This window comes from Castanea sativa, chromosome 4 (assembly GCF_040712315.1).
Source record: "Castanea sativa cultivar Marrone di Chiusa Pesio chromosome 4, ASM4071231v1".
NCBI lineage: Eukaryota > Viridiplantae > Streptophyta > Magnoliopsida > Fagales > Fagaceae > Castanea > Castanea sativa.
Genome location: NC_134016.1, coordinates 41,608,169 through 41,752,347, shown reverse-complemented (window position 1 = coordinate 41,752,347; position 144,179 = coordinate 41,608,169). Strand labels below are relative to the sequence as shown.

The 144,179-nt window shown below is 35.9% G+C and overlaps 8 protein-coding genes and 2 long non-coding RNA genes across 12 annotated transcripts; 5 read left to right on the top strand and 5 right to left on the bottom strand.

Moving 5' to 3' along the window:
• Positions 1-6,176: 6,176 nt before the first annotated feature.
• LOC142632925 (uncharacterized) lies at positions 6,177-7,924 on the bottom strand. The gene is made up of 3 exons (XM_075807236.1): positions 7,704-7,924; positions 7,134-7,241; positions 6,177-6,996 (listed from the first exon to the last, which is right to left on the bottom strand). Exons 1-3 carry the CDS (start codon positions 7,922-7,924, stop codon positions 6,177-6,179), a joined length of 1,149 nt encoding a protein of 382 aa, XP_075663351.1.
• A 489-nt stretch (positions 7,925-8,413) lies between these two features.
• On the top strand, positions 8,414-10,729 carry LOC142631796 (uncharacterized). The gene is made up of 3 exons (XR_012843662.1): positions 8,414-8,542; positions 9,468-9,535; positions 10,388-10,729. It is a non-coding gene; the product is annotated as an uncharacterized LOC142631796 (long non-coding RNA).
• A 17,948-nt stretch (positions 10,730-28,677) lies between these two features.
• On the bottom strand, positions 28,678-32,455 carry LOC142631795 (protein DSS1 HOMOLOG ON CHROMOSOME V-like). Of its 2 annotated transcripts, none has more exons than XM_075806116.1 (3): positions 32,386-32,455; positions 32,173-32,289; positions 28,678-28,975 (listed from the first exon to the last, which is right to left on the bottom strand). In XM_075806116.1, exons 2-3 carry the CDS (start codon positions 32,261-32,263, stop codon positions 28,845-28,847), a joined length of 222 nt encoding a protein of 73 aa, XP_075662231.1. In that variant the 5' UTR covers positions 32,264-32,289; positions 32,386-32,455; the 3' UTR covers positions 28,678-28,844. The 2 variants fall into 2 exon arrangements, with proteins under 2 accessions (XP_075662231.1, XP_075662232.1); XM_075806117.1 differs by having other exon boundaries at positions 32,412-32,430.
• Positions 32,456-33,913: 1,458 nt separating this feature from the next.
• On the bottom strand, positions 33,914-36,279 carry LOC142630752 (U-box domain-containing protein 19-like). The gene has a single exon (XM_075804793.1). It carries the CDS (start codon positions 36,194-36,196, stop codon positions 34,154-34,156), a length of 2,043 nt encoding a protein of 680 aa, XP_075660908.1. The 5' UTR covers positions 36,197-36,279; the 3' UTR covers positions 33,914-34,153.
• An 8,022-nt stretch (positions 36,280-44,301) lies between these two features.
• On the bottom strand, positions 44,302-48,623 carry LOC142631794 (aldehyde dehydrogenase family 2 member B4, mitochondrial-like). Its single transcript, XM_075806115.1, has 11 exons — positions 48,300-48,623; positions 47,493-47,627; positions 47,200-47,342; positions 46,937-47,090; positions 46,611-46,840; positions 46,440-46,529; positions 45,955-46,128; positions 45,736-45,873; positions 45,230-45,367; positions 45,082-45,143; positions 44,302-44,805 (listed from the first exon to the last, which is right to left on the bottom strand). Exons 1-11 carry the CDS (start codon positions 48,385-48,387, stop codon positions 44,532-44,534), a joined length of 1,626 nt encoding a protein of 541 aa, XP_075662230.1. The 5' UTR covers positions 48,388-48,623; the 3' UTR covers positions 44,302-44,531.
• An 11,000-nt stretch (positions 48,624-59,623) lies between these two features.
• LOC142632208 (uncharacterized) lies at positions 59,624-63,068 on the top strand. Its single transcript, XR_012843754.1, has 3 exons — positions 59,624-60,120; positions 60,542-61,770; positions 61,858-63,068. It is a non-coding gene; the product is annotated as an uncharacterized LOC142632208 (long non-coding RNA).
• A 339-nt stretch (positions 63,069-63,407) lies between these two features.
• LOC142632034 (putative cyclic nucleotide-gated ion channel 16) lies at positions 63,408-68,728 on the bottom strand. The gene is made up of 6 exons (XM_075806458.1): positions 68,285-68,728; positions 67,770-67,982; positions 67,155-67,465; positions 65,942-66,053; positions 65,416-65,652; positions 63,408-64,289 (listed from the first exon to the last, which is right to left on the bottom strand). The coding sequence occupies exons 1-6, from the start codon at positions 68,726-68,728 to the stop codon at positions 63,537-63,539; spliced, it is 2,070 nt and encodes a 689-aa protein (XP_075662573.1). The 3' UTR covers positions 63,408-63,536.
• Positions 68,729-77,344: 8,616 nt separating this feature from the next.
• On the top strand, positions 77,345-83,564 carry LOC142631950 (spermidine synthase 1-like). Of its 2 annotated transcripts, XM_075806323.1 has the most exons (9): positions 77,345-77,813; positions 79,764-79,840; positions 79,959-80,081; positions 80,297-80,401; positions 80,846-80,918; positions 81,020-81,091; positions 81,181-81,376; positions 82,978-83,104; positions 83,220-83,564. In XM_075806323.1, the coding sequence occupies exons 1-9, from the start codon at positions 77,576-77,578 to the stop codon at positions 83,322-83,324; spliced, it is 1,116 nt and encodes a 371-aa protein (XP_075662438.1). In that variant the 5' UTR covers positions 77,345-77,575; the 3' UTR covers positions 83,325-83,564. The 2 variants fall into 2 exon arrangements, with proteins under 2 accessions (XP_075662438.1, XP_075662439.1); XM_075806324.1 differs by lacking the exon at positions 80,297-80,401 and having other exon boundaries at positions 77,453-77,813.
• A 17,079-nt stretch (positions 83,565-100,643) lies between these two features.
• Positions 100,644-101,888, top strand: LOC142632924 (uncharacterized). Its single transcript, XM_075807235.1, has 2 exons — positions 100,644-100,739; positions 101,352-101,888. Exons 1-2 carry the CDS (start codon positions 100,644-100,646, stop codon positions 101,886-101,888), a joined length of 633 nt encoding a protein of 210 aa, XP_075663350.1.
• A 25,100-nt stretch (positions 101,889-126,988) lies between these two features.
• LOC142632923 (uncharacterized) lies at positions 126,989-128,786 on the top strand. Its single transcript, XM_075807234.1, has 2 exons — positions 126,989-128,004; positions 128,144-128,786. Exons 1-2 carry the CDS (start codon positions 126,989-126,991, stop codon positions 128,784-128,786), a joined length of 1,659 nt encoding a protein of 552 aa, XP_075663349.1.
• The last annotated feature ends 15,393 nt before the right edge of the window (positions 128,787-144,179 follow it).

Genomic DNA, 144,179 nt, shown 5'->3' with positions numbered 1-144,179 from the left:
ATAGTAGTATAGATATAAGAGAAGAAAATGAAATAAGGTAATACACTCATATGCCAATACCAAAACTGCATGCAGCAGTTAGTATTATGGAACAAGTAATAAACCGCTTCTCAATATTATATTTTATTAACGAGTAATAACTCGACCACATTGAGTATTTTTTTTTATTTGATAAAGACACGTATTGAAAGGCTAAAATATGGGCTTTCGTGTCTAACGTTGTGGTGAAGTTTGGGCCGATCTTGTTGCATTTTTGGGCTTAATGTTTGTTGGTTTAAGGGACTCAGGAATATGTTTGGGGGGAGGGGGGAGTTTAATTTAGGCCCAAATTCTAATTGGGCCTTCTTCTTTTTCTTTTTTGAGTGGCAATTCTAATTGAACCTTAAATATACCTGCAGAAAAGTTTTTTTCCCCCCTAAAATCCTGGGGGAAGAGTAGACAAAGCTGAAGAGAAACTCTATGTCCTCTGAAAACAAGGACAATGTGACGAGTGCAATGACAAATGCGTTCCTTGAATTCAATCAACATTAATAATACATAAATAAATAAAATACTCATTTAATTTGATAGTTCTTGTATCTTGTCAAATGTAGTTAGATGCATGAAAAGTTGACACTAACAAATAAATCATTTTAAAATTTACAACTTGTCATTAGAGAGCGTGAATCCTCTTTCCTCAGAGAAAACGTTGATTGGGTAATTCGGTTTTTTTAAGAGAGTTTCAACCTATGATATTCACTTTTGATAATAGCTATTTATCATCAAACCAAGACACCAATCAGTTTTTGGTGTAAGAGAGGATTGAACCCCAGATCTCTTATACAACTTGATGATACCGAAAAAATCATCAGTAAGTGCAAGCACTCCCAAACCAAAACAACACCTGCAAAAAGAGAATAGAGAACCTAACAGAGAGCACCGGTATGGTGCCGGCTAAAAACCCTCCAAAGGTCAAGTTAGAGTCTTTCTCACAACCCTAGAGTGCTAAAGTCAAGTTAATTATGCGTACCTTGATTTATGAAGGTTTTGACATATTTATAGTGGTGTAGGGTTAGCCTCCATGCCTTAGTCATGATGTCCTTTCCGTCTAGGATTAGAACTCTTTCCTTTTGGATACCTTCTAGAGTTCTTTTCCTCATTGGAATCCTTCGATCAAGGCTAAACGTGTGATGCAAGAATTCTTCTTATATATGTTCACGTGGATAATAAGGCCACATTAGCCCTAATTGTATAGCGTGATTCCTTAATTAAGGTTTCTTGGAGATAATCTGGGAAGGATGATCCCTGCATCACACTTGTCCGTCCACTGTGGATCCGTCCTCCTTGGTCACATAAAGTATGGAGTGTCATACTCATGTCGTCATATCAACCAAGCCAGGTAGATCCGTCATGCTCATTTTTATTCCCCTTCAGTTGCCCCCTCATTCTATGAGACCGTCAACTTTCTTCTGCGATTTCATGGAATGATGGTTAGCTTTAACACCTGACAGGTGTATTTTTAACGAACAGGCTGGAATGTTATCGTAAATGCGCTGGGACACATGGGGGAACTTTACTGGTGGTTCGCTGGAATCGATGCTCCCCTTCGTTTACCGTGCTGTTCCCTCTATATATACTGCCCACCGTTTTCATCTTTACACTTTAGAAAGTTTTCTGCTGTTCAAAGCACAACTGTCCACATTGTGTGAATCGTCTCCTCTAGAAGCCGAGATCCAGCGTTCTCTTATCTTGTCCGTCGCATTTCCTTGCCGTCTACTTGTAAGTACCTTCTTTACTTAGTTTTTGTTCTTATTTTGCATGTTGGTCCGTCGTCGGTACAGATCTAGAGTCTTAGGCTTCCTTTACCCGTCATCTGTAGGTGTCAGATGTCTAGTGAGGCGTCAAATAGTCAATCATATGTTCGCAAGGGAGCGGGCTACAAAGAGATGTTCCCATCAGGTCAAGCAGACCAAGACACCTCCAGCGAGGAGAGGGAACCGTCAGCCAGCTCTCCTTCCCATGTGGAAGATGAAGGGCAGGATGCGGACGGGTCAGAGTATGACTCGACCGACGACCTAGATGGTATAGATCCACCGATCCAATCCATCATAGGCCCTGAAGGTTTCAGAGAATTCATCCTGCTCCCTTTGTGGACGGTGAACGACTTCGTTTCCTCCATCAAGCCAGCACACTTCTATACGCTAAGGCTAAAGTACCAAATACCTGACACCATACCCATCCGTCTTCCGTTTAAATCAAAGAAATGTTATTATGACGGTCTTGAAAACGTTGGGGTTTACGAGCAGATGCTAAAAGCTGGCCTGCGTTTTCCTCTGAGTGCATTACACCGTCGTCTTCTTCAATACCTAGGTTTGGCCATCTCTCAGATCTCACCGAATGCTTGGAGGGTTTTTCTGAGCGTCGAGGTGTTGTACAGTGTAATGTCTAACGGGGCGAGACGGTTAACAGTGGAAGAATCCTTTCATTGTTACTGTCCGTCTGAGATTACCAAATCAAAAGGCATGTACAACTTTGTGCCGAGGAGTCCGGTACTTATACTAGTGTCCGAGACCCCAGACTCCAATCGTAACTGGAAGGGTCGATACTTCTTCCTTCGAGGAGATAACTGGATGAGTCATCCAGGTGATGATGACTACATGCCAGTAGATAAAACTTAGGGAATAATGCCTCCGTCTGGTATGAGCCCGTCTTATTCTTAACCGTCACCCCTTCTTTCTATGGATTTATTCTTAGCGTTTTTTTTTTATTATTATTATATTTTTTTTTTTTATAGCGAGGGACCGTCCACCTGTTACGACAGAACAATTCGGATTTTTGGAGAAAATCTTTCAAAAAACTAAGTTGTCGGAGAGGACTTGGTCAAAACTCGTCACCTTAGACACGCTGCACTGGTATTGTGACGGTCCAGAACTCACAGCTGCAGCTCGTCGATACGACGCCGGAGTACGCAAACGTAATTTTTGAATCCTTCCGTCGTTATTTTAACTTATACCGCTTCTTCTAACCGTCTTCTTTTCACAAAAATGGATGATGCAAGGAGAAGGGCCATTATCAAGCAGCAAGCAGCCAAGAAAAAAAAAAGGAGGTGATCTTCCCGCCAAGACGGGTCCGTCTCTTCCAGCTGCAAAGAGATCTTCCACTGAAAAGTGGGACTGTCATAGCAAAAAACAAAAGCTGGTGACGGGACTTCCCGCCGATCAAGGATCCGGCGTGGTAAGGTTGCCCCCTAAACTGGGGTTAGGCAAGGGCAAGGGTCTAATGACCAATCCTGACCTTGTCAAGGAAAAACTGCTCATCCTGCTACGGGAAGACCCCCAATATGCCCTCCGTCGAATTGGATCCATTATCACGAAGGAAGACTATGAGGATCTCAGAAACCATGCTACTGAAGTGATGGGAGAAACATGTTTATTTAGCTTAACTCAGGTAGTTATCCGTCATATTCGTTCTACCCGTCATGTTTGTTTAGCTTGGTCTCATTTCCTTAGCGCTAAGCTTTTTTATTGATATTGATGCAAGGGGTCCTTATGGCTAAAGGCTTGATGGACCGTTGTCTTGCCCAAGAGAGAGCTCTTGAACGGGTCCGCGCAAAGGCAAAGGCAACGGCGGAGGAGCTAGACGAATTAAAGCTTTGAAGGGTTCGTCATGAGCAGAAATTGAAACTATCCAAGCAAGCTCGTGAGAACTTGGAGAAAGAGGTGGAGTTGCTGAGGGAGACAGTAAAAGCTAATGACGACAACATTCGTCAAGCAAAAGTTGAAGCTGTTAGGGAATACCGTGACTCCGACTCCCTTCTAGCCGAGCTTGGCTCCTCCTTTAGCGACGGGTTTGATGATTGTCTCCGTTAGGTAAAGGCCTCATTTCTTGACCTGGACCTGGCTCACATTAATATCGACGCTGAGGCTCAGACCCCTGCTCGCCCCGTTGACTCTGAAGGGATGGAGGAACTTTTTGGCGGAGGTCCTGGTGATGACGAGGTCACCAAAGCTGAAAAAGAAACTGTCGAAGCCGACACCCACTAGCCATTATCGGAAGGTCCTGAAGATAACGAAGAGACCGTTGTAGTTCAAGACTAATGTAAATTTTGTAGTGAACGGAAACAATTTATTGTTGTCTTTTGTTAACTTTATTTTGGTAATGTGTATGAATCTATCTTTTTATAATCTAGTTGGTTTTTTATTTTTCATCGTGTGATCCGTTCATTTTGTGGACTTTTTTGTATTTTTATATTTCTTGGATGATCCGTCTATTTTGTGGACAGGATAACTCTTCATCCATTTTGGATGATCCGTCCACTATATGGACTAGATAAGTTTACGTATATTTTGGATGATCCGTCCACTATGTGGACTTGGTAGATTTTCATCCTTTTGGATGATTCGTCCATTATGTGGACTTGGTAGATGATCCGTCCACTTTGTGGACCTGATAGATGTTCATCCCTTTTGGATGATCCATCCACTATGTGAACTTGGTAGACGTTCATCCCTTTTGGATGATTCGTCCACTATGTGGACTTGGTAGATGTTCATCCCTTTTGGATGATCCGTCCACTACGTGGACTTGGTAGATTTTCATCTATTTTGGATGATTCGTCCACTATATGGACCTGGTAGATGTTTATCCCTTTTGGATGATCCGTCCACTACGTGGACTTGGTAGATTTTTATCCATTTTGAATATCCGTCCACTACATGGACTTGGTATATTTTGAGCAAACGTTTTAAATAAAACTCCTCTTGACAGATTGGTAGACTATATTGTTCATGAAAAATAAAAAACTTTGGCTTTAATAAGTAAAAATTATGATTGTCAAAAAATAAACTGGAAATGAGGAGGTAGATGTTACTGTTGCCTTCGCCCTTTGTCTACTAGTAGTATTTCTTCAGGTGCTTTGTGTTCCATGGATGACTTAGCTTTCTTTCGTCTAGTGTTTCTAAGTAGTACTTTCCTTTCCTATGCCATGAAATGATTATGTATGGTCCTTCCCAGTTAGGACCCAGTTTTCCTTGGGAGGCATCCTTTGTAGCGCCGAGTACTTTTCATAAGACTAGATCTCCCACCTGAAAATCCCTGTGCCTAACCTTGGAGTTGTAATGCTTTGCCATCATGTCTTGGTATCGAGCTAGTCTTTATGCAGCTGTTGCCCTGACTTCGTCTACAAGGTCGAGTTGTAAACGCAAAGCTTCGTCATTCTTCTTCTCATCGTTGCTTTCCACACGGTAACTTGTTAATCCTACCTCTACCGATATGAGGGCCTCACTACCATACGCCAATCGAAACGGTGTTTTCCCTGTCGGTGTTCTCGTCGTTGTCCTGTATGCCCATAAAACACTTGGTAATTCGTCCGGCCATATGCCCTTTGCCCCCTCGAGCCAGGTCTTGATAATCTTCAGCAAGGACCGGTTCGTGACTTCAACTTGTTCGTTGGCCTATGGGTGGGTGGGCGATGAGTAGTGATTTTTGATCCTAAGCTGAGAACAAAAGTCTCTGAATGTGTCGTTGTCGAATTGTTTCTAGTTTTCTGAAACGAGCACCCTCGGAATTCCATACTTGCAAATAATACTTCTCCACACAAAACTACAGATGTTCTTCTCCGTGATAGTAGCCAGAGCCTCTGCTTCCACCCATTTGGTGAAGTAGTCAATACTAACCACCAAGAACTTCAGCTGTCTCACCGCTATTAGGAATGGACCCATGATGTCTAACCCCCATTGTGCAAACGGCCATGGGGCCGTCATAGGGGTAAGTTCTTCTGTTGGTTGCCTTATGAAATTGCTAAATCGTTGACACTTGTCGCAAGCTCTAACATATGTGTGGGCATCCTTCTGCATTGTTGGCCAGTAGTATCCTACCTAAAGTAGCTTGTGCACCAGAGACCTTGATCTAGAATGGTTTCCATATACTCCTTCATGGACCTCCCTCATCGCGTAGTCCGCTTCCTCACGGCCGAGGCACCTTAGATATGGTCGAGAGAATCCTCTTTTGTATAAGACGTCTTTAATCAAAATGAACCGTGTAGCTTTAACCTTTAACTTCCTTGTGCCTTCTTTGTCATCAGGTAGCTTGCCTTCCTTGAGATACGCCACTATTGGAGCCATCCAACAACTCTCATTGCTTACCTCCTGCATGCTAATGTCATATAATAATGATGAGAGTTGGACGAAGGACAATACCTATTTAGGGATGATCATGGGTTCGGCCAAAGCTGCCTTTGCGAGTCGGTTGGCTTCTTGGTTCTCCTCCCTTGGGATTTGAATTACCTTGATTTGGAGGTTATTCGTTCGATCCTTCACTTCCTTAAGATACCTTTTCATCCTTTCATTCTTGCAGTAATAGCCCTCATTAACCTGACTGATCACGACTTGAGAATCGGAGTAGATGACTACACTCTTAGCTCTTGCCGCTATCGTAAGGTCCAGTCCTGCTACCAAGGCCTCGTATTCCGCCTCGTTGTTGGTAGTAGGGAAGTCCAAACGAATCATGCATTCGATTTTGTCTCCTTCTGGGGTGTGGAGTACAATTCCAACACCTCCAGCATGCTTATTGGAAGATTCGTCTGTATGAACTCTCCATATGGGGGTCTCCTCTGCCCCCTGATCCTTTGTGGCAGTGAATTCAGCGACGAAGTTTACCAATACCTGTCCTTTCACTACTGCCCGTGGTTGATATCGGATATCGAACTCACTCAGCTCGATTGCCCATAATGCCATCTGTCCAGCAGCTTCGGGACTACTCATTGCTCTCCCTAAGGGTTTATCTGTTAGTACGTTTATGGTATGCGCTTGAAAGTATGGTTTGAGCTTCCGAGCTGCGGTCACGAAAGCAAACGCAAGTTTTTCCATCTGAGGGTACCTCTCTTCTACTCCCCTCAGTGCCCGGCTTATAAAGTACACGGGTTTTTGTACCTTTCCTTCTTCTCTAATAAGAGCTGCACTGATAGCGGCTGAGGAGACAACAAGATACATGAACAATTCTTCCCCTGGCATAGATGGGCTAAGCAATGACAGAACGGAGCGATGCAATACATCTTTAACTCTTCAAATGCCTTTTGGCACTCGTTTGTCCATTCGAATGCTTTCTTCAGAGTGCGGAAGAACAGTAGGCATTTGTCCGTCGCTCTTGATACAAACCTGTTCAAAGCTGCTATCTTCCCAGTCAAGCTTTGTACTTCCTTTACCGTCCTTGGAGGGGATACTTCCATGATTGTCTTTACCTTTTCTAGGTTGACTTCAATGCCCCTGTGTGATACCATAAATCCCAGGAATTTTCTTACGGTTACTTCGAACGGGCATTTGTTCAGATTTAGCTTCATTTTGTATGATCGAAGAGTATTGAAGGTCTCTTGGAGGTCCCTCAAGTGATCAGATATCCGCACGCTTTTTACCAACATATCATCCACATAAACCTGCACATTCCTGCCAAGTTGGTGCGCGAACATCTTGTTCATCAGTCTCTGACATGTGGCTCCTGGGTTTTTAAGCCCGAAGGGCATTACCTTGTAGCAAAAAAGCCCTTGACTCGTGACGAACGAGGTTTTCTCTTGATCGGCCTCATCCAATTTGATTTGGTTGTAGCCAGAGAAGGCATCCATGAAGCTCAAAAGTTCATGCCTTGCGGTGGAGTCCACCAAGGTATCAATACGCGGGAGTGAGTAACTATCCTTAGGGCAAGCCCTATTCAGATCTGTGAAGTCGACACACATTCTCCACTTCCCATTGGTCTTCTTAACCATTACTACATTTGCCAACCAATTAGGGTAGTATACTTCACGTATGAAGTCTGTTTCTTTTAGCTTCCGTACTTCCTCTGCTATGGCTCGGTCTCGTTCGGGGGTGAACACTCGTTTCTTCTGTCGGATAGGGGAGAAAGAGGGTGACACGTTCAAACTGTGAACTATGACTGTTGAGTCTATCCCCGCCATATCTTCGTGACTCCATGCAAAAACATCTTGGTTTTCTTTGAGGAATAATGCGAGTGCTTGTCGGACTATGTGGTTAGCCAAGGTGCCGATTCTTGTTGTAACACCCCCAACCTAATTGCATAATTAAATTTATGAGTTTATATGTTTGTTATTACCTTAATTATTTTAAGTGCATTAAAACTTTGCTATTGTGATATTATAAAAGACATATGCTCTTTTGATGTTGTAGAAAATAAATTTTATGAAGATAAGGATATATATGTATATATATATACACACACACACACATACACATATATGCAAAGTTATATTGTCATTGGACATTTCTTGAAATATAAGTTTATATGGGGTGAAAAGTGCAAATGCCAAAAAGTGGAAAAAAGTTGGTCTTGATCTTTTTCTCCTTTGCTATACACGTACACCCCTCAAAGTCAATTCCTCATCTTTTCTTTTGCTGTACCAGAAGCTTCTTGCTTCCTTTCTTTTCCTCTTTCTTTTCTTTCTCTCTTTGCTTTCACACGGCAAGAGCTCTCTCTCTCCCTCTCTCACCAAAACAAAATCTCACTCTAAAGAAGGAATTAAGAGCCTAAAACTAAAGTTTCAGCTTCAAATTTGTGGGTAAGTAATTAAAACCTTATTTGATTTTAGAGTATTTTGATAGTTTAATTGTTTTCCCTTCTTTGTTCTCAAATCTGATTTTAGGGGCTAAACTTGTGATTCTGTTTTTGTAAGTTGAAAGTTTTATGGTTTTATGGTCTATTGGATGCTTAATAAGCTATTTTAATGTTTATTGTATTGGTATAAAAATACCCAAATGAATTGAAGACCATTTGCATTTAGTTGATGAATTTTGTATCAATATGCACTGAAGCTGTCACTGTGACAGATTTGATGTTCACTACAATAAAATTCTTTATTAAATCATTTGCTGTGAATTATGATGCTAGGAGTAGTTTTTATGAATCCTAAGACACATATGGTTGTTTTGGAACTGGTCTCACTGCATTTGGACTAATACAAAAATAATGGTTTAATTTCTAAGTTGTATAAATTTCTATCAGGACAGTTTTGATCACGTTTCCTTGTAAGATTTTTAATAAATTATGGTTTTATTATTTGACTTTGAAATTTATACGGTATATATTAGACATACAGGGGAGTAGCTCTGTAAAGTTTCATGACAATTGGATGTGTTTTGACAGCCCATTCGTATTTTACAAATGGGGAATTTGCTACTGGAATGATCAGTAAACAGTGTAGGATAACTATGACTTTGAAGATTTAATTGTGAAGTTAGGGTAAAGGTTTTGAGCTATAATTTAATGTGCTTATCTTTTGGTATGTTTAGATCATATATGAATTTTTATGGCTTGTTTTCTCTATGTTTTGGTATGTTATGAGTTTGGTGATTGTACCTTGTTTTAGGGGAAACTCTATGTGATGGGAATTAAGATTTTACTAGGTTGAGTGTTAGGTTGTGTTTAAGGTATAAGTTTATATTTTAGGAAGAGTTGTTAGTAATAAGTTTTGGTCTTTCATTTAGGTGTCGAGAACGAGAACACGGACACTTGAGCTCCTCTGGTACAAATCTCTCGCGTCATTTGTTTTCAGGTAAGGGATTTGTGACATGTGCGTTTGATAAGCATAAGGACTATTTAGAAAACTATAACGCATTAAAACCTTTTAATTAGAGATATTACATATAAGCATGATTCAAGTAAAGATTTATGTTCGTGACTTATTGAATCTTATATATATGATAATTGTAGCATATTGATGCTATTACTCATATCACGAACATAATGTTTAAAGAAAGAATTGGATATGCTACTGTTATTAAATAGTTATGTAAAAGTATAGTATCTGGAAAGTATAGTTTTTAGTTATTCCATTGTCATGATCTGAACTCAGCCAGTAGGGGTTATAGTACTGGTATTTCCATGGAGATTCTGTTTGGCCATTAAAAGTGGGACTGGCTCTGCTGTACCCGCCCTTGTTGGTAACCACCAACTTGTGGAGGATGTCAACCTACCCCCATGGTTGAAAGTATATATTATGATATGATTCCGGAATTACCTAGCATTGTGGGGAATGCTGGATGCCTGGCACTAAGTGCTGGAAGCCTCCCAAAATTGTGACAGACTTACAATTGGACTAACTAATATGCATTATAAAAGAGCTATTAAGCTATTTGCAAGTTATAAGAAAAGTATGATGATAAGAAAAGTATGTTGAATTATGTTTAAGTTCCTTATCATGTTCTTTTATTATTATATGAAAGGAAAATGAAGTATTTTCATTTGAAGGTTCATAAGTTAATTTAAGAACAATATGAATAGTATGAAGGCTATTTTATCAAAGCTGGCATATCCATAAAGTATTTGATTTACATGCATTCTTATCAAAGGCCCATGGAGCTTAAAAACCTTACTGGGCTTCGCAGCTCACCCTATTATATTTCAGTGCACAGGTTCTTCCTGGAAGCAGCGAGAGTATTAGAGGTGGCAAGATTCTGTGATTCTCTTTTGTTTAGATTGTATAGTTTTTTTTTGTTGTATAGTAGTTTAGCTCTCTTTTGTTGTTTAAAAGGAATCAAGATGTACTTGATCCTTTGAGCTCAGATGTAATTTTGAACTTTAGTTTGGTTTGAACCCCAGTTGTATGTCTTTGGGGTTAGGTTTGTAAATAAGAGTTTTGCTAAACGTTTAGCTTTGTAATATTTGCACGAATACCTGAAGTTTCAGCCAAGTGGCAATCTTGCAAAGTTCAATTGAAATGAATTTTCAAGGTTTTCACATTTTTGTATATTATGGCTTTTATGAAAGAAAATAAGCAGGTGTACAGGAAACAGTTCTTGATAAGCACCTTCTGTTTAGGTTGGTTCGTGTTAGTATTGAGGTAAACTTGATATTAACATGCCGGTCATGCTCTAAATTCTGAAGTACAGGTTTGGGTCGTGACACTTGTGGTTCGGTCGGGCCTAGAATCATCCAATCGTACTTCTTCTAATTCTTCCACTGATTCTGCCACCGTCCTCTGTTCCTCGATGCTCATTACTTGTAGGTGGTCATCCATTTCCATCATGGCGATGTAACATTCCCGTGCAGCCACCTGATTTCCACGCAGCTCTCCAACTCCATGTTCGGTGGGGAATTTGACCATTAGATGGCAGGTAGAGGTAACAGCCTTCCATGCATTGAGAGTTGGCCATCCTAGGATGGCGTTATAAGCAGAAGAGCATTCGACCACAAAGAACGCTACATCCTTGGTTATTTGCTGTGGGTAATCCCCCATCGTCACAAACAACGTGACAACGCCCAAAGGGTAGACCCTTGTCCCTCCGAAACCAACAAGGGATGCATTTGTTGGGGCCAGTTGTTCTCTACCAATCCCCATTTGCTGGAACGTATGGTAGTAAAGGATATCCGCTAAGCTTCCGTTGTCCACCAAGACTCGATGCATGTTGTAGTCCCCTGCCCGTATGCTGACGACAAGCGCGTCATCATGGGGGTGGTGAAGGCATTGCGCATCTTCTTCTGAAAACCCGATGCTGGGGTTATCTCGTTGTGTCACTTTTAGTGAAGAACCTGTGACTGGACGTTTTAAACCATCCGCAAGTATGTCTTTCTGGCCTTTTTGGATGACCCTGCAGTACTAGTGCCCCCTACAATCATCTGTATATCCCCTACAGGTGGTCTGGGACGCTCGTTCTCCCGTCGGGGATTTTGTCCCTGGAGTTGATCTGTTCTTTCCTTCCTCACGAACCTCTGCAACCTTCCTTGCCTAATGAGGGCTTCAATTTTCTGTTTTAAGTCATAACAGTCCATCGTATCGTGGCCATGATCTCCATGAAAATGGTAGTATCTGTCTCTTGGCCTCTTGTTCGGATCTCCCTTCAGCTTGCCAGGAAATGTCAGGGTTCCTTCATCTTTGATCTGCATTAACACTTGGTCAAATGGGGCTGTGAGGGGGTGAAGTTCATGAATCTTCCCGTAGGCAGTTTAGGTCGTCGATCTTCCCGTCGTTCTCTGGTTCTAGCCATTTTTCGTCCCTTGTTCGGTTGTGTATCCTCCTGCCTTTCCCTTTTTCTAAGTTTTTCCTCTCGAGCCAGCAAGGCATCCTCCGCGTTCATATACTTTGTTACCCTGTAAAACACTTCAAACATGGTCTTTGGGTCATTCTTGTACAGAGAAAACAGGAACTTACCCTTTCGCAGCCCGTTCGTGAACGCTGCTACAAGTATCTTGTCATCTGCCTTATCTATCAAGAGGGCTTCCTTGTTAAAACGGGCTATGTATGATCTTAAGGTTTCGTCTTCTCGTTGCCTAATGTTCATCAGACATGCAGTAGACTTCTTATGCCAATGACTCTTGATAAAGTGTGATACGAACTGTGCGCCTAGTTCCTTAAAAGTGCTGATGGATTTAGGTGTCAGCCTACTGTACTAGTCTCTTGCAGGCCCTTTCAACGTGGTGGAAAAATCCTTACACATGATCTCATCTGGTATGCCTTGTATATGCATTAGGGTCTTGAAGGACTCCAAGTGATCCAATGGGTCCTTGGATCCGTCGTAATTCTCCACCTGAGGCATCCGAAACTTTGGAGGGAGGGGGCATGAACTCACGAGCGCTATGAAAGGCGAGTCGGTTCTATGGACTAAGTCGTCCAGGTTGCTAGAAATTCATCCTTTGAGGGCGTTCATCATCACATCCATACGTTCTCTCATCTCCTGCATCTCAGCTGCTATGTGAGTTGGTAACGTGTTCGAGATGGACGGCTGGTTGGTCTCCTGTCGCTCCGGTCTAGTTGGAGCATTGCTACCCTCAGGCCTTTCCGCGTTCCTCCCCTCCGGACTAGCACCTTCCTGGTCTTCCTCTGGTGCGCTTGGATGTGCATTCCTTTGTCGCAGTTGCTCTTCCAAATCATGATTTTTCTTGGTTAGGCGCTCAACCGCCACCGTGAGTGTTTGGACTTGCCTTTCTAGAGTTGTGGCGTGCGGTTCATCACCTTGATTGTTGGTTGTTGCCATCGATCGAGTGAGTACCATGCAACTTTTTGTCTCAGGAATAGAGCAAAGGCTAAATAATCTAAGTTCCCACAGACGACGCCAACTGATGATACCGAAAAAATCACCAGTAAGTGCAAGCACTCCCAAATCGAAACAACACCTGCAAAAAGAGAATAGAGGACCTAACAGAGAGCACCGGTGTGGTGCCGGCCAAAAACCCTCCGAAGGTCAAGTTAGAGTCTTTCTCACAACCCTAGAGTGCCAGAGTTGAGTTAATTATGCGTATCTTGATTTATGAGGGTTTTGACATATTTATAGTAGTGTAGGGTTAGCCTCCATGCCTTGGTCATGATGTCCTTTCCTTCTAGGATTAGAACTCTTTCCTTTTGGATACCTTTTAGAGTTCTTTTCCTCATTGGAATCCTTCGATCAAGGCTAAACGTGTGATGCAAGAATTCTTCTTATATATGTTCACGTGGATAACAAGTAAGGCCACATCAGCCCTAATTATATAGCGTGATTCCTTAATTAAGGTTTCTTGGAGATAATCCGGGAAGGATGATCCCTGCATCACACTCATCCGTCCACTGTGGATCCGTCCTCCTTGGTCACATAAAGTATGGACCGTCATACTCATGTCGTCATATCAACCAAGCCAAGTAGATCCGTCATGCTCATTTTTATTCCCCTTCACAACTATCAGAACTTTTATCAGTTGAGCTAACTGGAGTCCACAGGTAATTCATTTTTTTTTGTTTTGAATGTGTTTGTTTCTACTTGGTTGATAAGAGAACTAAATGATTGAAAGAAAAAAAATTTAAAGTTTAAATCATTTGCATTGTGTTCAATTAGTCTTAGTTGAATGGAGCTTTTATGTGTTTTCTATGTACAGATCTTGATGAAATAGGTTTTCAATATTGTAAATTTCTTATTATTTTATTGTTTTTTAAATTTTCTTACAAAATTAGACATTTGTAATTATGTTCTTTATTTTAGGATGTTGATATTGTGTAGTTGTTTTAATTATATATTTAAATGGTACACTAAACTCCTTTGTGTTTGTGCTATTTTGTTTTGATCAGTAATGTTGTGATTTGTATAATTTTATTATTAAGAATCAGTATTAATTTGATGATTTGTACTATTTCTTAATATGAATTAATCCAAATTAATGCACTATACACCAAGTAATTTGTTGCATTACTTATTAAGTGGAAAAGACATGTTTTCAAAAAAAAATTTATTCATGTGAAAAATTACGGTTCAACTGCAATCCAATCCATAATGCAATTAACTCAACCCATTTGCAACCTATTTAAAATGGCCCATTTTCGACCTAAACTCAATTGGCTTGACTTGTTTGCCACGTCTTTTTTCTTTTTTTAGGGAAACAAACATATACAAAGTGAGAGGAAATAGCTAGGCTTCTAACAAAAAAGTATACCATCAACTCCATTTAAAAACCATGGTAACTCTTAAGCCACATCTAATTAACTGTTGATCCAATAGCTTATTTCATTTTCCAATTTATGACTATATTGAATCAAGAATTAGTCAAAATGTTGAATATATTTTATTCGGATACCTCACTTTTGTAATAGGTTGTCGTAATCTATTTTAAAAAAATTTATACTTATTAAGAAGTTGTAAGAAAGATGCTATAATCAGTAATTAAATTATAGTATTGTACTCGATCCCAAGCATGAAACGCCTCACGTGAAAAAGGTCACGAAATTGATCAGCAAAAAAAAATAAACTTGGCACTTGTTCCCTGCGTGACATATCAGGTTGTGACAACACTGTAGTAAAATAATTTTATAAATGTGTGAATAGTATTATGAGACCCAATTTTAAAGTTAATTTTGGTAAAAAAAAAAGTATCTACGAGTCCCATAAACAATGCATAGAACTCACATCTAAAAACGCAAGTGCTAAAAATCACTACCCAAACATAAACTAAGATTATGATCTTTGGAACCTCACAAAATGATGATGACGTGTGGTACTTGATATTTTTTACAAAAATATTCATTAATGAGATTGACACATACCAACTTTTCTTCAATCAATTGCCCAACTCAATCTCAATCACAATCACAGAGATTGAAAAATAATAATAAAGATTATTCTTTGTGGTAGTTGGTGATTTTAGATTTATTCATTTTTTGGCGTTGCTGCAATTATATTCAAGAACTTCTTCAGTGAGATTGATTGTCAAGCAAGAAAGTATACTCTAGTTTTGGCCTTTTAGGAATTTGCTGACAGCTCTCACGCACACAGGAGATTGATGGCAATATGCAACCTAAAACTCATCATTTTCACTCAGCACCTGAAATTGTTGCTTTGTCCCATTTGGGTGTGAATGGTGTGACAGGCTTCCGTTCAAAACTAATTCTGGTTTTTTCTTGAGAGAAAGGTGAAGTATTCAAAACTCTTAAACTGTTTGGTACATAAACAAGTGTATTAAACTTTCTATTCAATTTTTAAGTCAAAATTCCAGCCTCTAAATTGCTTATTTCGGCATTTTGGGTGGAGAATGCATTCCATATTGAAATTACTTTTATATATATAAATAAAAGGAAGACGCCCACCTTTTTGAATATTGAGAAACAAACACACATACACACATAAGAGTAAGAGAGAGGGGGAATGAGGTTTTAACAAAAATACCCACCTTTTTGGTTTGTTTAATTATGTATGAGATGTGGCATTCGAAGTGGCATGTTATGATTATCTACCGCATTCATGAACTGCCTATGGTACAATAGACCCCATACTCTGTACTCTAAATATTAAAAATTCTTAATATTTCTTTATTTTATTTAAAAAAAATCGATTTTGCTCTATAATTTATGAGCAATTATTTTTTAAAGAAAATTTATGAATAATTATTAAGGGCATTTTCGTACACTGAATGAGAATTACGACGAGAATGATAATCTTTATTGTTAAGAATAAACATGTTGCAATGAAATAACTAAACTTATTTATAAGTTTGGATGTGAATTGTAATATTAAAGTAAATTTAAGATCTATTTTAGAAAATATCTTATTTGTATTAAGGAAGAGTAAAATATTTTTTTAATTAATATTACTTGTACTAAAAAAATAATATTTTTTAAATTTGAGAGAGAGATAAGTTATTTTTTGATAATTTTTTTATTTTCATATTTGTCATATGCATATGGAAAGTCTATTTATTTGAAAAATATATTTAATTTCAAAAATTATTACACCTATTAAGGAAGAGTAATGTTGCAGCTACAAACTATTTTTTATAACATTTCTATAAACTATTTGTAAGCGCACAATTGTACCCGGACCCAAAGACAAGTGTTGGGCTCGGGCCTAATGAGCCTTATACAATAAAATTTGTAGAGAATGAGTTTGAAATCTAGATTCAGGATGTTGAAAGTTTGATTAACAGGCTAGGATGCCACAAACCGTGCGAATGATAAACGAATATGACCAAGAGACCTCCTTGGACGTAAGCCGATGACAAATTGTATGAATACTCTCTTTCTATACCAAAGTTTTACAATACTTAGTTCCTATTTTCTTTTAGCAGAAAGTCCGGCCCCCTTCTCTTTCCTCTCGCATCTCCTTATATACTTCTTCTTTCTCACTGGTTCATCCACGTGTCATACAAATCTCTTTCTTAGATACTTGTCCCATCCACCACCTTCTTGAAGTCTTTAAACAATAGCAAGAAGGCTGAACTGTACTGTTCAGGGGTCACTTCACCATTAATGAGGCCAAGGAGGTAGATGCAGGGTCTTTAATGTGGTAATAGCAGTTTTTTCCTTAGATATTTCTCACATGTCTTTGCTTCTAAAGGGTGTTTAGATCGCCTTCTTACCCATCAGTTTTTCCAGAAGCTTGTCTTTAAACCCTTTAGCAAGTCCCAGGGTCATTGCCGAGCTAGTCTGAGGAGACATTCCTCCTCGAACAACTCTTCGGATCTCTGCAGTGTAAGCTGACTTGTGGGCTTAAAGGCCCTTGATAAAAATAAACTGGTACCAACCGATTAGGCCCAAAGCCCAATTGTTTATTCAATAGCTTTTACCACCTACAATAGCCCCTCAAAACTTTATTTTTCCCTCCCATCCAAGGAGACAAATAGAGTTTTGAACCGAACAACACATCTTCCACACATCCTGTAAACCGCCACACGTGTAGGGGTCCTTTCGTTCCCTGAAAACGCCTTCTGACGCTTCGAAACCCGGAATGCGCGCATTTATGACCACAAGTTACATCCTGTTCCCCACGTTCAACGGTGAGATGCACATCCAACGGCCCAGATTAACTCTAAAAAATTTTTAGCGGGACAATTTCAATTTCGAGGCCACCTCCCGCACGTCAAAACGCCTGGAAACCCGCGTCTTCATTCATTTCTTCAGCAATCAATCATATCTAAGTGTCAATCATTACCTTTTCTCTCCAGAAACTCGTGAAGAATTGCATAAACGAATCTCGTAAGTTCTTACTTTCTTTGCTCATTCCTTCTCGGATTCTATCCTCGGCTCCCATCTAAACCTCTTTTCTTCTTTAAACTCCCATTTTCGCTTCTCCCAGATGGGTAGGTTTAAGTGCTTGGTTGATACCAACGCTGGTATGGAAGGTTTTAGGGCCAAATACCAGATTTCTAATGACGTAGGTCTAAGGTATTGCCCAGTAGAAGCCATAGGCAGCGCTAGAAAAGAGGGAGAAGTCATCATTCCCATGATCACCTTCATAGAAGGTGGGATGACTCTCCCCATGAGAAACGTGACCAGTGAGTACCTTCGTAACCATAGGTTATGCCTAGACCAATGCGCACCAAACGTGTTCAGGGTCTTAGGTAGTGTCGACGCTCTAAATGAGCAAATGAGACTATACCTCACATGGCACGACGTTGCCTTTATGTACGAGTGTCACAAACTCAAAAATGTAAGGTATTACATTAAATCACGGTTTAGCATAGTTAGGTTGATTTCATGTCTGCCTAAATCCAACAAAGGCATGAAGGACGACTACCTCATCGCCTCAGGAAACTGGTATGACGGTCTTCACTGCCCAGTCGAATGGGGAGAACCAGGTGTGACTCCTTAGGAATTAGATTTACTAACCCATAATTCAATCCTGCTGCCTTTACCACTTTTCAATTTTCATTGCACATTGTTCCTTTTTGTCTTGATGTTTATCACCAGTCTGACCATGTTCTTCTTCTCGGATGTTTTTCCTCACAGATAAACAACACGTACGCCCACGTCTCAGCTTTTGTAATGTTACCGACCTAAATCGTGTCCTTCGCTCCGAAGTCTTCATAAGTGAAGATTTACAAGTGAGAGTTGCACACCTAATATTAGGATACGACCCTATATCAGCGAACTTCCAAGAGATTGAAAACGCAATCATAGCAGGAGCTATACGACGTAGAAGGATAGACGTGGCAAGACCAGGTTTCCTTTCCAACTGCAATCTTCCAGATGATCCCACCACCATTCTGTACACATGCCCTATCGCAGCAATTCCCCTTTCAGCACACTCCCAGACGACCGCCATCCGAGAAGAGCAAGCGTCCTTGCTGCACTCGTTGGACGAGGAGATAGACCAATTCCAACTCGAGGACGTTGAAAGGCCTCGGGAAAATCCATTTGTCATTCTCTCAGATGAGGAACATGAGCTTGCCGAGGCTTCTGGGATACAAGGTCTGGTGATTGCCCATCCTGACTCCAACTCCGAAGAAGAAGAGATGGACGTCTTAAAGCAACTGATGCACAAAAGGGGTGTGAGAGTCTCCTAAAAGGGCGCAGGTGGGTCGCAAATCCCTCCGTCCCTGCCCCCACCCCCTCCTCCCTCCAATCCTAAGCCTCCCGTAGCGGAGCCTAAAAAGAAGAGGAAGAACGAGGCCGAAGAGGCCGACGGGGAGAAGCAGAAGAAACTGAAGCAGCAACAACAACCAAAAACCAATAAAGGCAAGGGACGTGCCTCTTCAGTAGAAAGCGGGGAGAATAGGGACCTTGCCGAAGTGCGGCGTGCACCGGCTAACTGGTCTCCCGAGCTTAAGCTGGACGGGGCACCAATCTCCTGCCAATCCAGCATTAGGACGTTCCAACAAGGTCACGCCCATCACCTATCCAACGCTTTGGAACGTTCCCTCCTGCTGCCCAAGGATATGGAGGCCCTGGAGAAAATGAGTCAACCACATTTGTTCCTTTCGCTAAAAAGGGACTTGGCACTGGTGAGTACCTTTACTCCATCACTTTCCTTATGCCTTAATGAAGGAAAATGCTCTTCATATCCTTTAGAGTCGTGCCACTAATGATATATTTATTTTGACATTTCATTACAGGCCATCTAGGAAGTCTTTGCAGTCGAGAAGTGGGTGGAAGATTCTCAGAAGAAAGCTAGGCTCGAACTGGAGCTAAGGCAGGAGACCGAGAAGTCCTTAGGTCAAGCTCTTGCACAAAACGAGAAGCTAACCACTCAATTGGCAGAGCTGACGAGGGAAAGGGACGGTGCCGAGGCCAGTTTAAAGATAATGAGGACCCAGGTGGAGGGGCAACATAAGCTTCTTCGTCAAAAGGACGAAAAGTTATCCAAAGCTCAACAGGAGCACTCCGACTTAAAGAAGGAGCTCTCCAGGATGAAAGACGAGGCTCGTACCTTCAAGGACTCCATGGAGGCCTTGAAGAAGGCTGCTTACAAGGAAGGGGTAGCGGCGATAGAAAACCAGCTAACAGAGGAGTTTGCCGGGCTGTGCCGAGAGTATTGCCAGCAAGTTTGGGAGGAAGCCTTAAATGTAGCAAAGATTCCCTCAGCTTCTGAGCCGAGGAAGTCCGAGAACATTTGACTTCCCCTAGACATCCAGGAGATAGAAGAACTTCCTCCTGTTGCCCCTGCCCTTGAGACAGCACCTTCGATGGTCCCTTCTACGATCCCAAAGCCCATTCCTGCTCCTACAGAACCTACGAGTTCCAATAAAGAGAAGGAACAGGGTGAAGGTGCTGAGAAGGCTATGAGCCAAAGCGCCTAGCCTAATGTCCCTCCACCTGTGGCAATGGACAAGGGAAAACAAACACAGTCCTCATTTGAAGTAGAGCTGAAACGCACAGAGGCTGCCAGCACTTCGGAGCAAAACCCCCCTTCAAAAGCTTATGGTCCAGGCTAATTAGGACTTGTCTTTTTTGTCATGTAATAAATTTTTAAATCTTTGCTTTGAATGTATATTGATAGAAATTAATGACAAGCTGTTTGGTTTAGTTTTCATTTGCCTTACAATTTCTTAATATAACAGTGCTTATCAGCACAAAAATGAATGAATGGAACAAATAACACCTCTTGGAATATTTCAACTTGTCGTCACTTTAAATTGAAGCACATATACTTAGCTTACACTTTGCAAGTCATGCCTCAAGAACATAATATAGACAACACAACAATGTTCAATCAAAAACTTAACTTAGAATTTAACTTAGGGTTCAAGGACCCCCAATGTGATATGGTTCTTGTTAATGTTCTCAAAGTAAAGGGTTTAAAGGCCCAACATAAATAAACTTCCTTTCTAGAACCAGTAGGATGTCAAATTTTTTTTTTTTCAAAACATGTGGTCTGAGGACCATGCATGCACAAATTTTTACCTAACACTTAGGAATTGTAACCCAAAAATATTAAGTTCCCCAAAGTAGAAGGTCTGTGAACCCGATCAAACTAAGGTTCTTTTTAACAAATGATAAGATATCAATTTCCACAAGGTACGTGGTCCGAGGACCATACATGACCAAGTTTCTGTTTGATACTTGATAAGATAACAATTTTCACAAGGTATGGGGTTCAAGGACCATACATGACCAAGTTTCTGTTTGATACTTGATAAGATATCAATTTCCACAAGGTATGTGGTCCGAGGACCATACATGACCAAGTTTCTGTTTGATACTTGATAAGATATCAATTTCCACAAGGTATGTGGTCTGAGGACCATACATGACCAAGTTTCTGTTTGATACTTGATAACTGTGAAAGATGAACCCGAGTACGTATTGATAATTTGAACAACGAACAATAAATGTGCTTTTTATTTATAATAATAATACCTTCGTAGGTTGTTTACATTCCAAGGGCGCTGTACAATTTTTTCGTCTAGATCAGCGAATCGATATGATCCTACCCCTGCTACAAAGATGATTCGATAAGGCCCTTCCCAATTTGGTTCTAGCTTCCCCTATGTTGGGTTTTTGGTAGTACCCACAACTTTTCTCAACACCAGATCCCCTGGCGCTAGGGGACTTAGTTTCACGTGGGCGTCATACCCTCATTTAAGCTTCTGCTGATAATAAGCCATTTGGACCATCGCGGCCTCTCGCCGCTCCTCAACCAGATCCAGGCTTTTCTTCAGGAGGCCGTTGTTATTTTTTGGACTAAAAGAACTCGTCCTCAACGTGGGGAAACCGGATTCCAAAGGTATCACCGCCTCGGCCTCATAGTTCATAGAGAATGGTGTTTCTCCAGTGGATCTGTGCAGCGTAGTTCGATACGTCCATAAAACATGTGGTAGCTCTTCTACCCATCTACCCTTCGCGTCATCCAGCCTCTTCTTGAGTCCACTAACTATGACTTTGTTGACGGCCTTGGCCTGCCCATTTTCCTGTGGGTAAGCTGGGGTGGAGTACCTATTTGTGATGCCCATGTCACTACAATACTTCCTGAAAGCTCTACTATCAAATTGAACGCCATTGTCTGAAATAAGTGTGTGGGGTACTCCAAATCTTGTGATAATATTCTTCCAGATAAACTTCTTGGAGTCGATATCCCTAATATTTGCTAAAGGCTCAACTTCGACCCACTTGGTGAAGTAGTCGGTCCCCACAAGTAGCCACCTTTTGTTTCCCACAGCCCTCGGAAAAGGCCCAACTATATCCAATCCCCATTGAGCGAATGGCCAAGGACTGGACAAAGGATTAAAGACTCCCTCAGGCTGATGAATGTTGGGAGTGAACCTTTGGCATTGGTCACACTTTCTCGCGTAGTCTTGAACTTCCCTCTGCATGTTGGGCCACCAATATCCCTGGGTCAGAGCCCTATGGGCTAAGGACTTTCCCCCAGTATGGCTCCCATAAATTCCCTCATGCAATTCTTCCAAAAGTGCCTCTGTTGCCTCTGGATGCACACAGAGCAAGTATGGTCCAAAGAAGGAGCGTTTATACAATTTCTAATCCTCAGACAGCCAGAAACGAGGCGCCTTTCGACGGATCTTATCTGTCTCAGACTTGTCATCAGGAAGAATATCGTTTTTTAGAAAAGACACCACAGGGTCGATCCAACTAGGTCTAGGCCTTATTAAATGGATACGGATAGCACTTGCAGTGATCAGAGTTGGTTCCAACAAGTCTTCAACGAGGATAAGCCTAGGCAAACACTGAGCCGAGGATGTCGCTAAGGTGGCCAACGAGTCTGCATGTGTGTTTCCACTTCTAGATTTGTGAGAAAGGATGAAAGAATCGAACTCGGATTGTAAATGCTTGACCTGGGTTAGGTACTTTTGCATTCTTGAATCTCGGGCCCCCATGGTCCCTGCCACTTGGCCCACAACTAACTGAGAGTCCGAGAACATATGAACCCGTCTTCCCTCCATTTTTCGTACCATATTCATACCAACCAAGACCGCTTCGTACTCGGCTTCGTTATTAGTGGCCGAGAACGCCAATCTCAATAATTTTTCAAAAACGATTCATTCTAGGGACACCAAAACAAGTCCAACCCCAGACCCCCTTTGGTTGGTTGCCCCATCGACATACACATTCCAAATTGGTGGTCCTTTGCCTGTGATCATGCCAACTGATTTTTCATCCATATGTGATTCCTTCGTAATTTCTTCTAATGTTGGTTTGGTGAACTTTGCCACCAGATCCGCGAGGACTTGGCCTCTCACCGAGGTGCGTGCCATGTATTTGATATTAAAAACTCCCAGAATGGTTCCCCACTTGGCTACCCTCCTCGAATAGTCTGTACTTCGCAATACTAACTTGAGAGGCAGTTGGGTCAAAACCACTACAGTGTGGAACTGGAAATAGTGAGGAAGCTTCCGCGTGGCATGGACTACAGCTAGAATTGCCTTCTCTAAAGGCAAATATCGCACTTCAGCTTCATTCAAGGATTTGCTGACATAATAGACCGGTCTCTGTACCTCGCCGTCATCCTTTATAAGGACCAGGCTGACGACATGGATGACCACAGCTAGGTATGCAAACAGGATTTCATCAACCTTCAGCCAAGACATAATGGGTGGCGTGGAGAGATAGTCCTTAAGTTGCTGGAAAGCTAAAGCACACTCCTCGGTCCACTGGAATCCCTTCCATTTATTCAACAGTTGAAAAAAAGGTCTGCACTTATCAGCTGACCGAGAGATAAACCTTTTTGAGAGCAGCAGTCATCCCAGTCAACTTCTGAACCTCCTTTGGATTCCGAGGTGATTGTAAGCCTTGGGTGGCCCTAACCTGTGATGGATTCACCTCATAGCAATAGGTTCCAGGCTAGAAGGAAAGACTTTGCACATTAAGGTTTCATTGTGAGAATGTACTGCCATCCTCTGATTAAAAAGGCTCACATGTTCCATTGGATCTGTCCTACCATTGTAAATGGTAAAGGTGGGCTGGGTGAATTGTCTAGGGAGCCTTCCATTCTCAATCCTGCGTGAGAAGGGCGATTTGGAAAGTTGGTGTAACGCTCGGCTCATAGCATCGTTCCCCAAGCCCCTGGAAGGAAGCTTCCTATGCTTACGACCTGGTAGGTCATCCCCTTCGCAAGAGAAGGTTTCACTAGAGGGAGTCCCTGACCTTGGACTGTAACAGCTTCCTCAGGATTCCCCTGAAGAAGGACTGGATGGGGACGAAGCCCGCCTTCGTCTAACATGGCGTAACTTTTTCTTGAGGTGGCCAATCTCCCTCTGCATGGCCTTGGCATCATCCTTATAGGTGGCACTGCCTCCACCACGCGTATGACTCGCGTCAGGATATACGGTATGAACACCTCCCTCTCGATCCCTCCGATGCTCAAGACGCTCAAAAGATCTTCGGGTTGTGATCCTTGAGATTCTGCATGATACGAACCTGTGCCTGCCATGATGTTCCAACTCCTTCAACACTAGATTTCCCACAGACGGCACCAATTGTAAGCGCACAATTGTACCCGAACCCAAAGACAAGTGTTGGGCTCAGGCCCAATGAGCTTTATACAATAAAATTTGTAGAGAATGAGTTTGAAATCTAGATTCAGGATGTTGGAAGTTTGATTAACAGGCTAGGATGCCACAAACCGTGCGAATGATAAACGAATATGACCAAGAGACCTCTTCAAGCGTAAGCCGAGGACAAATTGTATGAATACTCTCTTTCTATACCAAAGTTTTACAATACTTAGTTCCTATTTTCTTTTAGCAGAAAGTCCGCCCCCCTTCTCTTTCCTCTCGCATCTCCTTATATACTTCTTCTTCCTCACTGGTTCATCCACGTGTCATACAAATCTCTTTCTTAGATACTTGTCCCATCCACCACCTTCTTGAAATCTTTAAACAATAGCAAGAAGGCTGAACTGTACTATTCAGGGGTCACTTCACCATTAATGCGGCTAGGGAGGTAGATGCAGGGTCTTTAATGTGGTGGTAGCAGCTTTTTCCTCAGATATTTCTCACACGTCTTTGCTTCTAAAGGGTGTTTAGATCACCCTCTTACCCATCAGTTTTTCCAGAAGCTTGTCTCTAACCCATTTAGCAAGTCCCAAGGTCATTGCCGAGCCAAGCCGAGGAAACATTCCTCCTCGGACAACTCCTCGGACCTCTGCAGTGTAAGCTGACTTATGGACTTAGAAACCCTTGATAAAAATAAACTGGTACCAACCGATCAGGCCCAAAACCCAATTGTTTATTCAATAGCTTTTACCACCTACATTATTGATGTGGAAAATTTTTACTAGGTCTCATCTAAGTACCAAACATCACTTTTTTACATACCAATAACCATTCACCACATTAGTCGTTTGTAAAATAAATTATGTCTATAGCATTTTCCACTAAAGAATAGCTATTACAATCATTTTCAAGATGAATAGTTATTCCTCATTTTAAAGAATACTTATTCATAATAAATGACTATTCTCTTTAATAAAAACATAACCAAACTACGAAATAGCCAAATCATAGAAGTAACAATTACATTACAATGTCTATTACAATTTACCAAACATGTCTTAAGTAATCCTAAAGTAGAGATAAATGGTATTCCTATTCTACTAGAAAATGCAAACTAGCTAATATAAGCATTAACTTTTTCATATTAATTTATAAATTTATGTCATATTTTTATGCTAAGTGACTTGCATTTATGTGTAAGGTCCGTAAGGATAGTAACTAAGATTTTTCCATAGTTTATACTGCATATTATTTGTTTTGAATTCTAAGCAAAATTTACAAATATTTGTTAATCCATACCTACATACATACATACATATATATATATATATATATATATATATATATATATGTCAAAATCAAATAGTATTTACTAATATATAATACTTGTTTTTTGTTTGACCTTGGATGTGAATTATATTTGGGCGGCACCTGTACGTTTAATTTACTCAATGTGTACATTTCTGTGCACTAACTTAAAAATTCAGTATTATTGGTTGGATTTCACACAAAGACAAAACCTTCACACTTGTAACCAAATGCCTGTTCAGTTTTCGTTTACCTAGCAAACTTACACGTTCCTCAAGGAGCACACATGTAAGTTCTCTCAAATTTCTGTTTCAGTGTAGTTCTTTTCATAACTGATGAAATTTGTACAAGCCAAGTCAGAATAAGATCAGTGATTTTGATGCATGACAGTGATTCCTCACAAGCTTTGTGCTTCTGGGTCATTGTAATTGAAAGTACAGAATGTGAATGAGACAACCTTGTTAGGAAAAAAGAATTTCTGGGTTTTTTTTTTTATTGGCTTGAGAGCTATAAGTTTCACCTCTTCTGCTTTTGTAGAATAAAAGTAGGGTAATGGGGTTAGTCACCTCTGTGATACTATTGTTAGTGGGTGTTGCTGTATTGGTGGATCTTTCAACTGGAGAGGGAGTAATCAACATGGTGATATTATGGTTCAAAGAAGTAGAAAATTTGGGGCCAAAATGATTTCCAATGAGGACTTGAAAAAGCTACCTTGCTGTGACTATGAGGCAGCAGAGAAAGGGACTAGCTGTGTTGATTGTGCTGTGTGCTTGGAGAACTTCAAGATGGGTGATAAGTGCAGGTTATTGCCAAATTGCAGGCACAGCTTCCATGTTCAGTGCATAGACTCATGGTTGTTGAAGACACCCATTTGTCCAATCTGTCGAACTTGCATTATTCCTCTCAAGGTTGAAGTGATTATATGTGAGGAGGAAAGTAGTGTTTCGGATAATATTGCAGTTGAATTGACATAGAGCAAGGTTGTTTTGTTAACATACTAGCTTCAATTAATACCCAGTCGCTTTGGCTTTATGTCTAGTAGTTTGTTCCATTGATCATAGAGAGATGATCTTGTTTTCCGAAGCCCACTCAAATTTCACAAGAAGAACAAGTGCTTGTGGTCTGCTTAGCCCTCCTTTTTCCCTCTATCTTTTGGTTGGCTTTGATGAACATTCAGATTTTTTCTTCTTGTGGTGTTAACATTGTCTGAAGCAGAATCAAATCCATGCAGTGGGTTTTCATATTTTCATATCTAATGGCATTTTAGGTTGTGAATTTGTATATGTTTATTTAGTTTTATTTTTTGACAAGTAGGTTTCGATTTAAGCTGTGAAATTGTATTGTGGTAGATGCCTTGCATTTTGATAGTTGTGAACCATACGCTTAAGACACTAATCACAAGATTAATCACGTCTTTTATTAGATTTGAGCAACTATTAGGGGCGTGTAAAATATTAAATTTACAAGTTTTATGGTGGTAAAAAATAAACATCAACTAAAGCTCTTCTAGGCTTTGAGAGATCAAGCGTACTTTAACATTGTTTGCAAGAAATACTAGGGATGCAATATTTTCTCCTCACAAATTAATATAGTGACAAATTGTGATTGATAACATGTAACTTTCACATAGCCCTATTATAGACACTACTTTTATTATGTACTAATCATAACGTACTAATTGTGGAATATCTTGTGTCACAAGACTTATTGTTTGCATGATAAAAGGTAAGCTTTTGGAAGCAATTACTGTATCCTTATTATATTTGATAGTTTTTTTTTTTTTTTTTGGTCTATATGGTTAATGGATTTCTAAATCCTCTCTCACAAAGTAGTCTAAGATTCATGGTCATGATGGGATACCATTGACAAGGGTTAGTACCAAAACTTTTCACTCCACTCCGTTGCATCCATATATATATAGTAAAAGCAATTTGCTTCAATTTGCTAGTCCACCCGGAGCTTATTATGAACAATTTACCAGCCTAGGCAATGGGAGTGAAGTATAGAATAAAACAATGGGACGTCGAACAATTCTAAACTTGAAACCTTGACCACTGTAAAGAGCATCAAAAGTAATGTGAAAGCCTTTAGAAACTTGCTTTCCCAGAAGGCCCAAACCGTTTTTGGGCATTGTGTGAAGTATATATAAGCGAAATTGTTTTGAAATCAGTGAGAACACTTGGTTACTGTTGCAGATATCATTTCAGAAAGATTTACATGGAAACTTATTAATAAAGAAGAGCCATGTTCCTGAAATAACAATGTCAATGCATGAAAAATGAGGAAGAAAAGGAAAACCAGCATTTATGAGTTCAAAAGCCCTTCAAGCACACAAGCCTTAGCATCCACATCGGTAGAGCTATTTTTTTTAGTTATTTGGCATCACAAAAAGCTATTTTATCTATTTTAGTTGTGGAACCAAAAAATATAGATTTGGTTTTACTATTGTAGGACACATTTTGGTATTTAGTAGTGCTAAAAATAGCAATATAGCTATTTAGTACCACCAATGTGGATGCTCTATCCTCTCAGAGCATCTTCGGTAGATTTTTCAAATTTTTGTACTGTTTGGAGAACAAATAATGACATTTAGCTATTACCTACTCACTTTTTCAAATACACTTTCCAACGGACTATCTATCACATTCTCTATCTCATCTAAATATTATTTCTTCATTTATTCTTTATTCTTTTTTTAACAACTACACATCTTCCAACATTTTTTTATTCAATATCAAATTATTATAATAGAAAAAAACATTTGAAGAATGAATACTATTCCATCAGATTTGATGAGCTACTGTTCATGAGCAAAAAAAAAAATCCAAGTATAGAGAAGCTTTTAGAGGCTAGTTTTATGGTCTTATTCTCTATTATATGCAATATTTTGCCTTTACATATACTATTGGAGACGCTCTCAACCCAACTGATGGGCCTCAAGCCATACAATGCTAAAATGAGACCATGGCATTTATGAATTACTACTGAATACGAGTTGTAGTTGATAATAGCCCCGCTGATCATTAACACTTCCAGTGTCCTAATGCTACCGGGACAATGTAATTCATGCGAGCTACCGCTCACATCAATCCAATGAGATGATGGATATAAGATGAGACAGGTTTACACATTGCCTCCTCATAACCTGCGAGTCACATAAGTGTATGAGATCCTCCAAATGTGAGAGAGACATTGCATAAACCAGACTCACGAGATACTTTCTTGATAGATTTGGCATCATTCTTTACCTATCCTAAAGAACCCAAATGATTGTATAAAGAAATTCACTGCTAAGGACTATTTGTTTCCATTTATCTGATAAAAGTTCATACAGACCTGTAAACTGTATAATTTTCATACAATCCTGGCTCAAGAAGATAGCAAAAAGACCATCTTGAGCTCAAATTATCACGACGATGTGAGTCTAAAAACTTATATCAGTTCTTCTCTGTATTGTTCTCCAATTCTCTCCTCAGATGCAGAGAGAAGTCATCATTAACATCATCATCATCCCAGTCGTCTTCCCACTGCTGGGTCACTTCTTTTCCTTCCTCCTTGTCCTCCCACTCTGTCATACATAATTTTAGTTAAGAAAGAAAGAAAGAAAAAATATTCAGGAATCGGGCACAACTTACATTAAACAGGCAACTAAAACCAGTCACATAAAATTTCATCTGCTTGTAATGGCAGGAAGAAGAAGATCTCAGTAATCCAATTGAAAAAAAAAAAAATCACAGGACAATGAAAGTACGGAATCAATCTACTGACAAGAAAATGAAACAAAGAGATGAATGCATGTACAAGATCCAAAGATCTATCTCTTGGAAAAGTCAAGTAAAGCTGTGCACCTTAAATTAACTACTTCCCAAATCTTGGAAATTTGAAATGCCCAAAAAAAAAAATTGTATGTTTGTGTGTGAGAGAAAAAGAGAGAGAGAGGAATAAAAGACAGAATGAAATTCATAAATATTAAAAGAGGTAAAGAGTTTCATTCACATTATCATGGCAACTTCTAATAATACATGAGAAGATAAAATTCAATCAATCTAACCAAAATTCCACAGATACTGGCATCCATCTGTATTTAGCAACAATCATAATCTCAATGATATTGAGACAGCCCTTTAGTATAAATATCTACATAAAACTTTGCAAATTAACAACCTTATTAAAATTGTAGGGTATTGATAATCTTAAGCTAGCCCTTTAGTATATATATCTTACAAATGCTCTGATGTTACCATCATCATGTCACTTTATTACTAAAAAACTTTGCAAATTAATAACCTTATTAAATTGTAGGGTATTGATAATCTTAAGCTAGCCCTTTAGTATATATATCTTACAAATTCTCTGATGTTACCATCATCATGTCACTTTATTACTAAAAACCCACCCAAGATCTCTCTCTCTCTCTCTCTCTCTCTCCATTTCTAGTGTGCATCAAGATACATGTTGCACACGCATCTCTCCAGTGGGGAACCAAACAAAAGCTAAAAAGATTGTAAAAGAAGAAGAGATTCTTACATATATTCCATTTCTCTGGCGGTTTACAAAACCTTGCATAATGATCAAGATGAAAATGCAAGGCCTTTATTTTTACCGTGGTTGCTAATCTCCCAGGTCCCAATGCAAACATACAACATTGAATCCCTTACACTTAGATGGTCTCCTCATCAAATATAACAGTAGTGCAAGTACAATCTTAACACTAATAAATTGAATCCAGAAAACAAAAAATTTTCATTTTGTATCTTTCTTTCTAGAATTTTAAAAAGAACAATGGCTCTAGACTATAAATGAGCACTTAGTCACTTACAGAAAAAATTTAAACCAAAAAAGAGGATAAAGGCCTTCATACTTAGTCAGAATAACAACATCCCATACAAATCCATTCTTCAGCTAATATCACAACTACCCTACTTCTACTACAATTATAGTAGCACCTTAACCCTTATATGCAGAATCAAATGTATGAATGCAATATCCCACTAAGCTCTCCTCCAAATTGGAAAATTATTCAATAATATGAGTAATACTCTCTCATCTCAAATGAATAATCAACCCATGCCATAAATTATACCTGTGGGACCTAGATTCATGTGAGAGGGAGTATTACCCCCAAGATATGGAATAAGAGAATAAATTCTATAAAAATTCAGTATAAAAGTCAATGATTATACCCTCTAATAAAATATTAAAAAGAGAATAGGTAGAACCATACACGATCACAATCCTAATAAAATAAAAAAATTAACTCAATTATTATAAATTTCTATATGATCATTTTTTTTTTTTTTAAAGGTACTGGTGAAGAGCAAGAAAAACCACAAACAACATCGTTACAGAAGTCACCCTCAACACCTTAAGCTCCCCTGTATGGCCTTTTTCAAACTCCAGACAATGTCAATGTTCAAAAATATTTCAATTTTGTGACCCAATCATAAGAGGATTTCAGTAAAATAAATCCAGAAAATAAATTAATAAAAATCAAGACAAAGGATTTCATCCTGCTGTCGGTTGAAAGTGCAGCCCACGCCAAAGAAGATTAATACTCCTCACATGCCCAAATAGCAATGTTGAACATATGGACACTAGCCAAGAAAATACCTTCCAAGATTAATGCTCCAATGATTCACCACTCAATGAACACCATTCTAGTGAATGACTGCCAATGTGGACCTACCCCTTCATCTCTACCACTCACACATTTGTCAGTTGGAAAACTGACAACCTCAACATTAGCATAATGTTGCAATTCCTCATTTTGACTCGATGCCAATTCCACCAACAACTTAAGAGGCACATCGAGTGCCAATACTGATGAAGGACAAGATATGGGGTCTAGGGTTTAATTTTTATGTAATTTGCATAATTTTAGGTTTATGGTTATTATTTCCTTGATTTTAGGTGTATTCAAGGTTTTCCTAGTCAAATCAGGGTCCTATAATGGTAGGGTATCAATTAGGATCTCTTTTAGAAGAAATCATAATTGATACTCTACTATAATAGAAATCTAATTTGACCAGAAAAGCATTGAACACAAAATAATAACCCTAAACCTAAAACTACAAACCAACCATAAAAATTAAACCTCATATATTGTCCTAAGTCAAATACCGCCACCAAATCTCATATTGCCAATGCCACCAACAAAGCCCAAGTGGACCATTCAGGCAATTTCACACAAACCCAAGTGCTCAACAGCTCTATCGGACGATTGTGGATTATTAATCTTCTTGAAGCGGGCAGCACTTTCAGCAGACAAGGAGATGCAATCCTATAATGTCTTGATTTTTTCTAATGAAACCCTCTCAACTCTCCTATGTTAGGGGCAAAAAAAATTGAAACATTGCTCAACACCAACATTAACCAAAGTTGGGGGAGACAATACGAGGAAGTTTAGTCTGTTTTTAGAAGACGACTTCTCCAACTAACAAAGTTATTAGCAGCATTTACTCTTCTTCTTCTTCACCAATGCCTTTTTTTAAGATATGTTTTTAATTGTTGTCATTGTGTAAACATGGGATTTTACAATTAGCAATAATTCAATACTAGGAAGCACGAACACGGACACGGGTTCGATACAGTGACACGAGCAATTTCTGAAAAATTATAACATGACAGCACCCTAAAAATAAACCTCTTTTGACCAAAATGCAATACCCAATTGACATCATGCTTCAAAAAATTGATGAAAGCTTTAACAAGTTTCGGAATTGAAATTATTAAAAATACAACTAGCATCTACAACAATTTAGCTACCTTCATTGATTTCGAACTCTTCGAACTCATCGTCGTCCTCGAACAAATCGATCTTGGCGTCCTCAGTCACTGCCTTGGGCTCCGCCGCCATTGCAAAAGCTCAAACACACTAGCTTTCTGCAACCAAACCAACATTCCATTAAAAAAAAAAGAACCCTAAAACTGAATAAGGAAACAAAAATTTTGCTTTGATTTCTTTCTCTTTTTGCTTACAGAGAGTGAGATCAGAGAAAAAAAACCCTAAAACTTTTTCTTGCAAATTGGAGAAAGAAAGAATCAGCGTGAGGTTTCAGACTTTATATATATATATATATATAACAGAGGCTGTTAACGGCGTCGTTTTTGTTTGTTGCTACTGACTAGAATTTTTAAATTGTGCTGTTAAACGCATGTCGTTTATAGCATTGGGCCAATTTGTTTTTAGAATAATTCTAAGAGAAAGCCCAATGGGTCGGCCAATTTTGTTTAGCATACATGGGATTTATGATTTTATTTTATAGAGGGGTGTGCATTCAATCTAACAACTTATCGAATTTTGTGATTTGATTAAGTTTTTTGTGGATTTTTTTTTTTAATTTAACTTTGGTTAGGAAAATTTGTAAGCCTTTTAATATAACTCAAATCCATGTTACAAATAATTTTAAAAAGTATATGTAATCTAATTTGTTAGATTGATTTGTTTTAGATTTTGCGGATAGTTTTAATTAGAAGAAAATGAAATATTCCCCTTTCACATGCTTTTTCATAGTTTTTAATTTTCACATGTATGTAGAAATGGTAATCATATATGTCAATTGTTAGCAAAACATGCTTAGGGTATTAAGTATTATTTTACTTGAGATTGATATGTGGTGACAAACCAGTCAATCTCTCTCTCTCTCTCTTCGAAATTTTACTCACAAGATATTACACAAAAATCCTTCCATTTACTTTTCAAAAAAAAAAAAAAATCAACACAAAAGTCAAACAGGGAAGAAATGCAAACCTTTTCATGAGCCTCATCTTCTAGAATCTAAACCATCAAGTTGATCAATCTCCTCCTCCTCTTCCTCCTCAAAATCATCTTACAAAATGCTTCATCTAGGTTCCAATGAACCAAGTGATTCAAGGAATCAAGCGCACACACTGAAAATTAAAGTAACAATCATATTAAAAACCTGTGTTCCAATACTTACTCGGCAGCCACACCCCAAAAAACAAATTTTAAAAAAAATCCACTATCTATATTTTTTTTTCTTTTTGTAGCTCCAATATTTATACTTTTCCTCCAATTTCTCGTCAACCAAACAAAAGCACCACACACACATACACAAAACTATACACACATATAACACTTTATTTTCCATCAAAATCAATCACAATCACAAAACAGCCTGGAACTCCCAGATTATTGAGTGAGCTCATCCTGAAGAATCAGATTTTTTTTTGGAGAAAAAAAGGTTAGTTGAAGAGTCAGTATCTAATCAATGAGAGATGGGTTGAGACTTAAGAATGGTGTTGTCATAGTAACAAATTGGTTAGAACTACTCCCAATCTTCTTGCCCATTTAGAAATTTCCTATGCATTTCCTAATGGGACTCACGGAGAGTTATAAATGCACAAACATCCATCTAGAAAGTTCTAGACAAAGCTATAACAGTTCTGAATGTGACTGCTAGGCCAAGACTAATTAGTAAAGTAGGACTGGAATTTAGGAGATTGAATAGCATTAGACATTTAGACTGTGCTCAAACAAATTCAATAATCCTCATTAATTTTCTCACACCATTTTATTTATCATTACAAAGGATCAAAGATTACATGTATGCCTTGTATAAAAACAAAGGCTAACATAGAAATTAACTTCTGAAAAAAGTGAGCTAATTTCATACATTAAAATGAAAAGGCCAAAAAAAATTAAATCAAATATTCTCACACCAGAATTGGATGTGTGTATTTAGAAGAACACATTGGAAAAAAATTTGGGAAAATTTAACTAAATCTACCAAACGTGAACAGATCGTTCGTGTGGAACTGCAGAAGCCATCAATTCAGAAGTGCTTGTCCCATGAAAATTGTGCAGAATTTTCATGAGCGAGCGAGCTTTCTTGCTTGAATGAGAGTTTCCATCTGTTAAATTTGCATACAAAGAAGCCATTAGAGAAGGGTCCCTGGCTAAAACAGCAACAGCCTCTACTCCACCATTGGTACACAACGATAGCAAAGTCGAAATGCAATACTCTTTTCCTGCCTTTGATGTGGAACACCGCAAAGTCTTAGTGATTAGAGGCAAAGAAGAGGTTTGAAGAATAGCCACTGCACCCTCAGCATTCTCAGCCAGTGATGCAAGAACTGCTAAAGTGTCTGTGACAAGCTCGGCTTTGTCTGAAGAAGCTAATATATCTATCAGCAATGGAACAGTCCCAGCTTCAAGCACTCTTTTACCGTTCTCGGGTGATAAAAGAAGAGCAAAAATTGCAACCACAGCATTCTTTTTTCCACAACTGGTCCCTTCCTTGATAAGCTCTACTAAACCCGGGATTGCGTCGGGTGCTTCTCCGATCAATTTCCTGTACTCCTTCACTGAAGAAAGGTAAAACAATGTGGCAGCCGCTATCTGCCTCGCTTCTAAACTCGGCCCCTTTTTAAGCACCTCGAGGATTTGTCTCAATCCCCGATTTTCAATTATCTCTGTCTTGCCAATAGTATGCTTTGAGAGCTTCAACAAGGCTGAAATAGCATTCTCTTGGGTTGACATATTGTTCAAAGACAAAAGGTTTAGTAAAGATGGGATTGTGCAGGCTTCTGTCAAACAAGACCGATTGAAAATGTTCGATTTTGCAAGTAACCGAATCTCATAAGCAGCCTTGTTTTTCTGCTCAACTGTTCCAAAAACCAGCTTTCTAGCAAGAAATTTCGAAAGGAACCTCATAGCTTCCGCGGCCACGGGACTAGCCGGTGCAATAGTCCTCGTTATGTCATGATTCTGGCTTCTTGACTTGGCAAGCGAAATGCCTTTATCATTGCAGAACCGTTGGATAAGCTTTTGGAGTGAGATATTGGGGATCAACTCTGTGTTTGTTAGCCTCTTCCCTGTTTTGGGACAGAGCATATTGCCAGCTTTGAGCCATTTCTGAATTGAACAACGATCATAAGTCTGACCAGTCGATACAGTAACTGGATCAATCATTAGCTCCAGAGAAATTGGACACCGAAAGTCCTCAGGATTCAAGCAACTAATCGTCTCCGAATTGACCATTTGATTGGCGTTTCGATAATCCAATTCTTCAAACGCCACTGCCCTGCAGTAGTTCATGAAACCCATTAAGCTGCCTAGAAATGGAACCTCTTTCTCATCGGAGTCAGAGCATTGGAAGCCAATTTGTTCTTCCAAGAATTTGACTTCGTTGTTGCAAACACTCCATCTCTTAATACCAAGATAATCAAGAACCTGCTTTATAGCTTGAAACTCTGGCTCGATTCCCTTCTCAAACTGATTCAATATTGAAAGAACTAGCCTTGCTCCCTGTTCGTCATCTGGGTCGAGCTCAAACTTGGCCTTCGACGCTTGCTTAGCTACTAATTCAACCAATTCCTTCACTTCCCCGCCAACATCGATCAAATTCAATGGCATAACATCAAGAGCTGTTGCTACCTCCCGTATAAGCACCCGGAATTGCGTGGTGACAAATTCGGACTTCATTAGCATCCAAAGCCGAGCGCCTTCCCGTGTACAATCTTCAAATAAGAACTGAATTTTCTGGAATGTAATGTGGAGCTCGGAGAAGCAGAGCACAATGGAATAAGATAAAGCTAAGCCCCGGTCTTGAATTTCCTCGAAAAACATACGAAGAATCCCAATTTCACGAATTGTTTCTCTGGCATTTCGACGCTGTGTGGCAAAGAACTTGGATTGGTAATTGCATATGCTGCTAGAGAGAGTAATCAAAGAGCTCAAAAGGGTCTCTGGAGATATTCCTTCACAAGGGTGAACTGCCGGAAACTTCAAAACCCGGCGATCATTCTGATTGAAGCTTTGAATCATAGCAATTTGAGAATGAAAAACAGGGGAGCTCTGGTTTTGCTCTGTTTTTACTCTGTTTTAAGAACATAGATGTTTCTCTGTTTTTATTTTAACATAGAATCTCAATCTATCATCGGGTTGGTTTATATATATAGAAATGGGGGCTGCCATAAAATCTAGGGGGACACGTGGCAGGTCTAGGTGATTGGTGTATTGCTGAGTTTTGTCTTCGAGCGTGACTAGAGTGGATAGATTTTGGCTACTGAATAAGGTAACACGTGTTGTGGACACGTGGAGATGTGGGATTGGGCAGGTGTGGCTTCTTGGATCTTGCCCATTTTAAAAATTGAAGTAATAATTTGGATTTTGTTTTTTGGGTCAGTACGGACAAGTTTGTCTGTTACCCTCAGGTGATGGGCTTGTGGGTCCCTATAAACCGACACTGAAACGTGGACGTATTGGGGAGTGACATGGTGCCTAGGGAACAAGGATTTCCAAGAATTCATAGCAACGTAAGCTGACTAGGATATCTCCTCATATAGTAATTGATTTTTGAAGCAAAACTACGCGTATTTTCTGCTTCAAGAAGTAAAGAGAGAGAGTATGCATAGTTGCATACACATACTTTGACACATTTTGTGGTAACTTGACGACATTTGTAATTGAAAGTGAGAAATTTTTTTTAAAAAAAGTGAGAAAAATAATTGGTGGGTTTATAAGCAACTAATAGTTCTGTGAAAATGATTATTTAGCTATAATTTTTGAACTAGGCAGTCAAATAGATCATTTTTCAAATTAGGTAACAAAATACTACTATTTTAAAATTCGATTTCATTTGGAACTTGATATCATCAATATAGAATTCCAAAATAAGGGTATTTTGTAATATAATTTGAATATTGAGCTGTTTGGTTATATAGTTGAAAAATTAAAGCTAAATAACCATTTTAGCCCCAGTAATTCACCAATTACAATCGTGTGTATATGTTATTTATTTATTTATTTATTTATTTTTAGAGAGTTTCATCTATAATAATAGCTTTTTATTATTAGACTAAAATATCAATCGATTTTTTGTGTAAGTGGAGATTGAATTTTAAATTTCTTATTTACATAATTGTGTATGTTAAGGTCTATTTAGATACCGCTTATTGCTAAAAATTGTAGTAAAATAATTTTTAAATATTTGAATAGTACCGTAGAACTCAGCTGAATTCTGTATTTGCGAGTTTCGTAGGACCCAAAAAAAAAAAAAGTAGACGCGCATTCTTTTCCTTTTCTGTCAATCCAAAGTTCCAAACCCATCCTTATTAAGTTATGACAATAATCTTTACTGAAAAGTAAAACTTATCAATATAAATATCTGGGTATTATTTTAATATTTTATTAGCTGTTAAACATGCTTTAACAAGATTAAAGATAGTGCTAGTTTTGTCTCCATTCTTATAATTTCAGCTTTACTTACCAGCTACTTTTCCAGAACTTAGTGTTACATGCACAGATGCACTGTTACAGTTTTAGTAGTTCTACGTTTCTGCTCCTAGCTATACCTCGGATTTTAAAGTATTAAAATGTCCATCATACATGTATGGTTAAGGATGAAGTTTTGCTTGTATTTAAGTATTTTGCGTACTTTGAGAAAAAAAGATTCTAAGATTGTCTTATTTCCAAATTATGTTCTAAACTAATAGTTTTTTTTTTTTTGGTAAACTTTCTAAACTAATAGTTATGTCGTATATGTCCAGTTCATGCAATGCAATTTATTGTTTTGTCTAAGCCAACATTTTAAATTGGTATTATACTTAGAACACTTTCAGTGTACTGTACGATGTTGTATTAAATAAAACCACTCCATCCAATAGAATTTTTATTTTGCAATATTTAGAAATGCTATTTAAAACAATCTTTCGTAGGATTCCGGTTAACTTATAATTATTAATTAATATAGTTTCTTGTCTCTTGAATACGAGATTTCAGGTTTGAACATCACCTACGTCAAAACTAGTTAAAAGCATAGAACGAATACTATAAATTGAAATTCTATCATATTGAAGGGGAAAAAAAATCTTTTTCTTATGTGAAATAACTGCAATTATTTTTTTTTTAATAGGAAATTGAAAATGTTATTGAAAGTATTGAATTGAATATATATTAGGAAAAATTGACAGGCAACTCTGATGTCTTGCATAAAACTTACTCAGCTAGAACGAAGGCATGTATAAATTAGCTATCTATGGTCGGTGGAAGATGGTGATGTTTTCAATACAAGCATGCTGGTGCATGACTATGACTTTATGTATGGTACGTGACATTAAAGGGTTGGTGGATTATAGTTTCAATTTTTCTTTTAATATTTCTATGATAGTACTCAACGTTACTCTTATAAAATATTATTTTTCCTTTTTACAAAATCATTAGTTTACAACTAGATATGAACAATTGACAACTAAGCTGCAAATGCTAATTAATCTCACAAATCATAATCACTTCGCTATCATAGACATAACGAAAAAACAATCCTTACAAGAAACAATCATTCATCCAAGCATGCATGGTGGGAAAATAAGACTAAACATAAACCCATATATAATATCAATTTTTGTGGAAACTGTACAAATTAATCATGTGGTTGTCATTGGGGTTCATATCTCATGCATATCTAAATCTTTTTTGATAAAGTTTCCAAACTTACCGAATTTGTTTTTAATAACTGTGTTTTTATTTGTTTGGCTAAAATACCAATTAATTTTTTTTATATAAACAAAAAATTAAACTCGAGATATTTTATTCGACTATCAGTATTCAGTACACCAATTGAGTTACCTTGAACTTGCTCATGCATATCTAAATTTTATCGCTCATTGAAAGCTGGAACTTTGACAAATCCATCTTATATGTGGACCTTAATCCTTCTAAAATTGCTGCTGATTCTTATTCATCTAAAGAAAGCATGATGCTGACTAATGATATGGAACATATTTGTTAACGTGGACCAATAATTTTTTGACAAATATAACGCGGTTGTTTTTCCTACACCACTATAATTTGACTGAACATAATATAGTTTACTATGAAAGGAGGATATAACCATATAGGCTTACTTTGTCTCATTAGTTTTTGCCTTCTCACACCTACCACCCAAGTTCTGCTATAGGTTCATCGACAAGTGCAGCCAATTCACTGATTTGAAAGAAATTCGTTAATCGTTATACTATGAATCTATGATCTAGTGAGAAAAATAATGTACCAACTACAAGGTTAATTTCAATTCCCCCACCCAAAAAAAAAAAAAAAGGAATCTTATAGAATTCTAAAGAAAATTTAATTGATGAATATTGATCTCTCTCTAATTTTTGGTTTAACAAACTCTCTCTCTCTCTCTCTCTCTCTCTCTCTCAAAGTAAATTAAAACTCTTTTACTTTTTAAATTTTACAACTAGATCATGATATTAGAATTTTTATATAGAGTAATGTTTATTGCACACGGTATTTGCAAATACACACTATCCAAATACACTAACATTTTCAACTTTGTAAACGTAACTTAAAGTAAAATATTTTCGATGTATTTTTGCACACACTGTGTGCACTAGATTTTTTCCTTTCTATATAAATTAATTTTGGCTTAGTTAGTCTTAATTTATCAAGTTATGTGTTAAATTCTTTGTTTAGATAGGTTGGTGGTGTTGGATGATTCTATTATTAATTGAAGTCACAATAGTAACTATGATCAACTAGATTCTACTATTCTAGTTTTAAGTCGATTAACCATATTATCAATTGAAAGCTGATAGTGACGTTATTATAAGCTGACGGCACATTAAGAAGTTGACGGGAATACCCAACCCGTCAGCCAATCTCATTAGGATGCCGCCTTTTCTGGCATTCAGGGCTATATCCCTTACATAGCGACAATAAGCTGACGGATCACGTAGACGAGACATGGCTGACGACCTTGGCTGTAAGGTCCTTGGCTGACGTCCTTGGCTGACGGATCACGTTGATGTACATAAGCTGACGACAGTGTAGGAGGTACACGTGGGCTGACGACCTTGGCAGGAGAAAGCTGAAGGAGTAATCCAACTTTCATTTTTAGCCTATCTTGACTTCTGCTTATGTGAATATAAGGAAAGTTCTTGCGCTACACGTTCGACTTTAGTCAAGAAGATTCCTATAAGGAAAGGGCTCAATACAATAGGCAAAGATCCGCGAATTGCTCTTCTAAAAGGAAAGTACTTCCTCGCCAAGGCGTTTATTTCGGCTCTACACCACTATATAAACCCCAAAAACCCTCATGACAAAAGGTACGCACTATTACCTCAACTCTGACACTCTAGGGTTGTTTTAAAGACTCTAACTTGATCGTCGGAGGGTCTTTGGCCGGCACCACACCGGTGCTCTCTGTCGATCACCTACTTTCTCTTCGCAGGTGTTGCTTCAATCGGAGGAGTACTCGCAGCTCACTGGTGATTTCTTCGGCATCATCAAAAAGTAAATTATAATAAAAATAAAATCACCTACTCAAAATTGTTGCATTATAACTCAAATAATATCGAGCCAACTCTGGAAAGGGAGCATGGCCTCCTGACTTTTGAAGATCCTCCCTTTTCCTTCTATATTTATTTATAAATTTTAACCAAGGCATAAGGCCATGCGGTAAAGAAAGTGCCCATCTTAGTAGTTGCAAAATATGGCACATGTAAAGCAAACAATTAAAGCTTTCAGGCTGTTTTTGGAGTAAACAAGATGTGAATGGACAACAATATAGAAGTAATAAATAATGCCAAGACAAGACAAGAGTCCTGCAATATATGTTAGTATGCATTGCATCTACGCGTCTTGATCATATATAAAGACATAAAACAAATGGTTCTTATTGCTTGCCCAAGTCGCAAGAATGGATTGAGAGTTTGACAGGTTCACAAAGTAAAAGCTATTAATTAAAGGCTCTAATGCAAGTTTTGAAACCTACCTTCATCACTTTTTGCCTCGTCCTTAAGATAGAGTAACTATTGGTCCCAAATGTTGATAGCAATTTCGTTAGAATGGTGACCACATATAATATAGCAAGTGGGTTATGGTGACCGCATATAATATAGCAAGTGGGTTATTGTATGCTTAAGCGCTACACCATATTATAACGTGGTTAATCACTATGATAACCGTACAATAACAACTAAACTGACAAACATAAAATTACTGAAAACTACAATGTTAATTGGGAGTTCAAGTGACAATCTAATAGTAATGGAATCTTTTATAGTGTGTTGTGTCTATATTCTATAGTTTGAATCTTAGTTCTTCTCCCTTATTATCCATCTATCTTAAAAAGAAATGTAAATATAAAAAGTGCATCCAAATGATTTTTAGCCACTTACCGTGAGAGGAGCTTCCAACCATTGTTCTGGTTGACATGTAAGAAGCCAAGAACCACACTAATTAAGGTCAGGAACCCAATTGAATCAAAAAAAGAAGTTGGAACTTAATCATTGTCTTACTATTTTATCTAATAAAGATTTTGGGTTATTTAGTTAATTATGTGTAATGGTCCAAGAGGCCCAATTATATTGTAAGCTCATGTACACCTAACTCTAGCCTCAATAGTTTTTATATATACCATCTTAGAGTTCATTGTAAATACACCTAAGCTTATATTAAAAAAAATGTAGTCACCAAGGCATAGTTATTAAACTTGGATCAGATTTTAACTCGATCTAGGAGCTGGGTCATTGGATATTGGTTGAACCGCAAGGGCAAATAAAAGATAAAAATAAAAAATAAACAATCAAATAAGTTTGAGAACTCATAAAATAAATATGCAAATTGAAAAATGGAAATACGTAAATAACTATTTAAAATTAAATCTTAAAAACTAGCCACCTATATAATTCAAAATCAAAATTCCAACAAAAACAACACTAGAAAACATAAATTAATAGGATGCCATAGAATAACAGTTAATTCTTTACTAAATAAAATCCTATAGCATTACAAGTTTTAAAACTCTAGGAACAAAAGTATATCTGAGAATTTAAAGTCTCATTCTATTCATATTACATATCTCACTAGTTGTACTCAAATCCCATGGATTATGATCCAAGCTAAAACTTGAAGCTCCATATATCTTTATTAAGAAGTCCAACATCAATCTCATTATAAAATTTCTATTTTCATTATGTCTTGTTTAGAAACAACTTGTCTAGGTTGCACAAGTAAAAAAAAAAAAAAACCCTCTAGGTTTTATCAAGTTTTATCAATTCAATTGCATGAGTACCATTAAACAAACAGATCGACTTAGGTACAAATTCAATGGATTACTAGTCCAACCTATTGTGCATGGTTGGGTTTGATAACTGTGTCAAAGGCTTCTCATTTTTAGTTTCAACACAATCAATGTAACAATCTTACTATTACGAAAATATCAAAACTTCAGGGGCTTCTAGTATAGTACGGGAGCAATGCTACGTACACAACAATATTCAAAACTTTTTTCATAACAATTAAGTTGATTAGCTTTTACTAGTCTTTGGGCTTACTACTAATATTATTTTGTTATTTACCACCAATAATTTTGATGAACTTATTTTTCATTAATAATTTGCCAACTAAGTAGGTGCCAAATTATTTGTGTACTTTTTTTTAGGGAGAAATTAATTTGTGTTCCAAGTTATTGATAATACAATTATCAACAATTATATATGGATAGTACAAGGTTGTATATGTACTCACCGACTTGCATGTTTACTCGAACTCAAAGACTTCTTGGTACTTTGTTCGAAATGATGGGTCTTATGGAAAGTTTCTCACTGCTGCACCACACTCATTCGTGAGGATTATACAATTATCTTGACAAAGACTGAGTAGTCAGTGTCACTCTCTCTCTCTCTCTCTCTCTGACAAGGTCCTATATGAGAGCACCTCGTCGGGTGAGTGCATCAACAACACCCTTCCATGTTCTCTAACTGGATATGAGCTGGGTTTTTAATTTTGTCTAGGCCATTGATTTGTAGTTTTGTACATTGATTTCCAGTTTCGTACATTGATTTCCATTCTTGTTTTAACAAGCTTGTCGCCTTGATTTCTTTATAAATTCACTCGGGGTGAATACTGAATGTGAATGCCAACAACCACAACCACATAAAGGAAATTCAGCAAAAAAACCACATTAAGGAAAGGTCACACAGGGCTCAGTTAATAGCACGTCTCTAGCTCTTGTAGATCCATATCTCCAAGTTAAACATAATGGGCCTGCCTTTCAATATGGAAATATGGTGAGAAAATCATTGCAATTTTAAACTTTGCTAGTTAGTCATGATGTCTAATATAGTAGTCGAATTATGGGCTTATCAAAGGGATGGAAAAGTGTCTTTAAAAAAATTTTAAAAGATTGTACGTAAAAAAATAAGATAAAAATCCTCAATGATTGTTTGTTAATTTTTGAAGATATATAACTTTTGGTTTTTAGATTTTAAGATATTATTTTCTTATTTATATAGTTATTTTATATATACTAAAATCCTTTCATAGAAAAATAATAATAGTTATATTTTATTGATTAAGTATTATGGACCAAGCTTATAAACAAAAACTAGAGACTTCAATATTTTTTTTTTCATATTTCATTAAGGGTTTCTTTAAAGTTTCTGTCGTACATCCAACTAAAACTCGATCTTTTTTGTACGACACTTTCACACACGTGAACTTTTGGCTGGAGAGGATGAGAGGAAGAGGAAGAGGAAGATCATACTTTCTTTGTTTTACTTTTTACCACTGTTGGAAGTTTAACTCAGTAACTTCTTGGGAGTTATGTGAAATTCTATACATAATAAGATCTAAGAAATAAAATCTTAACCTTGAATCAATTTTAACTTTTAAGTAAAATGGAGAGATCATGCACCAACAGAGCGTACTTACTCGGTCTTATTTTCCATTTTGAACTGTAAACAACCCTTGTGTACAATTTCTACTAAACAGAAAGATTAACAAATGTCTTAAGCCTGACATCAATAAGTCAATGGCATTTGCCTCAGAAAATGTTAGCCATAACTGCAGTCAGGTTAAAGATAAACCACATGATAAATTTTACCCTCGGTAGAAGAGGTGCAACACCATTCACATGAGAAAGATAGCACAAAATAACAAAATCATCATCACTCAAAGTGTCATGCAGCAACACAAGGCAACTAATCACCAGGGTTTGACAAAGATGCAACAGCAACATTGGGGCAGTCAAGTACAAACAAGCAAGTTTTCTTGGGGAAATTGATACTTTCTTTGCATTTTTACAAGCCGGCCTGTGTATGCTCTCCTTTATTTAGGATAAATGAGACTATTACAATAAGGCGGAACTTGACACTTACAACCATGCTGCCTTCTTCAAAGGAGTAATAACAGCCTTGACTTGCAAGTAGTTATTAAGGCTGTAGATTCCCTTCTCCCTGCCTATACCGCTCATCTTGTATCCACCAAAAGGAATTGCTGCATCGAACACATCAAAGCAATTTATCCATATAGTACCAGCTCTTAGAGCTCGGGTCAAGGTGTTGGCAGTGTCCAAGTTTTTAGTAAAAACTCCTGCAGCTAGACCATAGCGCGTTGCATTCGCCCTTCTTATTACTTCATCAAGATCCCTGGTATAGAGTACAAAATTTGGAGGAGACTTTTAAGTATGAACACAAATAAGTACATTATTCTTTTTTGCTGGCATGTACATAAAGAGACCAGTTTTCAGTTTTCTTTTTCATGGTGTTTTAAATGTAGACCTTTGTTTGTTCTTTGTTTTTTACTGTTGACCAAATAACATTGCAGGTAGGACATATGTTTCTTCCATAGCAACAACTTAGAATATGGAAAAGATGTAAGTGTTCGTGACAATTTTAGTAGACTGCAGGAAGTTTAAGACTCACTTGAATTTGAAGATAGATTGCACTGGGCCAAAGATCTCATCCTGTGCTATCAACATATCATCCTGATTGACGAAAATATCAAATTCATGTTACATCATTTGGTATATCATGCATAATAGAGAAATTATTGGAGAGGAATTATTAGTACCTGAACATTTGAGAAGACAGTGGGCTGAATGAAGTAGCCTTTGGAGCCAAATCTGTCACCTCCACATTCAAGGGTGGCATTGCTTTCAATTCCAGATCTTATGTATCTAAGGACTTTCTCAAATTGCTCCGAGTCAATCTGGGATTTTCATAAGGTCCAGAAACAGCATCACTTGATTTGTTAGAAATTACATGAGTAAGATGTTATAGAACATGGTCTCAACACCTTTGAAAAATGTATTACTCCCATGGATTTTTATGTTCAGTTGAATTAAAAAGTCCTAAGGTTTTGTTATATTCACAATCCTATTGAGCCAAAACAAAATGGAGAAGGCTGCTGTATTATTGAAAGCCATTGGTATTATTCCCACGTCAAACTATGAATCAGGAACTGGAGAAATTTACTAGAGGTCTAATTTAAACTGCCCAAGGACAGCCAAAGATAGATAAACCAGAATTTTTGGAATTAATAAGAATGTGACAACGATTTCATCCTCATGTACATACCTGAGGACCTTGTTCCACACCCTTCTTGAAGGGATCACCAACAACACGCCTTACAGCACGTGCCTTTGCTTTCTCTAAGAACTCATCATGTACACGTTCATGTACATAGGTACGAGAACCAGCACAGCAGCATTGCCCCTGGAGACAATATAGCATTCATCTATCAAATAAAGCATCCACATCTTACAAATCCAGCTGTGGAAAACCACTTGAACAAACCTGATTAAAGAATAAAGCAAAGTGTGCAAGCTCCACAGCCTTATCAACATCAGCATCCTCACATACTATGAATGGTGATTTCCCTCCTAGCTCTAGTGTTACTGGCTTAAGATTGCTTCTTGCAGCCAATTCAAGTACAATCTTTCCAGTATCAGTTGATCCTGTGAAAGCTAGCTGCAAAGGCATTGGTAATAGTTTCAAAACAAGTGGTGCAATTGTCCAAAATAAAAAAAAGATTAAGTTTTCCCAGATCAGTGGTTTTAAGGCCATGACAAGTGATACGAAATATATGCTGGCCAGAATCCTCACAGACTCAGACTGTGTGGCAATGTGAAATATAATTTTATTATGACTAACAGTAAAAGTTCAATGAATATTGGCAGGAATAGAAAAATGATTTCAAGGAACAGGTTAAGTTGCTCTCTATATAACTGATTCATCAGCTATAAATTTATGTAGCCTGAATACTAGTGATCCCAATATACCTTATCCACGTCCATATGGCTGGCAAGTGCTGCACCAGCAGTCGGACCATAGCCAGAAACTATATTTAGAACACCTGGAGGAAGACCGGCCTGTCATAAAGGATGCAGAATAAATCATTCTTGAGCAAACAAAGCAAACAAAAATAATGCGTAAACAATCAACAAGCCTACCTCATGGAATAGCTTTGCCACAAAGAGTGCTGTCAATGGTGTTTGCTCTGCTGTCTTTAGGACAATGGTATTACCACATGCTAGAGCAGGCCCAACTTTCCAAGCAAACATGACAAGAGGAAAGTTCCAGGGAATGATTTGTCCTGCAACTCCAATTGGTTCATGCAATGTTTGCACATGATAATCTCCATCGGCTGGAACTGTTAGTCCATGGATTTTATCTGCCCAGCCTGAATAATTTATAATAAAAAAAAAAATGATTAGAAAAAAACACAATGCACTCTGAAATAAAAGCAAAAATATAGAATTAGCTTTAGTTGTCCGACCAGCATAGTAGTGAAATAGCCGTATCAGCAGTGGTAATTCAGATTTGGCAGCCTGTTCATAAGGCTTCCCATTGTTCCATGTCTCTAGAGCAGCAAGCTCATCACTGTGTTTCTCAACCAAATCGGCAAAGCGCAACAATATCCTTGATCTTTCCTGAAGCCCATATATGGTTTGCAAATGTATCATAAAATTTGTATACATTTAGGAATCACTCACATACTAATTGAATAGCAAAACAAAACCAGAGGCGTATTCTTCTTACATAAGCCGTCATCCTTGGCCATGGTCCCTCATCAAATGCCTTGCGAGCAGCAGCTACAGCACGGTTGATATCTTCTGCATCACCTTCAGCAACATGAGCAATCACTTCCCCAGTACGAGGGTCATATGTTGGAAATGTTTTTCCTGAGACCAATAGAATGTCCAAGATTAGCTCCATCAGGAATCGTCAGTCACAGAAATATTGTAAAATGCCAATTAGTAAAAGTACCCCATGAAAAACAAAGAAAGAAAGTAAACTATTAGTCTTGTTCAAAGAAAAATAATAACAATTACCTGATACAGCATCTACAAATTGCCCATTAATCAGATTCTGAGTGTAATTTATCTGAACAGGTGGAATGATTAATTCCTCAGCTGCTGCAGCTGTGCTAAACCTGTGGATGCTTCTCCCACAGCCAGAACTTCTTCCTGAGGATCAAATTTTGTAAATGACTTCAACAACCAAGTTTGGTAAAAGATGTAAGAATCAAAAATTCAAAACTAAAAAAATAATAATAATAAGAAAAACTAGGGAAAAGGCTTAAATATTGCATGTAGTGGTGGAGTAGAATTTTGGTAACTGTTTATTTCCAATCTGCACCAAATTACACGTTCCCTTTTTGTTATATTCACCAAATAGAAAATGGGTTTCCTCTATCATTCTAGATAAACTTTCCAAATAAGAAGGAACCCCATCTCTCAAAAACCATGACTTGTTGACTCTAGTCCTTTATTGATCTTGTTCATCATCAAAACCCCAACTAAGCCAGGCTTACTCAAAGTTATATACAATTCCTTTTTCTCAGTCCTTATACAGTGCAAAAGACTTTTCAAAAAGCAAAAAAGGAAATATTCAGATTCAAAAAAAAAATTATCTTGTTTTCTCTCACACAATAAAGTTTTTAGCTTTCTAAACTATCTTCTATACAAATGAAAATAAGTAGAAGAAAATTTTTTACACCAAACACAAGTCATGAAGATACAAAGATGTTATAATTATCAGTCATGTAAAGAAACATAAAAGCAAGTGAAACCAATAGACAGAAAGAGAAAAGGCAACAAAATTACAGAAAAGGCATCATTCATCATCATAATCATCACCTAGAGAGGAAAGCAGAGAATATGACCCAGATGAAGAAGAAGCAGCAAGAGAGCGAGAAAGCAAGGAGGAGAATCTGCGAGCTGCCATGGCCACACAGAATTACCTCAAAGTTCTTTCCTTTATTATTATTTTTTTTGATGATAAGCAAACAGAGTGCTCTGTTTTTATGCTCAAGTTGGCAGAAAACTCACACTCTAGTCATGTACACTCTACACTCTCTCTCTCTCTCTCTCTCACTCCGAGTCAGAAATGTGAATGTGACTTTTTATCCTTTCCAGACGATATGTTTTGTGACTATGATTATTGGGGGACAGAAATAACTTAAATAAAAAGGAAATGGTACTGTGGTATATAATAGATTAAGATATCACAATCACTTTGGCCTCCAATATATTGGAAAAATACAGGGTGCGCATGGTTTGAACAAAAGTTTTTGCTGTTTACACGTTGAAAACGGTGAAATTCTAAATAAATAATGCATTTGATAATAACTAGAGTATTTGAGTTATGTAAATAAATTTAGAGTATTTAAACATTAAATTATATATACATTTTTTTTTCCAAACCAGTTTTAAAATAATTTTCTTCGATTTACTATGTGATAATTACTGAAACAATTTATGGCTTGGTTTGGATAGCTAAACGCGTCTAGCATTCAGCGTTTCCAACCTTTTTTTTTTTCTTTTTTTTTTTCTTCTTGCACAGGTTCCAACCAGCGACAAGACCACTATTAATCACTGGGCTGTACTGTTTATGAACAATACCAGCACTTTTCAGTTTTTTTAATATTTAAAATGGAACCCGCGGTACTATTAATACATTTAAAAATTATTTTACTACAGTGTTTTTAATTTTTAGTTTTCAGCTGTATTCAAACAGACCCATATATATATTATTTAAAAGTCACGTTATTTGTTAAAAAAATCATACAACTAAAAAGTAAGGGATGATTTTATTAATCCTAGTAGGTTAGGGATTTTTTTTTTCCTCCAAATCATATGAGAGGCAAACTTTTCTTTCTCTAGTACTTTTGTTTTTTTCTGGGATTTTAGTTTTGTTTTAGTATATTACAATTTTGAGTAATACTAATAAGTATAAGTACTTTGGTTTTAGCCAAATTGCTGAGTAGGAAGTATTGGCTTATTGTTTGAAAAAGGAGAAAAACAGGAAAAATGGTAGAGAAAGAGTAGTACTTGGCTATTTAGTTTGTAAGGTAAAGGACTCAGTGAATGGTACTAAGAAACTAGTATTGATTATAGACTATAGAGTTGGGAGTGGAATATTATAGATGAATAATTCTACTTAAACAGCCAATTAGCGCTTGTCTGCTTGGAACTTTGTAAGTTTCACATGGGCTCACATATAAAAGAGATAAGGTGGCCTATCATAATATTTTTATATTCGTTTATTTTAGTGTAGCTGTTGGAAGTTTTTTTTTTTTTTTTTTTTTTTGAGGGGGGTAGTTGTTGGAAGATGATCACGAAGAAAGGGTTGGTATTATATTGGACCACTTTTGGTTCATCACTTCATTGTCCTTCAACCTATTCTAATTAATCATCAATCAATCAATATCAATATATATACATAAAAGCAAAGACTTTATATGGGAAAACATAATGTTCTGCCAAGTGACATATTGTATGACATCCTTCTTATTTAAACTTTCACCTCATCTAAATTTATCATTTATGTCAACCTATTAACCAATGACAAATGCATTTATTTCAATGTATTAATAAAATTTTAAAAATTAGTATACATTTATAACTTTACATGCTTTGAATTGATATGGATGGATTTAACAAGTCATGGGAAATGTAGGAATAAAATTTAAAGAATTTGTATACATTTATAACTTTACATGCTTTGAATTGATACGAATAGATCTAAAAAGTCATGGGTAAGGTAGGAATCAAAAAAACTTTTCAACTTTCAACATAATACTAACTTCAATCTTTGAATTTTATTCCTACATTTCTCATGACTTTTTAAATCCATCCATATCAATTCAAAGTATGTAAAGTTATAAATGTATACAAATTCTTTGAATTTTATTAATACATTGAAATAAATGCATTTTTCCATTACTTAATAATTTGACATAAATGCTAAATTTAGATGAGGTGAATGCCTAAATGAGAAGGATGTCATACAATGTGCCACTTGGCAGAATGTCGTGCTTTCCCACATGAGGTTCCTGCTTTTATATATATATATATATATATATATATATATATATATATATATATATATATATATATATATATATATATATATATATTGATGATTGATTTATTGATTGATATGGAGAAAAATAATATGTGCCCTATTCATTGAATTCAACTCTTGCAATTTTGCATTGAAGTTAGTCTTATGTAGAAAATTGAAAAGTTTTTTTGATTCCTACCTTTCCCATGACTTTTTAGATCCATCCCTATCAATTCAAATGATGTAAAGTTTTAAATGTATACAAAATCTTTGAATTATATTCCTACATTTATAAATGTATACAAATTCTTTGAATTTTATTAATACATTGAAATAAATGTATTTGATATTACTTAATAAGTTGACATAAATGCTAAATTTAGATGAGGTGGAAGCCTAAATGAGAAGGATGCCATACAATGTGCCACTTGGCAGAACCTCATACTTTCCCACATGAGGTCTCTGCTTATATATATATTGATGACAAATAAAATTCAAAGAATTTGTATACATTTATAATTTTACATACTTTGAATTGATATGAGTAGATTTAAAAAGTCATGGGAAATGTAGGAATAAAATTCAAAGAATTTGTATACATTAATAACTTTACATGCTTTGAATTGATACAGATTGATCTAAAAAGTTATGGGAAATTTAGGAATCAAAAAACCTTTTCAATTTTTTGCATAAGACTAACTTCAATATAGAACTACAAGAGTCAAATTCAATGAATTGAGCAAATATTACTTGTCTCCACATTTGTCCAGTATAAATCTCTATTTCCATTGGACTTAAAAATTAAACTTCCATAATTTTCTCGCAATATCTTTGTTTTACTTTCTGAGAGGTATGTTAATTTTTAAAATATTACGTTCGTCTTAAATATTTTGTTTACATTTTATGTATACAGTTTTACTTACGTAGCATTGTAATTTATTTAGACTTATTTTTTCTTATTATGTGTCAATTTATATTTTTGGTTTTCTGTATGATGCGTATACCTGGTAAGGATCTATTTTTGGCTACTTTTAGTTCAATTAAAATTTGGAGGTTATATTGTGATATTATTGCATCACTATGACATTATTTTTTCTATTGTTGTATCATGAAATTCTAGAAGTTTTTATAGCTAATTGATATATAAAACATAAATAATACAAGAAAGACACGTAGGAACTAACAGGTTTGTAAGTGACAATTTCACTATGATCTAGTAACATTTATTGGTTGCATGAATTAGAGGAATTTCCCTCCAATGTATTTAGTTTTAGTAGAAAACCTCATAGATTAAGTGTGACTAACAATAATAGTATTCATGAAATCAATAAGTCATAAATAATTTCTTATCAAAATATACTGCATGTCGCGCGAGATATTAGCTAGTTTATATAACGGAGGAGACACCATTTGTCAAGGGTAAGAAGAGCCTTCTATTAAATATTATGGAAGGGATACATACAATTACATTTCACTGAATAATGAAGCCATCATTAATTATTTTAAAAATAATTTTTATACTAAAACTTATTTTGAATAATAAAAAAAATTCTTTGACAAGACAGGAGGATCTTCACTCAAGAAGATTTTCTCTAATATTCACGCATCGAATACAGCATTCAGTAACACCCAAAAAAAAAATACACCCACTACAAATTCAAATGAAGCTCAAACAAATCATTAAAATCAAACTCAAATCAGATGTACGAGAACCCAAAAAAGTCAAACCTTGACTATCAATTTCAAAGAACTTGGTTCTTCACTTGCTTTGAAAATGGATCTCACAAGCTCTGTTGATTTTTTTTTTTTTTTTTTTTTGGATAAGGAAGCTCCGTTGCGTTTTAACTAATAGCCTTAACTACCTAGAACTTGGCATGACAGTCCAACACCACATATAAGTTTGGTGTAGCGTCACACCACCATGAACATTGTTCTGGCTTAGGGAGCGAGTTTAATGCCTATGGCATCATATTATGGTCTAATCATCAATTTATCTATCTCAATATTCTTATTTCAACTAGACTCATTTTATGAATATGTTATTCTAATATTCTTATTTCAACTATACTCATTTTATGAATATGTTAGTAATTAGCAAAACAACATTCAATGTCATAAGGCATTGTTGGTCTTATAGAAGTCTTAATGCGAGCACACAATCCTCTTATTTCAACTACACTCATTTTATGGATATGTTGTCCTAATATTTTTATTTCAACTACACTCATTTTATGAATATGTTAGTAATTAGCAAAACAACATTCAATGTCATAAAGCATTGTTGGTCTTATAGAAGTCTTAATGTGAGCACACAATACTCTTAATGCACCGCTCCACCTTAACCAACTTGCTCTTATCTTACGATTCACTTCTTCTTTAATCTCTCCATTTTTATTAACTAGCAAATTTCTCGCGCGATGCGCGGATAATGTTGTAAGTTTCTATGTAAGAAGGTTATGGAAAATGTTGAACATATATTAGAGTAATAATATGAATTATTGTTGCAATAACATAAAGGTTTTTGATGAATTAAAGTAGTACAAATTAAGGTGATAAAAAATATAGACTATAACATATTTATTATAAAAATTAGAAATTAGATGAAGCAAATAGTTTGTCATAATAAGCGAGAATTTTAAGTTGCACACATATATCCATTACAGTTTTCTTTTTTTTGGTGCTAAATTGATATGAAGCCTCTTAATGTGGAAAACACTTCAATGACTATGGTGTGCATTTTTATGAGAAAATAAAACAATACAATACAAAACAACACAAAATTCAATTTTGGTTGTAATCCTTTTCGAGTTCTTTCTCAATTGGATACGTCAAAGTTACATGCTTTAAGGGCTGAATGCCAATCATTCAAAGTTACGTGCAAATATGAGATTAAAGGTTAAATACAAAATTAGTCTGATAAAGCACCTTATAATAGAACCTCATGTTTTAAAATAATATACATGAAGTTATTATTATGGCTGCACATTTCCTTTGTGATAGAATCATTATTACAAATAGTTTAGCAATGGAAGAACACCTAATGACCAAATACGGTGCTATGGAACTTATGAGAAGATTCCAAATTTAATTATATTACAAATAGTTTAGCAATGGAAGAACACCAAATGACCAAATACGGTGCTATGGAACTTATGAGAAGATTCCAAATTTAATTATAATACATTGCGCATATAGTAATACATGGTGCCAAGAGTGAATTTTCACAAATTCCAAATAATTTTTAAATAAATAAAAAAAAGAAATCAAATGTAATTTTAAAGCCATATGGTTACCAACTGACCACTATAATTCCATTTAAATAAAATTTTACATGTTTAAGGCCAAGTGACTCAATATTGTATCTTTGAAAGAAATCTAAATTGGTGCAAGACCAAATGGGGTCTCGATGTGTGTGTTGGGTCACCACCAGCAACCATCACTATATTCACCCTTAATTGGCATCAGCAAGCAGCCAAGCACCAAAGGTTAATTTGTTTTTATAGATATGAAATCATTTGCTAAAATAATATCTGTAGACACATGCCATGTTAGATTTATCTAGCTAATATCAATTCTCCAATCTTATACTAATCCTTGATGTGTTTTTATATTTTTTATTGTACAATGAGTAAATTGATCTTAACACAACCAAAAATTTCAAGGAATATAGAAATAACACTATAGGCTGCCAATTCATGTGCTCCATAATTAACCCAAAAAAAAAAAATTACCATGTGATATCACCATGACCAATCTTGGATTATTCCATCCATGACGTTCACTTTCTTCTTCAATGCAAGCTTCAAATCCTCGATTGTTGTGATTCAACGATGTCGTATCTTCACACATAAATAGAAAGAAAGAAGGAAAACAACTATTTTCTTGTCAAAATGAGTATTAGCTTTCAATATAATTTTAGTTACAGCCATATGCTTGTCAACATCTAGAGAGAGAGAGAGAGAGAGAGAGAGAGAGAGAGAGTACCAGAGGATGTGTCATCCAGCAAATTAAGGACAGAGAAACGAATAGTGATTCCCAACATGATCACAACCCACAAGGTTCAACATACTTTCAACCCTACCTTCTTCACATTAATGCTATCACATTTGTATTCTAGTTCTAGTACTTATATGAGAAGATTGGGAGTAGGAGAAGTTAGGCAATGCAAGAGTTACATGTGAAGGTGGAGACGAAAAGTCCAAATCTGATATGAAGGCCGGGTAAATGAAAAACATATTAATTTCTTTTAAAATAAGGATATTCACCCTTTTAAATGAGAGAGAAAGAGAAATTACCACATGACACTCATTAAACATTTAGGTAAGGTGGAAGGTCAAATAGAAAATACTTTAAGCCAGTTGTTCAGGAATGCTAAAAGACATGAAGAGAAGAGAGATGTGGAGGGAGTAAACTCTTCAAAGGGAGCGCCACGTGGCAAAACCTCTTGCTCTCTCGCATGAGGTCTCTACTTTTATATATATATATATATATATATATATATATATATATATATATATATATTGATTAGGGATCCAAGATATCGAAAATTCTTTCTCTTTAGTATCTTTTAACCATCGAGTCTGACTACCCTTTTATTTTCATTTTTACTTTTATCAAACTTACATTCCACGTACTGTGTATTAGTCCTATTAAATCAACGACCTTCAAATTCTAAAATGTCTCATCAAATTTCTAACTTGACATTAACTTTGCTTCTAATTTCATCTGCTAAAACTATATATATTATTTGCAAAGCTCATATACCAAGTGACTTTTCAACCAAAAAAAAAAAAAAAAAGAAAAAGAAAAAAGAGTGGAGCATACACCAAGTTACTTTCTCTTGAATCTAACTTAGTGAGTTCATCCATCACTAGTGCAAAGATATATGAATTTAATGCTAATCTTTGATGCATATCTATAATGAGGATTTTTTTTTTCAAAATAACCAAATCCCTCAAACAATATCATTAGTTAGCAAGGTTTTGAAACTATTTAGCAAACTAACAAATCAAGTCTAAAGGACTATTTTACACTTTGAAATTCTACTATGGAACTTGAGTGTTTCACTCTCGAGTATGAAACTCAAGTGTGAGACACTCGATTTCCAACTGAAATTTCAAAGAACAAAATCGAGTCTAACTAACTCAATTTGTTAAATTGCTAAATAATTTCAAAACCTTGCTAACTAATGAAATTGTTTGAAGGATTTGGTTATTTTGAAAAAAAAAAAAATCCTCTATAATGATAAGAAACTCACTTATGATGCCTCCTTTTATTTTCACATTAGTTACAATTCTTTCTTATGGTCCTTAAACAACTTACCGTTTGGCAAAAATAATTTTGGCTAATTCATTTTTCTTTTCAGCTTATTTTTGCTACTATTCATAAATCTCACTGCATTTTTTGGTACTATTCATGAGTCACACTGTACTATTTTAGTTAACTTTTATCTTTATCTACGATATTTTCAGGAAAAAATTTTCAGTTTCAGCAAAATAAGTCAATCCCAATCGGTTATCTAAAAGCCAATGTAAAAAAAAGACAAAAACAAATAAAAAACACAAAAAAAAGACTCATAGTAATGGACTAGTATAAATTTAAAGTGACATCCAAACCGAACCCACTCAGTTAAGAGTCAAGTTTCCCTTTAATTACCCCCAAAAAAGTGAAATTGCATGATTGCTAGGTAGTAACGTAATGCCCCAAATGGGTTCGTTTTGTCTTTTACGCAGAGATGGAATTAGTGATTATTGATGGAGAATGATGAAAAACTAAGTTGAGGGGCCAAAGATAGCTTAAAAAAAAAGAAAAGGGAAAAGAAAAGAAAAGAGATTTCAATTACTGTCCCACATCAAGTAAGGGATTCCACATTTGTTAACGAACACTTTGTACCTGAAGTGTCTATAATTTCATGAGTGCCATCTACATTTTTTGAAAATGTTCCCAATTAACACATAAAAATAAGTGATGCGTATTAACAATATGCACTAAGTATCCAATTATTAATTCACGTGAAGCGAATGGTTTATACTAAATGTGTACAAACAATTACTTTTTGAAGAATAAAATTGCGAGTATCATGGATGAAAACATCGAGGTTTTGATAAGATTTTGTCTTTCCTATAACAAATGTGGTCTTCGTACTCGAGAAATGAGGTAATGTTCAAATGTGGTCTTCGTACTCGAGAAATAAGGTATGTTATTGACTCATAAGACAATGACATCCTTTTTTTTTTTTTGAAAACGAGACATGACATCTTGAATAAACCTTTTGCAACGAAAAATTCAAGACATTATGATATATGGCAGAAATTTAAGGTTAGACAACCCAAAGAACTCAAAAGGGGGATCCTAATTTTGTACATGGGACAAATTACAATTTATCCATGACCAAAATTTAAATTGTATATTTGTGGTTTAAAGTTTAACATTTTACCCATATGAAATTAGTTCGGTTAGATTTTTACAACCCACTTTTGTTAAAAACAAAGTTTTTTTATTTTTATTTTTAAAAACAAAGTTAAATATGTAATTTTGCTTAACTTTTATGTCTCTCTCCTCAAAAAACATGAAGGAAAATTATTGAATGTTCCGATAGTACCATAAATGCGTACTCCCCCCTCTCATATGAATTGTGCGTTCCACCATAAATTTAATTAGTAGGACCCACAATTATATAAGGGAAAATACGCATTTATGGTACTCCGAGAGTACCCAATAATTATCCAAACATAAAAATACAAGATCAAATAAGAATTTTTTTTTATAAAAAAATTATTCTTTGGCAGAATTTCAAACTACAAGTAGGCAATTTAAATTTTGGTCAAATCTCGGTGGGTAAAATGTCAAATTTTAAATCATAGTCAAACAACTTAAATTTCAGTCAAACTACGTACAAGTAAGTTCTAATTTGCCATTGTACATTTGAAATGAAAAGATTGGGTTAAGTTTATGACATATTTCAACCAGTGAAAATGATACCGTATCGTACCGGTCGGTACTAGCCAGTACATACCGTACCGGCCAGTGCATCGGTACAGGTACACCCCTTATTTCGTACCGAAAAAATACCGGCAAATTTCGGCCGTACCGGCCAAAAAATGAATACCAAACCGAAACAAACAACGACAAGAATAAAACCTTTGAGATTATCAAAAAACGAGGCTTCTATGCTCACCAAAGATGATGATGATGCAGCCATTGGTCATTGGTGGGTACAATTCTCATATGGGTAAATAGTAGAATAAGAAGAAGAACATAAAGATGAAGTGCACACAAACACAACTAAGTAGCCAAGAAACTAAGAAGAAGAGTAGTATGGTTTTTTTTTTGTGGTATCAAAAGTGAAGCTGGAGTTCGGAGGTGAATAAGGTGAAGATGGGAATGGAAGTGAAGATGGGTTCACCTCACCTGCCAGTCCGAAGAGAGATGGTGAAGATGTGTCTTGTTTTGTTGTTTGTTGTTCTTCTTGTCTTTGTACATAATCTTGGGCCTTCTTTTCTGAACACTATAGTGGTTGATAGTTTATTGAAGGGAATATTCTTGTGGATATTCTTGTGCTGAAGGGGATATTCTTGTGCTGATACTTTGCTGACTTTTTATTTATTTTTTATTTTTTAATAATTCGAGAGGTTTGCATTTGTTTTCTATGTAAAATATTTTTTAATGGTAAAATATTTTCACACGTTTGGTTCATAAAAAAATTAGAAAGAAAAAAATATCTCTTAACACAAAGTTGACCATAATTTTAAAATAAGTGAAAATACTATTTGTATTAAATTTATGTTAACTTAATTATTTGTATTATTTGTTTTTTTTGTTATGCAATGAACAATTGAAATAATGTTTTATTGTAATCAGGGATTTTTGAGGTAATGTTTTATGGTAAATAGAGATTTTGTGTGTGTGTGTGTGTGTGTTAAATATATAAAATAATGGTAAACTCGAAACGGTACACCGGTATTGACCGGTTCCCGAAATATATCGTACCGGTGGCCAAACCGGTACAGTATCCAGTATGGTATTGACTTTCTTGATTTCAACTCAACCCGATGGTCTTTGGTTGATAAATTTCCAACATAATCTAATTCAATCCATTATTATTTAAAAGCCAACCCAACCTGTAGGAATTAAATTGAGTTATCGATGTTTTTTCAAACTTAATAATAATAATTAAAAAAAAAAAGATGAGTGATACGCCCACAATATTTTCATAACAAATCATAGTTAGTAAGTTGTTATTGGTTCAAATTTGAATTTAAGGCTTAAATTACTTTTTAACCTACCCATAACAATCAATAACAACCCACTACTTAGAATTTGTTGTGAAAATATTGTGAACATAACATTTCTCTAAAAATAATCGGGACAATTTTTTACATAAATTTACCTTAGGGGCGACTATTCTTATATATTTGCAATTAATAGTTTTCCATCTTTTTACAAGATTTTCTTTGAACTCAATTTGTCATTTGTTAGTAGGTTCAGTTAGCTCAATTGGTAAAATGTATCTCTGATAGTTAAATAAAATATCTGAGATTCAATCCCTACTTGCTCCAAAAACCGATTGGTGTTTTGATTTGATGATAAAGAGCATAATCATCAAAAGCAGACGCCATAGATTGAAACTATTAAAAAAAAATTGTCATTCAAAACAAACATTTATATTATTTGTTTTTAACTTATATACATGCACTACTAGCAACATCAATCCGAAAACAAAGAACAACTAATGATCAAATACAGTTGGTTCTAATTAGCTCAACTGGTAAAATTTGATAGTTGAATAAGAGATTTGAAGATCAATCCCCGTCTACACTTAAAACCAATTAATATCTTGGTTTGATGATAAATAACACATTTATCAGAAACAAACGTCATAGGTTGAAACTCTATAATAAAAAATAAAAAAAAGGTTTTAAACAAAATTCTTGACTTTCTTACAGCTCTTTAATCGTGCTCTGACATCCTGTATAATGGCTTTAATTATGGTTTCATTAGATTTTAATTGTAACTTTATTTGCTTTCATGTATCTTCTTGAGAATCATTACTTTCTTTTCTCAATTGCGTGCATGATATGATTTTTGCTCTTTGTTTGAAGTTCCTTACTTTCTTTTTCCCAATTGCATGCATGATATGATTCTTATTTTCTTTTGATCATCATTATTTGTTGTTTGATTGTAATCTATATATTATTTGCTTACACGTATCCCCTTGAGAACTAGAATGACATACTGAACAATCTGTCTGCTTTAAATATGTTACTGTAGAATTCCTAGCTCCTGGAATATCAGACCATGCCCCAGCCTGTATTTCCTTTGGTCAAAAGCTACAAGTTGGTCTAAGCCTTTTAAGTTTTTTAACTGTTGGCATGATCACCGTTATTTCTTGAGCAGGATTAGGTCTGCTTGGGAGATAAATGTCACTGGAGTGCCTATGTTTTAGTTTTGCTCGAAGCTGAAAGCAGTTAAAGGGATCCTAAAAAATGTGAACAAGGACTAGTTTGGATGCATTTCTCAGAAATTTCAGCAAGCTAAGTTTCAGCTGGACCTTGTACAGGAGGATCTATGATGTGAACAGGGATAGTTGAAAGATAAATTAATCGATTCAAGGTAACTAGCCTCTTGAATTTTGAGAGAGAGAATAGATGTTTTGGTTAGTTTTCTGCTTGAAACTCATTATGGGTTCAACTTACATAAATAGACTAAGATGAGAGAACTTCATCAGCAAATCTTAAAACATAGGAATCAATTTGAATACAAGTAAATAACAATACTAATCTACTACTACCTTATTCAGATAAAGATCTATCACTAAGCCTAAATTTAAATACTTCTAATTCAAAAAATAATTTATTATCCAGCACATCATCCCGGGTCATAACAATTCATTGCTAAAACCTGGTAGTGCTGAGCTTATTAATAAGGAAAAGGAGTGTCATTATCAGTATATAGCCATTAGAAATGCAGAAGAGGTTTCATGAAGCAAAAATCCAGAAACTTAGGTGACCAGATTTCTTCTTTTTTCCACAAGGTGATCAAGTTGAGGAATGCAAGAAACACTATCAGGTGTCTCTATGACAGTGCTGGTGCTAAAGTGGATGAGCCTCATCAATTGAAGGATTTGGCTGTAGATTTCTTTAAAAATCTCTCGGATCCTCCTGTGAATGTTTTTTTCTGAGGAGGATGCAAACAAAGTATCTTCTCTCTTGCAAGGCAGAGTTTCAAGCAGACACTGAGAATGCATGATTGCTGAGGTTATGCCTTCTGAGATCCAGAAAGCTTTGTTTTCAATTAATGGATACAAGTCCCCAGGCCCTGATGGATTTATTGCATTGTTCTTTCAAAAGGCTTGGCCCATTATTCAGCAGGATTTTGTGAGTGCAATTCAATCTTTCTTTAAAATTGGTAAGTTTCTAGGAGAGGTGAATGCCACTATAATAACCCTGATTCCTATGGTAAAAAAACTTTCAATTATGGGTGAATTCCGTCCTATTTCCTGCTGTAACATCATCTATAAATGTATCACCAAATTTCCTGCTAATAGGATGAAGCCATGTTTGAATGATGTACCAAGTGGCAGCCATACAACTTTCATTTCTAACAGAAGTATTTCTGAGAATGTGTTGTTAGCTCAAGAGCTTGTAAAAAATTATCACAGAGAAAAAAGTGACCTCATGAAGGCTTATGACACTGTTCACTGGGAATTTATACTGCACTGCTTGAAAGCTACTGGGGTGCCTGACAGGTTTGTGGAGTGGGTGAAGGTTTGTATCACAACTCCCAACTTTTCTGCTGCTTTTAATGGTAGTCTGGCTGGTTCTTTTGGGGGGTGCAAAGGGTTTAAGACAAGGTGATTCATTATCACCTTCTTTTCTTTTTTGTTTTAGCCAAGGAAGTCTTCTCCAGCCTGATGCAGCAATCAGTTCAGGAGCACAGTTTAAATTTCATCCAAGATGTGCTGATCTGAAGCTATCACGTCTATGTTTTGCAGATGATTAAATGTCTTTTTCAGGTGCTGATCTAAAGTCCATTCAGCTGATAGAAGGTTTAAAGAAATAAATTCTTGATACTCTCCAGTTTAAGGTAGGTTCATTACCTGTGAGATATCTTGGGATTCCCTTAATTTCAGGAACGTGAAATGCTAAAGATTGCCAGCCTCTCCTGGACAAGATAGCAGGAAGGATCGACTCATGGGCAGCAAAGAGCTTATCATTTGCAGGAAGACTCCAGTTGATCTAATCTGTCCTGTTCAGCCTTCAGGTATACTGGTCTTTCATCTTTAATTTGCCAAAGAAGATTGTTAAAGCTTTAGAACAAAAGTTTAATAGCTTCTTGTGGCGTGGAAAGGATGCCTTGGCTCTTGGGGTTAAAGTCTCATGGGATGGAATGAGCAAGCCAAAAGAGAAGGGGGTTTAGGCTTGAAAACTGAAAAGGGTGGAGGAGTGGAACAAAGCTGCAATTGTAAGACACATCTGGAACCTGTTTGCAAGAACTGGTTCCATCTGGGTGGCCTGGGTTCACTCCTATCTTGTAAAAGGAAAAAGCTTCTGGTGTGTGAAAGCTCCTCAAAATAGTTCCTGGGTGTGAAGGAAAATCTTGAATCTTAGAAATTTAGTCAGACCCTTGGTGAGATTTGAAGTGGGGACAAGTAGCAACATTTTCCTTTGACATGATTGATGGCATCCAGATGGAGTTCTAATTCAGAAATATGGCGCAAGAATCATATATGATGCTGCTAGTACTTTACTTGCAAGGTTCTCAAGTGTAATAAGAAGTAAAGAATGGTATTGGAAGCCTGAAAGATCACACAATTTGGTGCTAATACAAAGCAAGGTTAGTTTGATTTCTATTAGTGATTCAGATCAGGCAGTGTGGATCCCCTCAAAATCGGGTCATTACACAAGTGCAGAGACTTGGGAAAACATCAGAGCCAAACTTCCAGTTGTTAAATGGTGGGAGTTAATTCGGTTCCCTCAAGCTATACCAAGACAGTCTTTCAATTGTTGGCTGGCTATGGGAACAGACTTGGTGCTCGAGAAAGAATGCTTCAGTGGGGCTATAAGGGTGATCAGAATTGTGTTTTTTGTAGAAATAATGTTGAAAGTAGAGATCACTTTTTTTTTAGTGCTCTTTATTTAGTAGAATTTGGAAAGAGTTAATGAGGTGCTGCCATCTCCAGGCTCCCAAGTTTGTATGGGAAAACATCACATAATGGAGAGTCGAGAAGTGTAGGGGAAAATCTCTCCAAGCTGTGGTGTGTAATTTAGCTTTTGGAGCAACCTACGATATTTGGCATTAGAGAAATGCAATTATCCATGGAAAGGACATTTTGAAATATGAAGGCTCTCTCTCGAACAGAGTCATTGCAATACTTGGAGTTTCAGCTTGAAGATTTTGCAGTGCATCTCTTAAATGGGGTTTGTTTAGATTTTGGTTTCTGGTAGGGTGGTTTTACAAGGGCTACCTCTTCCTTATGTGTGTTTTTTGTCCTTTTACTGTGACATGCAATTGTATAGCTGCTCTTTACTAGTGACATGCAATTGTATAGCAGCTCTTTACTAGGAGTTCTTTTGGTCTGTGAGTTGAGATAGTAACTATATATTGCTTTTTAGTTTTTAGTAGTTTATAAAAATATTTCTCATTCATCTCAAAAAAAAAAAAAGCATTGAAAGGAATTTCTAGAATGCAAAAAGTGATTCCAAAGATAAAACTAACATATGCATGGCTAATCCACATCAAGATTATCACATATCTTGCAATCTTCTTTGCCACACAATTCCTTTTGCATAAAATGATGTGAATATAAAAATCCATGTAAGAAAAATCACCTGTCATGGAAGATAATTGAAGTAAAAAGTGAAAGGATTCTGTGGTTTGTAAATGATCAAAACAAGGAGAATGAATAAAAATTGGTTCTTGTACAAGTCAGCTATCTTCTTGGTATGCAGAACAGAAGATTATATAAATATTACTAGCATACCTTTTGGATACTCTATTTTGTGATAATGACATGGTTCTTATACAAGTCAACTATCTTCTTGGTCTGTAGAGAAGTCAGGCTCTTCTGGCTTAAACAACTTGGGCATTTGCAAGGTGGTGGCATCAGCTTTTTGTTGAATCCCTCTTCTGGTGTTTGCTGCAAACTTTGAGGCCAATATTGTAGCTCCCAATTGCTGTGCTTTGTCCACTGATGATCTGCCAGCACCATCATCCTTGTAATCAGCGTTTGATCCATCCCAATAGCTGAATTCTTGGTCCCAAACATGTCCATGGTAGTTGTCCTCTTGTCTTGCCAACTCCATTTCCTTCTTTCTTCTCATGTACCGTCTCCATGCAACTTGTAGAAAGCAAGCTCCCCAAGTTCTCCACTGGTGGGAGTAGTACCTGAAAGCATGCTGGAGTTTCTTGCTGTGAAGGCGCTTAAACTGACTGGCAACAAACTTGAGGTCTTCAGCTCTGAGTGCAAATGCCTCAACTTCAGTTAGGGACTTGACTGTTCGAGTTGAGGATGGAAGGTTGAGGCTAGAGGTGGGCATTAGAGCCCATGTCAGTAACTCTTCACCACAAAAGTCACCAGGCCTGAGGGTAATCGAGTTGAAGAATCCTGACCTTCCACCATTGGTTGTGGAGCTCTCTAGTTGGCCTCTGATGATGAATAGCATCTCATTCACTGGATCACCCTCCCGAACTATGTATGTTTCTTTGGTATTCAAGGATGAGACAAGGCGTTCACATATGGCATCTAGGAGCTGATTATCCATTTGTTCAAAGAAAGGAACCTGAAAAATAAAACTTTTGTTTTTGATTCAATGGATCTAGACAGGCAATATCATCAGCATAATAAGAGTGAACTACATAAGTTAAGGTATTGCCCCATATGTTCTGGTATAAACTTAAACAAATCAAATACCCAAATGGTGAATTAGTGTCTCAAACAAGTTGTCCACAGTAATGGACCTTGATGATATTGCCATAAATGTGAAGGATGAAGCACCAATTTGTACACCTGAAATTCACTATAGTATGTTTTGGCTACCCCCAAGTAAAATAAAAGTCATGATCAGACTTAAATAATTCTTAGATATCTGATACATGAATTTTTCCTTTCCACTTGTATTTGTGGATGAGGAATATACAAATTCTAAATAGCTTTAAATCCTCCCCCAATTTGCAGCTGACATTAACATTACTCAGTTAAATAAAATTTTACAGGCATGTGCATGTTCAATATGTCAAATTCATCTAACACCCAAATAGCCAAATCCAAGGAGACTAAGTAAAAAGTCCATATTCCCTCTTCCATGTCCTAGGCTGTCTACGTAATATAGCATGACAGATACATGTAGTTGATACAGTCTAGTCTCCATGTTGTTAAGAACAAGAATCTTGGGGACGTTGCAATTAAGAAAGCTACTCTTCTCCTCCTTTGCAGGACAAGCTTATATGGTTAAGCAGACAAAAGTAGATAAGACCAATACACCTTATATAAACACTAGAAGTATATGGTGTCTGATTATCATATATGCTTTTTAGTATCTATTTTATTTAACATCCAAGCAGGCTGTACATTAAGCTCTTCAGTTTCATCATTGTATATAATTGCTAATGAATTTTTGTTGCCGCTAAAGAAGATTTCCTTGTAGTTGCTTAACAACTTAAAAAGTCATTTATGGTATAAGATGCTACTGAAAATCTCATTACAAACGAGCTATAGCAAGTTTTCCCCTCCAGTCTAAAATACAGATAGAGCTAGGTTTTGTTACTCTTAATATTTTAAAGGTATTATTGCCAAAGTAGTGCAAACGAAATACTAAATTAATGGCTTATGAAATTTCAGCTACTACTTACATATTTTTCCTCAAAACCGTTGTTGCTTGCAAAGAATATTATGCAAAAAAGACTTACACGGCGAACAAGGGCCAGACATAGATGTCTTTGAATATCACGCCGAGTGTCCAAAGGTAATGAGCGCAAGATGGATTCTTCATCTACACCTCTGGTGGAAATCCATTTGTATTGAACAAACCGACGAACACGTTCTTGTAGTTCTGGTGGCAGTTGACGGTGCCTCATCCACTCCTCTGTATCTCTTCGTTTGACCCTCCATTCTTCCAGTCTTGCTGTTGTAGATTGTAGATAGTTCTTCAAGAAAACCACAAATAATCAAAATTTCACAACTAGCAGAACTGAAATAAAATCATAATCACATCTGTTTCACCAAATTTATCAATTCAGTGTCATGAAGGGAACTGATTGTTTTCAAAACTAAACTAGCCCCCTACCAACTCCTTTCTCTCAGATGCAATGCCTGCATCACTGTGCTATGCCAGCTTCAGCTAGCATATACTAAAAGATGAAGGTGGTCCAAAAGTTATGAATAAGCAAAAACATATTGATATAGATAAATTATTCAACATAGGGAAAATAATACCTGCATGTTTCCTATGAGGTGTGAGAATAGAACAAGACCAGCTAAGCAAATAAGAATGCTGAACAATATTTCACCCATAAAAGTGCTTGTCGCTAAATTTTGTCCATATGAACTGCATATGACAACACCATTGAGCAATCTATTAGCATAACCATAAATAAGATGGTATTTCAACGATGTTAATCTCTGATTCTCAGTCCTATGTCAGCTAGAGAGAGAGAGAGAGAGAGAGAGAGAGAGAGAGAGAGAGAGAGAAATTCTAGTAACAAACTGGAAATTCAGATGAAGCTAAGAACTAATCACAAATTGAATTTAACAATAAAACCTAGAAATCATTTGCGACATACTCTTTTGGTTTCATTGTTTTCTTTAATAATTGTCAAATGTCTTTGAAGTTGAGAAAATTGTGAATCATCCGGTTATAGGAAATAAATTCAGATGTATTGATTAAATAACTAAGTCACAAAAATGCATAGGTTTCCCAGAGCGTGTAAGTGCATCTAGAAATGTAAGTCAATGCAATCAGCAAGACAACTTTTGATTTCTTTTAACCAACTCTTGTGGCTCAAGCATGTAAATAAGCATCCACTATTTCCTTCTTGATCCTGAGTTGAACCTAAATTTAACCATCAATTGCATCCAAAAAGCCTCTACTCAGTTAATGAGAAATGCAATTCCAAGAACTGAAAGTAAAAATTTCTCTCCCTGAATCCTAATCCTCAAACCAAGATGAAATCTGACATAGAAACCTGAGGAACCTTAGGCATTTGTGTCATAACCAGTTCATTCCAGGTGCCAAAGTTGAAAGTTTATGAGAATAATTCCATCAATATGAGCTGATAAAAGAAAATGCCACAAAAACTGAAAAACCACACATCATGATATAGGTATTCAAGAACCAACAAGAAAGGACTGGTCAGATACCAAAAACGCATTAAAATTAAACTGAATAACATAATCCATGAATTCTCAAATGACCACTAAAATTCTCTTTATGCTATATCAGTGTCAATTTATTATTGAAGGACTACTGATTTTAGTCAATGACTCAAATGCAGAACCCAAAAAATAATACTTGTAAGAAGTTGTGAAAGGCTTTCTCGACAAACAAAAAGTAAGGTATCCAAATAGATAAAACTTGGCTGCATTAAAGGAAACAGAAACTAAATCAGGTTCAGTCAGTACTTAAACATGTGAGATCGGCTAAGCATACCTTAAATTCCTCAAACCCCACCAGAGGCAATAAAAGTACTTCTCAATGATATTGGAAGAAGCAACATCGTTAGTGAAAGCATCAGCAAACAGTCCGAACTGAAAATAGTCATCATTTTGAGCATCACAATTAGTGAGCACTTTAGTGACACTCAGCCAAAAACGGCGTTCAGGATTGTTCAAGCTACTGCAATCAAGAAACGTAGGATTACAAGATGGAGAGCGTGTGGCATTCCTCTCCTTGCTGCATTCAATACTCCAGCACTGATGCTGCCGCTGAATGGATAAGACATACCACGAAGCTCCAAAAATCTGCACTGACATTGTCGGAGATTGTATTGAGATACTAAGCAAGATATATACATAAGTCGATTGATCCTACAGCTAGTATAAATTTTACTAACAAAAAATTATTTTTACAAACTGATTTGTCAACTTTTAAACTCACAACAGAATAGTAATTTCGAACTTTGTGTAATATTATTGTTGATTTGGCACTGTTCATATTCATTATTACGTTAATTTATAAGCTTTTTGTAATAAAAAAATCGGTAGTAACTTCAGCATTTTCATATAAGAGTGAAGCAAAAATGAGGAAATGTAATTTAGTGCTTACATGGCTAGCTAAAATATAGAGAACGAGATTGTATGCTGCCCCTGCCCAAGCAGTCTTGGCTATAGCTCCAGAAGTTTTAATAATCTGCCGGTGCAAAGGGAAAATAACAAAAAATCTAGGAACATACTGGATGAAAACAATCAGAGAAATAGTGTGGTTCGCATAATCAGCTGTCCGGGTTTTTAATGCTGGAATTACAAACCATATCACAATCTGCCAAATCAAAAACAAAGTATGAATACAAATTCAACAGTGTGGTACATAAAACCTTGTTACATTAATGTAAAATTCCTCTATGTTGGTATGCACAAATTAACAAATGTGATACAGGCAGGTCCACATTAGATCTGCAAAGTTGTTTCTCTTGTTGTATTGTATATTACTAATATTAACATAATCTCCACCTGGGCAATTAAAAACACTGCTTATTGAATCGAAGCATTAGGTACTAGGTACCACATTGTAACCAAAATCAGCTAAATTTACAAACTTTGAATGATAATTGAATGACCCACCTGAGGGAGAGGCAAGGTGGCGGCGAGATCAATGATGAAGTTGGACTTCAAATACCGGGCGGCAATGGCAGAGCGGTCCATGACAAGTTCGCCGCGGCCGAAGACACGGGAGCTTGGGGCGACGAATGCGGTTTGGAACTTCATGATCATGTGGAGAAGGTGGAAGAGGTCGGCAATGGTCCTGAAGACAGTGACGACGATGCTTAGGTTGTAGTCGATTTCCATGCAGGCGGGGCCGCCAATGACGGGGAGGAAGAAGTAGAGAGGGTCGAGGAATAAGGTGAGGAGAGAGGTGACGAGGAAGATGAAGTTCCATCGGGTCACGATTTCGGAACCAGGGTCGAGGACTTGGTGCCACCATGGGACCTTGCGGCGGAGAGAGAAGGTTTTCGGGAAGCGTCGGACGTGAGGGGAAGCAGCGGGTAGAGGGCGAATGCTATGCATTTTCCATTGAAGGAGAGAGAGAGAAAGAGTTTGTGGACAGCAAATGAAAGTTGCCGAGGTTTTCTCGGTGTTCTTCAAACGACAGTTAAGATGTCTTGAACGAGGATTGCCCGCCAAAATAGCTAACTTAACTTATAAGGTAATTGTTAATGTAAACTCATTAATTATTTCAACAATTTTTTATTTTATTTTATAGAATTTCAATGTATGGTATTCGTTTTTAATGATTGTTCTATTTATATATTAGATTAAGATATTAATCAATTTTTAGTGTAGGTGTTGATCGAACCACAAATTTCTTATTCAATAATTAAAAAAAATTACTAGTTGAACTAATTGAAACCCAATTTAACAATTTCTTTTATACTAACATCTAAATTTGAAAAAATTATTACATTCATCGGAAGGACTATCGAAGTGATCATTCCAACCAATGAAATGAAGCCACCTATTTGAATGTGTGAAACAGCTTCCTTATCTAAATAATAAATAATAAATTGCTAGGTGATGTCACAACATTTTATTGGTTCATTAATTAATTTGTTCAATACACTTCGATATATTATGCTTTCCATATCTGTACGCTAGGATATCATTACCTTTTTTATGCAACAAAGATTTTCGACAGCTAAAAGGTTTCATTTAGTGCAAATATCCAACTCATCAAAACTTGATACTAAGTATTTGTTTGGATTCTGATGATTTGTTCACGCGTCTGCTTTTTTTTTTTTAAAAGTGCATTTCAGCTTTCTAGTGGGTCATGTGCACTGTTCACGGGACCCATAAACTTTTTTTTTTTATAGTAAAACTTTTATTAAAAATAGGTTTCATGGTACTATTCACACATTTAAAAATTATTTTATTACAGTGTTTTTAGTTTTTAATTTTCAGCAAATTAAGCGGTATCCAAATACCCCTAAACTTGATACATAAATCTAAAAATTTCTTACCCCTTTGTAAATATTTTTTTTTAAAAAAAAATCCTCAATTGATCTTCAAATTCATATTGTCTCATAAGAAAACACTAAAATTGTATAATTCACTCAAAAAGTAAAAATACTAATATCATCCATGGGAAAAAAAACATAAAGAATGATAATACCACAAATCATTAAGTACCCGTTTGGATAGTGCTGAAAAGCACTATCCCTGCATTTGCGTTTTTTATTTTATTTTAAGAAACGCGTTTCAACAAAGCCAATGCACTTCCCGTGCATTGTTTATAATACCCACAAACATCTTTTTTTAGCAAAACTTTCATTAAAAAATAGGTCCCACAGTACTATTCACACATTTAAAAATTATTTTGTTATAGTATTTTCAGTTTTCAGCAAAATAAACGGTATCCAAACACACCCTAAGTTAAATGATTAAAAATAATAATATTACCTTTTGTCATCTATATTTTTTAATAAATTTGAATTTATAATAGATATTCTCAACTCGAATATTTTTTTCCCATTCTTAAGGAAGTGCACTTATTCTATAAAAATAAAATAAAAAAGAAGAAGAAGAGTAACTGCAATGAATAGACCAAATGGATTGAAGTGGACTGCAATGGACCAAAGCAAACCAAATGTAGACCAAATGGATTGAATCATCGGCCACATCACCATTTCCTTTTTATTGATTTGCCCTTCTAGTTTTTTTGATAATATTAAATATATGGGTAAATTACACTTTAGCCTCTAACGTGTGTTTTATATGTCAAAATGGTTCCTAACGTTTCAAATGTGTCAGATTAGTCTTTAACCTTTTGATATTGTGTCAAAATAATCCATGTCATTAAGTGGTGGAAGGAAAAAGCTAACGTGGCTAACGATATTATCAAAATATCTATTTTTATGCCACTTCAGTAGCCACATATGCTGCCACATGTCTTTAGTTTTAAAAAATAAAATAATATATTTGAAATTAGTTTATTATAGACTAAAATTCAGTTTTTTTCTTTGTTTCATTTTCTTTTCTTTGCTTTCTGCAGAACCAAACAGGAGTTAAAATCCCCAAATTCAAAGCTCAAAAAAATTCAAACCGAAAAATGGTTTTGTATTGTACCACTCATTAGATTTGCATTGCCGCTCTTATTGTTTAGTTCCTTCCTCAAAAATTTCATACTGTAAAAAATTCCTATTATAATTAAAAAACAAAAATGAAATCATATTCCCTAAGCCTTATCACGTCAATCTCTTCATTTCTTCCCCAAAATAAAATATCAAAACCCACTCCCTCTCTCTCCATTTCCCCCACTTTTGTCTCTTTCTCTCTATCTAACCTAAAGCATATCGAAATCCTTTTGACCAAAATGAAATGGTAAAGCTGTTGGCAGCAAAAAAAATCAGATGGATGCTGGCCATTTTTAGGGGACTTAGTCAGGAACGTTACAAAGAGATTGCGATTTGAAGTTGCAACTCTTCGAATCGAACCTTGTGCTCATGCTAGTCCTTGTTTGATGAATTATTTGAAGCAATTTGTGGTGGTTTGGAATAGCAAGCAATTTGGGGTTGACTGTGTACCTTATTTGGAATTTTATTTTCATATTCAGCCGATAAAAGGAAGAATATTTTTAATGTTGGAATGCTCCGAGGATCTTTTTCTTTTTCTTATTTGGTTGCTTGGAAAACATGGGAAAAGAAAGGAAATTTAGTTTAGAATTCTGGGTTTTGAATCCCGTTTGGTTCTCAAGAAAGCAAAGGTAAGAAAATGAAGAAAATTAATTTTCAAATTTGACAAAAATAAACAAATTCTAAATATTTTATTTTCTTAAAATAAAGACATGTGGTAGCAAATTCCAAATATTAGTTTATTGCCACGTTAGTTAGTGGAAAATAATTTTTTATTTTGGCCGTTAGTCATGTCAACAATTTTCATCCAAAAGATAACGGTAAGGATTAACTTGACACAACACTGAAAAGTTAGGGAACCAAATTGACACAATTGAAAGGATAGGGACCAAATTGAAATATAGTGTAAAAAATATGGATCAAATACATAATTTACCCTAATTATATTAACATGTTGACTTTAACTACCGTGCACTCTTGGTGCGGTGGTCACTTAACAAGTATAAGTACTTATGGGATGTGGAGAGCAAAAGCCGGGGTTCGAGTCTTTAGAAGAAATGAGCTTCGCACATATACACTTAGATTAGGCTAGAATAGAATTTATATCTTGTTAAAAAAAAAAACTGATTGACTTTACACATTCATCTTAGACAATTGTCAAAGTCCTTGTAGTTGAATTAACACCTCCCCATATACAAAATGCTTAGGGGCCTAGAGGAAAAATGATTCGAACTGTGGATTTAGCAGCATGTTATAATTATCTTTATATATATATATATATATATATATATATATATATATATATATATATATATATATATATATATATAGGACAGTTTTTTTAATAATAATATCTTGGAAAATTTTAACTTTATATGACATTACCTTAACACATTCATTTACTCTAATTTAAAAAGAACTAGTTTCACTTTTCTTTTCCTTCATTATGCTTACTTTTTTTTCTTTTTTCTTTTTGAAAAGATTACTCTTACTTCAATTCATTACTATTATTTTTTTAATATTATAAAAAAGATTAGAGGAAAAAATGGTGACATAGCCAATAATGTAACTCAATAAGAGTATAACAACATTAAATGATACTCTTCAATTTTTAGATATTATGAGAGGGTTTGGATACACGTCTGCGTCTGCGTCCAAACCGTTTCCGCATTTTTTTTTTAATAGACCAGCGCTTAGTGCACTGTTCATGGGACATGAATAGTGCACTAAGGCATATGAACAGTAAAAAAAGAGTAAACAGTAATTTTTTACACATTTAAAAATTATTTTGCTACAATGTTTTCAGTTTTCAGTTTTCAGCAATAAGTTCTATTCAAACAGACCCTATATATGGGCATTGTCAAAAACAAACAATGCTCATCAACTTAGGCTTCCAAAATTACATTGAGAACAATTTTAATCTAACATATTACACCCCCCCACTGCCAAAATATTTAGAATCAAACATTTGAATTTTTCATGCAAAAATATTAAATTTTTTCTTTTCAGGTTGCATTTGTTCTCACAGCCCTTTCTTTAATTATAATAAACAATAAATTAATTTCAAACAAATAATATATCTTAAAAATTATGAAAAAATCAAATGAAAGTCTATCAAGAACCTACAAATCTAGATAGGCCAACCATTTGGTCATTCTACCAAGGGGGTGGAGCAAAATCTCCCTTGGCCAAGAGGGGGCATGATTCTAGATGGTCTTCTTCAGCCTCTAGAATCCCTAATTTTAGAAAAAATTTCAAATTTTGACTCTAACTTCGATCTATCATAACTTTCTTAATTCTTATTCAAATCAAGCAAATCATATACTTTTGGAAAAGCTTATAAGATGTAGATTCAAGCCATGCAGTTGTTTTTTCCAAAATAACCGATTTATTTCATCAAAAACGGGGCACAAAGTTTTGGGTTGCAAAAATAGGGTCTTTTTTTTTTTTTGAGAATCAGGGTCTAATTTATCTCTCAAACCACACCACTGATGGCCATGAAATTTTAAGGGCATAGTTCTGCATTATGTATGTATGTATTGTGGGCTAACTCAATGAAATTGGGTGTTTGCTTGTGAGACTCATTTTGAAAGAAAAAAAAATGCAGATTAAAAAAACATGGTTTCTTTTGATGTTTTCTCATCAAGAAAACATTTAGACTAGTAAAATGAGAAACACTTAGTGCACTCTGATACCAATATTGGAACGTGAAAACAATGAACTTTACCTTAAATCAATTTTACAAATGTCTTTTGTAAGTGTGGAATTTGACTTCAATGTGGAAGATGTGCAGGATTTGAGAAGTGGGAAATTCATAAGCTTTTGAATGATTATTGAGCGAAAAGAAAGAAAGAAAGAAGGACAAATTACATGCCAATCTCTCTTAATATATCACGAAATGACACTTTTTTCTCCATAAGTTTTAAGAAATGACATTCACGTACATGAATTATATTTCAATTTCAAAACTCCAATATAATATGTAATCTTGGGGAGGCTGATTTACAGATCAATGCAATAAATCAAGTTCTAAATTATTTTGATTGGGAAATTTGAGATTGTTTCTGAAACCATATCACTTTTGGACTCACTCATCTTGCTCAATTTGGAATGATAATTTTATTCATAAAGAGTCTCTAAGACCTTGTTTAGTTCATTTTTTTTTTCATCACTCATCACTCTTCACTCAATTTTCGTCACTCATCACTTAAAAATACCCCAATTTCTTATAACTCAGTTTAGTGCACTATTTGGGTGAAATATCTTAGTGGGTTTTCAATTCAATCACTCACCTTTATGTCACTCACTGGGTCCCACAAAAATCAATTGCAAAGGCAAGCCTACCCGCGTTGCCTCTCTCTCTCCTCTTCACGCCCTTTCCACAACAAAATACTTTGTCCCCAACTTCAGAAACCCACACACCATAGCAGTGTCTCCACTCTCTCACCACCGATCTTCAGCTCTCCAAACCCTCACTCTGCCTCTCATTTTCTACCCCTCACTTCCCCGCCTCCACTGCGTTAGATCTGTCCCTCATCTCGAACTCTAGAAACCCACACGAAGGAATCCCAAACTCCTAACTCTGAACACAACCCAGGTATCCCGCATTGCTCATCTTCCTCACCTTCAACTTGTAAACCCATCGCGGCATTGTGGGTCTGCTGAAGAGAAATTTGTGAGCCCTCTGTTGGTACGGTCTTATTTCGCACCGTTTTCATGATTTTGTCTATATATTTCATAAATATATTGCTGTTACTCTGTCATGTTACAATGTGATAAGTGGATTGGATCATTGGAGATAGTGGGAATTGGTTTCCTAACTAGAAATTGCATGCTTCGGTTCCCTCCATGGTAGCCTTCTTTGAGTTGATGGTGGCTTTGATAAGATCTTGACTATTGTGGGTTTCTTCCACTGGGTTTCTTTGTTTTGGACTGAAATTTTGTATTAAGTTTGTGGAATAAGGCAATGTGCCTTTTATCCATCTGGATCCTGGTTGATTAGTTGGTGTTTTTCCCCTTTTTTGTAGTTTTGCTGTTGTCATTTGGTTCTCCTTGGCTTGTTTCTAATTTGGTTGTTGTCTCTAAGAATCCAATTGTTCTATCTCTGTTTCTAAATTCCTTTTGATATGCGTTGATAATTTCCTCAAACAAACTGCTGGATTTTAATTTGCAGATTTGAGACTATTTTTTCTCTTTGATTAGAGGACTTTTGTTCCCACCTCTGCCATCCCTCTTGGGTTTTTTGCCAAAGCAGAGATGGGTTTGGCCCATAGGGATTTGTATACTTATTTTATTCAGGGGGTAAAAAGTCTAAGAAGGTTAGAATAGCATTAAAAAAGTTCATGGTAGAGACAAAAGCCACTCGAACACTGTTAGGTAGAGACAGACACAAACAAAACAAAAACATTGGAGATAGTCAAATAGGCAAGTAGCTGAGCAAACCACGTGCATCTTGTTCATAGGAAAGTCAATGGATTGCGACTTCTTAAATACAGCCACTTTTAACATTTTTTTTTTCCTAAAAATGTGAAAGCGTGAATGGTAAGGGCAAACAAACAAACAATAATAAATAAATAAATAAATACCACAACAACGTCACAATATTTCTAAATTGGCCAGTTAACTGATATATGAGTCCACTACAATCTTCAATTAATTTTTTTTTTAATAATGTTGTATGCTAATTTAAAATGTGAGATTGATAAGATTTTTTATTGTGTCTGTAGCATTACTTAAATTGTGATACTATTTAATATCCGCATTTTTAGTCTTTAAGGGCTATAATTGGAATGGAAAAGTCCATTGACCGAACCTCCACCAACTTTTCACACTATTGTCTTAGTTTTTAGGCTAAATATTCTTTTACACTTGTTTATATATATATATATATATATATTATTCCACACATATATCAATAATAGATAAAAATGTTCACATTTTAACATATAAATATAAATTTGAAATAGTGAATACGTGAGAATAAAAAATTCAAATTCTTGTGCCATAACTAATTTTGTCTTTGGATTGAAATCTCACATCCTCATCCTCATGTAATAACTATTAAATTCTATAATAAAAAAATATTTTCCATTAAAAAATTAAATAAAGAAAAATTTGGCACAAGGAGACCAATAAAATAGTATATATTGAGGGTATGGTACTAATAACAATCATAATTCATAACCATGTATTTTCAGGTGCTTTAATCCTTATCATTCATTTTTAATGTAAATAAAACAATAATAAGATGAAAACCAGATCTTTTCTTAATTCTATATATGCGTAATATCTTATGCACAAGCCCCTCTCAACAGTGTTTTCACTCTTAAATTCACATCAAGTTGTAGCTTAAAAAAAAAAAGAATCGATAAGACGTTATTCAAGCTTTTGACTATTAGTAGTAATTGATTATTATAAATGATGTCAATACCAATAGCAAGACGTTAATTAAATTTTTGACTTGTTAAGATTTAAGAGTTTTGTAATTTAGTGGTGAGCTTCAGTTAGTTCAATTGGTAAAATTTTTAATGGTTAAATAAGAGATCTGGGGTTCAATTCCCGCTTACACCACAAATTGATTAGTATCTTGGTCTGATGATAAAGATTATCATCAAGATCGAACACCATAGGTTGAAACTCTAAAAAAAAATGTCTAATAAGGTGTAAATCAGTAATATTATGTTCAATTTTTCTATGAAAAAAATATATGAATTACTATTTCACCAATTGAGTTACAGGTGTCTAACATCATCATACCTAACAATTTTCCATCCATTCCCCTTCTCTACTTATTCTAATCAAATAGATTTAAAAAAAAAATAAAAAAAAGAAAAAAAAACCTTTGATGCAGGGATGGTGACAACAGTGTTGAAAAAGGTGATGTGGTGAACATGATGACCACCAATGGCAAAATGAGAGGGTTGGGTGGGTTGAGAAGAGAAGAGAAAAAGTCCTGGCCCCACCAACCCACCACTTTGGCCTTGGCCTTGAGCCGTCCCTGCGTCGAAGATAGTATGGTGGTAGTGGTGGTAGCTGTGTTGTGGGCAGTGGTAGCAGTGATGTTGTCATTGGTGTGGCAACGGTGGTGATAGTGGTGTTGGCATCGTAAAGAAATGGACGGAATTAGGACACTAATGGGAAAATGACAATAAGTTTCCCACTTCTTTTGGTTTTGTTTTCCCTCAACTACAGAAAACTTTTTTTTTTTTTTTCTTTCATTCTTCATTATATCAAATACCTAAAAAAAGGGGAAACAGTTTCCACCAGATCAACAAGATAGAATTTTGTCAGAACAAAGGAAAATGGTGTAACCACAATCTGATGCCCATTGTTTACAAACCTAAGCAATCATGAAGGCAAGAATGCACATATGTCCGTTATCATTTTATGTCACCAATATTTCTTTGAATATTGTTGGCATGCAATGATTGGTGTACTTAGATTCAGTGCGGTGTAATATTATTACTTCTTAAGTTATAATCAACCAAATGACTGAATGAAAAGCATGATATATATAACTAGTCCCTTATATAGCATCTTCCCTGGTAATCCATTTGATACTTTTTTTTTTCTCCCAACTAGCTGCCCATTTTCCAATATAATTCTTCTTTGGATCTCTCAACTTTCAAAGTGAATATTGAATCCATCAAATCATCACCGAAATCACACAAGAAAGTGACATTAATTTAGTCAAAGAGTCCAATAGTTTCCCATATCTTATTTAAGCCGCATAGAGTGAGTTTTTAACATATTTGTAGTGGTTCAGAGTATCCGAGAGCCCCACATAATGTCAACAAAACTCACGGAAACGACAAGCATTGTTCTGCGGCATTCTTCAAGGATTTGTAACTTGAAAATGACAAAAGAAGATGAAGCTGTGATCATCAGCAACAATGGAGAAAATGGATTCTCAGCTGCTCAACCCGTCCCTGCTGAAATTTTGGAGGAGGACAAGAAAAACCCCGGTGATCTTAAACATCCTAGCATTCCTGGTTGGTTTTCAGAGTATTGTCCAATTTGGCCAGGTAGGCTTCACTTTCAATGATGTTCGCAAAATCTATAGGTTTTCTACTTACACTAAGTGGGGTAAGGGATTTGAACCTAGATTCTTCTTAATGGGAGTATCGGGCAATATATAAGATTTTTTGCCTCAATATTTATGAAATAATTTTTCTAACGTATTAGATTATATCTTTGTTCATATACATATATTTATGAAGTATGTGTTAATAAATTTTAGCTGAATTTATAGGTTATAACTTTATTTTTTACTCTCTCATCAGTTCTATACATCCTTAATTTAATTTCTATCATGATGGATTTCCCCTTTGTCCATAAAAAGGAGATGAGTCCATGCATGCCCTCATTATGGAAGACTGTAAGTCATTATATATCCAAATTCAAAGCTTTCTTTTGCTTTTTCTGTTTATTATTTGATAGTTATAACGGAATAAGGGAACTTAAGTTCTGAATGTCTTCATTGGAAAAATCAAAAGGCATTAATCAGTTGAGTTACAAAATTCTCGACAAATTCAGAATATTGAATTTATGTAAATAACGGGATATAATTTTGTTTCAATAGTGGAATATAATTGGATTCTTATATATTTAGTGTTTGGTTGGTTAGAAAAGTGGGAGATAGGAAAATTTTAGTTTTTCCTCATGTGCTTTTGTTTGGGAGGATAGAAAAGTAGAGGGATAGAAAACCTTTTTTTTTTTAGTTGAGAAAAAAATAAAAGAGGATAAAAAATATAACTTATATATATATATTTACTCTCATGTCCCTATTACATTAAAAAACATATATATATATATATATATATATATATATTAATAGTTTAAAAGGGGGAAAAAATACTATTAGGATACCCAAAAAAAAAAAAAAAAAAACTCAATCATATGAGTTGAAAAAAGGGGAAAAAATGTTAGATTTGGTTGCAGGGAGGAGAAGGGTAAATAGGTAACTTCCCATCTAAACCCCTCTCCCTTCTCTATTTTTTCCCAAATTTTGGAGGGGGGAGGGGGTTAAGGATTTGCTGCAAACAAAGTTGTAGCACTTCTTACATATTAGTATATGTGTCAAGATATTAGAACACCTATCCATGACAAAATTGCAAGATTTAACCAAATTTTTCTTTAAATTGGTCATGTACAGGTGTCCTAATATCTTGACATATATACCAATATGGTTGCAACTTTGTTTACAACAAATTCTTACCCAATTTGAGAGATAAGATTTTGGTAGACTCGAAGAAAAAAACACTTAAATCTCACCATTTTTTCCTCTCAACCAAACACCCTTTTATTTCCTCCCCCCAAATTTCACATCAACCTAAGGCAATGTTATGCATGTCTAGGCACATAGCATCTCGGAGAAAGAATTGACAAAGGGAAATATAATTAGTGTATCACACCCCAAAGTACTATTATAGTGTGGTATGATGGAATATTTTTGGAGCACCTTGGTCCTGTTATTTTCATGTCCATCTTTCCTAGTAGTTTTTTTTTTTTTTTTGATGGGGTAAAGTTTCATGTAGTTGGTTTTATCCTCAAACATGTGCCACATGTAGCCATCCAAACAAATAAATAAATAAATATGTCACACGTGTCCCACGTTTAGATATGGTACTTATAGTGCTAGTTCTGCATTCGTTAATGAGAAAATTGCAGTACAAGTGAGTGGCTCCTAGATATATATGAAAAATCACCATTCCTATATTTCGTCACAAAGACGTAACTTAATTAATGCATTACAGCTGATTGTGACTAATATTTTATCCTCAAAACTTTTAGAATATACTGAAAACAACTCACAAAGCTTCCAAAAAAATCGCATATTTGATGAAGATCTTGCGCATGCGTTCTTAGTTTCAACGTAAAAGTTGTTTAACTATTAATTCTGGCTTTGAAATTTGTCTATTCCACTTGCACCCAGATGGAGCATAATCAAATTTTATATGAATATAATCTTGTAGGACAAGCTCACTTTTTAAAGGTAGAGAAAATCTTATTTCAAGGATCGTCCAAATACCAAAGTATGATGGTGTTTCAGGTATGCAAAATATTTTGCCAAGCTTTGAGTTAAATTCGTACTATAATGTTAAAAAGCATGTGATTAATGCAAAACTCAAATGCATATGTTGAAAACAATGTTGACTACTTTATTGCAGTCATTAGCATATGGTAAAGTTTTTGTCCTTGATGGAGCTCTACAACTCACAGAGAAAGATGAATGTGCTTACCAAGAAATGATTAGCCATCTTCCACTTTGCTCAATTCCAAACCCAAAAAAGGTTTCTCTCTCTCCATATTATATTCAAGATACGCACCAAACTCTTATGGGAAAACTCAATGTGTCAATCTTATAAACTTTTCAGGAATATGACCCATTTAAACTATTTGACAACGGAAAGTATGTAGAAGATAGTCAAAATCATGCTTTAGCTAGTAATAATACCAACTTTATAATAATTTGCTCGCCTGTTTACTCCATCATCTTTTACTTCAGGTATTGCTTATTGGGGGAGGAGATGGTGGCATCCTTAGAGAAATCTCTCGCCACTCTTCTGTGGAGAATATTGATATTTGTGAAATAGACACAATGTTGGTTGATGTAAGTATAAACACCTAGTTGTATAGAAGATATCTCATATGTTGGATATATGCATTCTTTCTCCTACAGTATGTAGATGGTTAATAAAGAACACAAAATGGATGTTCGATTGGTGTATCATAAAGAGGAACACCCAAACTGAACTAAAAGATTTTTAATCTATTGCTATCTTGGAACCCAATATATATGTCTTTGTTCAAGCATTAATCTATCAGACCATGCCCCATAAAAAAAATCACTCAAAAAATGAACTTTAAACTTTAAAAATTTTCAGGTATATTTAAATCATTATTAAATTCCAAGTTCCTTTGAACATGGGAGTATTATGTGAATAAACTAAGTAGCTTTGTCTCCACTTAGTGTAAAAAATATATGTAGCTCGATCTGCCTTCGTTTGGACAAAAACTTTGAGTGATACGCATGCAAGGTTGGTGTCATTTTCAGGTGTATAAACAATTTTTCCCAGATGTTGCAGTTGGATACGAGGATCCTCGGGTCACACTTCATGTTAGAGATGGTAAGTCCAATTTTGTTGTCGTAAGCTTTGCTATTTTGCCTTCTTTGGAAGCTCCTTTGTATGTAACAGTTTGTTTTGTTTTGTTTTTTTTGTTTTTGCAGGAATTGCATTTTTGGAGTCTAATCCAGGAGGAAACTATGATGCAATAATAGTGGATGCATTCGACCCAATAAGTATATCTTTCTCTCTCTCTCTTTCTCTCAAAAAATTTATTTTCTCCTTTTTAGTGTTTTAAGGAAGTCATGTGTGTGATACAATTCAGGGCCTGATCATGAGCTTTTCAAAACCTCATTCTTTGAATTTGTGGCAAAAGCTCTCCGACCTGGTGGAGTATTGTGCATCCAAGCAGAGAGCATTTGGTTTCACTCCCTTGACATTGAAGAGCTTGTCACAAAATGTCGCCAAATATTTAAAGGCTCGGTTGAATATGCATGGACTATTGTTCCTGCATATCCAAGGTACATATGCATGCACTGCTCTCTCATTTCTATCATTTATAGCATCAGTGGTGGCTCTATGAATTTTTCTATAATAGTCATTAATAAACTTAAATTATACAAAATTAAATTAAAAAAAACACCCAAATATATAAAGTTTTATAATTTCCTTACTACTAACAAAATGAAAAGACAAAAAGGGACTGATGAGAGATAAAGCGAAACTAAGAATGTTGAGATAAAAGTAAGAGAGAGAGAGAGAGAGAGAGAGAGAGAGAGAGAGAGAGAGAGAGAGAGAGAGAGAGAAATGATGATAGAGAAGAGAAAAATGGAGAGAGAGAGAAAAAAACAGATGGGGCAAAGAGCAACGAATGATACATGTTGAGACTATAAGCTGAGCCGTTGAGTAGAGCAAAGCCACTGCACTACAAAGCCGAAGAGAGTAGATCTGTTGGCGTTGCTGAGGAGAACTCATTGCCCAAGTATCTCTCTTGGTACTATTTTTTAGGAAAAATGAAATTATTGATTATGGAATAGGTTACACAAGTCATGAATATGAATGATTAGAAAGTTTTATTTTTTGTTTTTGTCTAGGCTTTTTGTTGAATATGTTATTCATTTGTCGTTGTTTGGTCTAATCTTCTTGTTGTTTAGGCTATTGTTGCTTTTTTAGCTTTTATTTTATTAGTTTTTAAGGGTTCAAGTTTATTTGGTTGAACTCAAATTCTTGAGTTTCTCAAATCATGGTGTATAGGTTAGTTTAAAAATAATTGTGTATTTTTTTTTTGCAAGTCTTGCTTGTGCTAAAAATCTTGAACACTATGAGCTCTACCGAAAGCTGCCCCTGCCTGTGCTATATATTCTTATCAAACAAAAATCTAGACCAAAATATTTCCAAATTTGCCCCTCTTCCAATGCACATTTCCACTTCTTCCTCCTTTTTCTTTTTTTATTACTTACACGCCCTTGGAGGCCTCAACTTGTAATTTAAGATGGGAAAGAATAAACAAGTAATAATATCGTTATCCAAGAGTACATTATTGGTCAAAACCAGAAGTTACACCAACTTTCTTGTTGAATATATAAATCTTAAATTTGTCAAAGTAATTATTATTATGTTTCTTAAAGGGTTTGGAACTTTTATCATCACTTGTTCTAATTAAAAAAGGTTGTGAGGTAGGACAAATTTTTTTTTAAAAAGACAAATTGAACCAATCAATATACATGATATAATTGAGAACTAATTTGACATATTAAAATTAAAGATCAAGTTACTTTTGTAACATTGTTGTTTTAATCTCTTCCTTCCCACTTTTTGCCGACTGCTTTAACAACCCTCAATTGATCTTGTCAAGTACATTCTTCTTAAATTATTGCATTTTTTCATTCTAATCCAAGCTCATTTTGTATCTTATCCAATACAAAACTAGTAAGTTGAGTCTCAATTTCTTTGACTCAAATTAAATATCAAATCTTAATAATTATAGAAATAATAATTGTAATAACAATGTGTAAACGTTCTAGGATATGATTAATAAGATTGTCTCTATTTCTTGCTTAATTTGTTTTATTTATTTATTTATTTTCTTTTTTTGTGCTTTTTTTTTCCCTTTAAATTTCAGTGGGGTTATTGGTTTTTTGCTTTGCTCCACCGAGGGGCCGCCTGTCAATTTCAAAAGTCCAATCAACCCAATTGATCCAAATAGTTATGGCGTAGCAAAAGGACCCTTGAAGTTTTACAACTCAGAGGTATCAATGTGTACAATTCCTTTGCCACTCAAATTTGGAGGACAACCCCTCCTCATGTAGGGTATAATTTTTATTGATATGTTCCTTTTTTAACTCCTAGTACATTCCGTTTCAGGTACATTCAGCTGCATTTTGTTTGCCATCTTTTGCTAAGAAGATGATTGACTCCAAAGTTGGTAGCACTATGAATGGAGTGGGTACAACTACAACTAAGACATAAGTGAAAGTTCAAGTAGAAGCAAGTTGAGTAGCATTGTTTGCCACAATTTATAGACACTCTTCGACAATAATCTTATCGAATTCAGACATCATGATTGTGTTTTGATTGTATTGCCAAAAGTTAGATTTGCTAGAATTTTATCGATTTGGTTGGCTGGAAAATAGAAAATTCACAATATATGCAATCCATGTATATTCCACATGGAGAATTTAATATATAACATTACTTCTTTTTAATATATATTACATTACTTAGCTAAGCAAATCTCATAATATTTGCTACATATGAGCTCCCAAGCTTTCTCATTAAAGTCACTAGGAAGCTAATACCTTGCATGAAAAGCTTTGCGCTTGCTTTGAAAATCCTTCCATATATAAGGATAGATAAAGCCTCATCTAATACCGAACCATAAGCCTTAACAGTTAACACCAGGTTTCAGCTGCGAAGGTTATGAGCCATATTGGTGCATAAATTAGGCCAAAATGGGCAAATGCCCTTTTTGCGCAAAAAAAAAAAAAAAAAAAAAAAAAGCATTATGCTCCATTTCTCAAACTAATTAAGGAAATTCACCTATTTTGAAACTCGATTTTCTCAAAATCGAGTTAAGTCTTGTAGCGACGTTTTAAGGAGCCTATAACGGCGTTTTGTAACTCGAGCTTCATAAAATTGAGTTACAAAACGATGCTATAGGTCCTTAAAACATCGCTATAGGGCTCCAAGAATTTTTTTTTTAAACTCGATTTTGAGAAAATTGAGTTTCAAAAGAGAGGCATTTCCCTAATTAATTTGAGAAAGGGAGCATTTGCCTCTTTTTTTTTTTGCGTGAAATGGGCATTTGCCCATTTTCGCCGCATAAATCAACATACACACTAATCCTCTATTTCGTATAGGTTTAAATATCATGTCATAGTAAGGTTATTCTAATTATTCCAAGTGAAAAATCTACTTCAAATCTAAATGGAATTGGGACTGAGTTGTATTTTATTTATTTTTTCAACTTCAAACATTTTGATAAATTTCCTCTCTAAATCAAACCTAATCAAGTACGTTTAAAGTTCTAATTGGGTTTGTTGGACCGTAAGTTATGCCACTCTATCTTAAAATCAATTGATAATGAAAAAGACATACGCAAATTTTTAGAAAGAAGTAGTGATGACAACGAGGCCGGCGGAGTCAGATCATGGGTGCCCCATCCCTGCACAGTCTCCTCTTTGGGGTGAGAAAAATCCATGTTGGGCAGTAGCGGGCCGGGGTAAGTTAGGTTGGAAATTTTTTACTAATCCTAATGAGATTGCTCCAACATTGATGAGATAAAAATAAAATTAAAAAGGAAAGGATGACCATGGGAGCATAAGAGAAAAGTAGACACAAGTGTTTTGAAGATAGCACTAAATAAATAAAATATATAATTAAATTATATACATTCAGGGTGGAGCGGGGCAAGCAAAACCCGTACCTGCTCTATCACCTCTTCAGGGCAAGGAAAATCCGCGTGGGATGAAGCAAGACAAGACTGCTTGTTTTTGCCATCCTAGAAGGAAGTTTATCATAAGGTTTAAAAGAGTTAGAATGAGAAGTCAAACTACTCTACCATAGGCAGAGTATGTTAAGCTCGCTGTCAATCAAAAATTTATCAAGTTTGATGCAATATTTTGAGTGTTACTGTAGATACCTTACATACCACTATATATAGAAGAACCACGCGTTGAATATGTCAAAATATATACACTTAAGATGAAAAAATGTAAGAGTCTTGGATGGTTGGATGTGAACATCTAATTCATATGTGATTCGGCCGACAAGATATTGGCAGCAGATACTCCATAGAGGTAGTGCTCATGTCCCTCATGAAGCATGAATCACCAAATGATTGAATGCCCTGTTATCAGATTATGACTTAGTGAAGACTGTTTTGGTTGGTAGAGTACCTAACTTGAAACTTGGCTCTTTCTATTAGGAGTCAAAACAATTAATATGGGACCATTAATTATTGGATTTCATCAATTATCACAAAGGAAGAATCTAAGAAAAAAAAAATTTCCAGAATCCAAGTCGATGCCATGACCGTGATCAAATTCTGGAACCACGTTTCAATTTACAGGGTCCATTGTGTCTCTCAAGTGTCTCTGAGTATGACCCCCATACAGATAGGAAACATGTGATTTGTAGTAGATAGGGCATAATCATCACAAAAGGACATTAAGCAACAATATATAGTGGTGATATGGTGTGGTTGTGATCGTTTTAAGACTATATGGTGAAGTGGTAAGGCTAATCATACCATTTGTTTGTTGCAGAAGTTGTCCTAATAAAAATGGTGATGATGTTGGTGGTGGTACTGGTACCAATACTGGCTGGTGTTTATGGTGGGAGGACATAGAATCGTGATAGGCTGGTACCAAAGCTAGCAAAGGGTGGTGGCATTCATTATCTATCTTGCAAAATGTTTTGTAAATACTCTTAAGAAGCATGGACACGACATGATGTGGCGATACGAAGATTTTCAAAAAAAATTATGTCACAACCTAGTGGAAATATGACAATTTATATATACTATATCTTTAGATGTATTTTAACTATTTTTAGATATTTTATGTTTATTTTAAAATTTCAAAATAAATAATAAGTATCAAAATCTTTAACAAAGGAATTTTTGTTTAAATGATCAAGATTATATATATTTTTTTCCTCTTGTTACATGATGTAATATTTGATGCATATTAAATAAAGACACATTAGAGATTCTGGAGTATCCATACTTCTAAAATTAGATTTTGGAATTGAATCACATGTTGAAGAGAGTTGTAAGATATCTTGTTATGCATAAACAATGAAGAATTAGTTCTAAACCAAAGAAAAGGAATGAGATTGATATCTTAGTTTTAGATTACATCGAGTGCTTTACTGAACAGATTCAACTATTTCCTTGTGCTTACAAATCCTACCAACTTACGAATCTTTTTTGTGTTTATATTATTTGGCTGAAATAATAACTCGTGAATCATGAGATTGATGCGTAATAGGATTCAAACATTGATTGAGAAAAAGGAAATTAGACCAACCCAATCAACATTTAAATAGATTCTTCTACGGTTACAATCATAATGTTAGGTTGCCAAAAAGTAAAAAACATAATCATAATGTTAACCAAAGCAATAATTTCTCATCTAGACAAATAATGTGAAATCTGGACTTTAATTCTTACCGTAAACTCGAAAAAAACAAGAAAAAAAATTGCCGTAAACTAACTCTGGTAGTTGTAGGTTAGTAGTAGGACTGAATTATATACCGAAGGAGAAGGAATTACAAAATAGCTCTACATTTTGGGCCCATTAAGCATCATCGTTGTGTACAACTATAGACCATATTATAATAGAGGTTTAGAAGTTAGATCTGACCCACACAACATATATGATATAGAGCATTAAATGTCCAAATTAATGGTGATTAGTTGCGAACTGGCCCAGAAATTTTTTTTTTTTTTTTTTTTTTAAGATACAATAAGATTTTGAATCTACGGCATATTCATTCCATAATAATTTTTTTTTTTTTACCATTTACATGAGACACTAATTAGTTTTTGTAAAGTTGTGATTTACAACTATTTTGTTTTGACTTTAATTCCGTGCCAAATTTAATTGTAATTTTATTCAATCATTTTTTCTGTATTTATGTGGGGTTTTTAATGGTACGGGATGAGTGTGAGAGAGTGTGAAGACTCAAGCTTAAAACGATAAAGAAGTGGATTTCGCGAGTGCCTCGCGAGAAGCTATCCCGCGAAAGAGCCACGTGTAGAGCATATGACTGGAATGTGAAGAGTCATGCCAGCCTGGAATTTTCGCGAGTGTCTCGCGGGTAAGGCATTCCCACAAAATATTCGCGAAACATTCTGTTTGGCTATTTTGTTATGTTTTGTTTTACCAAGTCTTTACCTATACTATATATTTCCTCATTACCCACATATTGTAAAGAGTGCTTTCAGAGAGAAAACCCTAGAAAATACACTTGAGAGTTAGAGATTTTTATACTCACAATCATCTACACATTTCCTTGTGGTTTTCCTCTACTCCTACCTCTCCATATCCAAATCCTTGAGAGGTTGATAGCTCAAACACTTACCACACCTAATCTGAGTGTCAAGTGAGGTTTTTGTGCTGTTGGGAAGCATTGGAAGGAGCCAATCAATGGTGGATGAAATCGGGCTGAATTGCGGGATCTAGGAAAGTTAGTGAAGACAAGGTTCCGAGAAGCCAATTAGTAGCAGGAGCTTGAAGAGCTCAAGTACATTGGGTAGACTAGGCTTGGAGGGTCTTTTGTTATTCGTGTACTCCAACTTATTCTTTAGTGGATCGATTTACCACTAGGAGGCGGTGGAGAGGTTTTTCGTTGAGTTTTTCGGTTTCCTCTTCGATAACACATCACCGTGTTATCTTGTGTTTACATCTTTCTTCCTTACTCTTTAAGCTTATCTTTTATTGTTGATATTGCATGAATATGGCTTAAGGTAGTTGTATCGTTTGTTTGCGCTCATTTACTCTTATTCCGCACTTAGCTTAAGTTAAATTAAAAGCAATCTAGCCGTAATTTTTATTTGGGGGTCTAAACAAGCTCTTGTGTTTTCACACAAATTCGAACTCTGAATTGGTATCAAAGCAGGTACACTTATCGGATTTGATTATCCTAGGATGATCCTAGACCCCAAGTGAGATGGATCGATCCCAATCTCTCAATGCTCCTCCATTCTTTGATGGGAGTAATTATGCTTTTTAGAAAGTACGTATGAAGGCATTTCTTTGTGCTATTGATGAGACGGTATGGGCTTCTGTTGAGAATGGGTATGTTAGACCCACTACCGCCAAATCCGAATGGGATAAGGTTGCTCTTGCTTTGGCTAATGCCAATAGCAAAGTGATTAACGCTATTTTTTATGGTGTGTCTACTAATGAGTTTCATAGGATTTCACAGATGAAGACCGCCAAGAAGGTGTGGACCATTCTTGAGACTACCTACAAAGGTACCAAGAAGGTTAAGGACACTAAGCTTCAGATGCTCACTACTCGATTTGAAGAACAAAAGATGAGCGATGATGAGTCGTTTGATTCCTTCTATGGGAAGCTCAGGGAGATAGTGATTGTCAAGCTCAATCTTGGGGAGAAGATTGAAGATGCTAAGGTGGTGAGGAAAATTTTGGGATCCTTACTGGAAAGCTTCCGTGCTAAAGTCACAACTATTGAGGAGAGTAAAGATTTGGATGAGATAAAGATTCAAGAACTCATTGGATCTCTCCAAACATATGAGCTCGGACTGCCTTCTCACAAGTCCAGCAAATCACTTGCTCTCAAAACTATTAATGAGAGAGTGGGTGACTCTTCCGATGAAGACGACGTAGAGAAGGAGGTGACATTTCTTGCGAAGAACTTTCATAAATTTCTCAAAATGAAGAATAATGGGAAGTCATTGGGCAAAAGAAAATTCTCATCCTCCAAGAATGACAAGAGGGAGTTCAAGAAGAAAGATGGGAAGGATTCTCAATCCCTTTGAGGAATCGTGTGTTATGAATACAACAGTCATGGACATCTCAAGAAAGAATGTCCAAACTATTTAAGAGGGAAGGGTAAAGTGTTTGCCACTACCCTAAGTGATTTCGAAACTCAAATTCCAATGCAGAAGGAGAGTGTGATAGTAACGGAAACTATATGGCCCTCATGGCAATTACTTCAATTGACTCTAAGGATGATTTGAACAATTTGGTTGATGAGCTTGGTATGCATTCGAACGGTGAAGAAGTTGAAGGTTCGGATGATGAGGATGTGTGCCTCAATGAAGGTGAGAAGAACCTTCAAGAAGCCTATGATGCTTTGCTAGAAGATTGTGGCAAATATACCAAGGTTGCAAACAATGCCGTCAAGAGGATGAAGAGAATTGAAGAAGAGTATAAGTGCATACTTGTGCAACTTAAGGAGGCAAAATGTGAAGTTGAAGGGCTAAAGGGAGAATTGATGGAAGCCTATTTAAAAATCAAGTTTCTTGAACTTGAAATTGATGGTGAACTAAGAATTGGACTATCTCTAATTCATCCATAGTGTCGTCCAAGGCAAAAAATGTTAACCCAACATAAAAAGGTTGTCCACCGTCAGGAGGTTGTCCATGGGTACAAAGGTCGTCCGTCAGGGAAGCACCTAATGGACGACCCTCAACACTTAGAAATTTTTAGAATAAGTTTATTTCCAAAAGCTTATAATCCAAACTACATTCTACTATTACAAATTATGAGCAAAATCCTCACTCATCGCTTTAACTTCCAACTAAGTTCTTAACTTTTAATAGCAGTTGTAGAAGATAAGACTAAGCCTTCTAAATTCTATAGCAGTTGAGGAAGTTAAGTCTGAACTTTCCAACTTCCATCCATGTGGAGGAAGTTACTAAGCAAGTAACCGCTCCAAAACTCACTATAAAAAGACTCATCCATATGAAATGAAGGTAATTTTCCACCACTCCTAAAAGTTGGGATTCTTCAGTTCTTGAGAGAAAAACTAACTTAAGCATCGGAGGGTTCTTCGCCGGTTCAACCCGGTCACCTTTGATCTTGTACTTCTTTTTCAGGCCTTCCAAACAACCTAAGTCTATTGAAGCCTAGAGTATTCAGCTTACTGATTTTTTTGTACATCATCAGTTGGTGCCATCTGTGGAAAAGTTAAATTTGTATTTTACAATTTATCTTTCTCAGATAAAAGGCTGTATGATTCGGACAAGGTCAATGACCACTAGTCCAGGCCACCAGGAGAGTGGAAACACTTCTAGCCATCCTAACCGCACTCACCAGTCAGCACTTGTCATAAAACCGCCTTCCATCCAACAAATGCAGTCTATGGCAGCCACCATGGCAGAATTAACCCGTCAAAACCAAGAGTTGACTTAGGAGATTAACCAAAGAAGGCAACATCATGAACGGTGTATAGAAGGACAAGCTCAGAGTTAAGAAGTTAGAGAAGGAGAAAATGTGGAGCACGAGAATCAGTCAAGGGGTACCTCTTCATGTAGAGTGCCACACTTAGAGAAGGAGATGGATCAAATGAGGAAAGCCATGGACGAGATCAGGGAGAATATGAGAAGAATGAATCTTGTAGATGACTTAGTTCATTGAACTGATTACCCCTTATAGCTTCCATCAACAGTCATCCCCTACCTTCCAAGTTCAAGATGTCCTCCATGGACTCTTATGATGGAACGCGTGACCCATGTAATCACATTACCACCTTCAAGACCACGATACACCTTCAAGGGGTTCCAAATGAAATAATGTGTAGGGTCTTCCCAACTACCCTTAAGGGGCCAACACAAGTGTGATTTAGCAAAATACCTCCGAATACTGTTGGTTCTTTTGAGGAGTTAAGTAAGTTGTCCGTCAACAACTTTATCAGAGGATAAATGCATAAACGCTCCTCGTCCAGCCTATTGACCATAGAGCAAGGGGACAATGAAAGTTTGTGGTTCTTCATTACTCATTTCAACAGGGAAGTCTTGACGGTAGATGAGATGGACGACAAGTTATTGTTAGTAGCATTCTTCAATGGAGTTAGTGCAGATTTAATCATTTACAAGTTCTATGAACAAGAACCACAGACCATAGATGAACTCGTCCATTCAACCAAAAGCTTTATGAATGAAGAAGACGCGATCATCGCCAAGAAGAGAAACAAAACAGAACAAATAGAAGTAGAGTTCCCTCGTCATCCAGAACAAGGCCCTTGTCCAAAGAAGGCTTAAACAGGAGAGGAGAAGGACAAAGATAACAAGAAGGCAAGTTCGTCTTCGGGTCGAAGTCAGCATTACATGCCTTTGAATGTTCCATTTGACCAAGTGCTTGTGCAGATCAAGGATGACCCATCCTTGAAGTGGCTAGAGAAGATGAAGGGAGATCCTAATAAGTGTAATAAGAACAAGTATTGTCGCTTTCATAGAGACCATGGGCACGACATGGACGAATGCTATGATTTGAAGCAGCAGATTGAAAATCTCATCAAACAAGGAAAGTTGAGAAATTTCCCTAGACGAGATCACAAAGACGAGAAGTTGAAAGGAAAGCTAGAAGAGCTATCACAGCCCCTACTTGGAGAAATAAGAGTCATTGTGGGAGGAACTTCATCAGGGCAATCTTCCAAGTCAAGGAAGACTTTTTACTTGAAAGTGGTGCAGAACGTCTAACTCTCTAGATGAGTTCCAAGGATGAAGGGGGTAGAAGAGTAGGCCATTACTTTCACAAACGAAGACGCTGGAAGGGTCCATCATCCACATGATGATGCAATCGTCCTTACTTTTCTCATTGAAGATTACACGACTAGAAAGGTGTTGGTGGATAATGGAAGTTCGGTAGATATTTTATATTACCCCGCCTTCCAACAGATGAAGTTTGGATGAGATCAACTTTGTTCAGTGAATTCAACCTTAGTTGGATTTGGAGGAATGAAGGTACAACCAGTAGGCACTATTACTCTACCCATCGTGGTAGGAGTATATCCGCAGTAGATAGCTAAAGAAGTGAACTTCCTCATCGTAGATTGTTCATCTTCCTACAATGCCATCATTGGATGACCAACTCTAAACAATTGGAAGGTAGTGACATCTACCTATTACTTATTTGTTAAATTGCCAACAAAGTATGGAGTAGGGCAAGTGCAAGGAGATCAGTTGGCCGCTAGAGAATGCTACCTAGCCATGTTGGCTATGGACGAGCATGTATAGACGATGAACATAGAGGAAAGAAGGGTTATTGCAGAGCCTATTGAAATACTGGAAGATGTTCCTCTGGACAAGGGTGACCCTGGGAAGTTTGCCAAAATTGGAATAAGTATGGAGGAAGAGACGAAGCAAGACCTCATCCAATTCTTAAGGAAGAGTACTGATGTGTTCGCATGGAGTCATGAAGATATGCCAGGGATTGACCCAAGTGTCATTACTCAGTGCTTGAATGTGTATCCATCTTCCAAGCCTGTTCGTCAGAAGAAAAGAGTCTTTACTCTTGAGCGAGATAAGGCTATCAAAGAAAAGGTCTAGAAATTAACCATAGTAGAATTTAGTCGAGAAGTCTATTACCTGGATTGGTTAGCTAATTTGGTGATGGTTAAGAAGGCTAATGGCAAGTGGAGGATGTGTGTAGACTTCACTGATTTGAACAAAACTTGCCCCAAGGATAGTTATCCGTTGCCACGCATTGACCAATTGGTGGATTCAATAGCAGGTCATCAGTTACTCAGCTTCATGGACGTCTTTTCAGGTTACAACCAGATAAGGATGGACGATGCAGATCAAGAAAAGACATCCTTCATTACCAATCAAAGTTTGTTTTTGATAAGCCAAAAATGTATTGACCCTTTGTGATGAATTAACCAATTAATTAGCCAAGTGAATTAATTAGGTTCAATTACATGTAATGAGCATGGCAGCACAAACAAATCACCAAATAACTAAATACAGTGAAAAATAAATTTGACACGGTGATTTTTTTACGAATGGGAAAAACCTACACGGCAAAAACCCCACCAGGTGATTTTAAGGTCACCTGAGAATCTACTATTATCAAAACAAGTGGTTACAAGTAAATGAATCCCAGTACCTTATACCAACCTACAGTTGGACACTTATCCCAATACCCAATTGGACTTGTTCTATAGTGACAATCTGTCCTTGTATTGCACGGCTCCCAGTACATGACTAACCAAAAGATGCACGGATCCCAGTATGCAACTTAATCACCAACTTGAGAAGTAGGTTGGCTGCAAAGTTCTTCTGTTCTTCAACACATGAAGATCACGAAGTTGATCGGCCACAAAACCCTACAGTGTACAAACACAGCAGCTTCTCAAGAACTAGGGCAAACTAGGTTTCTAGTTACACTTGATGAATTATGCTCTTGTACAATTGCGCTCTTGGTTGTGCAACCTGATACGACCTTTAAAATAATCTTTATATATGTTTAGGGTTGTGAGAAAAGAAAACCCAAACACATACTCACAAATTGGATGAAAAACAGTCCAGAAAAACTAAATTTCATAAACCTCGATAGATAGCCATCTATCGAGCTAGCTGTCGAGCAACGGGCTTCAACAGCTTTTAAACCTCGATAGATACTAGCTATCGAACTTTAAAATCCAGCACTTCATTATTTGATTCTTGGACAGACTTGCGTGGAACCGTACGTGAAAATGAGTGAGGTCAGAAGGAGAAGAAGATGAAGATGCCCCGGAATGAAGGGGGTTCCGAGACAGAACAGATTTACGCTTAGGTGCCATGATGCAACTAACATAAGAGGAAGAGAAAGAGAGAGACAATCAGAAAAGTATCAAGCAACATATATATCAAAATATATAGAATTGAAGGTACGTATGCATGAGAATGCATGAACATGTGACATGCAAAAATAAATACATCATAGGCTCAGCCCAATCCAAACCTACCAGCACACAACATAGTAACAAAGTAAACACACATCTAAAATGCATGAAACATTGTTATAATGCGAGTGTGATGCAATGCATGAGATTTTAAACTTACTAAAGCAACACCTATCCCAAAAATTGCACAAAACCTTCATCAATTTTGAAAAACCCCAAAATTTTTCAAACAACTCAAAACCTAGATCTAAATGCATGGAATGCATAAAGAATGAGAGATAGAGAGATCATACCAAGTTATTAGAGGCAAGAAAAGGCTGAAAATCACGTGGACTGAAGGTTAGAGAGAGAAAAGTGAGTTTGGGAGGTGAAAAGCTTGAAGTTTGTCGAGAGAGATTGAGGGAGTGAGAACTGAAATCGCGAAGGCTCTTTATATAGAATCCTCATAAAGCTCGATCAATCAAGAGCTATCGAGCTTTAAAGAGGCGCTTTCCAACTGTCGAACTAGCTATTGAGGATCAACGAGAGGTTTGACAACAAAGAAGTTTGATGGATCGAGGTAGCTATCGAGAAGCTATCGAGGAGACAGAGAGTTTCTCGATAGATCGAGATAGCTATCGAGAGCTATTGAGATTACAATAAAAAAAAGTTGAAGAGTCTCGATAGATAGCCAATCTGTTGAGAGCTATCGAGGAGCTATCGAGATTGCTTAAAAATAATTTTTCAAAGAAGAGAAAAACATAGATATGAATGCAATCTAGCATGCTACTCAACCAAAGATCCAAACAGCATTTTAAGCTCTCAAAATCATCTCTCAATGAAGAAAAATGTCATGCATTTAGATCCAAACACACACACACACACACACACAACAAGTCTAACCAATTTTATATATAAAAAACAAGTTAAGACAGTTTAGTGAGCATACATTAGCGCATGTAAACCTCGTGATGGCCAAATCACACTGTACCTGCACATGTATCCAAAGTAGTAAAGAATATTGTGTGTTGTGTGTGAAAACATCACAAGATTGCATAAGTGTCTCCATGTTATGACGATTTGAGATATGAGTAAATCAATTTAACTCATACAAGATCATAACTATTTGATGGAGACTATCACCTTTGAGGTACATCCTATAACTCTCACATCTCCTAGAATACACGCTTGCAATCATATATAAAGCATTTTGATCTTTTTGCTTTTATTGTTTCTTTGCATATTTTTCTTTTATTAAGCATATCATGCATGAGCATATAAGAGAGAGAAAAGAAATACCCAATTATATATAACTTTTTGATATTACACTTTTGCTATGCCGAAGCATACAGATGTCATTTCATGATTGGCGGGCAACAGTGGTGAGATGATTATTTATGCCTTTCTCTTAGGATTTTTTAATCATTCCCGTCAAAAAGAGTGATGCGAGTGTTAAGTATAAGAGATTACTCAATTTTACTCATCACAAACACGAGCCACAAAGCTCACTTTCTTAGTTGTGCATAGAGATGCTCATCTAAGTTACAAAAGATACAAAGTTAGAAAATTTTGTTTCATTGGCCATTCAAGGTACACAAGTACCAATATACACAAATACACATTGTTTTTGTATTTTTCAATTTTTTATTTTGTTTTTATGAATGAGACAAAATAAAAACAAAACTGAAAAATAACCAAACAAAAACAAGCCTAATAAAGTAATGCATAAAAACTAGACTGTCTCAATTAAAAAAACACACAAGAAATGCAAACATAACAAAAAAATAGGGAGAGAGAAAAATAAGTGACTAAATCACTTGAAACCATTTTCCTTCCACACTTTAGAAGAACTTTTCCTTTGAGGAAACCCTTGAACCGGTGGTGAGGGGGAATAATTGAAACCGTTCAAGTTCGAAAGGAACATGAGGGTTTTGAGAAGATCTCCTAGAGGTGCAAGAGAGGACGAAAGCTGATTCTGGCTTCCCGACAACATCATGATGTTGCTCTGTTGAGTGGCTAACCACTTATAGCAATTTGGTCGAGTATGTCTAACTGTGCCACAGTGATAACAGAGATGCTATTTCTTCTCTTTAGACTTTTGAGCATTACTATTCTTAGCCCTAGGGTTTTTGGTTTCTTTCTTAGCCCAAGGGTTTTTGGTTTCTTTCTTAGCAAGCATAGGGGTGCTCCTAAAATAGATTTACCCTTGTCTATATGCTCACTAGTTATCACAATTTTAGCATCATTATTCTCAGAATCAATATTGTTAGCAGGAGAAATAAAAACAGTAGTGCTAGAAGAGGCAATATTAGGAGAAGGAAATTCATACCCTATACCGGTTCGATCAGAGGTAGATTTTTGCATACTGAGCATCTCGTCCAGCTTTGCATTTGAAGTCCTCTCTAACTGAGCTCTCACTTGGAAGAGTTCCGCTTTTTAGTCTTCTCAGCTAAGAAATTGTTCTCAAACCTCAATACTCCAATAGTCTGATTTGCTTCATCAAACTTTATGGGAAGTTTGTACGTTTTTAGACCTCTTAAACACAACCAGATTAACCTAGTTATTTAGCCAAGTGATTAACTTAGGTAAATTATGCAGATCTAGGTTAACACATGTCAATCATATCATTGTAAAGTGCGGAAAATAAAAAACACAATAATATGATGACCTAGGAAAACCAAACTGGTAAAAAACCTGGGGAGGATTTAACCTAGCTATCTTCAAGGTAAAACTAAATTTACTATGAAAGAATTAAAATTTATACAATAGCGACTTAGACCACTAACATCCTATTGCTATCTCGAGTAGGAAACTTACTACCATGACCATATGACAGCTCCGAGTCCATGGATTACTTTTTTCTTGGATTCCCAGTAAGCACAAGCACTCCCGCTTGTATATCTTTAAGCTCTTGAATCTACAATTGAATTAATCACCAAGCTCTTAACATCAATGTAGATCTTGATAGCCCTAAGTGTATGTGAAGGCAAACACCTCTAGATCTCACAAGAGATTCACACACACAGCATAAAGAGCATCAGCAGCAACTCTAAAAATGTGGCTAGGGTTTTCTCTTTTATACCTAGGGCAAAACATAAAACCCTACAAGTAAAATGGGCTTGGGCTGAGTTAGAAAATTCTGCAAAAAAAAAAAAAAAAAAGCTGCACGACTTTCGATCGGTCGAGTCTAATTCTCGATCGATCGAGCCAGGCAGAATTGCATAGTAAATTCTGCAACAACTTGATTCCAACTTTACATATAAGACACATACTTTGAGCAGTCTAAACAAGACTAAAATGTTTTGATCATAGTTTGCTAACATTACAAATTAGAGTTCTAATACATTTAAACCTAAAGGTTTTAGAACCCAATAGAGTTGTTCTCGTTCAAGCTCCACATCACTGAGCTTCTTGATAGCCAACCTATACAACTTCTCATGTTTCTCCGAGACCTTGTATAACTTTGCATAGGCAATATGGATGTCATCTTGCTCATCCATCTTCTCAAATTTTGACTCCACCAAGTTATCTTTTTCATCCACATCTTCTACAATCCCTTCAGTAGGATTAACAGTAGCGGTGAAGGCATTTAGGATTTCGTCATCCTTATTTTTGGAATCATCCTCAGGTTTGGTGTCACTTAAGGTAGCAACAAGTGCCTTGCTTTTCCTAATAGACTTGAGATAAGTAAGGCACTCTTGTTTCATATGATCAAATCCTTGACAACTAAAACACTTAGGCCCTGAAGGAACAGTGTACTGACCACCATCCCTAGCATCCTTCTTCCCTTTGTCTTGGCTTTTAGACTATGAAGAACTTAATTGCCTACGGTCCTTGTCGAAACCCTTTGCATTTGCATTCTTCATGAACTTCTTGAATTGCCGAGTGACGTAGGACTTCATTTTAAAATCTTTAACATCGGAAGACTCATCAGTGTCACTGCTCTTGGCCTTCAATACCACGCTCTTACTCTTGCTTAACTTTCCGAGCCTAGACAAACCCAACTCATAGGTCTGCAAATTTCCAACAAGCTTAGTCAAAGGAATATTATCAATATCCTTTGATTCCTCGATAGCCGTGATCTTGTCATGAAATCTCTTGAGCAGATATCTGAACACTTTTCTCACAATCTTGGGTTCTGAAATGGTTTTCCCAAGATTAAATGCTGAGTTCACTATGTCCTTAAGCCTAGCATAGAACTTATCAAATGACTCATCCTCCTTCATCTTGATTTCTTGGAAGCTAGTAGTGAGCCTCTGAAGCTTCGAATCTTTGACAGCCTTGGTTCCTTCATAGGTTTTTTAGAGAATAGTCCACGCCTCCTCTGCAGTTTCAGTGGAGGAGATCTCCTGAACTCCTCATTTGTGACCACACTGAATAAGACATTTAATACTCTACTGTTGAAGTTAGCCGCCTTGATCTTTGCATCATCCCAATCAGCTGGCACTTCCTTTGGCTTAGTCCAGCCTATCTCCACAGCTAGCCACACCTTCTCATCTAAGGACTGCAAGAAAGCTCTCATGTGTACTTTCTAGTATGCATAGTTAGTTTCATCAAATAAAGGAGGTACAATAAGTGACTGTCCTCTATCCATGACAAACAGGAGTCAATGGATCTCACAACAAAAATTAAACTCTAATCAAAGTGTGCCTGCTTTGATACTACTTGCTAGGCCAAAAATGTATTGACCCCTTGTGATGAATTAACCAATTAATTAGCCAAGTGAATTAATTAGGTTCAATTACATGCAATGAGCATGGCAGCACAAACAAATCACCAAATAACTAATTGCAGTGGAAAATAAATTTGACGTGGTGATTTGTTTACGAATGGGGAAAACCTACACGGCAAAAACCCCACCGGGTGATATTACGATCACCACTCTTGAGAATCCACTATTATCAAAACAAGCGGTTATAAGTAAAGGAATTTCAGTACCTTATACCAACCTATAGTTGAACCCTTACCCCAATACCCAATTGGACTTGTTCTATAGTAACAATCTCTCCTTGTATTGCACAGCTCCCAGTATATGACTAACCAAAAGATGCGTAAATCCCAGTACACGACTTGATCACCAACTTGAGAAGGAGGTTGGCTACAAAGTTCTTCTATTCTTCAACACATGAAGATCATGAAGTTGTTCGGTCACAAAACCCTATGGTGTACAAACACAGCAGCTTCTCAAGAATTAGGGCAAATTAGGTTTTTGGTTACACTTGAGGAATTATGCTCTTGTGTAATTGTGCTTTTGGCTGTGCAACCTGATACGACCTTTAAAATAATAATTATATATGTTTAGGGTTGTGAGAAAAGAAAACTCAAACACATACTCATGGATTGGATGAAAAACAGTCCAGAAAAACTGAATTTCATAAACCTCGATAGATAGCCATCTATCGAGCTAGCTGTCGAGCCACAGGCTTCAGCAGCTTTTAAACCTCAATAGATACTAGCTGTCGAGCTTTAAAATCTAGCACTTCATTACTTGATTCTTAGACAGACTTGTATGGCTTCAATACTTGGACTTGGACTTGAACTCTTGTTTCTTGAAATATTAAACACATCCTAGATCTACCCAATTATAAGTAAAATATGTTTCGTCAAAGGATTATCCAATACATAAAATGTTGACATATGTTCCTATCATCCAATCACATATGTCCTAACAGTTTTGTTACAAAGTGATGTCCTTTGGTTTAAAGAATGCAGGGGCAACTTATCAAAGGTTGCTCAATCACATGTTCCATCCACAGATAGGACAGAATGTAAAAGTTTATGTTGATGACATGCTGGTGAAGAGCTTGGATGAGAAGAAACATTAGGACGACCTACAAGAGACCTTTGACACCCTCTGACGATACAACATGAAGCTGAATCCAAGTAAGTGTGCCTTCAGAGTTTTGTCAGGGAAGTTCCTAGGGTTTATGGTTTCACGAAGGGGAATCGAAGCGAATCCTAATAAGATCCAAGCAATATTGAACATGGAGTCACCAAAGACTTTTAAGGAAGTCTAGTCCCTTACTGGACGAGTTGCAACTCTAAACAGGTTTGTTTCAAAAGCTACAGATAAGTGTTTTCCTTTTTCAAAGTTCTCAAGAAAGCATTTGAATGGACGGACGAGTGCCAGAAGGCCTTCCAAGATCTTAAGGTCTATCTTACTACAACTCCCATACTAAGTCCATCCATACTAGGTGAGGAGTTGTATTTATACTTAGTAGTGTCCCCACATGCAGTAAGTTCAACATTAATCAAGGAAGAAGGGAAAGTACAGAAGCTTGTGTATTATACAAGCCGGGCACTAAAAGGGGCAAAAGGACGATATCCGATGATTGAAAAGTTAGCTTTTGCATTAATAATGGCTTCAAGGAAGCTAAGGCATTACTTCTAGGAACATTTCATCAATGTCATGACAAATCATCCGCTCAAGAAGGCGATGAACAAGTTGTAAGCCGCATGAAGATTAATCCAATGGACTATAGCGTTAAGTGAGTTTGATATCATGTATCAGCCTAGGAATACAATAAAGGCTCAAGATTTAGCAGATTTTATTGCTAAATTCACTCCAAGTCATAGTGATCTAGACAGAGTGGAAGAGGCTAAGACATAGGTCGTCCATGTAGATGGGTTGTCTACACTATATGCAGGAGGAATAAAAGTTGTGTTGCAATCCCCAGAAGGAGATAAGTTAAAGTATACGGCTCATCTACAGTACCAAATAACTAACAATGAAGTTAAATATGAAGCCCTTCTTAAAGGGCTAGAATTGGCTAAGTCCTTAGAGGCCGAGTCAATAGTTGTCGAAGGAGGCTCTCAGTTAATCATGGGTCAAGTAAATGGAATATGTAAGGCAAAAGAAGAAAGGACGAAGAAGTAACTTAATACGGTGAAACGCCTTATTAAGAAGTTTAAGGAAGCCAATTTCCTTCAAATTCCAAGGGAGGAAAACATGGAAGCAGTCGCTTTAGCAAAGGAAGCATCAGTAGATGGATTGGTGGACAAGTTTGATAAGGTCCAATACATTCCTAGCATTGATCTTCCAGAGGTACAGGAAATAGAAGGTAAAGAAAATTGGATGACCCCAATAATCGCTTACCTAAAGGATGGAAGGCTTCCAGACAAAAGAGGCGAGGCCAGAAAACTAAGAATCAGATTAGCTAAGTACGTCCTTACCTAAGGTGTTTAGCTCTAGACGAAGCAAACTATGTTTTGAGAGAAGTTCATGAAGGAGCATGTGGCAACCATTTAGGAGCTAGAGCACTCATCCTCAAGGTTGTCCGTGTAGGTTATTACTAGCCGCCGATTCAAGTAGATGCTAAGACTTAAGTAAAGGTGTGTAATTAGTGTCAATGCTTTAGCAACGTTTCTAGACAACCATCGGAGTATTCTCCCCGATGATGGCCCCACGGCCTTTTTCTCAATGGGGATTGGATATTTTGGGTCCCTTTCCAATTGGAACTACGCAGATGAAGTTTTTGGTGGTGGGGATTGATTACTTCACTTAGTGGGTGGAAGTTGAACCCTTAGCAAAAATCACACAGTAATGTCAAAAACTGTCTAGAAAAGCATTGTATGCAGGTTTAAGGTACCTAGAGTACTGGTGTCAGACAATGGATGATAGTTTGATAACACACCCTTTAAAGAATTCTACGAGTAGTTGGGAATCAAGAATCATTATTCCTCAACCTCCCACCCACAAGCAAATAGAGAAGCAGAAGTAGTAAAACGATCCTCGTTGAAGATCATCAAGACTCGGCTTGAAGAGGCAAAGGGAGTATGGTCAGCTGAGCTACCTGGTGTACTATGGGCTTACAAGACAACTGTGAGAACCCCCACAGGGGAAACTCCTTTCAAGCTAGCTTATGGAAGCGAAGCAGTTATACCAGTAGAAGTGCACATGGCCAACCACAGGGTGAGGAGGTATCAGGATGAGAAGAATGAAGAACAACTTCGTCTTTGCATCGATCTTATAGACGAGGTAAGGATGAATGCAGAGCACAAGACAGCAAGATACAAAAATCTTATGGCTAGACAACATGATGCAATGGTGAAACCCAGGCACTTCAACATTGGGGACCTCATCCTAAAAAAGGTCTCCTTGGTAACTAGGAACCCGACCCATGGAAAGCTGGGACCTAATTGGGAAGGACCATACAGGGTTATCTTTGCAAAAGGCAAGGATCATACTACTTAGAAGCCCTAGATGGACGAAAGCTAAAGCACCTTTGGAATGTTGAGCATCTAAGAAGATACTATCAATGAAGGGTCGGCCTAGACGAGCATCATAATGGACGAGCGTCATCATGGACGAGCGTCATCATGGACTAAGTTGAAGCTATGTGTTATTTTCTCCATATTTATTTGTTTTTATTGCTAGTACTATATGTCTTTAACATTTTAATTCCCTAAAAGTGCATTAGTTTTCAACTTTTGCGCTATCTATGGACGAATTTGTGATGGATGAAGTCATGTACTTAGTCTGTTTGTTTGTATATAAGTATTTTTAATTCCTTAAAGGCATTAGCTTCTAAGCATGTGCTACACTTGTGGACGATGTTTGTGTTGTGTATATATAGTTTGGATACCCAATGTATATAATGTTGTGTGAATTTCTAATTCTTATGTTATTTTCATTTAAACTAGTCCACAAGAAGGTTAAAAGCCCAAGACGAGTAAAATCTCTGGACGCAAGGATGTAACGTCTATAAGCTTTCCTTGAAATAAGGATGAAGAAAAGAAAAACAAACCTAAGGTATATTCGTCTTATCACTAGACGAGGTAAAACCTAAGGTATATTCGCCTAATCAATGGACGAGGTAAAACGTGCATGTAAAAAATATTCAAAATCCATGGATAAATTCGACTAGCCAAACAATCCAATCTTTGGACGGGTAAATGCTAGAAACATCTTGCCCAAAGATGAGTAAAGGACCGTCCAGAGTATGGATGAAGAATAATGCAAGCTATGAGTCAAATCTATGGACGAATAAAGCTAGCAAAAGAAATATCATTCATAGACGAGTTATACTTGTAAAATTTACAGAATAGTAGAAGTGTTGAACATAAAAAATTTTATTCTAACATGGACGAGCTAAGTGCCTTCATGAGTGCACGGACCACACTTAAAAATCATAAAAACAACATGGACGATGTAAACAGGGGAAATTCGTTCATGCATACAACATGTTCAACACCAAATGAGGAATGAAAATAGAAGTAGACATTCATTCATAAAATTTAAAGAAGGGTAGACAGCCGCCGTCCAAAAACCCTTAAGTTATTCATAGCCAATGAAGGAAATTGTATTTGTTCCTCATCCATAAACTTGGATAAGGGAATTATACTTAAATAAATTTTAAGATAAAGCTCAAAACAACGGGCATCCTCAACAAACGAAAATAAATAAATTTTCTAAAAAAATAAATAAATTACTAGGATAAACCATTGGAGGCATCACCCCCAAACTTTAGGTCATCCTTGCTAGCATCAGTGGCGTCCTTGGCAGGTTTTGTTGAGGCATCGTCCACAATATTGACCTCCTCAAAGCTCGTTGGAAGCAGAGAACTCTCAATGGTAGTAAGGATCTTGAATGAGTCAAAATCCATCTCAGGGTAGGCCTCCTTGGCATCAGAACGGAAGTCCTCATAGCTTGCAGCGTAGTGACGATCTAGACGAATCTTGAACTTGTCTGACTTCATAAAGGCTGCAACGGTTTCCATCTAAGCCTTCTCCATAGATGAGGTGAGCCCTAGTACCTTCCCCTCAAGGTGGGTAATACAAGTTTCCTTTTCAATAGAGTCGTCCTTGAGCTCTTCCACCTCATTCTTTAGCTTCGTCCCAACTACTAGAAAATAAGTGACATCCTCACTCTGCCTGATCACTTCCCCCTTCTTCAAGAGGACCTCATTAGCCAACTCCTTATTCTTTCCCTTAGCAGCCTTAGCCTCATCACAAAGCTCCTTGGCTTGGGTGGATGCAGTGTAAAACTTCAACATGGCTTGAAAAATGGATAGACAAGAGAGAGTTAGAAATTTTCTTTAAATTTCTCAAAAAATGAAATAGAAATAATGAAAAACTAATTACCTTAAAAAGGTCGTGGATGGCAGAACGTTCAAAATCTTTCACTGACATATTGTAGCAAGCATTCAACTCATTTTGACTGACGAGTCCTTTGAACAACCTCCAAGCATAACCCTCGTCCAACACCAAGTTAGGAGGATGCTTGGCTGGCTCTGAAGGATGAGTCCTATGAGGAGCTTTGGCTGCAGGAAGAAGAAGGTTTTCAGGCTAGACGGGAACCAAGTTTACTACCAGGTCATCCAGGTCTACTGTCGGAAGAGTAAAATTTGGAACCTTGGGAAGAGGAGTCTTGTTAGACTTTTGCTTCTTAGAACCTTGACGACTTGGAAGGTCACCAAGGTCCACGGAACTAGATATGCCCTTCCTCTTCCCTGCCTGGACTACAGTTTTCTGGACGACCAAAAGAGTTGTATCGTCTTGGACCTAGACGTCCTCTTCACCTTCAGCACCATTGGCAACAGCCTTCTCTTTGTTTTCCTTCATGGTGGCCAACCTTGTGGTGAAGAAGACAGAGTTAGTAAAAAAAAAAAAAGGAGTGGATGATACTTACTTCGACGAGTGGTTTCCTCATGAGCAAGATTTTCAACAGTAGGCTCAGGACCAAGTCCCCAAGTAGCTAGATGACTCAGAGTCACTAAGCTGTGAAAGGACCTCTCAAGGAAGGCACGAACATTGTCAATACGCTCTAAATGAAAATTGTCCAAGCGTGGACGAGTAACAGCTACACCAATAAAAGAGAAGGTTAGACGAGGAAAAGTTAGATAAAATAAATAAAAGAAAAGGAAGAAAGACATACCCTCAAGACGAAGACGACCTAGTGGGCTAGTAAAAGGAGGGAAGGGGCACTATTTACATCAACTGGGTCCCCAGCCCAATTTCCAAAAATAATAAAGAATTCTTTCTTCCAAAGCCTGTTAGAAGAACTACGGCCCTTAATCAAACTAAATTGAGGGCCCCTAGATGAGAATTGGTAAAAACTAGCAGATTGTATAATCTCTGAGGGCTTATAACAATAAAGGAACTCATCCACTGTGATTGGACGGCTCCCCTCAAGTGCCTCACGCCATAACACTTGCATGGAAACTATCATCCTCCATCCATTAGGATTGAGCTGGTTTGGTCCAATACCCAACCTATGGAAGAGATTTCTACTAAAAGAGTTTAAAGGGAACCTAAGACCTACTAGAAGATAAGGGATATATACACCAAAACCAGAAGAAGAACAACAACACCATTCCCCCTCTGTAGGTAGACGAGGTCTTAACTCACTAGTAATTTGATATCTACCTACAAGAGTTTTAAACTTGGTTACGTCCAGAGTAGACGCCACCTCGGGGACACAACTATAGACGAGCTAGCCTCAGGCCCAGAAGCCATCCTACGTTGCATTTCTTGGAAATCCTTTAAAGGAAAACCAGGAACCCTAGACAAATAATGCTCGTCTAGGAAACTACTATCACTACTGTTACTCATACTACCCTCACTACTACTCTCATAACTACTACCACCACTTCCAGGGGACACAACCTGGTATTCGTTTATCTCTCTTTCTAGACTACTACTAGATGCAGACATAATTGGAAGAATGAATAAGTTGAAAGCCTAAGGATGAAGGGAATGAAGTACCTGACGAGACTAGAAGATGAGGACTAGACGAGGCTCTTGGACGAGATGGCAAAAAATAAATTATCAAAAAAGTGAAAGGTAAGAGAGAGAAAACACATATTTATAGGGCCCAGAGGTGGAGTCAACGAAGTGACGTAGACTAACCAGAAGATGACATGTGGCATTTTTCTTGAAATGATAAATTGACGCAACAAGTTAACCAATGAGATTATGACACGTGGCACAATCTGGAACAATAAAATTCAACCACAGTAAAGACAACATGTGGTGCAACTATTGACCATTAAAATGTTGACGCGTGTCAAAAACCAACAATTACATTGCAATGTTTTGGACAACCCTTGGATAAAGGGGGAAACTGATGGTGAACTAAGAATCGAACTATCTCCAATTCATCTATAGTGTTGTCCAAAGCCAAAAATGCTAACCCAACATACGAAGGTCGTCCACCGTCAGGAGGTCATCCATGGGTACGAAGGTTGTCCATCAGGGAAGCACTTGATGGACGACCCCCCAACACTTAGAAATTTTTAGAATAAGTTTATATCCAAATTATGAGTAATATCCACGTTCTACTATTACAAATTATGAGTAAAATCCTCACTCATCGCTCTAACTTCCCACAAAGTTCTTAACTTCTAATAGCAGTTGTAGAAGATAAGTCTAAGCTTTCTAACTTCTATAGTAGTTGTAGAAGATAAGACTGAGCCTTCTAACTTCTATAGTAGTTGAGGAAGTTAAGTTTGAACCTTCCAACTTCCATCCACGTGGAGGAAGTTACTAAACAAGTAACAGCTATAAAACTCACTATAAAAGGACTCATCCATATCAAATGAAGGCAAGTTTCCACCACTCCTAAAATTTGGGATTCTTGAGTTCTTAATACATGTATAGACTTGTGCCTATATATATCCTCACATTTTTTTCTTTTTCATAGAGCTCTACAAATGTCAATCTCATAAAGAGATTTTGAGCTGAAAAAACCATCGCACATACTAGTATTTGACTAGGAAAAAGGGAAAGCAATTTGTATTAAAACGTATGGTGCCACAATCAAAGGCTAAATTGTCAAAGTTCATTCAAAATGTTTATGGCATCGCTTTTCAAAAATTGAGTTGTGTTTGATCAAAAGTATGTAAAATGGAAGCCAAATGAAAAGCTTTCAATCAATTGTAATCACATTAGTGAGGGGTCATATATGTTCATTTCTAAAAGTGAGATAGGTCACTTGACTTCATCCTAGTCATGTATGACTTGATTGAATTAATCATTGAAGTTTCATACTAGACTATAGACTAGTTCATACTTGATCCACACACACAACACACAAGTCTAATGTTCAATGAATACTTATTCAATTTGTATGATTGTACATGTTCAAATATGATGTGTATACTTAATTGCTTGTCGACCAAACCCAAAAAGATCTTTGAGTGTTTTATTTGTTTTTGAAAGTGTTTATATGCTTTTGTGTGTTTAGAGTTTTTGTCCAAAGTGTTTATTTCTTGTTTTTAACAAAAAACTCTTTCAGAGGCATTTTCATGAGTAATCTCTTCCCGTGAAAATGAGGATGGCAATTTTTGGAAAATATTGAAATTCATACAGAGAGTTTCACGACTGGCTCGCAAGTAAACTCTACCCACAAAACTGATATGAGCTTCAGTGGCTGTTTTTGCAAGTAACTTCATGAGAAGCTTACATTTTGCAGTTTTTAAGGACAAATGTTGACAGTTTTTCAAAACCTTCTCATTGCCTCCTCCGTGCCTCTCTCAACCCAAAAACACATTCTTCTCTCAAAACTCACCCAAAACTCAAAATCAATCACTCCAAAAATCTATCTAAGGTATGTTTTAATATCTTTTCACTTGTGAATCATTTAATTTTGCCTTAGATTCTAGGATTGTTAGGGTTGGGTTTGTTTTTGAAAAGGGTTAGGAAAACTTAATTTTCTACAAATTTTTTTTGTTTTTTTTCTTGATTGGGCTCTGTCCCATATTGTTTAGTTGTGTTTGTGTTGGCCCCAAATGGCATTTTAACATGTATTTAGGCAAGATTTTCACATGTTCATACATTGTTTTACATGTTAGTGGTGTATATGCATACTAGGTGTTTGATAAAATGCCTAAATGGTATTTTGATGTTGTTTTGGACTCTGATGAGTACCAAACTTTGGAGATTACCATGTTTTTACATTATCAACATATTTTAAACATTAGTTGTGTATTTTACACACTTTGCCCCAAGTGTGCTTGGTCATGCCTTGATCATGCATCACATATGCACACCACATGCACACTTGATGCACACACTTGATCACTTGACATGTTTTGCATTTCACTCTTACTAGATAAGTCTTGTTACATGTTTAGAACTTAACATGATCTTGTGATATTAGGTTTTATGCTTCTATGGACAAAGTTGCTGAACCTAGTGGGAAATGCCTATGTCGAGATCATTAGAGAATTCTATGCAAATGCCGTTGTGGAAGGAGATCGCATAGGTTGTTGGCTGAGGGGGAGAGAGTTTTATGTCTCAAGGGAGTCTATCCAATAGATACTGGAAGTTCGTCCACCGACTCAACAATCATATATCCACTATGATGATAGACTAGACTCTCTTGTACCAATTGTGGAAATCCTCGGTGGTGACCTCAAAAAGAAGGCACTGAACACCATTCCATTCACCATGGAGATGAGAACATTGGCCTATATAATGATCTACAACCTCTACCCGGTGAAGAACTTGACCACCTTGTCAGGACCAAGAGCCATTTTTCTACATGATCTCTTCACACATAAGGAGATTGACATTTGCAGTCACATATACTACCTCTTCACCAAATGCATCACCAAGAGGAATTCAAGGCTGGTCTTACCATTTCCTAGTCTCGTCATGGCTCTTATAGCAAAAGTAAGAGTGAAGATTCCTAGTGAAGCAAAGCCCATTTCACCGGACCATCTATTGGTATTTCTCAAATCCCAAGGGACGATGTTGAGGAAGAAGGTGAAGACACGGAGGAAGAGATAAACAGGTTCACATCAGCACTAGAGGGCTCTGCACAACCCTCTTCCCAAGCACATGCACGAGCACCCGATCGCCTTGATCATCTCATTACAAGGGTTGAGCAGATGTATGGTATGTTAGAATCTCACAAGCAAAACTCCACGACTTAATTTACCTACTTCCAAGGCCATATCACTGCACTCTCGTCCCAAATTAATGACATGATGAGGAACCAGCAGCAATAGGAGGATTTATAGTTCAAATCCGAACAGTTCTAGTCTCTTTGGCCATTTTGGTCTAAAAGGGGGAGTAATTTGAGGGGGAGTAGCACAGCTTGAGGGGGAGCATAGAGTAGCATATTATAGAGTATTGGTTTATTTTGGTGGTTTAGTGAATTAGTAGTTTATCTTTAGTTTACCTTTTTAAAGTTTTTATAACTTATGGATATTTACATTGATTTCTTTTAAAACTTTCAAGTACTTTAGTTTAAATTTCAGTTTTTCTTTAGTACCATTTATGTATCATGGTTTTTATAACCTTTTTTGATTATGCTTATTGATTTCTATCGCTTTTAGCTTTAGTTTCTTTAATGCATCATGCTTGTTGGACATGCAATTAATTTTAGCTCTACTCTTAATTGCATTGCGTGTCTGAATGATCATTTACTATATAAATGTTCATTATAGCCATTCATTAATGACTGTTCAGGTTTGATCAGGTTACGCTTCATAGATTATATCTTGCTTAATATCTTGATCGCATTTTACTTGTTCCTATACGTACCTTGTGTTCAACTTGTCATGAGCTTAATGAAAGTTTTGTTTGTGTGTGAGTGTTTTAGGATACAAGTGTATACAGTGCAATTGCTTCACAGTTTCTAGAATTAGGTGTGAGTGAGTTTTGTCATTGTTCCCAAACTCACGTTTAAGTCTAGAGTCTGTTTAGGGTTTTGTCATGGAATAGCCAAAGGGGGAGATTGTAAAGTTGTGATTTACAACTATTTTGTGTTGGCTTTAATTCTGTGCCAAATTTGATTGTAATTTTATTCATTCATTTTTCCATGTATTTATGTGGGGTTTTTAATTGTAAGGGATGAGTGTGAGAAAGTGTGAAGACTCAAACTTAAAACGATGAAGAAGTGGATTTCACGAGTGCCTTGTGAGAAGCTATCCCACGAAAGAGCCACATGTAAAGCACATGACTAGAATGCGAAGAGTCATGCCAACCTGGAATTTTCGCGAATGTCTCGTGGGTAAGGCCTTCCCACAAAATACTCGTGAAACATTTTGTTTGGCTAGTTTGTCATGTTTTGTTTTACCAAGTCTTTACCCACCCCATATATACCCTCATTACCCACATATTGTAAGGAGTGCTTTCAGAGAGAAAACCCTAGAATATATACTTGAGAGATAGAGATTGTTATACCCACAATCATCTACACATTTTCTTGTGGTTTTCCTCTACTCCTACCTGTCCATGTCCAAATCCTTGAGAGGTTGATAGCTCAAACACTTACCACACCCAATCTGAGTGTCAAGTGAGGTTTTGGTGCTGCTGGGAAGCATTGGTAGGAGCCAATCATTGGCGGATGCAATCGGGCTGAATTGCGGGATTCAGGAAAGCTTAAGAAGACAAGGTTCCGAGAAGCCAGTTGGTAGCAGGAGCTTGGAGGGCTCAGGTACATTGGGTAGACTAGGCTTGGAGGGCGACAAAAAGATTTTTCGCTGAGTTCTTCGATTTCCTCTTCGATAACACATCGACGTGTTATCTTGTATTTGCATCTTTCTTCCCTACTCTTTAAGCTTATCTTTTATTGTTGATATTGCATGAATATGGCTTAGGGTAGTTATATCAGTTGTTTACGTTCATTTACTCTTATTCCGCACTTAACTTAAGTTAAAGTAAAAGTAATCTAGCCGTAATTTTTATTGGGGGTCTGAACAAGCTCTTGCGTTTTCACACAAATCTGAGCTTTCAGTTTTTTATATGGACAAAATTTGAGCCCATGTTTTTTATTCGAAAATAGGAGGCTTTATTAGCAACTGAACTAATTGGAATGCATCAAATATATTAGCATTTATAGACCGAAAATCATAGAACTTAGTTAAGTAGTTTGATCTATATATAATAATTGATAATGAAGAAAGTAAGTAATCTGTGCAATGTATGAAAAAGTTTAACATAATATGATTGTGCTTGCATATGAAGCTAAATATGAAATTTGATTATTATATTATGTTAATTATTAACAGGTGTTATGAATTGAGTTTATATATGAAGCTATATATTCTAGCATTAGATATTTATTATAACTATGTTTATATTCTAATGAATGGTTTAAATATAGAATAGAATCTAAAAAGCACAGGTGAGCAGCCTACCTGCAAGAACTAAGAGGCAATTAAGGGAAATCCCCAATCCTCAATATATATATATGTATATATACACGTGGCCAAACTTTTTTGGTGTCCAAACCAGTAAATGGCTAAATGCCCATTCGCCTGTCACTCTCATCCTTGTGCATGCAATAGCTGTGGGTATTAGGATATATCCAAGTAACGGCCCTAGCTAGCAAGATCACCCATTACACGTGAAATCCTTTTTCTTTTGGATTTTATTAACGTCTATCTTTGACTGCACAATAATATACTATTTTTACAAAAAAATTATTAAAAATTGAAAAAATTTTACTTATTTTTTAATCTCTTTTAAAATGTTTTCGAAAATGAATGAATTTGTGAGAGTGAAAGTAACCTGAAAACGTCTCTAATATATTTCTGTCAAATTTTTGGCTTTCACGACAAATCTTAATTGCGGGAAATTTGTTAGAAGCTGCATGCAATGCAAACACAATCTCCATTCATACCTTATATGTAACCAATAAATTACAAAAAATCCTTTCATTTCTTTGCTTCCAAGTATACGTAAAGTCTTGCCCATGCCACACCCTTATATATATGTACTATACATGTGGTGCAGCTTTCAACTTTGAACTTATAAAATCTGTGCTGCCGACAAACTTTTATTCATACGGAAAAAGAAAAGTTCCTTGAACAATCTTTTACTAAAAGGGTTTTTAAATAAATGAGTTTTTTGCTTTTTTATTTACTTGTTTTATTTGTTGAAAAATTACATCCAGATGTTTCGGTCCAGTGCACTGCATGCAGCACTACTAAAGCAATATATATGTGACTTTAACGCTTATAGTTTGTCGCCTACAATATAATAGAGAAATGGAAACAAGCCAAAAAAACATTTAATGTGACTTTAAAAAATCATAAATAAACAAATAAACTTGAGAAAAAAAAGTATTTAAGTGCACATTAAATTGCATTTTGTCGCCTACGATATAATAGAGAAATGGAAACAAGCCAAAAATATATATAAATGTGACTTTAAAAAATCATAATTAAACAAATAAACTATTGTGGAAAAAAACTAATTAAGTGCACATTAAATTGCATTAATGGGCTTCAAGGATATTCTTAAAATTTTAATTTAGAAGTAAATTTTGTCTCGCTTATTATTGTTGTAAGGACGTGAATTGGTTCAGAGCTCAATGGGTTGGGATAATGACACAATAGACCCACAACAATGAATTTGTTAGAGAATGAGTTTAATGTTGAACGTTGAATGTTCAGTGAGTCCAATAAGAATCACTACAAATTAGTTTAACCTAGGAATGAACGTAAAGAACAAGTTGAAAAGAAAAGCACTCTTCAGTTAAGTCCGAGAATGGTATGTTCTTGTATATATTTCTCAGACTTATACAAATACTCAAGTTCTTGGTTACAAAGAGGTTTTCTCTCTTCTTCTTCTTCTTCTTCTTCTTATCTCTCTTCTGTAAAGGACTCCTTTCATTTTTATACTCCTCCCCTCCTCTCATCCTAGCCGTCCACCTGTTGATCAAGTAACTCATCTTCTTGATACTTGTCCCATCATAACCTTTTTGAAGTTTTTAGTGGGTAGTTGTAAGGCTAGCTAGAAGTCACTATTCAAGAATCACCTCCACATTAATGCGGCTAGTTGTTTGGGGGCAGATCATTCAATGTAGTGGTAGTAGTTTTATCCCCAGATATTTTTCAATTCCCTATTGACTCTCCTCTCTCCAAAGTTTATCCTCCTTCCAAGCATGGTTGTCCCATTCCCAGTACTTGTTGGGTGATTAGACTTCAGGTTTTCACTCTGTTTCCTGAGGAGATTTGTCTCCTCGGACAATATCTCCTGCTTGTCTTGACCAGCTCTTGTCCTCGGCCTAATAACCTACTTGTCTTTACTAATACTTGTTTGTCCTCGGCCTTATTGACGTCTTCGAGCGCGGCCCACGGCCTAATACCCTTATCCAAGCTGTTGATCCCCACAATTGTTATTATTATTTTCTTTGCTCTCTGGAGGAATTGTGCGTTATTTGGAAGAGAAATTTGGTTATGATTATTTGAATTTTTTATATTCATGGAAAATTTTATTTAGACTTGCTCATGTTGCAATGTGTTTGACAATAATTACTAAAAGAACCATGTAATTTTAAGAATGCATGCCAAATTTCACATCAATTCAACTTTATTTGCTATTTGATCTATTAATTCAGCTTTGATGCATAATTTTAAATTTCAAAAACTTGTCAAATTTCACATCAAACAAACTTTATTTGCTATTTGATCCATAAACTCACCTTTGATGCACAATTTTAAATTTAAAAAACTTACACTTTAAATATTTGATTGATGAACTAATTATTGATCTTTAATTGTTTTAAAAAGTTTCAAATATAAAGAATATATAAAAATAATGTAATTTAACAATAAATTTGTTAAAATTCTCATCTAATAAAAAAAATGTTAAATTGTGTAACAGTGTGTTTGGGGGGGGGGGGGGGGGGGGGGTGGATATGTGTCCTTGAAACCATGAACGTTCCAGAGCATCAATAATGATATATCAAATGGTCGGTGGTGGCTTAAAAAGCATTAATATATATATATATATATATATATATATATATATATATATGTATGTATGTATGTATGTATGTATGTATAGTTGAGTTTAAGCAATGTGTCCATGCCCATATGTGTCCTTGAAACCATGAACGTATATATGGTTGAGTTTAAGCAACGTATCCATGCCCATATTTTTCCTTGAAACCATGAGCATCAATAGTGATATATCAAACGAGACTGCTCATTTCCCCGATTTGTCTTTTTTCTGGACCCCAGAGAAGCAAACGAGACTGCTCACATCCTGACTAAATGACACATGAAAAGTAGCATTTTTTTGGTTCTTTTGATATTGGCAATAGCCCCCTATTTTGTTTCTATTATCAGGAGGGAGGCAGCTAGCCTTTCTGTCTTTTAATATGTTCTGGTTGCAATAAAATCATTCATTTCATCCCAAAAAAATGTAAACCATGGGGTTAATAAAGATCACAAATATCGAGAACCAATAATATATGTGATGGATTGGGTAGACCATGGTGCTAACTGTTTGACTCAAGCTTAATGGGTAAAGTATCCTCTATGGGGCGATTATTCATTTCTACATGAGGAGTTTACCCTTCTCTCACAGGTGCGGTACTCAATGTGGGACTCATGGTAGGGCGCACACTTTTTGTGAGAAGAATGAGGATTCACTACAAAAAACGCGTTTTTTGGCCGCGTTTTTTAGCCGCGTTTTTGTAAAACGCAGCTACAGTCTGCGGTTTTGAACCGCGTTTTACAAAAACGCAGCTCCAGGAAACAAGTATAGCCGCGTTTACTAAACGCGGCTATAGACCCTCACTGAAGCCGCGTTTTTTGGTGCTGATGCTGCGTTTGGCAGGTAGAATTTCAGCCGCGTTTTTAGAAACGCGGCTATAGGGATTTATTTTATTTATTTTTTAATTTTTTCTGGAGCTGCGTTTAAAAAACGCAACTCCGGTTTAGAAGCTGCGTTTCATTAAACGCAGCTTCTAAATGTTGAAGCCGCGTTTTCTAAACGCAGCTACAGACATATTGAAGCTGCGTTTAATGAAACGCAGCTTCAATATGTCTGGAGCTGCGTTTGGAAAACGCGGCTTCTGAATTTAATATAAATAAAAAAAAAAAAAAAACCTTCCCTAAATCATATCGAAAATAACCCTAACCCAAACTCTCTCTCACTCACCTGCCCAAATCAGAAACCCCTCACCCTCACTCTCTCTTTGCTTTCAACTCTCCCGTACACACGCACACACACACACTCTCACACACACACACAGAGAAAGCCTAGCCTTCATCTTTGGAGGTTGGCTTGCTCTTCTTCGATCTTCGATTTTCTCTCTCTCCGTCGTCGTTTTTCGTTATCTAAGGTAAGTTTGCTCCGATCCGAAGTGTTATTTTATTTTCGCTCTTGTTAGATTTAGTTTTGTTTATGGATTACGACCGTTCGATATGATTTTGACCTCGATCGGTTTGTGTACGATTTCGAAGCTCTTCTTCGGCCTCACCGACTCCGACTCCTCCTCTCCCGTGACCGCACGATCAAGCTCTGGAACACCCTCGGAGAATGCAAGTTCACCATCTCTGACCAAGAGGCGCACCAGGAGTGGGTCTCGTGCGTTCGTTTCAGCCCCAACACTCTCCAACCCACCATCGTTTCGGCGTCGTGGGATAAGACTGCCAAGCTCAACTTCAAGTTTAGCCTCTAAACGTAAGGCCTGATTTAATTATGAATAATCATTACATTTTTATATGTATACTTGTCTAAAAATATACTCATATAGACTTGAGATTGAAATGTATAAGTTTGTAAATAGGTTCATATGATATAGACCATTTGTAGTAAAAATTTATATATTTATGATGGGATAAAAAAAATTTAATTATGGTTTTATTATATATGTGGGAAAAGAATAAATTAATCAAGCAATGACCTTATAGGTTCAATTACCAACTTGGCTTGTTTATAGACATACGCCCAAGTTACTATTTTATTAGGTTTTAGTTTACTAATTAAATTAGTAGTCCTAATTGGAGTCCTAATGCTATTAGTACAAGAAAGTGTCTTTATATATATATTTGTGTTCAATGTATTCAAAAGAGGTGGAATTGAATAATAAAATTATTGAATGTTTTAAGCATAGAGGCACAACAGCCTATTTGGTTTCTTTCTCCCATCTTCTTCCTCCTCCTCTTATGATATAGTTCTCGGATATTGTTCATATAGCCCCTAAATACCATAAAAACTACCCATTTCCTTTTTACTTACAACCCCAAATCATTCCCTTTCTCTTACCTATCAAAACCCTAAATCCTCAAATACTTTCTTCTACCAAATGGCCATCAAATAGCTTATCGAAGCACCTTTTAATTCCCTACACAACCCCGTAACCCTTTCTGCAACAACTCTAGATCCTATTTCCATAAATCCTCCTTAACCTCTTAACCCACCCCAACCACATGTAGAAAAATTCACCTATTTGTCCTACATCACTCTCTCAAACTCTCAATTTAATTCCCTTTTATTTTTGTCACATTTTTGTGAATTTTTTCATGGCATATGTCTTGGGCCTCTTGGCACAATTTATGTGAACTATATGTGTAATTATGATCATTTATGTGAATTCTATCAGTGTATCTGTGGGAAAAATCTGTGATATTCAATTGGATGCTTGAATTGTAACTGATACTTGGCTGAGATTGCTGAGCACTTGGAATGGATATTTGATAGAGGAGGTAATGATGTAGAATAAATTATGATTTTTTGTTACGAGCCAAATGCCAAAAATATGTTAACATATTTTTCAGTTTTCAGTTTCACAACCAAACACCGAAATTTAGCAATTATCCTAGCTGAAAACATTTCATGTCAATACAGACAACGTGAGTGTTGAAATTTTGCCAAAGCCATCTGATGCCTATCTCAGATTCACAATTGCTGCACCAACTTTCCAGACTCAAATGTTTAATGAAATTCATTAGCCCTAGCTGGATCTTACAAGCTTTTTGTGGTGCATTTCTCAACACAAACATTAGACTCTCTTGGGAATATTTCAAAACTTCCCAAAATAATAAGGGAATTATGAAAATTTCTTGGAACTTCAAACATGAATCCAAGTTTAGTGAATAGTGGCCTAACTATCTAACTCATTAAATTTGATGCGACAAATTCTCAGTTGCCCAAAAGTGCCAATACACTTTCCTACTGAAATCATGATTTCAGTTATTCATTAATCAATTGAAGTGAAATTTTTTAAACTTTTTTAATGTTATGATTATGAACACAGAAAAGAATCTAAACACAACAGTTATGTTCTTCTTGCTTGGATTGTGATTATAATTTTACTGGTGTTATGAGTCCTGTTTGTTGGTGTTATGAGTCCTGTTTACTGGTCTTACAAGCATGTATTTTGCTGGTGTTATGAGGCCTGTTTGTTACTTTTGTTTTAAATAAATGAAAAACCTAGCTAGCCAATCAAAGTGCCCCATGTGTTAGCTAATCACTATGGTAGCAGCAACACTATGTTAATTTTTCTCTGTGGTCTTGAACTCTTACAATCTACTTTGAATGTTTCTGGTATCGTAAAATTGAGAAAAACTTGGTTATACTAACTCTAGCTGTACAAACAATAATTTCTCTCCATGAAAACCTCTCTTGTTATAGCTTATGATATCCTTTAAATAGCGCAACAAACGGATTATGAATTGGGTTTGACACGAATAAGTTATGGCTTTTCGTGTTTCTGATTTTTGTTGATACACGTACTGTCAATCGGTCAAACTAGGTGTCAAGCTGGAATCTAACTCATCTCAATTGGTCGAACTTTCAATTGAAATTACAAAAACTTTATTTTTCTTTTTTCTTTTTTCTTGGAAGCTAATGAGTAGCAATTGGACCAATGAATTGCTTTTTCTTTTCTTTTTTCTTTTTAAATAATTATCATTCATTTTTGCTTAGCCATATTTTTTTAATATGTTCTTTTCAACTTATGTACATTCATGTTTATGATTTTTTCCCCTTTAATGAGTAGAAATTGGACCAATGAATTGCTTTTTCTTTGTGTTTTTTATAATTATTATTCATTTTTGTTGAGCAACATTGTTTTGATAATATTTGCAATGCAATTGACTTTTTTTTTTTATTTTTTTTTTTCCATTTTTTCTTGGAAGCTAATGAGTAGCAATTGAACCAATGAAATTTTTTATTTATAATAATTATCATTCAAATTCCAACATTTACTAAAAGATGAAAACATAACATAAAAAAAATTACAAACGATGAAACTTTTGTACATATGGTGTACCTACCACCTACCTTGGTTGCTGCCTAATTGGTTGGTAGGATTTTCAGGCTTTCTTGCTTTGGAGAGGGTTGTAAAAGCATGCAAAGGCAGTTGGGTAAGGACTCTTTGTTAGGTAAAAATTAAAATTATCACAGAAAGAAATGCAATCTTCTAGTGAATTTATGAGTTATGGCCTCTAGAATGGCAAAAGGGGCACTACACTTAAGAGAAATGGAGACCCCAGTGCTGAGCTTGGGTCTTTGTCTTAAACTTTAAAATACATCTTTAGTATAGTCAATTTCACCAAAATACTATAAATTGATTAAATATTTACATTGTTTGCCAACCTAAAAATATGGACTCTAAAATAGTTTTAAACAATTAAGCCCAATTAATCAATTTTACATAAAACAAACAACTTGGCATTTTAAAATTTTCAAACAAAATAATTTTTCATAAAAGACCAAAAAAGAAAAAGAAAAAATCCATCAACAACTAAGTAGCAGCTGAAAGTCAGAAACGCCACACGTAACCAATATAAGAGTTGCCTCTAAACTCCAAGCCCTAACTTTGACCCTGCATCTAATAAGGGAACCATATGTTTGAACCCCTTGGTTAAATTAGGCTTTGTTACCATGACATAAACCATCAAAATTAAAAACTATAGAAGCCTATATGATCAGAAAATAGGACAGCATATGCCTTTCAATTACTCCAACAAATTTATAATTGCTATAGATTGTTGTTCTACTTTAAGTTGCTGATTTAAGTTCCATACAAATATTTGGCTTTTTTTTTTTAAACGGTCCACCCCTTAGCTTCATGCACATGGCCTAAACATAACAGATTTTAAGCAAGGAATTCTGAATCCAATTCTCTATACCTCTAGTGAGTAAATTAAAACATTTGATCAGAGCTAGAGAAGCTTTCCATATTAATAAAATATTTAAATATTCATGTGTGATTGGTGTGGTTAGTTAAATAATGAAGTCTCACATTGGATACTAATAAAAAGAATTAATGGTTAGTATAACATAGTGGAGCTCAAACTCTTAGACTTAAATTTTTTGGATTAAGTTATGTCCATATATGTTATATTAAGACTTTGTTGGATTGTATTTATAGGAGATAGATAGAGAGGGATTGGAAGAGACTAGAGCAGTGAGAAAAGAGAATGTCTTAGAATATATGGTCTTTCAGTAAAAGCTAAAACAATGATGGTGTTAAGTGGTGCATCATGTGGCTACACAAATGGTGAGGTGGCTGTGGTTTTTAAGTCCTGAGTTCACACGTTTTTGCACCATAATAAGCATCCATGGGATTGCTTTTCGATACCCTTTTGCTTTGCTTTCATCTATGTTCTGATCACTGATGTCATTGGTGCGTTATTAATATTATCATGTTTCTTTTTGTTATTCTAAAAAAAAAAAAATTGAAGAAATGTTTTGATGGATCTTATTCGCATTGGCCGACCATAACAACCACAAAGAATTCTCATCATTAAGTTAATCATGGTCCTGTTTCACATTTTTTTTAAGGTACAACTGTATAAATTGACCAAATTAAATCTCATTCAATTCAAATAATAACGCACAATAAGTCTGATTTTTCATTCCACTCAACAAATTTTGGAGTGTGCATTGTATAGACCTATAATAGTGGCCTTTGTTCACTGTTTACTTCCTGAAACTTTGCATCTAAAATAAATTCTCAATTAACAATTAATAATTATCTCAGGTTCCAGTGCTCATTCTTCTCATTCAATTTATGGTGTGTCCATCATGAATGTGGGAGCATATACTCCGAGAGTACTTAAGCATTTTTCTATATTTTCTTTCTCATGATGCTTGAGTCCTGCAATCACATAATTCACATACCTTATAATTAATGAATAATGGGGCTTGTCACATATCCTCTAACCAAAAAAAGGAATGAGATTGTTTGTATAATTGTATTGCATGCATGCAGCTGGATTCTCAATTTTTTTATAAATAGCCCATGCATTTCCTTTTCTTTTTAGGTGAGTATATAACCAATCTTAGTCACAGTGACTGTGTTTGTATAATTATATTGCATGCAGCTGGATTCTCTATTTTTATATAAATAGTCCATGCATTTCCTTTTCTTTTTAGGTTGAGTATAACTAATCATAGTCAGACACTACAGTTTGATTGAGCTCATATATATGTGGCAGATGCGTATTGTTAGAGGTAATACTAATTATTTCTAGTTTTGGACTTCTTTGTAATGATATACAAGTCTAATATAGGGAAACAAATGTCATTATTACTTAGATTTGTATAGGAAATGAATGAATTGGGTGAAAATGATTTAGGCATGACGCTTCTCCCTTTTAGCTATCAGTCTAATCTAATCACTTTTAAACCAACATACTCTGCGTGATTCTTTTGAGAGGCAGGTGTTCAGTTACGAAGGGGATTGTTTCTATAAAGTGAGCAACCTCATGTGTCTTTCTTGTGCTTATCCAAGACATGAAAAGACACCGTTGGCAATTCTTTTTTCTTTTCTATTTTTGTTTTTACATGTGTGCTTTTCTGAATAAGTTAGAAAAGTGAGCAACCTCATGTGTGCTTTTTACCTTCTTTTGTGATAGAGAGAACCTTGTAGCTGTTATAAATGCCACTATTTCTCTGTAAGCCTTTGAGCCTGCTTTCTAAATTCTATATATCTTATAGTGACTACATGTACTGCTCCTAATGCCCTCCAATTTGTAAATACTTCATGATTGCATTCAATTGGACTTCCTAAATCTAATTCTCCCATTTATACATTCAGGTACATGATCTTAAGGAAGCATCAAGGACATATGACACTATAGAAGATTATCTTAAACGCAGCTTAAGTGATATAATCGCATGTCCCTTAATCAAGAATGAAGATATTTAGCATTTAAGGTAATTGCTAATTGGAACCCATGATTTTTTTAATCCTCTTTGTACTTATATTTTTTTTGCTAGTACGTACAATATTGAACAATTAATTAGTCCACAATGGCTGTGGATGCGAATTTTGAAAACTTATTGGTGTACAGCTTGAACTAGGGTGGTCAATATATGTTGGGTGTACTAATTACTTAATACAATCTGATAAGGAAACCCACATTGACATTGCTGAACCTGTTATATCCCCTATCTCACCTTGTAATAGTCAAATTGTAATCTTTACTTGCATTTTGTTGCATTCGAAAGATGAACAGGGAAAGAAAACTTGTTGAAAGGGTCAAGTGAGAACATAAACTGTACAAGTTTAAGTGTTAGTGCTTTTGTTGCCAGCATAATTTGACATATATGTCACTGTATCTGAAGGAATCAGAAATGAACTAAAGTGGATGTTTCTTACTGTATTGCTTTTGATGTGGACCAATACTCAATTGCATGCCACAGTAACTAATTAATTAATGAAATCACAAATGTATTATATAATGTGTTATTATAAAAATTGAGCAATGCCTTGACAGTATATATATGTAAGGTCCTTTTCTTATTTCAGATTTCTGTCTGTTGCTCTTGGTTTTTCATATAGAAGATGTCACATGTATTCAAGAAGGGTCTAAGCATCCATAGGTGAACACACACACACACAGACGCATATTCTTTTATAAGTTGCTTCGATAAAAAAGACATGGTTGTGTTTGGGTTAATCTAGAGCTACAATACGAAGGTTTAGGGTATAACACATTCTTTAAGCATTTGGGTTTGAGTTTATATCGCCCCCCAGTAATAATGATGGCAAAAAGTGTGATAATTGGGTGTCCAGTAGGAAAAAAAATAAATGCAAGTTGTTTACATGGGTCCAGTAGAGTTGTCAGAAAATAGTTATATGATAAATAAAAAATAAAATAAGTTTCAAAGATACTGTGACATGAAACCTGAACAGTCCAAAGAAGAGGGGTTAAACATGGGTCAAATTAAGAATTTTTGGAAGGAGTCCTCATAAATTTTTGTTTGTTTACATGAACTATGTTGGAATTTAATAGATGAAGTCCTTCATTTCCACAATTTGAATTGGATGGGTAGAAGAAATTGCAATTGGGAATTTCGTGCAACTTTCTTTTATCTTCTCACATCAAATACCATTGAAGCTTTAAATAATTAATAATAGCCTACCAAAAAGATTTTAAAGTACAATCAAATTCCCAGAAATTCTTTTCCACATTACTTTCTCGTTGATAATTCCGAAGAAGTATATAGCCTTTTCCGTTAGTAGGTAGGAAGGGTGTAAAACCTACTATAAGCGTGAGTGAAAAGATGCCGAACGAACTTTGAATAACAGTTCGATCAGTCTTCTTCTTCTTTCCTTGATGACTCTTTCTCAAATTCAAAAACACGTCCCCATTTCGCAGCCTTTGGTTGGCAGCTTAACTAGCAAAAACCATCACATGTTCTACGTGTTCCTTCATGCTTCGTTCACATGGCCCACCTATGCTCAAATCTGGAACAACTCCGGCTTCCTTCTTAGCCCCGCAGGTGAATACAATCTTCGTCTTGGAATTATAAAGGAGCTGCATCCGGACATGGTTGCAACTTATTCAGCAGGTTGTATTTGAACCTCGGTATGCTTGATCTGCTTCTTCTATGAAACCGACTCATACGTAGTATGAGTTTTCCTTGTAATAAGTGTAAAAGACTTAAAGGGTTACACTCATATGTAGTATGGTAATATAATTTTTTGTATATGAACTAGATTGTATGTTTTTAGAGTTAGATTTTTCTTCTGCTCATTGATGTTTTCCTTTTCCCTGTAAATGTGACGTTTCTCTTTTACCATTACATGCAGTGCTCAAGTTTTTGAAGGCCACCCATTCATTGTGGAAGCTGGTGTCAGTGTGGGAGGAAAAGACGTTAAGCAAGTGCGTGAGATACACTCTAGACTAATGAACTAATTAAATAAATAAATTGTGAATGTTATGCAAATAGGTTGTTAGATAAAGATATTATTCTTTAAAAAGGGCTAATTTTCTTTTTTATAATAAAATTATTTTCATATAAAAAAAATGTATATATGCTTCATTGCAAATGGTTTGCTAACAAGATGGAATACGTTATTTATTATAAAAATTAATTTTTAAATAAAGAGGAAAAGGAGGCACTGTTCTCTTTCTTGTGACTATAATAATTCCTTAAGTCTTTCTTTTTCAATGAAGGACTAATTGGTCCGTTTATATGTGGAAGTTTTGGCTTCTCTTTGACAAGAAGGTTGGTTCAATTGTGTGTGTGAATGTAATCTGAGCTTAAACATCTGTGAGAATACTCTACAAAATTACTTTGTGCATTTTTTTTTTTTTAATGAATAAAAGATCAATTTATTGATATGAGAAGATTACTCCAGTACACAGGGAGTATACTAGAGCAACTCCTACAAATTTTACAATCTAAAATTTAGGAGATAACCAGATTCTACTAAAGTCAATGGTGGCTAATTTTTAAATCAAACCATACAAAGTTCTCAGGAATATGGTACGGAATTCACTACAGAATTCTACTGATTTAAAGGCTCAATTATTCCTTTCTCTCCATTAGACATAACAGAATGGAAAAAGATTTCCTCCAAATCATTTTGGAGAAATATCTTCTAACTCATTATGTGGCGATTTGATGACCATCCGCTCATTTTTTAATCACATGACTCATTAAGTGATTTAAACAAGTCACGTGACTATTTAATGAGTCATATGATTAAAAATATGTATGGGTGATCATTTGATCTCTTACGTAGTGGATTGAAGGAATATTCCTTCAAACTAGTTTGGATGAAAATTCTGTCCTAATGGAATAGCCTTTCAGATTTCACTACTTGTAACCTGTCCATACTTCCTTTGGCAAAAAGCAAGCAAATCCACAACATCTATGCTCTTATTTTAATATAATATTGCTATAATTAGCAAGTAGGGCAGGTTCTTTTTATACTAATTCAGTTTGGTTTCTAGTTCAATCCTATCCTTTATTATTTTCCTATACATGTGTTACACAGATATATGTAAATATATATACACACACACATATACATATACACACACTTTAGAGAAATGTTTTATTCATAACAATTTTACAATAAATCCTAGGTAGTAAGTTATTATTGGTTTTAATTTGGGTTTGTCACTAATATCATCTTCTTATCCATCACTAATAACTAGTCACCTAAGATTTGTTTTGATACTCTTTTGCGTCCTTTGTTATCCTTTTTTTGTTTTTTAAATTTTTTGTTAATTTTCAATTGGGGTATGGTCTTGGAGTTGGGTATATGCCATGGGTTGTGTATTCTTTGATTAAATTTTATATCCAATTGAATGAAATCACTTGATTTACAACTTGATTAAAACTATTTTTGTACTAAACTGATTATGGAGTTAAGTGTTGTTAGTCATGAAACTATTACTTTTTCAATTTATGATTCTAGAGTTTGGTACACATTTGAGATTAAGTCTACTTTGATTTTTCTTTCAATATATTCTTTCTCTTGTATGTTATATATTTTGATAAATATATGTAAGTTGTATGTTAGAAAGGAAGCAAATAATTGTCCAATTATAAAATAACTAAATGCGTTAATTTAATTATTTTTTTTCTACATTTATTAGGATTTTAAGTAATTTAAGAATTTTTAACTTAATAATATCAAACAATAAGTTTTTTTTTAAATAATGAATCTTATGAATGTTTTCTTTTAAATTTTTAATAGTAGAAATAACATTTAAATGGTATAGTTGTTTACTAAACTATTTAGACAAAGAATTAGATTAATTGACTATTTTTTTTTTTTACAAGCTAATGGATTAAAACGATAATAATTTGAACATGAAGAACTACTTTAGCTAGAGACATAGAATATAGTCTGACTGGTTGGAAGTCGTTAAAAAATATGTTCCTTTTTTTGCCAATTTGACTAGGTGGTCATTGTTTGACATTCTTGGCACTGTATTTTTGCAGGATCAAGTGCTGCTGCTTGGATGCTGTGAATACACAGCTCACCACTTTTCCTAATAAATTATAACAACATGTAAGCTAAATAGTTATATGATAACTATATTTGAATTTGATGGCTGTTGTATACCTCAGAAATGTCAATTGAAGATATTTTCTCTATGCAGCCATTGATCAACTCCACTATCAGGCTACGAGACTCATTGCTTCCAAGAGGACGAACCAAAGCTGGCTGTTCCTCTTTTGTTACTTATTGCTCAACATCATTCTTTGTAAGCTGTAGAACTGTAATTGTTATATATATATATATATATATATATATATATATATATATATATATATATATATATATATATATCTTTTTCCTTGGGATACATTGTTGATTACAATGTGTTCTGTTGTGTTTAATATCTTGCTTCATTTGATGCTTTTGATGCATCGTTGTAAGCCTTTATGTACATTCAGATTTGTACGATAGGGCCATATCTGAGACATATGTAGGCCCTATCAAACAAATTTTAAAAAAAAAAAAAAATTGTAAAACAAACACAGTTGGGACATGCATGCGTGCAGTACCCTATTGGAAAGGGAAGTGGAATTATATTTGAATGGGTGAATTTCTCGCCCTGTAAAGAGAAGTTGTACTATATTTGAATGGGTGAATTCCTCGCCCTTGAAATTGCATGAAGAGACGCCTGAGTGTGTGTGCGTGTCTACACACACCCACACACACACATACACACACACATATATATATGCAACCTAAACTTCCTCTGATCCTTATTCCAGACTATATGTCTTCCCTTTTGGCTAACTTATTTCATAAATAAAAACAAGTTTCATAAATTAAATTAATTTTAACCCTTCGTATAAATTGATATTGCCTAACGATTTTCATAAATTAAATAAACTTTAATCTCCATAAGAAAATGTGACAATCAACTCTCAACAAGTAATTAGTTATTAATTACATGGATGCATTAGGCTCTTTCTTACTGATAGAATCAACAAATCTTATCAATTTTTCGAGGCAACTTAGACCAACTCTTGGCACCTCAAAGAAGTGGGCAAAGCCCCGTGCCTATATTTCTGGAAATAACTAACTTGTTATTTTTCTTGTAAATAGAATTTAAAAGCCAAACCACAAGCTCTCATTCTATCTGGTGCGGGCAGTAGATTTTGGCCTGCAAGTGACCTGGCTAAGCTTCTGATATCTAGTTTCCTACATCATTTTCTCCTTAACTACAAGTGAGTTCCCTCAAACCTTGTTTATGTGGGCAACAATTTTATTTATAGCCGAAATGAAATATTACAATTCTATAGAAAATCAATTGAGTAAGCAAGATAACCATTTTTCTATTCTATTTTGTCATTAACCAAAAATTAGTTCCAATGAAATACCAATTAATGATTCTTGTCGAGGTCAACGGTGACGTAAGTCACAAACTGTAAATTTTTATTACAAACTACAATAAAATTTCTCATAGTTCGTGTGTAATATAATATTTACCTTTCTTTTCAAATATACATGTGTGCATGATTGTTACCACATTGTGTACATGTGGTCCAATTTTCTACATCTTATCGTACTTCTTATTTATTGTTGCTTCTTAATGGGGGTTTTAGGTAGGAAAACACTGAGCCACCCGTGATTCTTCATTTTCCACTCGCTTGTCGAATATAAGGTAGCTTTCTTTTAATTAGTTGCCTTGTGGGACATGCACGTGGGTGTAATATATGAATACAAAAAATAGAAAGAGTATTCCCTAATGTAGCTATAGTTGCCCTATAGCCGCGTTTGTTATAAATGCAACTAAAACCCACCACCTATACCATTGTTGTTAACAACGTAGCTATAGGTCCCCTATGTAATAAGTAATAAGTGTCACATGATCATAGTTGCATTTAGTTTGATTGTCTTCTTTATTTGAAAATACGACTATATTCACAATAAGTGAGACTTTACATCTACACGTCATCCTTTGTTGGTGACATTCCATTTATATTATAATCTTCAACAAATTTGTTTAAATGCCACCTTAGCTCATAAGGTTCATGGTTAGGGGTCTACAATTTTGTACATAGAAAATGTTATTGTCAAACGAAACATCCTCAATCTTTCTTAACCACGTTAAAATCATTCTTCATAATACTATATTTATTGCAAACCCATCATCCAAAGACACATTCTACATTTCTATAGAACAATTTGACAATAACCTAAATGCACTAGCATGCTTTTGGTGAAAGATAGGATTGTTTGACTAAAATTTGTCCTCTATTTTACGAACACTTGGTTCAACAAGTTTCAACTGTCACTCATAATTTCATCTTAACTCATTTGAAGGGTTACTGGCTATGCATTACCAAATGTTGTTGTAGGTCAGAATTTCGAAATCTTGTCTAGCAATGGATAAAAGTTGGATGAAGAAGCAGAGGGGTTCAATGGAATATATTGAAGGTGTACTTAATTTTGTGGAATTTGCATCTGAACATGCAAGCGATGGGAAAATCTTTTGTCCTTGTACCAAATGTGTGAATTTGTGTCTGGTCCCGCCAGGGGTGGCACGTGAACATCTGTGGAGAAAAGGGATGCTTCAAAGTTACACACATTGGAAATGGCATGGGGAATTGGCCGATGTGCCAACGGCCACCAAATGTGGGAGTAGTCATGTGCAAGACTCCCTCGAACAATATGGTGACTTTCATGGGATGTTGCATGATTTGTGCCCCACACATGAAATGCCACCCGAACCAATGGAAGAAGGTGAAAGAGTGCAAGAATCGGCTGAAGGCCAACCGACTGATGGTGCACAAAAGTTTTACAACATGATAGATGATGTGGACAAACCCTTATATGCTGGTTGTACAAAATTTAGCATATTCTCAGCCATCGTTGTGTTATTCCAGTTGAAGACTCTTTGTGGTTGGACGAACAAGTCATTTACTATGTTGCTTCAAGTCCTAATGGATATGCTTCCTTCAGATGCTAAGTTGCCAAAGGACCATTATGAGGCTAAGAAGATTGTCCGAGATTTGGGTTTGGGTTATGAGAAGATCCATGCTTGTCCCAATGATTGTATGCTATTTTGGAAGGAGAATGTTAACCTTGAGGCATGTTCTTGTTGCAAAGTTTCAAGGTGGAAAACGAATGAGGCATCCGTTACAGGTAATAATGCATCATCTAGTAAGGGAAAGAAGAAAGTTGCAAAGATCTTACGGTGGTTCCCCTTAAAGCCAAGATTGCAGCGACTGTTTCTGTCACCTGACCTGGCTAGTTCTATGAAATGGCATGTTAATGGTCGTACAGTTGACGGGGTAATGCGGCATCCTGCTAACTCGGATGCATGGAAAATGTTTGACAGTACGCATTTACAGTTCTCGTCTGACCCTCGTAATGTCAGACTTGGTCTAGCTGCGGATGGGTTCAACCCATTCGGAATTCGAGTACTACTCACAAGACTTGGCCTGTCATGCTAGTCCCTTACAATCTCCCGCCTTGGCCGTGCATGAAACGGTCATCTTTGATTCTATCACTAGTTATTCCTGGTCCTAAATCGCCAGGGATTGCGATAGATGTGTACTTGCAACCCTTAGTAGAAGAACCGAGGGAATTATGGGATGTTGGAGTAGAAGCATACGATGCATCTTCCAAAAATGTATTCCAATTGCGTGCGCATTGATGTGGACCGTACATGATTTTCTCGCCTACGCAGATGTGTCGGGTTGGAGTACGAAGGGTAAGTATGCATGTCCTTGTTGTGCATTAGAGATCGACTCGCGATATTTAAAAAATGGTCACAAATTCTGTTACATGGGACATAGACGATGGTTGGGTAGGGACCACGAATTTCGGGAAGAAGATACATTATTTGATGGATCTACTGATATGCGAGGGGCTCCTATGCCACAAGTTGCGGCAAGCATAATTGTGGACACAGAAAGTTTAGTTGGACGTTGTCTGGGAAAGAAATGTCAAGAAAAATACAAGAAAAGAAAGAGAGGTGAGGCAAACCAGTGTGTTTGGAAGAAGAGAAGTATTTTTTTCAACTTGCCTTATTGGGAGGATCACAAGTTGCGACACAATCTTGATGTGATGCATATAGAGAAGAATGTGATGGACAATATACTTGGCACGGTGTTGAACTTGAAGGATCGGACAAAGGACAATTACAAGGCACGCCTTGACTTGCGTACATGGGAATAAGGAGTGAACTCCACCTACGGCGAAAAGGTGATGATAAGTACACGATGCCGCCCGCGTGTTTCCATATGTCCGCATTGGAGAAAGATGGTTTCCCGCAAGTTTTGCGGGACGTAAGAGTGCCCGATGGATATGCTTCCAACATCTCACGCCGTGTGAATCCGAAAGAACGCAAGATTTCGGTTTAAAGAGTCACGATAATCACATCCCGATGCAACAACTCCTTCCAATTGCTTTACGAGGATCTTTGCCATCGCACGTTACTAGGCCTTTGATAAAGTTAGCATGTTTCTTCAGAAAATTTGTTCGAAAACCCTTACGGTTTCAGATATAGCGAGTGCTGAGGCGGACATTTCAGTCACGTTGTGCGAATTGGAACAGATATTTCCTCCATCTTTCTTCACTGTGATGGTACATTTGGTCATGCACTTGGCTACTGAAGCCAAGATTGGTGGTCCAGTTCAGTACCGTTGGATGTACCCCATTAAGAGGTAAGTCGTATGTGATACATGTCAAATTATGTAAAAATAATGTGCGCTTTGTAAAAACTAGTGTCAATTGCTAACCTTCTCATGCGCATTATAGGTACCTCTCACGTCTTAAGTCTTACGTAAGAAATAGGGCTACTCCAGAAGGGTGTATTGCCGAAGGATACATAGTGGAGGAATGCTTAACGTTTTGTTCACGGTATATGGAAGGAGTTGAAACTATATTTAATCGACCCACAAGGACGATGGAGGAGTCAACAGGGGCGGTTTCAAGTGTGGCACTAGGCAATAGGGAGTTGACCCAAGCTCATCGCTACGTTCTATTCAATTTCGACAACATTTACCAATTTCGTGAGTACGTACTACGGACACCAATATAATGGTATGAAAATCCAATGTTCGCTACGTGTGCTAACACTAATACAATTGCCATCGCATGCAGGATGCACAAAAGGGCCATAGAGGGTGAACTTCGAAGGGGCCACTGTCGTATATCCAATGCTATTATTCATAAGCACCACATGGAGAAGTTTTGTAGCTGGTTTAGGTCTCACGTAGGTGCCACTTCTTAAGCTTGCAACTTTCCCATAAGTAGAATGATTGTACTAATGATAATAAGTTTGTTTGGTTATCTTAGGTGATGTCTATGACTGATGCTGATAGGGAAAGTACTGCACTTACTGATGCCCTTGTCACACTTTCCAAAGGGCCATATACTTCAGTCAATCGGCTGAAACATTATGTCATAAATGGGTTAAAATTTAGGAGTTCCGATGTCGAGGCAAATAGAACAACGTAGAATAGTGGAGTTAGTGTCGCCACTGAAGGTGGCATTACGTACTACGGTGTGTTGAGAGATATTATTGAGTTGAATTATTCTGGCAGTATCAAACATGTGTTATTCAAGTGTACATGGGTTGATGATTAAAATAGGAAGGGATATAAGACTGATGAGTTTGGGTTTCCTATGGTGAATTTTACTCACTCCATACATGGTGGGGAGGAAATGGTGCATGAACCATATGTCTTGGTGTCTCAAGCTATACAAGTATTTTATGTTCAAGATAAAAGGCCCAAAGATTGGTATGTCGTCGTTAAAACGAAAGCTAGAGATGTCTTTGATGCCGGTATTGGCCCCAATTGTAACGAGGATGACACGGATGGGTTTTATGAGAATATTCCGTATAGTATAAGTGGTAATGATGTTCATAGGGATGACCTTCGTTGGGGTCGAGATGATGTGGAGGGAATGACAATTGATGCCTCTGTCATTGGCGAAAGAGATCTTCATGAAATGGACAACTTGGATGATTATGAGTTCATTGATGATGAGTCCAACGATGAAGATGACAACGCGGCCGAGTACGGTGATGATGAGTAGTGTAATAGGATACCGCCGTTGTATGCGTAATTATGTTATAGTTATTATTAAAATTGTAAGTAGAATTTGTAAAGGTCTATTGCGTGCAATGTTTGACAATGTTGCACATATATGTGGAAATTGTTATTTATTCATATGATTCCTTGTTGGCTATAACTATCTTTATGTTTGTGTTGTAAAGGTGTTGGACGCAAGAATGGGGAGGAAACGTCAATTAGGGCTGGTTTACGTTGGGCAAGGATCATCGAATTCTCGACAAAGGGTGGAGGCAATAGATCAAGAAGCACATCATTCTGAGGAGGCAAGACCGGTGGGAAGTGAGGATGAGACACAGCCCCTGTAGTTAACATGTCACATTATCTAAAGTTTGATGTTTATTACTATAGATGCATAATTCAGTTCTAATAATCTATATTTATATAACATTAGCGTAGCATTTCGGTCCACTTTGGTCTATTCAAGATATGCGGTCGAATTTGGTCTATTCAAGATATGTGGTCCAATTTGGTCCGTTTGGTCCATTCATTTCCCTTGGGTCCAATTTGGTCTGCTTCCGTCCATTGATTTCCCTTCAGTACATTTCGGTCCAATATGGTCCACTTGATCGGTCCGGTCCAATTTCATCAACTTTGGCATATTCCGTCCACTTTGGTCCATTTTTGTTCTCTTTGGTCTATTAAGTGCACTTAAGAATGATAAAATATAAGTTTGGGCTGAAATTGTACGTTCTAAATTTGAATTTATTAAGGAAAAATGAGGTTGTTCATATTTTCAAAATGATTAATCCCACAAAATCTTGTCATACAAAGAGGTCATAATTTGATTTTCCTTTTATTTTTATAAGTGCCAACACTTCGTTTTGGTAAAGTGCTCTCCTTTATAGTTGAAGTTACAATGGAAGCTAGTTGGAATGTTGGAATGTTGGAATGTTGGAATGTTATGAACTAGTAGTCATTCTAATTATAATGCAAGCTAGTAAGCAAATGTTATCAACAATTAACTTGGCCTAGTAGGGAACATATTGGTTGTTTGCGACCTCATTTAATCCAAAGTGAACTAAATATGTTTCTGTAATACATGATTGACAGTTACACTTGCACAACCAATGGGTTACATGAATGTGTGGGAGAAAGGCCTACATTTACTAATGTTTTGTTTAAATGAAATCATAAACTTTTTATTATATTTGTTACTAGGTAGATGCATAATTTTTGTGTGGTGTGATATTTTTCAGTACTTGTGAGCTTTGATAAATTAGTTCTAATATTGGTGGTTTTGTATATACAGATGATTACGTTCAAACCCCAGCACCGGTACAAAATCCAGCACCAGAAAATAGGCCTGGAAGACGTGGCAAAACGAAGTTGGCTGACATATGGGCAATGACTGGTGATGACTACAAAATCCAGTTGCCATTAAATGCTGAAGGCCAACCGATTAAGCGGGACGGGTCTTTGTTCAAACGGTGGTTGGGGTCGTTTTGCGAGAATGGCCTACTATGCCCGCTTACGCCTGCTGGGTGGCCAAGCGTTGCTGAAAAGTATAAACGGGATTGTTGGGTGGAAATTGAGGTAGTATGAAAATAAAGTATAAGTTACTACATTTACAACTGTTGTCCTAAGTAAATTCCCTTATTCAACCGTTGTTCTAATTAAGTTAGTACATGTTGGTAACTCCACTTTTGCATTTCAGAAACGATATATAATTGATCCCACCATTGTCGCACCACCCAATCAAAAGGCATGGGCAATGCATCAGCTAGGCGAAATTCGGAGAAATCGTAGGACCAAGTTAAAGAAGAAAGTCAAAAAACGCGGCATGACACGTGAACAGGTTGCCGCTACAGTACCGGATCAAGTTATCCCAGTGCAATGGAGGGAGATGGTTGAGTATTGGTTCAATGACAAAACAGAGGTACTGACTTTCTTCGTTGGTCTCATCTTCGTGGTAATTTACTCAAGATATGTTTTGTTTTTTTTTTTTTGTATTGATGGTAATGTGGTTGCAGACAACAAGTGGAAAAAACGCGGCTAGTCGAGGTAAACAGGAGGAAATAGCCAGGTCTGGGGCCAAAAGTTTTGCACAAATTTCTGATGAAATGGTAGGCTAAAGTTTATGATTTCCTTTGTCCAAATGACCTTTTCGCATCCTTTCTCTTCTCTTATTTTACTCTTTAGTTTTCTATATACTATTTCCTTGATGTGTGTGTGGGTGTGTGGCTTATGTGATGTAATTATATAAAGGAAAATCTGATATAACATGAAAGGACCACATGTGTACTTCCCTTCAGGATTGAGTTTAAAAAATCACTACAATGAGTTTGGGACAAATCATTTTGCAATCCCAACCATTTTAACCATTGCAGCCTGTAGAAAATAAGACTTTTTTGCTAAAGTTACAGGTTATTCAAATATATATTGTGAGTCATGTCTAAAGGTAGGGGTTAAGAGCCATATATGTACATAGGAGGCTAAGGTTTGGGAAAGCTAGGGACATAGCTAATCCTAAATTTGTTAAATTTGAGGAGAATCCTGAGTGTTCATCCAAATGACATAGAAGTCAGTAATCCAAGGCAGACATGATTTTGGTTGGTAGAACTATAAGTTAAGAGGACAATGTCCCTCCATTCAATTGCATTGCTGTATTTCTTTTTCTTCCAAGTAGTTTAGGTGCAAAACCATAGTGAGTAGTAGATTATGATATCATTTTTTGTTATTGCAGCGAGTTGAAGGACAGAAATCAATCTGTTCATCATGTCATTAGCCACATAAGAAAGAAATGGATGGAAAATTAATGGAAAGACTAAATTGTTCCCTTTTAAATATATATATATATATATATATATATATATATATATATATATATATTTTGGAGAAGTCCTTTTAAATAGTTGAGGGACTAAATCGAACTTATCATATATTTCAAAAATCATAAGTATAATTTACCCAGAAAAATTTTAGGTTACGTATAAGTAATTTTCTCTCTATGGGACTTCACGGGTTGGAGTGTTAACATAGGATTAAAGTTCTAACTACCCATCAGATTATTGTTTAGATTGTAAGTTCTCTATAGGCCTTGGTGTGATCTCAAGTTCTCTTCACCCACCCAATTAAACTTATACACATTTGATTAGTGTTTCAAATGAAGAGCAAAAAGTAATACCTACAATTCCCTCTCTCTCTGCACATACAGGCATTCCCACACATAAACTTAGAATTTGTGAACACCTATTTATGGTTTTAACCTCATTTCATATGCTTTAGGAATAAGGATAAGTTAGTGAAAATCTATAATATAGGTTAGAATTTGCATTTAACATAGTAAGAGTGCATTACAAAACATAAGATAGAACATGTAAAATGAATATAGCTCAGACCTGAAATCTTTTTAAGGCAATTGTAAGAATATTTGGAGCAGGCCTCTACAGAAAGACGCTTCCAAGCCTTAACATAGTCATTGCAGCTGTAAACAGCAAAAATAGGCTCTTTCTAACATGAGATCAAATGCTGACACGGAAAACACATCATTTAGAACCAAAACATCAGTAAATTAAACTTAAAAGATCACGACAAACTAAACCACCATATGCAAGAAACTCTCCATAAATATATTAGATTGTACATAAATATATTAGATTGTTCGAACAAGACTTTCTTGAATGCAACACAAATTTGTGAGAAACATAGAGGCAAAAAATATAAATAAAGATGCCAAAAGGCATTTCTTCATACTAGAAGCATAAAAAAAAAGGGACCGTAAATTTCCCGCACTCCCATTCATTTGTAGCTTGTTCATCAAAATTTTCCAAAACAGCCAAATTAGGCATATCTCAACCATAACCATACCCAAAAAAATACAAATTTGGATTATCCTCTTTAAAAGGAAGGCCAAAAAAACAATTCAAAAAAATTATGCTTCAAACTATTCTACAAGTCTTCTTCTTTCTTTCTTTTTATTTTTTTCTTTTTTCGCTAGGTAAAAAGAAATGAAATTCAGTAGAACACATATATCACAGCTGATACCCAGTATGCAGAATTATAGTTTTTTTCTTTACATTCTAAATTTTTTAATTGAACCTGATGGAAAAATAGATGCAACCATACCTCTCGCATTTATACATATTTTCTCCATTAAGGCACTCCTTGGCTGTGAATTGTTCTAGGCATTCTTCCAAAGATGCGCATCCCCATGAATTTCCACAGTCAAATCCATCATACTTTCATACTGATTTGAAATATTATTGCATTTTGAACATATCACCTGAAAATATTATTTTTTTTAAACATAAAAATTGAATACCTCAAAAGGAAACCAACAAAAAGGATTATATATAGAGGAATCAAATGTACAATTAGCAATAGAAAATCTGAAAATCGAAATGTGATTTGAAAAGAATTCATTAACCTCTATGGCTGCATAACTACAGCTATATTGTAAGCCAGCTCCAAGTGTTTTGAAGGTATTTAAAGAATTTCAACATGTAGGCGGAAGCTAAAGGGGCGCCGGTTGAGCGTGCAGATGTATATCAACAAGTATACCGCACCAAAGATGGGGTTGCTGTTAGTAGCCGTGTACAAGAGAACATGGTAAGCACAACTTGATCGAATGGAATTGTAGTGTATGTTGTGTTTGTATTGTTTATGGTGTGTAATATGTTGTTTGGTTCTTGTGGGAAAACAGGATAGGATGGCAGCATTGTTGAATGAACAGGGCATGCGACTAGAAGGAGAGGTCGGTAGTGGAATCCTCTGGTCGAGAGACGATGCGTATGCTCGGGTGATGGATCGTCCTGAGCGCCCCGGACGTGTACGCGGGATAGGTTTTGGAATCACCCCATCAGGAAGAAGTGCCACCAACAATTCACCGTTTACCTCGAGTCCGTCGTCAACGAGAACAACGCAAAGGATTTCGGGGTTGGAGACGAGTCATGAAGAGCTTAGGGAGCGACTAGCTCAATCGAGGCGAGGCATAGGGAGGACCTGGCTCAATCCGAGGCGAGGCATAGGGAAGAACTAGCTCAATCCGAGGCAAGACATAAACAACAACTGGACGAAGTGAGGAGTTCGATGAGAGAGATGTTCAACCAATTTAACGCATTTAGCCCACTTATCCGTGAATTATATTCTTCTCAGGTAGCAAACCAATTTCCCTTTAATGAAACACTACTTTTTACAATGCATTGTTATGTGATATTAATACAATGCGTTTAATATATATGTAGAGTGGCAATGCTTGATGGGAATGCAACTGTGCATCCGAAGGTAAAACAAAATTCCTTTAAAAATTTCCCTAAAAACAATACTCTTGTTAACGAATGGGAAATTGACTACACAACTTACTACACTACTCTTGTTTATGACTTAGTTGAACTACAGCTAGCCTTCCTCTTATGTTACTAAGTTGATGAAAACAACATAACTGATATGGGGCAGAGATTGATTCGTAGTACTATATTTTCGTTGTATTGTAGCCCCAATTGTAATGAGCTCTCCCTATTTCTAATTAATCTTATATGCTTCCATTTTGGCATTTGATACAAATGGTTCATTTGAACTCATATTTAGAGTATTATGTATTGCAAGCAAAAATTTGGCAAGTTTAACTTGACAGTTGTGAATAATTTGTGCAGTTTTACCATGAAGTGGACAAGAAAGCGTATGTCAAAATGGAGCCAAATGCCACTGAGGAAACTCTTCAGGCCTCACAACAAACGTTTTTTGTGAATAGACATGAACAAATGTTTGTATATATATATATTTTTGTTAATAGCCAGTTTGGCTATTTGTGATGTTGTTGGCTGTGGCTGTGGCTTTTTGTGATGTTGGGAACTGGTTTATTTTGGCACTTGTGTTGTGTTGTAATTTTGGGAACTTGTTTATTTTGGATGGTTGGGTTGTGTTGGAAACTTGTGTTGTGTTGGAACTTGTTTATTTTGGATGGTTGCGTTGTGTTGGAAAGTTGCTGCTGTTGGATGGTTGTATTGTGTTGGAACTTGTTTAGTTTGGATGGTTGTGTTGTGTTGGAAAGTTGCTGCTGTTGGATGGTTGTATTGTGTTGGAACTTGTTTAGTTTGGATGGTTGTGTTGTGTTGGAAACTTGCTGCTGTTGGAACTTATTTATTTTGGATAATTTGTGTTGGAACTTGTTTATTTTAGATGGTTGTGTTGTGTTGGGAAAAATTCTTTTGAAGTTAAGGTGGTGAGTTGTTGAGTTATTTGACTCCGGTGTGGGAAATTGTTGAGTATCTTCAAAGTTATCTACACCTTTTTAATATTTTAAAATATTCAATAACATTTTCGGTGCAGGTTGATAAGCTAGGCCTTAGTCTTGAGCCGGGTTCATTTGTGGCCGGTGTTATGATATCTACTACCGACTTTGCACAACATACTTTGGACCAGGTACTTTGTTTGTCATTAATAATTTCCAAACGTTTCATGTATATAAATTTAACTATTGTCTAAAACTAAATTCTAGTTCTACTTCATGGTGTGAGGTTTTCTTATGTTATTTTAACTTTTGAAAAGTTAAACCGAATAGTGTTTGAATCGGGGTAAATGAGTGTAGACTGCTGACTAATTTGAAATTATGATAATAGTCTTTGCAGCACTTTTCCTTTCAAGTATTGGAATGCTCATACATGGGCATTTCCTATGGAACCATGTGGATATATTGCTAGCATCTGTTATTTTGGTCATAGTTGTTAAGACATTGTTGTTGCTATTGTTACTAAGGCCTTTGGTTATAGCATTAGAACATCATTCATTGTAAGTTGACTTGTATGGCTTGTTCAATTAGCTTTAGATCTGGATTAACAAAAGAAATTGCTTATTTATGAAAGAATGATTTTTTTTTTTTTTTATAGGTTGGGGTCTCACTTGCTCAAATTGGAGAATTTGCTTTTGTTCTCCTAAATTGACTTGTATGGCTTGTTCAATTAGTTTTAGATCTGGATTAAGAAAAGAAATTGCTTATTTATGAAAGAATGATTTTTTTTTTTTTATAGGTTGGGGTCTCACTTGCTCAAATTGGAGAATTTGCTTTTGTGCCTCAAATCTTCATCTTATTGAGGTGAAATCTCTTGCTCTGCTGTTGTTTGTGTGGGTTGAATATTTTGGATGTTTGTGTGGGCTGGGAAAATTCTTCAGTTATGATAACAGTGAAAAAACAGCCAAAACAGAGGGCAGGGAAAAAAAAAAAAAAGAGAAGCTATAGCCGCGTTTTAAAAACGCGGCTATAGCTTCTGTGCAAGGTTGGCAAACGAACTGACAGAGGGCTATAGCCGCGTTTTTTATAAACGCGGCTATAGTCTGCACCCTGTAGCCGCGACAAGAACCGCGGCTCAAGCAGGTCTGTAGCCGCGTTTTCCGAAAACGCGGCTATAGGTCGCTGACTATGGCCGCGTTTTTGAAAAACGCGGCTATAGACCTGATGCCTATAGCCGTGGTTCAAAAACGCGGCTTCAGGTCTGGTCTGTAGCCGCGTTTTTAAAAACGCGGCTACAGACCCCGCAGGCCTGTTGCTGCGCCACTTAGGCCGCGTCTACAAACGCGGCTCTAGAAAACGCGGCTATAGGATATAGCCGCGTTTTCGGGGTCTATAGCCGCGTTTTTGAAACGCGGCTATAGGCCCCGTTTTTTGTAGTGATTTCTCCCGTAAGAGTTAAAAAAATTTCGGTGATTGAGAGTACGGTATTGTCTCAATAAAGAAGAATTAAGCCAATGTTTAATTATGCAAATATAAATAGGACATGAATTTAACAGTAATAAAATAATAAAATTGAGGACAATAAACTAAATCGAGGTTAAATTAAACCAATTGAAACAAAGCTAAATATAAAATTAAAATATTGTAAATAAACTTGCATAATGTGATGGAACAACTAGAATCGATGTTTAATATAAACTAAATTTTAAAAGTAAATAATCAGAATTTTTGTGTATTGTTGTGTATTGTTTGGTGATCATCCCTCTTTCTCAAGTGAAACCCCGGTAAGTGAAACCCCTAGCTATACTTGGGCTTCTATAGTTATTATCAACTAGTATGTAACCCGTGCTACTGCACGGGAATGGATATAATTTAATAAAACAATGAAAAAAAATATTGCATTTTATTATTTAAGTGATACTATTGGTTTTATTTATTTATTTATTAATCACGAGTTTATTCATGTTTAAAATGCTTAGTTAAGTCTAAATTCATATTATTAACCAGAAAATTTCATTAACAAAACTTAGTATTATGTAATTTTTTTACAATTGCAAAGATATACTTAAAAAATACACATTAAGATGCATAGTATAATTTTTATATATATAATTTAAATACTATTGATAAATAGTCATTCTTATATTTTGTTGTTAAGTCTTTAAAAAATCTTGTAAGGATATTATTAGGTAGATTTATTCATGTTTAAAAGGCTTAGTTAAGTCTAAATTCATATTATTAACCAGAAAATTTCATTAACAAAACTTAGCATTATGTAATTTTTTTACATTTGCATGCATATACTTATAAATACACATTAAGATGCATAGTATAATTCTTATATATATAATTTAAATACTATTGATAAATAGTCATTCTTATATTTTGTTAAATCTTTAAAAAAATCTTGTAAGGATATTATTAGGTAGAAAATGTAAATTGTCCATATTGTTTTTTTTTAGAATTTATTAATTCTCAATTTTTGATATTGTGAAGCACTTTTTTTTTCTTTTTTTTCTTTTTTTTTTTCTTGCTTATTTTCTAAGTGATAATTGTCTGCTTCATAATGTTTTTTTAATTATGATTTATTTATTGGAAAAATTCATATGATGTAACGAAATTTTTTTATTCATTTGGATTAAAAAAATTGAAATCAATATTGAAAATGAATATATAAGTTAGAATAATATTATTATAAATATCTTTTGTGCAATTTAAACATATTTGCTTGCTTGTTTTCTAATTAATAATTGTCTGCTTTTAATTTTACGTAAACCAATGTAATTTTCTATAATTAATACTGGACATGAGAGGGGAAGAAAGGGAATTGTAGATGTTAGAGCTATGAAATAATAAAACATAACAAACAAATTTCAGTTGAATATAACTTTGACAATAATATTAGTTAATTCAGTGGTTCTAAATTATAACACATAGAACCAAGTCAAACAAAGGAATAAATTAACTTGCATAGCGTACAAAACTAACAAAAAATTCAAATTGAGCAAATAATGCTTAGCCCAAAAACACATAACAATGTTTTTCCAGACTCAAACATGTTAGTAGTATAAACTTAAAGACTTTTAGTAAGCAATCAAAAAAGAAGAAGTACCACAAATTAATCCCCCAATCCACTCATATTTTACATGATAATAATGATATAATAGGTACAATCAAAATAGGATTGGCAAGGAACGTTCAAAAGGTATATATGTCCCATGCAAACTCGGTTTCTTCATGTGGGCTAGGTTGGAACAAAAGAAGAAAATCATATGGCCAATAAACATTAACATAAAGGAACTGGAAAAAGAGGGGGTGGGGGTTAATGGAGACTCTGCCTTTTTGATCTTCATCATACCACTAAAAAAAAAACGATTGTACAAATCGTAAACCAAATTGGGGAAAAAATAGGAATATGAAAGCAAGGGAGATAAAGAGAAACTACCTTTAACGCCTTTAAAAACTCAAAGCAAAGATTATGCATTTGAGAGATAGACGAAAGCTAAATGTGAAGATCTATGCGAGAGTGAAAGTTTGTGTTAATTTTAACTTTTAAGTGGTGGAGGTGTAGGAATGTGTTTTTTTTTTTTTTTTGTGGAAAATGTAGTTGAATGTTTCTAGAAGGTTGTATGTTTGTGCTTATACGAACAACGAATGGGATGGTAGGGATTTTTATAGTGTGCAAGTTAAATATTTTTGCTTAGGTGAATGAACTTGATTATTGTGGTTTTCTAACTTCTGTGTTAGGTGTTAATGCATGCACAAAAATTAAAAATTTTAGATAAGACACATAATGCAAAATTAACTATCCAATTTAGAATTTAAATTATATTTTCTCTTAGCTTTAATTTTATATATATATATATATATATATATATATATATATATAATTCCTTAGGCACAAAAATTAAGAACAGATTTTAGAGTGATTGGGATTGATGTGAAAAAAAAACGTGAAGAGTCAGGTTTTTATATTCAATAAGATGTAACTACAAATATTTGATAATCACAAGGCTAAGGTTGATTACACTTTGAATTTACCACAATCGATAATCATTCTTTTTGGCAAACCATTAAGGAAATCATAATTATAAAACTTTTGCAAAGCTTAACAAAGGAACAAAATATTGCATCTTATTATTTAAGTGATGCTACAATGAGGGTAAAAAAATACAATAAAATAGACTTAAAGAAGCTTATTCACCAACTTAAACATTTCAAGGTCGATTAAGCATCTTTTGCACGTAACTACAAATCTTCATAACCGTAAGGATAAGGTTCATCTCGGTTCTAATGTTCCATTCCAATTTTGTGGCATGCTTGAAAGTTTGGAATTCAAACAATTCCCTAGTTTCCTTGCAACTTGTTATGAAACAGGAAAAAAACATTTAACATCAATCATAGGCAAACAAAAAAACTTTTATAATTAAAGAATAAAAATTATTCACAAAAAGGACAGAAACAATAGGCAGATGAAAGAAATGAGTAATCAAACCTTAGAAATAGTTGGAATTCGTTTTGCAGACCATAAACCAAGACCATTAAAATTCTGAGTTTCCTTGCAACTTGTTATGAAACAGAAAATAAACATGCAATATCAATGATAGGAAAAAAAATTATTATTAAACAATAAAAATTATTTACAAAAACGAACGAAAGTATAGGCAGATGAAGGAAAGAAGTAATCAAACCTTAGGAAGCATAAACCAGGACCATTAAAATTATGAGTACAATCAGAATATATAGAAAAGCTCTTCTTATATAAGATACAGAAATACCCAAATACATGCATCATTGATACTTAGAGGTTCTTTTCAAATTCCATAGCATTCATTGAAGAAGATGGGAGATGTATATTAAGGTGCCTAAATTGATGTGGTAACTGGGTACATGCATCGTTAGCTGAGTAGGAGATGAAGGATTTTGGGTTTTGATTATTGTAGAAGGGGAGGTGAACCTAGAAATACATGGGTGTGGAAAAAAAAAAAAAAAAGCACACCAGAATTACAACTGATCCCACTTAAATGTAGACAAATGGAGCCACATGAATCTTGACACATGGCACAAAATTAGGATTCTAATTTAGAATTGCAATTTGAGTTTTTCTCTACTTCACCTATTTTATATATATATAGATTATGATAGGACAAGTATGTGTCTCGCTTACCCCTATTTATTGGGACATTTATTATGATGCTTCTATTGATCCTTTTTTTGTTATAAAATAATTTATAATTGTTTGGTTCAAGGGCAGAACTAGGATTTTTGGTTTGGGGGGGCCGAGACTAGGCCATCAAATCGATTAAATTTAAAATATCAAAGTATATATGTGTGTGCACACGTGTTCGTACATTATTTTATAAAAAAGTAAGAACTTTTATATATATATATGATTTATATATTGTATACAAAAGTTACATGTTTACAAAATTATCTTGTACGGGAGTTTTACATATTTCTAACTTCTATTGATTATATGAGGGGGCACCATGGCCCCACCACCATCCAATGTAGTACCGCCCCTAGTTTGGTTAGAACACTAGTATCAGGTGTAACAAATATTTAGCATTTGGCACACCAAAGAACCTCTCACATTAGATATTTTAAATACTAAAAACTTTAGCACGGATAAACAATAACATTCCAAATTTGGAACGGTATGGATGAAATGGTAAAAAAGATTACTATTTTTTTATTTTACCTTCTGTACAAATCTGACTCTCTCTCTCTCTCTCTCTCTCTCTCTCTCTCTCTCTCTCTCTCTCTCTCTCTCTCTCTCTCTCTCTCTCTCATTTGGTTCTCTCTCTGGTACTTGCTTCCTCTCTCACTTGTTTCCTCCCTCACCGCCGCTGATCTTGCTTCGATCTCATGTCGTTGTCTAGATCTCTCTCTCTCTCTCTCTCTCTCTCTCTCTCTCTCTCTCTCTCTCTCAAATGAACTTGAAACATCTTGCCACCACCGCCATCATCGCCTCATCTCTCGCCGATTTGAGTGTTTGGTTAGTGGGTTATGGGTCAACTTTTTTTTTTCCCTCTAGTTGTGGTGAGTTTTAGGTGGTGATGGTGTTTTTTTTTTTTTTCTTTTGTTCCTCTAGTGGTAGTGGGCTTATTTACTTTTCTTTGGTGCTTTTTTTGTGCAATTGTGGTTGGTTTTTTAGATGATTCTTGTTCCAAATTTGGTTGGATTTTGGTTATGGTAATGGTGGCCAGTTATTAAGTTATGGGTGGATTTGGGTTGTTAAAATAATTTTTTATTGGGTTTATGGGTTGCAGTGGAAAATGAGTTCTTTAATTGGTTGAATATATTATTTTAATATATTGAATGTTAAAATAGAAGATGTGATGTAGTGTGTAATGTAAAATGGTGTGTTAAAATATATAAAGTAGATTTTGATGTGTGAAAATGACGTGTGGGATAGAATGGCTAATGCTAATGCTCTTAGTCAATATTTAGATGTCATGTAATACACACATGTTTTATGAAAAATATGTGTGTATTACAACATGTTATTAATTTATTGTACACATGTTCCCCCCCCCCCCTTGGCGCGCGCCCTCTCTCCCCTTCTCCTCTTTTTGAGAAAAAACGGTAGAATTTTAGGGAATGAGAAGTATAATGCATGTATAATTTGGGGGGGGGGGGGGGGGAAACAAAGAACAGAAACGTGGAGGGGTTACCTCCATCTAAAAGTCCAAAATGCAACCAAGTAGAAATTAAAGCCAATACAAAAATAGCCCTATAACAAACACACTTAGTGCATAAATAAGATACATAAAATCTAACAATCAGCTCCGATGAACGAAATGCTAAAAACAGCAAAGCCACCTTGGATATCTATAAAAGGGAACTCACATAGGAGGTTGAGAGACCCATAACTAGAGGTGAGAAAATTTGAACCTTCAACATCTCCATTAAAAATACTATAAGGTGCTAGTTGAGTTATTAAGTTCTTAGCAACTATCTATTATTTTATTTAAAGAAAACATGATTTAGCAAAATTCTAATCGAGAGTTTAAATATAGAATAGAATCAAAACTCAATTAAGAAATAAATATTTAAATATTGAAATGTAAAATTGTGAAGCCTCAAAAAGTTAGGTGGCGGAATATCATAAAATCAACTAATTAAAAGTCAAATATTTTCAATTTTATATAATAAAAATGCAAAAAGTACTACAAATTTTACTATATAATGTTTACAAACTAGTATAACAATAAATGTAATAATTAGGCTTAATCATTATACTATACATGTGAAAAGATTAAATCAGTCGATAGTTAAATAACGAGGGACGATTTAATATCTATATGTTTGTATTTGAAA

What these genes read in the sequence shown, in the direction of transcription:
- LOC142632925 (XM_075807236.1), bottom strand. Translation starts at nt 7,924, where the DNA reads ATGGCGGGGATAGACTCAACAGTCATAGTTCACAGTTTGAACGTGTCA. An exon ending in ACCAATGGGAAGTGGAGAAT is followed by an intron (nt 7,242 to 7,703) that starts GTGTGTCGACTT and finishes GGTATCACACAG; the next exon opens with GGGCATTGAAGTCAACCTAG. An exon ending in AAGATAGCAGCTTTGAACAG is followed by an intron (nt 6,997 to 7,133) that starts GTTTGTATCAAG and finishes GTCATTGCTTAG; the next exon opens with CCCATCTATGCCAGGGGAAG.
- LOC142631795 (XM_075806116.1), bottom strand. Translation starts at nt 32,263, where the DNA reads ATGGCGGCGGAGCCCAAGGCAGTGACTGAGGACGCCAAGATCGATTTG. An exon ending in AGAGTTCGAAATCAATGAAG is followed by an intron (nt 28,976 to 32,172) that starts GTAGCTAAATTG and finishes TATGTATGACAG; the next exon opens with AGTGGGAGGACAAGGAGGAA.
- LOC142630752 (XM_075804793.1), bottom strand. Translation starts at nt 36,196, where the DNA reads ATGATTCAAAGCTTCAATCAGAATGATCGCCGGGTTTTGAAGTTTCCG.
- LOC142631794 (XM_075806115.1), bottom strand. Translation starts at nt 48,387, where the DNA reads ATGGCAGCTCGCAGATTCTCCTCCTTGCTTTCTCGCTCTCTTGCTGCT. An exon ending in TTCTCTGCTTTCCTCTCTAG is followed by an intron (nt 47,628 to 48,299) that starts GTGATGATTATG and finishes TTTGATCCTCAG; the next exon opens with GAAGAAGTTCTGGCTGTGGG. An exon ending in TGGCAAAGCTATTCCATGAG is followed by an intron (nt 46,530 to 46,610) that starts GTAGGCTTGTTG and finishes CCTTTATGACAG; the next exon opens with GCCGGTCTTCCTCCAGGTGT.
- LOC142632034 (XM_075806458.1), bottom strand. Translation starts at nt 68,728, where the DNA reads ATGCATAGCATTCGCCCTCTACCCGCTGCTTCCCCTCACGTCCGACGC. An exon ending in TCTATATTTTAGCTAGCCAT is followed by an intron (nt 67,466 to 67,769) that starts GTAAGCACTAAA and finishes ATGTCAGTGCAG; the next exon opens with ATTTTTGGAGCTTCGTGGTA. An exon ending in GTCTGGCCCTTGTTCGCCGT is followed by an intron (nt 64,290 to 65,415) that starts GTAAGTCTTTTT and finishes TTTATTTTTCAG; the next exon opens with GTTCCTTTCTTTGAACAAAT.
- LOC142631950 (XM_075806323.1), top strand. Translation starts at nt 77,576, where the DNA reads ATGTCAACAAAACTCACGGAAACGACAAGCATTGTTCTGCGGCATTCT. An exon ending in AAAGTATGATGGTGTTTCAG is followed by an intron (nt 79,841 to 79,958) that starts GTATGCAAAATA and finishes ACTTTATTGCAG; the next exon opens with TCATTAGCATATGGTAAAGT. An exon ending in CAATTCCAAACCCAAAAAAG is followed by an intron (nt 80,082 to 80,296) that starts GTTTCTCTCTCT and finishes CTTTTACTTCAG; the next exon opens with GTATTGCTTATTGGGGGAGG.
- LOC142632924 (XM_075807235.1), top strand. Translation starts at nt 100,644, where the DNA reads ATGGAAGCAGTCGCTTTAGCAAAGGAAGCATCAGTAGATGGATTGGTG. An exon ending in CTAGCATTGATCTTCCAGAG is followed by an intron (nt 100,740 to 101,351) that starts GTACAGGAAATA and finishes TTCTACGAGTAG; the next exon opens with TTGGGAATCAAGAATCATTA.
- LOC142632923 (XM_075807234.1), top strand. Translation starts at nt 126,989, where the DNA reads ATGGATAAAAGTTGGATGAAGAAGCAGAGGGGTTCAATGGAATATATT. An exon ending in CTTGGTCTAGCTGCGGATGG is followed by an intron (nt 128,005 to 128,143) that starts GTTCAACCCATT and finishes CTAAATCGCCAG; the next exon opens with GGATTGCGATAGATGTGTAC.